Here is a 144179-nt window from a genome sequence, read left to right on the forward strand (position 1 = left end):
GTTTCTTACCGAGCCGCAACAAACTTTCCCAAAGGATGGGAATGTGAATGGGCGGGTGGCTCTGGATAGTGGATTCGAGCTTAAATTTGACACGCAGTTCTTAGAGAATGTGAGAGAGGGGAACGGTTTTCTACGATATGATTCCAACCTCTATCATGATTTCTCTACACGGCAATATATTGATGCCTACTTTGGCTTTTTAGGGGGAATTCTTGGACCTTCCTTCGCGTCCGACTTTGCAGATTCAATGATAAAAATGGGGCAGGTTGGTGTTAAAAGCGGATCAAATGGAAAAATCCGTCGGGTCTTCTTTGTCTTGTAATTGCTAGTGAATTTAGATCACAAGAGTAGAAGCCTACTATAATGTGAGATTGCTTAGAACTGTATGCAATGCTCATTTGAGTTTTGGCCTAGCTTATTCTTGTAAAGGCTTGTTTAACGAATAATATTCATGTTTAATCTTCATGTCTATATATATATATTGACATGTTTTGATGCAGTGTCTGTGATTCGCCTTGCAGAAGATCCTTTATTCTTTGTATCCTGATCTGATACCACTGGCCATACTTTTCATGTCGTATTAGATTTGGAAGAAACAACAACTCCAAAATAAAGATTTATACAACAGTGCATAGAATACACGTTTATTAATATAAAAAGTAAGATGCCTACCTACTCCTTTACAGGTAAAGACGAATCCGTCAAACTCTAAAATCAAGAATAGTACTCTTATTAAATAAAGATTGGCCAGTATTTTATTGATATGAGAGATTAAGGTCATGTCATACGGAATTGAGAATACAAAAATGTTCTTGGGTTGCGTAAGGACATTGCTTCAAGACTTCAAAATATGGTAAGAGGCATCCCTATGCAAATACAATACATGACTCTACTCAAACTCGTATCCAAACGCAACACTAAAGGTATCAATTCAATGTTTTGTAGTAATTATAACCGTCGTCGCACGATTTTTAATGTTAAGAGGTAAATAGGTTCACAAATCGATTTAGAACAGTGTTATCCGAAATGTGTTTCCATTCTGAAGACACTTTTTTTTGGATAAACGTCGTATCTGATTAGGCAAAATTTTGGGAAACCGTTTTGGAAATTTCGAAAGTCAAAGATTTGGTGGGAGACCATTGACTGTCCTCTCGAAGGTTGGGGACGGCCAAGTCCCCTGTCCGAGGGAGGGACGACTGTTTCTGGCGGAGAGGCATTAAAAAAACATTTTTTTTATAAAATCTTTTTTTTTTTTATTGTAGTGATAATCAATTAAATTAATAATTTAATTATTAATTTTTTTATTTTAATCATTTTGTTGAAACTTGTAGCCTTTGTTTATTTAAATATTTTGATATATGATATGATACTTGATAGTGATGCTTTTCATTGTATCAATGAATTATATCTATGAAAGTATGAAATTGAAATTTGAACTCTTATTTGATTCATTTGATCACGATGTTATCTTATGTTCTTATTCTATGATGATTCAATTTGATTCGTTTGATGCTACGTTCTTAGTTCTATGAGGATTTGATGAATGGTCATTGATTCATTGATTCAATGATTTTAGATTTAGAATCTAGATTATGATTTATAAATGTTATTATGTTGCTATGATGAATGTTTACTGTGTTACAATGTTATATAAATATATAATTCATGAATATATTTTAAATTTTAAAATTTCATATATATATATATATATATACCATCTCTTTCTCCAAGAAAAAAAAATGTCCTGGAAACCCATTTCCCCGTCCCCCCATCTCGGAAACTCGAGATAACATAGATTTAGAATGGATGAATGAATGAATGCTTTTAATGATGTCTATGAGGTTGAACAGTTTATAGTAACCAGGGAATCAGATAAGCAAAAAGGGACCATGAAGAAGAGACTAGCAATACTTGTCTACCTAATTTTTTTTCTTTCTATATCTTGGATCTTCTACTATGTATCTTGATCAAGAAATTGACAAATTTTGTTATCCTTTCTTCCTCAAACAGATTAGCCAAGGTGCTCATGTTTAGTCTTAATGTAATTGCTCTGAATATCCTTGTAAGTTGAACACTCCATAATGTAATGCCATTCCATTTCTACGACATCTTGGGTGCAATAACAACATTTTTTATTTGTCTTAGATAGAGGGTATATGTAGAGGGGTAATCTTGTATGCAACACGATCATAAAAAAAATTAATTTGGGGGACCTTAGCTTTTTACAAGTTGTCACTTTAGTGTTAGAACTCTACAGTTGAGACACATTTCTATATGTAGATGATATGTTGTTTATTGAAAATGGTAAAAGAATGATTTCACTTTTGAAGTCTTAGTTAGTAGCAGAGGTTGAAATAAGAGATATAGGTGCAGTAATCTATATATTCTTAGGATTGAGATCATCAAAGATAAATGTCACAAAAAGATTTGGATGAGATAGAGTAAGTACATTAACTCTGTGTTGGAGAGATTCAACATGACAACTTGTAGATAGTTAGTTGTTGAAGTGTTACAAGGGAGGAAGCTTTCTACGGAAGATTGTCCAAAATCTCCTACTGAGATGGAGGACATCTAGAGTACTTTATGTGAGTGTTGTTGGCAACATGATGTATGTTATGGTTTGTACTAAGCCCGACATTTCCCAAACAGTGAGAGCCCTTGAATTATGGAAAATTCTGGTAGGGTGCATTGAGATGTGGTTAAGAGAGCGTTTAAGTATTTGAGGGGTACTTCCAAGTATTCCTTGTGTTTTCATGGTTATCCTATTGGAGCTCAACATTCATTTTACATTCATAGATACGTGGATTTAGATTAGACAAGTAACATTGACAGTAGAAGATCCACTAGTAGATATGTCCTCACAATTTTTGATGGTGCTATCAATTGGTAGAGTAAGCCGCAAACTATAGTTGCTTTGTATACTATAGTTCCAAAGGACATGGTAGCTACTCATGCTTGGAAGGAAGCCATTTGGCTTAAGAGATTGTGTTCTAATATTGATTCTGATGCAGTAAAGATTACTATCTATTGTTATAGCCAGAGTGTTATTTGTTTAGCAAAGAATCCTACTTTCTTTGTGAGAACAAATAATATGATGTATATAGTTTCACTTTGTTCATAATATGGTGAAAGGTGAAAATGGAAAAGGTTGATACTTTGGTGAATGTTTTAGATGCACTGATGAAGCCAGTGAGCGCTAAGAAGTTTAGATGGTGTGCAAGTTATATGAGCCTTGGGGTCTTAAGAAAATGATAAAGTTGACTCTAGATAGGTCTTGATCAACAAGTGGGAGAATGTTGGTATTAAGGTGTCTCATCCTTAGAATCCTAACATGTTTATTTAACTATTTTATTTTGCACCCATTTTGAAAGTCATAAAAATTAGGGGACACTTATTTGGGACTAAGATGGTTTGTTTTATTTACTATGATGATTAGTAGTTCAATGGAAGAGTCATGGAGAGTTATTATTTGGCAGCTAGTATTAATGGTGGAGTTCACTTTTGACAAGTGGTGTGAGGTAGGTGTTGCATATGGTAAGATTATTGTTATGAGTGAGTCATGAGTTAGTGCTTTGGAAAGTTGTTAGTGCAATGTGGCATGGAAATGACAACTTCTTGTTTTAATACCACTTACCTTGTTAGCATATGAGTTGGTTTTGAAAACCATGGGCACTTTCCACTTGTATTGAGCTCTAAAAATGTGTGGCTTCTTAGTGTATTTTGTATGATGAGGGGGTTGAATATTTTCTAAGAAGTTGTTATGTGTCGGGATTTTCTCCAAAATTCTTTTTTGTTGTAATTACTCGTGAAGACCTTTGGCTCTATGCATTGTATTGTAACTCCTATTGTTGATAGTACACTTGAGCTTTGTCTTTTGGAGTGTGATATTTTTCTCGAACGACTTTTCCCACATTAAATCTGGTGTTATTCAAGTTTATTTATTTAAATCTAAATATTGTATGTGTTTATCAAATTTGTAACAATTAAAGGATTTGTAAGAATTTTTTTGCATTATCTCTCTTGTTAGATTTATCATTTGAAATCATTATTTCACACATTGCTTCCTTTCATTTTGTATAGTTTCAAATTTTAAGAACTTTAAGAGTTGCTATAACTATTACAGGAAGAAACAAAAAAGTGAAGGGAATCTTATATGCAGTTTTGACATTGGTGTGAGTTTTTCATTTTCCAACTAGGTTCATAGAACTTGAGAAACCAAAAACTTGGACGCGCCTTCCAATTTTTTGACAAAGCCTTTGATGTGTATTGTATGCAAAATGGTTTTTATACATTTTTCAATATATTTCAGAACTGCGTGTATCATTATTTTTTACTACCTTTTCACGTGCTTATGACATAAGAGAGCATGGAGTTTGTTGTAGCTATGATCTAGTCACTACTATTTTAATAGTGCATGGTTGTCCAAATTAAATTTAATGGTCTGGAAGGTATGTTCCTAGTGCATATATATATATATATATATCGATAGCTCACATGAATTACATACAATCATGGGATGCATTGTACTTTGATATAAGTGAACACAGTGGAGTGCTCTAGCCTAGTGTCTAACCTGGCCATGTCCCCATGCAGCTGCTTAACTCTATTTTATGCTTAAAAATAAGAAGTGAAAGTGTCCCCATGCAATCTTTTAATTATGGGAAAAGTGTTAAGATATAGCTTCATTCGTGTATATATATATATATATATATATATATATATATATATATATATTTTTTGATATATTGATACTTTATTATAATGAAGAAGTTGTAATAAATGTTATTATCATTATTATTAATATAGTAATGATAATATTATAATGCATGATAAATATTACATTATATTATATTATCATTACTATATTAATAATATAGTAATGGTAATATTAATACATTATCGAAATGAATGATGAAATGCATTGCCGACACTGATGTATATATTACCAACTGCCGACACTGCTGTATACATTGCCGACTGCTGTTTGTGTCGGCTTACATTAAACAGTCTCCATGTTAATGTAAGCAACTGTTGTTAATAGTCGCTTACATTAACATAGCGACTATATACTATATACACCGTTTCATTGTTATGTGATGTTTCATTTGAGAGTCACGATCCTTGGGAAGTGACCGATCATAATTATATAATTATTGTGTGCAGTGAGGGTTCGAATACAATCAGTTAAAAAGTTCATTGCTATTCTCCCCTCACTGCATACAATATTATATGCTTCAAATTAAAACAGAGATACACATATATATATCAGCATTAAATAAATAACAGTACTGAATATATTAACAGTGAATATATTCCCAAAGATCTGATTTCTTAACATGGTATCAGAGCAGAGTTAAAGGGAATAAAATTCTGAATTATTATTGAAATACAAAGGAAAGATATCATTTAAAGAAGGAGGATTCAATCACAAATCATCAAAATGACCACCGGAATCAGGATGGAAGATAGATTGGAAGGAGCATCAAATTTTCTATCGTGGAAAATTAGAATCACCACACTATTGCAAGAACTGGAATTAGAATCTTTCATAGAAGAAGAAAAAGAAATGCCTACAGACGAAGCAGAGAAAACAACTTGGAAAAGGAGGAACAATAAAGCCAAGAAATTAATTGTTGATTCATTTAAAGACTCCATTCTCCCAAGTATAGCAAGACTAACAACAGCATATGAGGTTTTCAAGAAAATTCAAGAAACGTATGAGATAAACAATACAAGTCGTATATTAACATTGAAGGAGCAATTATTGACCATAAAAATGAACAAAGGAGAACAGTTACATCTTAATTCTTAAGAATTACTGAAATACGAGATCAACTATTTTCAATTGGTAACACTATAGAAGACATGGAATTATCTCTAATAGCAATAAGGGGATTACCAACATCATGGGAGAATTTTATTCAATGCATAAGCACACGTCCACCTCTACCAAAATTTGATCAACTCAAGAACAACTGTACTCAGGAAGAATCAAGACTTATTACCAGAGGAATAGGTCTAAAGAAAGAGGGAGAAACACAAGCACTCAACACAAAGTCTCACAACAAAAAGAGAAAATCCTTCAAAAGAAAGAGGGGATTCAAAAGAGATTTTTCTAAAATTCAATGTTACAAATGTGATAAATATGGGCACACTCATCGACATTGTCCTGAAAGGCAAAAGACTCAAGCCACCGTAGCTGAAGCAAAAGAAATTTCACTCTTCTTTACAGCTTTTTCAAGTGAACTAAACTCCAATAATAGAACTTGAATAATTGATAGTGGTGCATCAAGACATATAACTGGATTCAAAAATCAGTTTGAGACACTTGAAAATTATTCAACCGAAGAAGTAACTATTGGAGATAACTCCACCTACCCAGTGAAAGGAATAGGGACCTGTACTATCAAGATAAAGAATGGAGTATCTCTACAACTGAAAGATGTTCTATTTGTACCTGGAATCAAAAGAAACTTAGTTTCTATATCAGGACTAGCAGACCAAGCATTTCGTGTCACCTTTAATGAGGACAAGGTTCTATTATGGCCTAAAAACTCAAATATGAAGAATGCTACAATAATAGGGACAAGAGACGGTAGTCTTTATAAAATATGTAATGAACAAAAATCTGCACTAACTCATGAAATCCCAAATCACAATGAATTATGGCATAAAAGGTTAGGACATCTAAGGTATAATGCTCTACCTTTAATAAACAAAATTACTACGGGTCTTCCACACTTTAAAAATAATCATCCTAGCATTTGTAAAGGTTGTGCACTAGGAAAGAATATAAAAGGGTCTTTTCCTACAAGTGAGCACAAATCTAAAGTAATCTTAGAATTAATTCATACTGATTTATGTGGGCCCATGTCAACACCTTCATTAACAGGATCACTATACCATATTATTTTTGTTGATGACTATTCTCAGAAAACTTGGATATACTTTCTTAAGGTTAAAGAATCAAGTGAGGTACTATCTAAATTCAAAGAATTTAAAGCTTTAGTAGAAAATCAAACAAATAAAAGAATAAAAGTATTAAGATCAGATAATGGAGGTGAATACAAATCTGACATATTTATAGAATTTTGTAATTCTGTTGGGATTAAGAGGGAGTATACTGTGCCATATAATCCTCAATAGAAGGGAGTAGCAGAAAGGAAGAATAGATCCATAATCGAAGCAGCAAAAGTCATGATGCTCGATCAAAACCTTCATATTTCTTTTTGGGCGGAAGCTTCAAATACAGCAGTATATATTCAAAACCGGTGCCCACACTCCATATTAGAAAACATAACACCAGAAGAAGCATTCACAGGGATCAAACCAGATCTAAGTCATCTCAGGATATTTGGATGTTCTGTATACATTCATGTACCTAAAGAGAAGAGGAAAAAACTAGAACCATCAGGTAAAGAAGGCATACTTGTTGGTTATAGTGAAAACACAAAAGGGTATCGAATTTACATTCCAGGACAAAAATCTGTTGAGATAAGTAGAGATGTAAAATTTGATGAAAATAACTCATTTAAAAACTTTGAAGAAGATAACATCCCAGAGATAGAAGAAGATCTCACTGGTGAAATTGAGAGGGAGGATATAGAAGAACCTAAATCTCCTATCATTGAAAATGAGAATACTAATATAATCAATAGTAAGAAAAGGCCATTATGGGCAAGGCAAATAATTAAAGAAAATAATGTAGAACCAAATGAAATATCTCATGAGAGTAAAAGGACAAGAACTCAAAAATGTTATGTAGCTCTTATAACAGAAATCAATAACTCAGAACCATCAAATCCTAAGGAGGCATTGTCTAATCAAGCATGGAGAGAGGCAATGATTGAAGAACATCAATCTATAATAAAGAATGATGTCTGGGACATAGTACCTAGACCTAAAAACAAAACCATTGTCTCTTCTAGATGGCTATTCAAAACTAAATATACTCCTGATGGAAGTATTGAGAAACATAAAGCTCAGTTTGTTGCTAGAGGGTTCTCACAAAAAGCAGGTATTGATTATGAAGAAACGTTTGCTCCTGTAGCACGGTATACATCAGTCAGAACCATTATTGCTATAGCAGCCTCTAAAGGATGGAAGATACACCAGATGGATGTGAAAACAACATTCCTTAATGGCACTATTGAAGAAGAAGTATACTTAGAGCAGCCAGAAGGGTTCATTATACATGATGCATCAAAATATGTTTGCAAACTCAAGAAAGCACTATATGGGTTGAAACAAGCTCCTCGAGCTTGGTATGAAAGGATAAACAACTATCTTTCAAAATTAGGATACTCTAAAAATGATGCAGATCCTAACATTTACTTTAAGATAACAGATGGCAACATGGTTATTTTAGTTCTTTATGTAGATGATCTTTTAATAACATGAGAGGATCATCTTATTGCAAAATGTAAGCAAGAACTCACTGCTGAATTTGACATGAAAGATTTAGGACTATTACATTATTTCTTAGGGTTGGAAGTATCTCAAAAGGAAGGCTATATTTTGTTAAATCAACAGAAATATACTATTGATATTCTAACCACATTTGGAATGATGGAGTGTAAGCCTTTATCCACACCTATGGAAACAAATTTGCACAAACTCAAAGTTGAAGCAGAAGAGTCTGAACCTACTGATCCTACATTGTATAGAGAAATTGTTGGTTCTCTTCTGCACTTGGTGAACACTAGACCTGGCATCTGTTATGCAACCAATGTTGTGAGTCACTTTATGTGTGAGCCCAAGAAAATACACTTAATGGCAGCTAAGCATATCTTGAGATATCTATGAGGATCTATTGGATTTGGGCTAAAGTATGAACATGTAGAAATCAATCTTCAAGGATATTCTGATTCTGATTGGGCTGGAAGTACTACGGATCAAAAAAGCACTACAGGGTGTTGCTTCAGTCTTGGTTCAACTATGATTTCCTGGTTCAGTCAAAAATAGTCAGCAGTAGCATTAAGCTCCACCGAAGCTGAATATATGGCAGCATCCATGGGAGCACGTGAAGCTGTATGGTTAAGAAAGCTATTATTTGGATTGTTTGGAAAACCTTTAGATCCAACTGTGATTCACTGTGACAATCAAAGTTGTATCAAGTTATATGTTAATCCAATTTTCCATAACAGATCCAAACACATTGAGATTCCATATCATTACATAAGAGATATGGTAGATAGAAATGTTGTAAGGCTAGAGTACATTAGTACTAAAGAACAGAGTGCTGATATTTTCACTAAGCCACTAGCAAAACTGAAGATAGAATACTTCAGAAACAAACTTGGCATGATCAAGTTGTGAAATATGATTTATATTCCTCTTATTTATAAGTTTTTTATTCATGAATAAATGTAAAAAAAAAATATGTGTATATTGCAATATTGTGTAAAATGATCATTTGTGTGGGTTAACGTTTCAAGGTGACGATCTTGTAAATGGTTAACCAAAGTGTCAAGATAGACTACTTAAATGTGTGTCCTGATTGTGCGGAGATCTTGACTCTTGTTATTACTGGATGTGTAATAACGAAACCATATCATGATAGACTACTTAATTGTGTGTCCCGACTGTGCGGAGATCATGATATTCAAGTCTATACTCATGATGACACTACATTAACTTGTATGTCCCGAAGTGCGGATGTCATGATAGAATTTTTTGATTAATACTCACTCGCTAAGAGGGAGTGTTAAGATATAGCTTCATTCGTATATATATATATATATATATATATATATATTAATATATATATATATATATATATTATATATATATTGATACTTTATTATAATGAAGAAGTTGTAATAAATGTTATTATCATTATTATTAATATAGTAATGATAATATTATAATGCATGATAAATATTACATTATATTATATTATCATTACTATATTAATAATATAGTAATGGTAATATTAATACATTATCAAAATGAATGATGAAATGCATTGCCGACACTGCTGTATATATTACCAACTGCCGACACTACTGTATACATTGCCGACTGCTATTTGTGTCAGCTTACATTAAACAGTCTCCATGTTAATGTAAGCAATTGTTGTTAACAGTCACTTACATTAACATAGCGACTATATACTATATACACTGTTTCATTGTTATGCGATGTTTCATTTGAGAGTCACGATCCTTGGGAAGTGATCGATCATAATTATATATATATATATATTGTGTGCAGTGAGGGTTCGAATACAATCAGTTAAAAAGTTCATTGCTATTCTCCCCTCACTGCATACAATATTATATGCTTCAAATTAAAACAGAGATACACATATATATATCAGCATTAAATAAATAACAGTACTGAATATATTAACGGTGAAAATATTCCCAAAGATCTGATTTCTTAACAAAAAGGAAAATTTGGAATCTTTTCCTACTTTTGTGGAGAAACAGCTGCTTAATAATTGAAAATAGGCTGCAGGAAAAAAGAAGGGGCTTAAAATAAGCAGCCACTTCTTATTAAAAAAAGGGACACATGGCTTCGCCATTTTTTTCTCCTCCTTTTTATTTGCCTTTAATTTTGCCTAAAAAATTTATATTTTTAAAAATTTCATATAGAAATATCATTTAAGAGGACTGCTAAAAAATAAGCAACAAATTGGATTAACCATGGGGCCACTGGCTCCACAAATTGTTGCTAAAAATGTTGAGCAGCAACTGCTAACCAAAATAAGCTAAGCAACTACATTACCCTAAGTGATGAAATTTTAGGTTTGTGAAAGATGGTAGAGTATACTAGAAAACATAAGTTGTGTGAAACAGTGGGAGACCCATTTGTTGCATACAGTGAAACAATGCGACTATGTTAGAGGAAACTAGTGCGTAATAATGTGAATATCAATATATCTCATATTACACTATTTTAGCACAATAACGTCGTTAGCGCAACTTCCAAACTGTCTATCTCTTGTCATGATTTACAATGTGACTGAAGGTGCAACTATAGGTGTATGTTTGTCAGAACAATGAAGCTTTAGATGCATGCTTTGTGTGGTTAAGCTAACGAAGCAGCCTCTTCCATTTCATTCCAATCGAGGAGTTTTCTCTACGTCTCTCTTATTTTTCTCCAGTGATTTCTATATGATTTATGTTCATGTGTTGGTTCATTATTTGTATAAATTTGCATTTTGCAATTATTAATGATAGATGAGATTTAATTTTCATTCATTCGGTTGCTTTGTCTTCCTTGTTTTCAATCTACAAGTTTCTCTTCTTTTTCTAGTTAGTTCATTCAGTTGCTTTGTCTTCCCTATTTTCAATCTGCAAGTTTCTCTTCTTTTTCTAGTTAGTACTTTTTGTTTAGCAAGATCACCAACAAAATTTCACACATGCCTTTTTGTATATAAAGGCATACCCTTATGCATGTTGGGTTGTATTGTTTTATGTCTCCAGTAGGTGCTATCTATATTGTGATCATTCAAAAATTATAGATTGTAGTACTAAAAATATTTTTCATTAAAGATGAAGGAATTTGACATTTTATCTTGTATATAAATGTAAATGTAAGAGATAGATCAAATAAGTCAAATTTTATAGTTAATAAAATAAAAAAAATGAGTAAAATTTTATTTCATTTCTCAAATATTATCAATATTTTCCTCTTGTTTAAAATATGAGTCTTTTGATTTTTTTAAAGGACATTGATCTATTAAAATAAGTATCAAATGTTATTGAATAAACTCTACTTTCAAAAGGCTTTGTGATTTTGACTATACGAGTTTTATAATTCTAAGGATAATAGGATCTAATTTTGAATTAAATGGATTATAAAATTTGATATATATGTTATATATCACCTAATAATAAAATATTTGGCCCTCATAGTCCTATGCTATGCGAATATTTTAAGAAAGAAAAAAATATGAAACATTCTTGAAAACATCACCTATAAAAATGAATGGTTAGAATTCCTTAATTGGCCTTGATGAATTGATTTTAAAATAATAGAGAAGGAACACTAGATACATAGCACAAATGGCCTTTCACATGTGTCGATTCAACATAAATATGTTATTTGTGAAGTTGTATATGTCTTCTAGTATAACCCTTAAAAATGATTAGTATATTCTAACTTGCTTTGAGACCATGTTAGAAATTAGAAAAATATGATACTAATCATTATAAACAAGATATAAAATAAATGCATTAATGATCATACATCATAAATTAACACATTACACAAGATATGCATGGGAAAATCCTTTCAAGTAAAAAACCCCATAAAGCATCATTTTATTAAAACACTTACAAATGTAGTTTAGCATAAAATAGGCTAGAACCTTGGGACACTCCTCCAATACTTCTACATGGCCAATAATATCTCTTGTGCATAGTGATACAACTCACCATAAAGCTCCAAATTCACATTCCTCTCAAATGAGAGAGAACCTCCTTAAATATAGGAGGAAGGGTGACTTCACTAGTCACACCATTTCAATAACTCCCATTCACAAATAATTAATAATCTAATAGTTATTTGATTATAATTATTTCAAATGGGATATTCTTATAAGGCATATAATATATAAGATTTAATAACCTTATATTAAAACATTATTGTAGCATCGTAAATTGTAACTAGTCCAATTTACACCTCATGTTTGTGCTCCTATTTTAGCATATCTTATTTTCATCCCTCCTAGGCCCATTTTAGCCCCATTTTACTCCTACCCTAATGTCACCTATTGACACCACTGGGCGAACCCTGTCTAGAAGGTTGTCACCCCCTATTTCCTTATTGGCTAGTCCTGATTTTGGAGGACCAGGGTGTGGAGCGCATTGGTCCTAGAACAAGGCGCCCCAAAACGCTCTGGTCAGACTCTTAATGCGGACCCAATTTGAAATGAGGTAGACACTCCCCCTCCCAAATAGATTTTGGTCCTCGTGGCTACATTTGACCTTTGGAGGTCGGCCTAATTGGTAAATTACCTAGGGAACCCTATATAAAGAAATCCTATCAATTCATTAGGACAATGAGACGTTTTTAGAGTTTTTGGTTGATTAATATGTTTTTCTCATTTGAATCCTCTAACATAATGTTTCATTGGTGTGTTTAAGTTGTTTGTGTCTTTTTTTGCAGATTCCAGACTTTTGAGCATACATTTTTGGCACCCACCATGGGGCCACCCATAAATTTCTAACAATTCTAGGGCATAAATGCAATAATATGGTTAACATTCTTGCATACCATAAGCATCTTTATCATATCAACTTCATATTAGTATCGGTATTCATATCTGGGGCATCATATCGAAAATTGACAACTTCTGAGCATACACTAACAATGCGAATAAGACCTTATACATATAGGATTTTGTTGATATAAATTGAGCATGTGACTTGGATAGTCAAAGGTCCACTGGTGGTTATGTATTTACTTTGTTTGGCTCTATCATGAGTTGGATGATGAAGAGGTAGCCCACAATTGCTTTATCCACCACCGAAATAAAGTAAATGACAATTACTCACGTCTCGAAGATGACAACATGGTTACAAGCACTGGGTACAAATATTGGTTTTGATTGCAAGACTATTCAAATTGGTTAAGAGCCAAACTGCAATCTATTTAGTAAAGAATCCTAATTCTATGTATCATGCTTTGATTAAGAATGTGAACTTTCTATATCACTTTATTCACAAAAAGATTGCAAATAAACAAATTGAGTTGATGAAGGTTGAGACTTAAGAGAAAGTTGTAGATTATCTTACCAAGCTTGTGAGCATGGAAAAATTTACTTGGTGCAAGGAAGCCACAAGCGTCTTTCTTATACTTCATTGATTATGTTACTCCTATGGGTGTTCTTACAATGTTAAATGTCAAATAATACAATATTATTATTAAGATACCATCTATCTTGTAAATCCTATATATTTAATTATTCCATGTCATCATTTGTTTAATCACTTGTAAGGGATGTGAGGCCCACCAATAATGAAACATTATTTAATTATTATATTTATGAGGTTATAAGATCAAGCACAGTTAGCTGATTTTTGGGGTTACAATGACAAACTAAGAGAATATAGTATTATTAGTCTATGACAACCTGTAAGAATATCCCTGTAATGTCCCCACTTTAGCAGTTGACCAAGTGTATGTGCGTTAGCCTAGCTCTACATGGTCCTGAGGGCTAACGAAGGGTTTAAGGGGATCCTGGAGTGTTTTGGCCTAAACATTTCCAGTTTGGGCCAAAAGGGAGTTGATTTACTTAGTTTCAAGCATACTTACTATTTTTAGTAAGTTAGCAGGACACAACGGATGTGAGTTTTGGTGATTGGATTCGATACTCCTCGGTGAGAGCTTTCCGCCGACCTATCACTCGCGCTATTCGGAGTCCGATTGCTAATATATTTTAATGCCTGAAGTGTTATTAAAGTAACATTTAATTTAATTGTAAAATATTAAAGTGTTACTTTAATATTTATTTTATGGGGATGTGTGCAAATCAAAGGGGCACCCAAGGGAGATATAAGTGAATATTTTAATATGTTTTATATTGCACATCTTTTATCCCGCATTGCTCAAGTGAGTTGGGTCGACCCTTGGAGACAGAATAAAAAGAAGTTTTTGTGGCTTCATTCAACATGTTGAATATGAGAAGAAATTGATGTGTGAGTTGCAGATCCGTTCTTGGCATTAGAGGATGTCTATCCTCTCTTGTGACATTCTAGACATCATTCCCTTGGGGTTTGGCCTTTGGAATCCATTGCTATCAGCTTCATTAACAGGCAGATTGGGTGCATCTTCAGCTATAGGCAGATTTGGTGTTTTGCTCATACCTTCTCCACTTCTTGACCAATGCTTATGCCATTCTGAAGGGATGATTTTATGAAGATATTGGACTGATTGAAGACTAATTAATACTGTAGCAGCACTGTAGTGCAGCAATATTCACGTACTGTAGCACAGCACTATTCACGCTACTGTAGTGCGGCACTATTCACGCTACTGTAGTGCGGCACTATTCACGTTACTGTAGCACAACACTATTCATGTTATTGTAGCAGCAAGATGGGAAGTCATTGCTGGAATATTATGTCAAAAATGCTGGAGTATTTAGTGAGTTGAAAAATCTGCTATGTATTTGATTTTAATAATTCTGGAAATAATATCATATCAGCAGTAGTTCAATCTTCATGTTGCATATTATTGTAATTTCCTTCTAGTTCATGTTATGTGATTTCAAATCTATGCAAAGACTTAAAAACAAACAAACATTTCATTTCCGAAGCTATAAGGGGATTTAAACATTAAACAGAAAAATAAGGAGTTGGATGCAAACTGTTTGACTAAATTCCTATCAGTAGTTGGTTTAGTTTTTGGGCATTCTAGGGTGTCCATTACAGTGGTATCAGAGCTTGTTTTTCCTGCCATCCTATGAGGGTCTCATGCATCCAGCACATTAGTATTACTTGAGGAGAAATAGGTCAAACACAAACCTACAGAATTCACCAGAGATTGAAGAGGAGGGTGACCCTTTTTCAGCACCAGCCATGGGTGACAGAGATGGGGAAAGGGGAGAACCTAGCACTAGGGAGATGCTCAGTGATCTTGCGAGGGGTCAGAGGGAACTCCAGGCTACATTGCAGCAGATGGCTATAGCATTTACACAACATTTGACGAGAGCAGATCAAGGCAATAATGCCAACCAAGGTAATAATGGCAACCAAGGTAATAATACCAATCAAGGTAATAATGCTAATCAGGGAGGTGGACAGGGTAATGGAGGTAATGGAGATGCATCGGTTAACAGGGGAACTAGGACATATGTTAGAGCAGGTTCTTCTACTACGAGACCACTCATGCCACAGTTTCCTCCGAGACAGAATGACCAAAATAATGTTGGTCCTACACAGCAAGAGATTCAAGATATGATTATGGATGATTGGAGGGACTCTAGCCCTGAGTTACAGGCTGAGATGACATTCAGGGAATATATGGATGTTAGACACAAGAATATGCCCATGAGAGGAAACTGACAACAGAATTATGAGATGAGGAAGAAGTTGGGAAAGTTGTCTATTCCATACTATGATGGTACAGGGAAGGCTTTAGCACGGACATGGGTCCAGAAATTAGATACTTATTTCCAGCTTAATCCCATGCTTGAGGAGGATGCGATTAAGTATGTTGCATTGCACTTGGATGGGAGTGCACACGAGTGGTGGCACCATGGTATGGTCACATTGGGCCATAATTAGATAGACACATATGCAGAGTTCACTGAGAGGTTGATTGACAGGTTTGATACGAAGGATCCAGAACTCCATTTCAAGGAGTTAGCTCAGTTGAGACAGTGGGGTCCTATCGACAGAGACATCTCAGATTTCCAGAGACTATCAGTGTTGGTTATAGACATTTCGGAGAGGAGGTTGATTGTACTATTTGTGGATGGATTGTCAGAGCCTCTGCGTGGTTGGGTGAAGGGACATGATCCCCTCACATTGCAGGATGTCATTCGGAAGGCGAGAGATCTTGCACCTTCCGCTTCTAGGAGTAAGTTAACTCCTAAGGATCCACACTTCAAGAAGGATAAGGATAATAAACCTCTACATAGGGATTCTCAGCATCAAAAAAAAGAATCAAAGAGGTTAGACAATGAGACACTGAACGAGTTGAGGCGGAAAACTATGTTTTCAATGTAGGGAACCGTGGGATTTATCTCACAAGTGTCCTCTAAAGGCTAAGGCCAACCAGATGGAGTACTTCTCTCCTGAGGAGTCACAGTCAAAGGGTGAGGAGCAGCAGTCAAAGTCTGATGGTGAGAGCAGTGCCACTGAGGAGGGTTCAGGGAATGAGAAGTCCCTAGCTAGATTGACAGGTGCTCAAAAGGCAATTACTTTTAAGGTGCGTGGCACCATACAGGGACAGAAGGTGGTTGCTTTGCTGGACACTGGGGCCACACATAATTTCATAGATTCACAGTTAGTGGCTAGGAGAGGGTGGAAAACTGAACAACATTCAGGATTTCGAGTCATGGTAGCTAGTGGTCACAAGTTACTATGCACACAAAAGATTACAAATCTTCGCATTAGATTGGGAGATGGTTATGAGCTTCAGAATGAGTTCTATATTGTGGACATGGGTGATTATGATGTTATCTTAGGGATGACTTGGATGGCATCGTTGAGAGAGTTTACTCTCAACATGGAGAGAGTAGAGATGAGGTTCCAGCATGAGGGCAGGACCGTGGTACTCAGAGGATTATCAGATGGCAGTTGTAGGGTAGTTTCTTTGAGGAGGATGGAGAGGTTGTTCAGACATGATGATGTTGAGTGGGCAGCGGAGTGCTTGATTATGCCAGCATCACCAGAGCCACAGGTTAAGAGTCATCCGCCTGATATGCAGGACATCCTTGATAGACATGCCAAGGTATTTGGCAGTATTCCATATGGCGTTCCTCCAGATAGGGGGATAGAGCACATCATTGAGTTAGAAGAGGGGGCTAAGCCCATTATGATCACGCCCTATCATCATCCAAAAAAACACAAGGATGAGATAGAGAAAGCCATCAAGGAGTTGTTGGAGATGGGGCACATTAGGCCAAGCAAAAGCCCTTTTGCTTCAACAATTGTTTTGGTTAAGAAGAAGGATGGAACAATGCGCATGTGCATTGACTACAGGGCCTTGAACAAGAAAACCACTAAGAACAAGTACCCCATTCCGAGGATAGATGAGCCGATAGATGAGCTACATGGGGCATGCTTCTTCACAAAGATAGATTTGAGATCAAGGTATCATTAGATCAGTATGAGGGCAGAGGACATTGAGAAGACAGCTTTTCGGTGTCACTATGGTCATTTTGAGTTTCTGGTTATGCCATTTGGGCTAACCAATGCTCCTGCTACTTTTCAGAGTTGCATGAACTAGGTGTTCAGGCGACATTTGAGGAGATTCGTTTTGATTTTCTTTGACGATATTTTGGTCTTTAGCAAAACATGGGAGGAGCATTTGCAGCATCTTGAGGAGGTGCTATCTATCTTGGAGAGAGAGTCATTGTATGCTAAGGAGTCTAAGTGTGAGTTCGGGATGACAGAGCTTTTGTACCTTGGTCATATTATCAATGCAAAGGGAGTTCGAATGGATCCTGAAAAGATTAGAGCTATTGTTGATTGGCCCACGCCTACGAACCTTACTCAGCTTAAGGGGTTCTTTGGCTTATGTGGTTTTTATAGGAGCTTTGTTAAGGGGTTTTCTCAGACAGCTGCTCCTTTGACATATCTTACTAAGAAGGGGGCCTTCATGTGGACAGGGGCAACACAGAGGTGTTTTGAGCATTTCAAGCAGGTGATGTCTTCATGTCCAGTTCTAGCTCTACCAAACTTCACGAAGCCTTTTGAGCTTCATTGTGATGCATCAGGTGATGGGATTGGAGCAGTATCGATGTAGGAGAAACACCACATCGCTTTTGAGAGTAGGAAGCTCCAAGGTGTGGAGAGGAGCTATTCTATTTATGATCGTGAGATGTTGGCCATCATGCATGCCTTGGCCAAATTCTGATCCTACTTGGTTGGAGGGAAGTTTGTGATCAAGAAGGATCACAACAGCATAAAGTATTTCATGAGCCAGCGAGACTTGAATGACAAGCAGCAGAAGTGGGTCACTAAATTGCAGGCTTATGACTTTGACATTGAGTTTGTCAAAGGGAAGAAGAATGTAGTAGCTGATGCCTTATCCAGAAGACCTCACATTTGTGCTCTTGCAGAGATTACAGGAGATTGGAGGGATAAGATTATGGCAAAGTATGTCGGAGATACTTGGGCTTCTGGTTTGATTTCAAGTACTATACAGGATGATCGCTATGAGGTGATAGATGGATTGATCAAATTTCAGGATAGGGTTTATTTGATTCTGTCATCACAGTTGAGAGAGGCGATATTGAGGGTATTTCATGATGCGCCTATAGCCAGGCATCCAAGGGTCTTCAAGACCTACAGGCAAATCCGAGAGCGGTTTTCATGGAGAGGGCTCAAGGATGATGTTCAGAGGTATGTCAGGAAGTGTGCAGTTTGTCAGCAGAATAAAGGAGAGCACACGTTTCCTGCAGGTTTACTACAGCCCTTGCCCATTCTGGACAGGAAATGGGAAAGCATTTCTATGGACTTCATCACTGGTTTACCATGAGTGCAGGGAAGAGATTGCATTTATGTGGTGGTAGACAGATTGATGAAGTTTGCTCACTTCTTTGCTATTTCTTCTTCTTACACAGCAACTCAGGTGGCAGATTTGTTCTTCAGAGAGATTTTTAGGTTGCATGGGCTACCGAGATTTATTGTTAGTGACAAGGATAGCAAGTTCATGAGTGTCTTTTGGTAGGAGTTGTTCAGGCTGTGCGGTATAGATCTTACACCTAGTACGAGCTACCATCCTCAGACAGATGGGCAGACAGAGATAGTAAATAAATGGGTGGAAGGTTATTTACGAAACTATGTGACTACACAGCAGAGAGTTTGGGTCAAGTGGTTACACATGGGGGAGTATTGTTACAATACCACATATCACATGACCATCAGGATGACTCCATTTATGGCATTGTATGGGTATGAAGCACCAAGCTTCATGGATTTGGCTTTGGGGGACAACAGAGTGCCCAAAGCCAAGGATCTGTTGTAGGATAGTCAGGATATCCTAAGAGCGCTCAAGGAGAATATACAGCAAGCTCAAAATCAGCAAAAGTTGTATACTAACCAACATAGGGTAGAGCGCAGTTTCAAGGTGGGGGACATGGTGTATTTGAGGCTACAGCCATATAGGCAGTCATCCCTCAAGAGGAGCGGAGTAGAGAAGTTGAAGCCTAGATTTTATGGTCCCTATAGGGTGATTCGCAAAGTGGGTGAAGTCGCCTATGAGCTTGAGCTTCCAGAAGGCAGTCAGGTTCACAATGTATTTCATGTGTCTAGGCTTAAGAAAGCCATTGGTCAGAGTGTAGTACCTTCTGCAGATTTACCCCCTTTGGATGAGGAGGGGAAGCTTGTGTTAGTACCTGAGGCTATTCTGGACACCAGAGAGAGGAAACTCAGAAACAGGATAGTGAAGGAGTATTTGTTCAGATGGAGAGACCTGTCGGAGGAAGATGCTACATGGGAGAATGAGCAAGTGATACAGCAGGTTGGACTGAGATTGCTTGAGGACAAGCAATTTCAAGGGGGGCGGACTGTAATGTCCCCACTTTAGCAGTTGACCAAGTGTATGTGCGTTAGCCTAACTCTACATGGTCCCGAGGGCTAACGAAGGGTTTAAGGGGATCCTGGAGTGTTTTGGCCTAGTCATTTCCAGTTTGGGCCAAAACGGAGTTGATTTACTTAGTTTCGGGCGCACTTACTATTTTTAGTAAGTCAGCAGGACACAACGGAGGCGAGTTTTGGTGATTGGATTCAATACTCCTCGGCGAGAGCTTTCCGACGACCTATCACTCACGCTATTCGGAGTCCGACTGCTAATATATTTTAATGCCTGAAGTGTTATTAAAGTAACATTTAATTTAATTGTAAAATATTAAAGTGATACTTTAATATTTATTTTATGGGGATGTGTGCAAATCAAAGGGGCACCCAAGGGAGACATAAGTGAATATTTTAATATGTTTTATATTGCACATCTTTTATCCCACATTGTTCAAGTGAGTTGGGTCGACCTTTGGAGAAAGAATAAAAGGAAGCTTTTGTGGCTTCATTCAACATGTTGAATATGAGAAGAAATTGATGTGTGAGTTGTAGATACGTTTTTGGCATTAGAGGACGTCTATCCTCTCTTGTGACATTCTAGACGTCATTCCCTTGGGGTTTGGCCTTTGAAATCCATTGCTATCAGCTTCATTAACAGGCAGATTGGGTGCATCTCCAACTACAAGCAGATTTGGTGTTTTGCTCATACCTTCTCCACTTCTTGACCAATGCTTATGCCATTCTGAAGGAATGATTTTATGAAGATATTGGACTGATTGAAGACATTAATACTATAGCAGCACTGTAGCGCAGCACTATTCACGCTACTGTAGCGCAGCACTATTCATGTTACTGTAGCAGCAAGATGGGAAGTCATTGCTGAAATATTTTGTCAAAAATGCTGGAGTATTTAGTGAGTTGAAAAATCTGCTATGTATTTGATTTTAATAATTCTAGAAATAATATCATATCAGCAGTAGTTCAATCTTCATGTTGCATATTATTGTAATTTCCTTCTAGTTCATGTTATGTGATTTCAAATCTATGCAAAGACTTAAAAACAAACAAACATTTCATTTCCAAAGCTATAAGGGGATTTAAACATTAAACGGAGAAATAAAGAGTTGGATGCAAATTGTTTGACTAAATTCCTATCAGCAGTTGGTTTAGTTTTTGGGCATTCTAGGGTGTCCATTACAATCCCCCAATTTATAGGGATTGCATGACAAACTAGATGCCTAACTTAAGTGGGATTATTTTTAGTCAGATACAAAAAAAATTGTAAAAGATGTTAAAATAAAGTAAGAGACTATATTTAGCATGCAAGGATTGTATGGATTTTTACCATGGTATTTTGGATCCTTGTGTTGACCCGTAGTAAAACTTTATGGTGGTATTTTGAGCCTCCACGAGTCTATATTGAAGGCTTGAGATGGAGACATAATGAGAAGTTGCACAAACACGATGGAAGGAAGTGAATGTATTGTGATCTTTTATCAAGCTAATACAAATGTGACCTCTTTTCTTGTGGATTTTTTTTACTTGGAAGGGATTTTCTCCACGTAAATATTGTGTTGTTTGAATCTCCTATGTTACTGATTTAAATCTCCATTGGTATCATATAAGTTAAAAATTTCAAATTTGCAAAATATTTTCATATTTCCATATTGTATTAATTTTCCTTCATTTTCTAACAAATCTCATATAGAGACCACTTAAATGTAGGTTGTGTACATTGATTCTGAATCTTAAGGATGCTCTTTTCAAAGCCAAGTTTCTTAATTTTAGGCATTAAAGCTTGTCTCATGCAATTTTATTAAAGAAATTATCCTCGACAAAATCTTAAGATATTCATATTTTTAGAGAAGATTTACATATTTTATCTTAGTCAAGAATGAAATAAAATATGAGACAAAGAATTGGTGCAATGCATGTAAACTATGTTGGGATTAAGGTGTCTCAACCTTTGAGTCCTAGCATTAATTATTTTAGTATTATTTGATTAATATGGTGTATATTTAATAATATCATAAGTGCTAACTTTAATATGAAGCCATATCACTTTGTGGGATCAAAGAAGTTATTCCTACAAGTATAGTGAGGAAAGCACACAAGAGTGCCACTTGTCACCTAGGCGCTTCATGGGAGAATTGTAGCTTGTGCCTACTCCTAGGAAGTGCAACATAGTGCCACTTATCAGTTGGGTGCTCTTTTGGAGAAATAGTTTTGTTAAAACTTCTTTGAGTTGCATAGTGGTGACATGTGTCAAGGGAGTTGCATGGTGGTGACATGTGTCAAGGTGCTTGCAAGAGATCTATGGCTTATTCCCTACTTGGTAGGAAGTTGGCATCCACTTGAAGATTTAAGTTTGAAAAATAATATTTATGCAATAGTTATGCAAAAAGAGTTAACGGCTTGTTCCCTATTTGGTAGGAAGATGGCATCCACTTGGAGATTTAAGTTTGAAAATTAATATTTATGCAAGAGTTATGCAAAAAAGGTTTCTAATTACATGTTGAAGACATTGAATGTGGACACCTTTGAAAAGCTACTACTTTTTGCATTGTAAACTCCATAAATACAAGTGTTGCTAGAGGAGTTGTAAGAGAGAGGAGTTCATTTTCAGAGGAGATTTTCTCTAGGATGGAGCAGGATGTAAATCCCCATGTAAAGGCCTAGAACATGAATATTGTATTGTAGTTGTACTTCTTTGTTACTAAATGATACAATGGCTCTCTAGTTTTTTAGTGTGGGGTTATTTTACTCGAAAGTGCTTTCTCTACATACATTTGTGTGTTCTATCTTCTATCTTATGTCTTTTTGTTTTATAATTATGCAATTGTAAATCTAAACGTATGCATGTTGTTGAAATTGCTTGATTTGGCAAAGATCTAAAATTGAAATCACTCTCCTCTAAAGTTTAATCGTGAGAAATAGATTGTGCCTGATTCCACTTTATGACATAGTAGTCTGTGTTTATACAAGCATATTGTCATTTGTTTGTGAAGAAACAATAGATACTGGATGCGCATACTGATCTCAGATGGTCATTCTGGGATGCCCCATTTCCTTCAAACTACTTAGAAAGATATTGAAACAAAACCTACATATTTGAAAAATAGGCATCAATTTGTCATGAGTACTTGTACACTTCAATGCTACTATCCAATGCACCATTTGAGACGAATAGCTTAACATTTCTGGTTGCATTAATAAGATTCATAAAAAATGTCAAGTGCTTCCGAAGAAATGAAAAACAGGATAATTGCATATTAACAATAAGATTTATTTTATAACTAGTATAAATCTAAGAGCTCCCTTTATTCACAAGTCTAATTACATGTTTATTTCTTTGCTAAACCTGCAGTAATTCTGGAGGAGCAGCATTGCATTGGAGTCAATAAAACCATGCAATGCTTTGAAAACACCTAGCATCTGATAACTTCAGCAATTGCTAGACTATTCACATGTCGTAAGCCTCATTTAGGTTGGCACAAAAGTACTAGTCTTTGGTGTCATTGACTATATTGGACAAGAAAACTTAAGAAAAAAAAGGGAGTTTCTAGCTTATTTTGACTGGCTTGATCTCCCATATATCCTTCGCATATTCATGTATAGTTCTGTCACTGCTGAATTTGTATGAACCAGCTGTATTAAGGATGGACATCTTTGTCCATTTCTGCATGAAATAGGCACATGTCATACAGAGTCAAGCAACACATCTTCACTCAATTCAGGTTCCTCAAATTATCCTATGGAAAGATTATTTAACTGTATAAGTGATGGAAAGAAGTTAGGCACAGAATTTCATTTTACCTCTTGATCCTTGTATGCTTCATCCACTTTTTCTTGACATTCAATATATTCTGGAAAGTCCTTGCCAACAAGAAAATAGTCACCACGGCCATAGCCCTCATTCCCTTCAAGAGAGCCAAGCAAAGACCCGTAGTCATATTTTCCAAACACCCCGCTCCTAATGAAATCTTTGGCCTCTTCAAATCTTGGATCTGGCTTGAACTGCATTAACAGATTCATTAAATATCTAAATTCCAGTCAATTACAGAAGCATATCAACCTTGAGGAACACAAATATCGTACTCACTCAACAGTGTCTTTGGAAAAGAAAAAAAATCACATTTAAGTGCCCAAAAATCCAGCAAAGTTTTCCTTACTTTAGAGTTTAAAACATGAACAAATATTGAAGAAACGTGAATGTGAGTTAGAATCAAAAGTAAAATTTAAATGCATTACATTACTTAGTTGAATAAACTTTGAAGGCTCGAGGAGCTGGAAGAACATATACCTTGTCCTCTGCTCTCTCTTTTCTCAACCCAGCAATTTCATGAGCCTTCGCACCAAACAGAAAGAAGTTTTCTTCTCCAACTTCTTCACGTATTTCAACATTGGCACCATCCAATGTCCCAATTAAGACACATCCATTCATAGAAAATTTCATGTTACTGGTTCCACTGGCTTCCATTCCAGCAGTACTGTAAAATGTTTAAAAAAATAGTCAAGATCTTTATTTGCTGAAAATAAATCATGGGTTATGAGAAGCTTACATGCAGTACAAAAATGGCAGAAAAAATGTATTTAACTCAATATACCTGATGTGTTGGGAGAGTTCACTAGCAGGAATTAGCATTTCTGCAACACTTACATTGTAATCTGGTACAAAAATAACCTGAAATAAGAAATGAAATTTAATTTATGATCTACTTTCCAAATCAGTTAGAAATTGTTGTAGCATGGAGAATGCAGGAAAACCATTTTTAAAAACTACCCCAATCCAACAACATCACAACAAAATGGCAACTTAATGTCAATCATAGATGCAAACATACACCTTTTATTGTTTTAATCTCCAAAAGTACAGACAGCCAGTAGAATCAGACATTTCCATCATGACAGAACCAACCTTTGTTATAGATGGCAAAAAAATGGTGTTAAAATTGTTTTGTAAGCCAAGTAAGCACATTGTCAAGGATGTTTATCTTTAAGACAACAATTCCTTAGAACACTGAGATCCTTTCCATATTAGGGCAATTCCATGACAAGTAGTTTGAGGTGTGTTGACCAAACCACTTTTGGAGTTGGGCCAATAAAGAAACAAAGAGAATATAATTGCAAAGTGGGGTATTATCAACTAAACTTTGTAGCATAACCAGAACGTCAAAGCTTCCAAACCATAGTTACCACTTACCAGGTCCAAAAAAATTGATTTGTTCAAGAGATCAAAACAAGTTGGAAATCCAGAAGTTTCAGAATTAAAATTGCAAAATTTCTATAGGAATTGAAAATTCTGGACTGAATTGGACAAACTTAGCTGGTCCAAAAAATCCAGATCTAGACAGATTTGAAACAAATGTGTTCAATTCAGAAAGCATGATCCAAACATCAAATTATTCCTAGAAATTGGTAAGCATGAACTGTGCAATGGTAAAAGATGCAGGAATCAAGCAGTCTGGATGTAATCCTCCTTATAATTCTTCGGATTTTTAAATATTCAATCAACTATAGACTTGAAAAGAGTCAGACACTGGTAAAGACATTGATAAATGAACCAAACAGGTGGTGCCATAAAGCAGGTGGAATAAAGACTTCAATTATTCTTATAAATGAAATCAAGAAATAAATGATCCAGATACATCAGATAAAGGGGCACAGTTAAAGACCTTCAGCAAATCTCCTATCTCAGAGTCACGATTTATTGTAGCTCCCACATCAGTAATTAGTTTCACTATCCTTTTTGCTTGCACATATGTTGCAAATGCTTTGCCTCCAAATATGCATACACGAGGGACAAATTTTTCTTTCCTATCCTCTGGACTCATTTCCTTCATCTTCTTGTACCGATATACTATTCCCAAAATATTCAATAGCTGCCGCTTGTACTCGTGGATACGTTTAACCTGCAGAGAAAAATTAATTTTCATGCCACAAAATGACTTATAATGTGTTTTGTGACTTCATTATAGGTGATCTAGAGCACTTCGGGGATTTAACTGCGTAAGTGATTTGCATCCCAAAAGCACTCTAAATCATCATTATGGACAGTGGAAAAATTATGTCTACCATTCACTATAGGCTCTTGAACAAGAACACTCCTTGATTTTGAGAATGTACCTGTATATCAAACATAGCATCTGGATTGATTGCATATCCAGTTTTCTCTTTAATGTATGAGACAAGCTTGATTTTGTTGGCTCTTTTTGCAGCCCTCCACTCTTTATGTAAATCTCTGTTGTCAGCAAACTGCAGAAAGAGCCAATAATCAGTGACAAAATCAAGGTAAGGAATTTCTATTCGTATTGAATGCATGCTAATTGATTAGGAAATTTGAAAATACAAAATGCATTTCACCTTACACAGTTCTGCTAATCGTTCAGTTTGAAGAACCCAATCTTCTGTTCCAAGCCACTTAGTGAGAAGTTTACTCAAATCTGGGTTGCAAAATCGAATCCATCTCCTGGGAGTCACCCCATTGGTCTTGTTTTGGAATTTCTCAGGCCACATCTAGCACCAAAACATTTCAAAATGAGCCATATACTATAAATTTTATGTCTATATAACACCAGTACATCTGCTATTGAAACAAGAAAAGAGTAATTAGATCAGAAATAGCATGGAAGAAAAAATGGGGTTATAACCGAATGAATTTTTTGTCCTTTCTAATTCAAAGATTATGGTTCAAAAGAACCTGGATCCTGCCAACAAAATGGCCATGATCTTTTATTTCTTCAAAAATAAAAAAAAATCCATTCACAATTTATTCATTTAGTAGCTATTATTTATCTATACAATTATCATCTCCGTTTACCTACAAGCACCATCTAGTTTTTAGAGTTAAATAAGTTTTTCACTAATGCCCTAAAAAGTATTTGTAGATTTGTTTATTACGGATTTTCAGTGTCATTTTTACTTACATGGCTACCATGATTGAAATTTTTTGAAAAATCATTGCAATATTCTTAGAGGTGCTTGTGTGCTTTGTGTTCCCTTGGTCTTGTGATTATTTTCAATGTAAACGTTGTTCTGTAAAATTACAAGCTTCAATAAAATATAGCTGCATATCTCTTGTCAAGAATTTTGTTCATTATAAATATCTACCTATTAAAGCTGCCTATACAACTTCAAACTTGTGGATACATTCACAATAATATAGAAATAACAATAAAAAATTCAAAAGTGATACGGATATCCTTTCCTGTGGAAATTATGAGATCAGTTGGACCAGATTAGACTAAACTAGCTCTACATGCACCATCTCTAAATTAAGAACATAACAAAAGAAGCAGGGACCAAAAACAAACAGTACCTGGTAAAAGTTATTGAAGACCTCTTCCTTCACAATTTCACTGTGGATTTCAGCAACTCCATTAACAGCATGGCCAGCAATAACACATAAATTAGCCATGCGCACTAATTTAGGTGGTTTGACAACCACATCTTCAAAAGTGTTCTTAGACTCCTTTACTTCATTGTCTATTTTGAGCTTAGCATCTTTAGCAGCTTTTTCCTTGAGAGCAGCTTTTCCCTTGAGCTTAGCTTCTTTAGCAGCTTTTTCCTTGAGAGCAGCTTCTTTAGCAGCTTTTTCCTTGAGCTTAGCTTCTTTAGCAGCTTTTTCCTTGAGAGCAGCTTCTTCCTCTGCTTTCCATAGGTCAGCAAATACTGGCACCACTGATTCTGGAAAGTCTTCGTTTTCAAGGATTCTCATTTCCATGATCTTCTTCTCCAGTTCTTTAAGGTCTGTAGAGCCACTCTTTGCAATGACTTCCTTAATAAACTGCAAAGTCAAACAAAGAGATAATATATTGTAACTTCCAAACATTAATTGATATCTTTAGTACAACAATGACAATTTGAATGGAAAGGATCTGAACAAAAACTATTTATATGCAATCCCCAAGTTCAAAAATATAGCCAAATAACATGTGCCTGGTGGGAATAGCTCTCTTCATTTAGAAAAGCCCAATCCACCCACTGGCAGCATACAGGCAGTTCACAAAAAGAACATATAATGGAATTGGACATTAAAAAGAGAACTTCACATAATGTCTTGTTAAATTCCTTTCATTTACTGTCTTCTCCTAAGCCTTGTAGTATAAGATGTCTTTATTGGATCTAACTTTATTTCTTCAACGAAATCTATTTCATTTCTACACTTGTTAGTCTTCTTTAGATTTCTAATTTCCTTATTTGAAATTAACAATCTTATTTTTTAAACAATTAGGAAATTCCTTATGTATTAATTTCATTAATCTAAACAGGTTAAACTTATTCGCTTTCGTCTTTGCAGTGACAGCTAATGCATTCAACTTCCAAGATAAACTAAGGGATGCTAGTTAATTTATTTTCGGTTGATCAAGCAACACAGAGAAAGCTTTGCAAAGGAAATGGGGAGTGTTGAAAAGCACGGTCCAACAGGGAATCCCATTGACAAAAATCCATTGTTCCACGGCCGTTGGGGACAGGGAGACGGGGGGATGCGGGGACGGGCTTCGAGGAGTGGGGAGGGGGGGACAAAGGGAAAAAAATTTGGGGACAGGTTTCGGGGACGGGGGGACTTGGGCCTGAGGGGGGGGAATGCGTTTCCGTGGAACACTGCAAAAATCACTACACCTGCAACACACGTTATTCACAAAATCTAATATAACAGTCTCTTGTAAAAGTCGTGGCCAGAAGCTCCTCTTCATTAACCTTGTGATTGAATACAGCCTCTTTATGTCTTTGATTTTCAACAAGAGGTGATGGTGTCAATCAGTTTTCAGAAAAATTATATTCCTTGGATAGTCAGCCCAATAAAACTGACACTTATGCTTCAAGTTTCTTGGACAATATCTATAAAGTTTCACAAGTAGTAACTTTATTAATCTTGTTGAACACACCACAAGTCTAAGAGTGGGGAGATGAATCAATTTGGGCCTCAAAATACTTAATCTCTGATCTTTAAGCTTCAAACCATAACCATATAATTACAGCAGTAATAAAACATGAAAGCACAACGCACAACAAACACATGAACACCAAATTTATATGGAAAACCCTAAGCAGGGAAAAACCATGGTGAAAATCACACACGCTATGAATATAACTTATTAGAATGTTGCCTTCAAAACCCACTGCTCCTGAGAGGACTTGCAGAACTAAGGCACACAACTTTAGGGCAAGATACAAATGACTTGTAGGATTGAGACACATTGTCTCAGGGTAAGATATAGAAAGCTACCAAGAGACTCACTGTCTTCTGGCAGGGAAAGGAATAGTTGAATTGAGAATAACAAGATCTCCTGATCATGAAATTGTCATTGAACCACCGTGTCAAGCGACCAAGATCATGGGAAACACATTTGACTTCAAACACTATCACATTGAAGATATCATCATCCACGCTCTTCACAACTGACTTTCACACATCTCCAACATCAAATCTGCTAGCAAATCATTCACGCTCATTACTTGTCAATTCACACACAAGCATACCATCATGCACACATCCATGCTCCTTTATATACAAGATTATTCATTAGAACCCTTGACTAGGTCGGCCACAGACAAAATAAACAATATTACATAAATTTGACCACCGGACCTAAAATATCCATTCCTGTCACGCTAACACATCCTCCAAGGTTGGCATCAAATGAAAGGTGTAGATAAACATTAAAGCACGTTAACCAGTCGATCCAAAACTATCCTCCAATGCAAATTACACAACACAAATCTCCACACACCACGGTGAGACACAAAACACTAACTAAATTCATTCTCCAAAGCAAAACTGGACAAAAATAATATGATCCAAGTAGGATACACCTCCACAGTCAACCGGAAACCAGACTAGCTGACAACACTAACCTCTATACATCATAACTTCACATTCCAATCAAACCATCACTGGAAAACTGAGCTTGAACACTACACAAACCAAAGAAACATGTCCTCCAAATTGCAGCACTTGAATCCACATATCCAAAAGCCACCAAGCATTCTTTGGACTAGTTCTGACAAACACCCTCACTGTCAAACACAATAACAACCAACTCTACCATTTGAGCAACAGAGGACTTGCAAACCTAATAGTACAACATACACAGATCATAAACATTACATCCAAAGCTACAACACATAATCTTCACATTCCATTGAGACGTTAAAAACTCTTTCCTGCATTAATACTGTTTCCTACATATTGAAACTTCCACAACACCAACCTTCCTAAAACACCTCAACATCTTCACCAGACCACACGAATAGAACACTCACTTCTAAACCATCTGCAACACATAGTGACATCAATGACAACACAAGACAGGTTGACATCAATGACAACACAACACAACGACCCAAGTTTCCAACAAATCTACATAGTTTGAAAATTTGAAATATACTGACTTTTCCTCTTTGAATCTGGCATCACTAAAGCTACCAATTACATTGTTTATTTGCAACAAAACAAGCTTTTAAATTAAGAAGAATTTGAACAATCATTTACCAAGTTTAAGTTGGATTGTTCCTGACAATATTTTAATACCACAAATGCATAATTTGAAGTCAATTTTCTAACAGTGATAGGGAACCATGCTTTGAGTTGGACCTATTTAAGCATCAATTCTATATGGTCATCCTTATGGTAAATAAGCACATTACTTGTACAACATAAAGAATATTTAAGAAATGATGGATACCCCCATCTTGGGTTAGAAGTAGCAAAAATGAGACTTATTAAGGCCTCATTCAATCATACGATATATTAACAATTTAGTAATTTCCATTGAGAAAGAAATTAGGAAATGATATCAAATACAAGGCATTTGTTTCAGCACACTGGGACTTGAAGTCCAGTTAGACTTTTTGTTAGATGATCATTTTCCCCAAACAAAGGGATTATATAAATGTGATTAGTTTGAGTCAATTATTGTTTATTACAAAGATAAATGAAAATCTATTATTGAAATTACTCGAGTATTTTTTGTGATTAAAACTCAGTTATTATAAACATTGTAAAGGGTATGACTTTCAAGTAATGATTTTTTAAAACAAGAAATTGGAGTTGTTGCTTCAATGTGAAAACTTAAGGAAGAAACAACAATGCATCAATAGTCCATCAAGAAATAGGTGGAAGAACATTGTGAGTTCAAATGATTTAACGGTGTTAAGAACCACCCTCCTATTATTGCAATGGGTGTTCAAGCCAAATTTGATAAGGTGAAAGCTAAGCTTGCCATGGCACTTAACTTTAGAATATTGACTTCCTAAGCAACCTAAACCCCTAAAAGATGCTCACACCATCCAGTGTTATATTGGTCTGCAAGACATCTCCCTCGACAAATCTTGGTCTACTATAAAATAACATCATTGCAATTAGATTCTAGTTAAAAAAGAGCATTTATGAGTCCTTACAGCTAAAAACATTTCTTTCTCCCCTGATTTCTTCTAGATGAAGATCTCACACAACTTTAGGTGGAGAAGCTTCGTAAGGCTTGTGTACTGGTTGTTGCTACAAATAAAGAGAACAAGTGTGTTGTTATTATAGAGTATAGACTATAAGGCTATTATTCATGTCTCCCTACCTCCAGTATTATATTGGTCTGCAAGACATCTCCCTCGACAAATCTTGGTCTACTCCAAATAACATCATTGCAATTAGATTATGGTTAAAAAAGAGCATTTATGAGTCCTTAGAGCTAAAAACATTTCTTTCTCCCCTGATTTCTTCTAGATGAAGATCTCACACAACTTTAGGTGGAGAAGCTTCGTAAGGCTTGTGTACTGGTTGTTGCTACAAATAAAGAGAACAACTATGTTGTTATTATAGAGTATAGACTACAAGGCTATTATTCATGTCTCCCTACCTCATGAGTGCTAACACATCCTAGACTATCTACTAAGAAATGTTCCTGAGTCTCAGTTGGTCAAGATGATGTCTTGAATGTCCATTTGAATTGTAATGATTCTCTATGGTCTTCTTCACGTGCCTTTCAAGTTGCTATGTCTTCATGAAATATCATCTTCTTACTAAGACTTGTGAGAGACAAGCAAGCTCTTCCTCCCATCATAGGTTACATTTTGACCTCTATCTTTCGAGATGAGCCTCTAGATTGGGGGTGTTTGTAGTTTAGGTGGGGTAGCTTGTTTTTTCTATAACAACTATGTTCTAGTATTTTTGTTGCTCTCTAAATATAATTATAGATATATGTTGTTCCAAGTTCAAAGGGACATGCTCCCACTTTGGGAAATTTTCATCGCTACATGTTAATTCATGCTTTTCTTTTCTAACTATGGTGTTCAAATTGAAGGAGATCCTTCCTTTGATCTTTATTCAAAAATTCATCACTACTCCTTGGGTGTTCAAATTTATAACTATGCATGTACCATGACCCACCAGATGCCCATTCACAATCTAGCCAATGATAAACTTTGTCTTTGGAAGTTAGATGTGGATGAGTTTGGCTTGTTGAGGACTTTGATTTATGGCAATAGTCCTTTCACCACCTATGACTGGGATAATCTCCAAGTCCATATTCTTAATGGGCTCTCTTATTTTCCTCGTTCTCATTGATTTACTTGCTTCCATCATGGAGATGGTGCTAGCATTGTTGATTATGTTCTCACTAGCAGATCTTTCATCTCTCATATTCAATACCTTTGTGCCTCATCTCAACCCCCTCCACTCCTCACCCTTCTTCTACTACCTACCCTCTCCCCTTTGCCCTATTTAAGTCAACAATACTTGTCATACCATGATATGTTTTGATGATAATAACTCCTTTTTTACTTTCCTAGCATATGTCTAGCCTCTACTCCCTTCCACCCCTCCACTATTGTTACCTTTATGAGTTTATCTATAATACTCTTCTAGGAGGCTGCCCTTGACTCTTTCCCACATGGTTTACCATTCTACTCCACCCCACCTACATGATTTTAACTTGATGAACCATTGGTTTGACAATGAATGTAAATCCATGCATCAAACGCTTCAATTTATCATTGTCCACAACCCTCCATTTTTACTACCCATGGAAATGATCATTGTGTCCTTCAGCATAAGACATGTGAGTTTCTTGCATCAAGGAAAAACAAGCTTCTTGCTACCTGTTGTGACGTATTCACACATCGCCCCATTGCAAATGGGGACCCCTACTTTTTTGCTTTTTGGGGTTTGTTTCTAGGTTTTTTAGGGTTTTGTCTATTAGCCTTTGCATTTTGAGTGTCGCTAGGGGGATCACTAGGATGGCAGGCTTTGCTTGAGCCAGGGTGAGTCTACGGGGGCCCAGAATTAGGGTTTCTTTGAGAAGTCTTCCTTAGGGCCTGGTTTTGCTCTTGTTGCTAATTGTGTCTTGCTTGGTGAGTGAGTATCATCCTTGAAGGTCTGAGCTAGGTCAAGTTGGTGAGTGATGAAGTCTGGAATGTCATCCTGATCTTCAAATGCCCTGAAATTTGGCTAAGTCTGGAATGTCTTCCTGATCCTGAAATTTGACCAAGTCAGGAAAATTGACGAATCCTCCAAAAACTAGATTTTGCATTATAACTCCTAGAGGTCCGAAACCACTCTCAAACATCCTGACAGTATATATGGAATATAACTTAAAGATAAGAAGAAGAAAGATATAAGGAAATGTCACTTATACTTAAATGTTATATTCCATACATGAATCCTAACGGAGAGACCAAAACGTCAAATTTTCGCTCCTGACCCTTCCAAAGGGTCCAGAGCGAAATTCTCCATAAGACATTCTACATTGCCCAAAGTCATCAACTAGCTCATTCCTAGGCATTTGTGAAGGCAAAACACTTATTTGGAGTGAAGAAATGTGAAAATGAAGTCAGGATTTGAGCCCAAGGAAGATTTTCGCTCCTGACCCTTCCAAAGGGTCCAAAGCGAAATTCCAAGAAGACACCTATTCTTCACCTTGTTTGCACTAAAAGTCTTGTTCCTTAGACATGTGGTGAAGGTTTTGATATGTTCTTGCCTAAGAAGTGTTTGAAAGATTTAAAGGATGAAGATTATGACCCAAGACATGAATTTCGCTCCTGACCCTTCCAAAGGGTCCAGAGCGAAATCCACTTTTTCTCCACTTTGCTCAAGGATATGACCAAGATTGTTGACTTTTGAGGAATAGTTGATAAGGTTTTGATGCATGTTTTCCTTAGAGAGGAGGTTGAGACCTTGGGATGATGAAAATCAACCTAAAAGGAGAATTTCGCTCCTGACCCTTCCAAAGGGTCCAGAGCGAAATCTTCCATTTTGCCTTCCTTTGGCCTTAAAATCCTAGTTTGACCTTGCCTAGACCCAGTTGGATGATGGATTGTCTGGATTGCGATAGAAGGAAGTTGAATTGATCAAGTTTGGAGGAGAATGAGATGAAAGAAAGTGAGAAACTAGCCAAGAGTGAGGATTTCGCTCCTGACCCTTCCAAAGGGTCCAGATCGAAAATCCTTGAAGACCTCAATTTCTTTTTTGTCCAAACCAATTTCCTAGTTTCTAAGGCATGTTTGGAGGAGAATTGGTATGTTCTAGCCTTAGGGAGTGAGTAAAGGTGGAAAAGATGAAAGATTCTAGCCTAAAAGGTGAATTTCGCTCCTGACCCTTCCAAAGGGTCCAGAGCGAAATTCTTGAAAACACTCATTTTTCCCTCCCAAAGAGGATTGGAGTTGGAAAAATCAAGAATCAAGCTCAAAACATGATTTTCGCTCCTGACCCTTCTAAAGGGTCCAGAGCGAAAATCCTTATAGCTCTTATTTTCTTCCTTGTTTTGGCTAGGCGTTGGCATGTTGGAGGGTGAATTGGTATGTTCTTGCCTTGAGAGGGAGTTGGACGCTTTGAAAGATGAATATTTTGCCCAAAGTATGAATTTCGCTCCTGACCCTTCCAAAGGGTCCAGAGCGAAATTCATTATAAACCTCATTTGCTCCCTTGTTTGGGCTTCAAACCTTGTTCCTTAGGTGAAGAATGATCTATGTTTGCCTCCCAGAGAAGATTGAAGTTTGAAAAATGAAAAATCAAGCCTAGAACATGATTTTCGCTCCTGACCCTTCCAAAGGGTCCAGAGCGAAAATCTACCTAGAACTCATTTCCTTCTTTGTTTGACCAAATTCCTAGTTTCTAAGGCATGTATGGAAGTGTTTGACATGTTTTTGCCTAAGGGAATAACTAGAGGTGGAGGAAATGAAGGATTTTAGCCTAAATGGTGAATTTCGCTCCTGACCCTTCCAAAGGGTCCAAAGCGAAATTCTTGAAAACACTCATTTTTTCCCTTAGACAAGATCAGGACCTTGGTGGAGATGCTAGAAGAATGGTCTATGTTTGCCTCCCAAAGAGGATTGGAGTTGGAAGAATCAAGAATCAAGCTCAAAACATGATTTTCGCTCCTGACCCTTCCAAAGGGTCCAAAGCGAAAATCTACCTAGACCTCATTTCCTTCCTTGTTTGATCAAATTTTAATATCCAAGGCATGTTGAGAGGAAGAATGGACATGTTTTTGCCTTTGGGAATGTTTGAAAGCATTGAAAAGTGAGGATTTTGTCCAAGAATGGAAATTTCGCTCTTGACCCTTCCAAAGGGTCCAGAGCGAAATTTCCCATAAACCTCATTTCCTTCCTTGTTTGGACCTACATTCTAGTTTTGAAGTGATGGGATGTAAGGATGTGAAGTATTTTAGCCTAAGACTTGAATTTCGCTCCTGCCCTTCCAAAGGGTCCAGAACGAAATTCCTTGCAAACCTATTTTTTTAACCTTGCCTAGGCTTAAAACTTTGTTCCTTGGGTGAAAACAATGAAATTTTATCTTGTAATGAAGAATGAGATTGAAAGGATGAAGAATCAAGTCAAGAATGAGAAATTCGCTCCTGACCCTTGCAAAGGGTCCAAAGCGAATTTTCTCAAAACCACTCTTTTCTCTTAACTTTGTGCTAGATCAAATGTGGGCTAAGGTAAATTCAAGAAGGAGATGTCCCTAAGAATGACTTCAAGTTACTAGTGATCCATGAATTTGAAGGAATTGAGCAAGACCAAGATTTTCGCTCCTGACCCTTCCAAAGGGTCCAGAGCGAAAATTCTACAATCACCTACTTTCCTTGCAAGACAAGTCAAACTTTGGGTTTTTATAGCTTGGATGAGTGTGAAGAAGTGTTTTCTTGCCTTTTGGACTTGAGGAATAAGCTCAAAACAAGATTTTCGCTCCTGACCCTTTCAAAGGGTCCAGAGCGAAAAACCCTAAGACCATCTTTTTCTCCAAAATTTGTGTGAAGTCAGGCCTAGGCCTAGGTGAGAAAAGCTCTTTGGATTGCCCTTGAATGATTTTTGATCATCAAAAATGCAAATTTTGAGCTAAAACAAGAATTTCGCTCCCGACCCTTCTAAAGGGTCTAGAGCGAAATTCTTGATAGGTCCTGTCCCTGGCTAGATTTGAGCGAATTTTCCTTTTCAAGGCTTTTGAGGATCAAGCAAATGTTGCCAAGTAGAGAAATGGATTCAAAAGGAGAAGTCTAGAGGAAACAAAGTGAAAAGAATGGAATTGAGTGAGGATAAACAAGCAAAAGGTGAATTTCTAGTGTTCCACAGGGACGCGTCCCCCCCCTTTCTGGGCGCGTCCCCCCGTCAAAAACATCTCGAGGACGGGGGGACGGGGGGACGGGGACGCGACATCCCCCGCCGTCCCGCCACCGCCACCCAAGCGCCGCCAGGACGCGGAGACGTCCCCACGTCTCCCAAGGAGACAGGGAGACGTGGAGATGTCTCCTTGGGAGACGTCTGGGCATCTCCCAGAGAGACATGGAGATGCCTCCACGTCTCCTTGGGAGACGTTTGGGCGTCTCCCTGTCCTTCGAGAGATGTGCAGACGTCTCTCCAAGGACGGGGAGACGCCCAGACGTCTCCTGTCGCCCCCACGTATATGCAATATTTAATATTAAAATTTTTTTTAAAAGTGACTTTTTAAGTTTTTTGAGGGTTAAGGGGTAACTCTAATTGGACGTGGGCCAAAAGAAAAATAACACCCGACGCCTTTAGAAAATAATAAAAGTATTTTTGGCCTCGCGGGGCGCTGCCCCTCGACCCCGCCCTGTATCGCGACAGGGAATGCGCAAGGGGCGCTGCCCCCAAACCCCCGTTGAAAAATATAGGGGGAAACCGCGCCGATAGAAGTAGGGAAAATCTAACCTCTGAGTCTAATAAGGCTCCATATAACAACACAACTTAGAAATCTTGGTATTTAGATTTAGTATTTCAAATTTCCTATAGTCTCATTTGAAATATAATTCTTACACTGTAATACTGTCATACATCTTTTCAAAACTAGTTTTTCAAGTACTATATGTACATGTATAACTATATCAGCACCACCACTCCGCCACCCCCCCCCGCCGCCGTCCCCCCCGCCGTCCCCAAACTTAGGCCCTTGGTCCCCTCGTCCCGGAAACGCGTCCCCCCGTCCCCCCGTCCCCAACGCCCGTGGAACACTGTGAATTTCACTCCTGACCCTTCCAAAGGGTCTAGAGCGAAATTCTTCAAATCCACTATTTCCTCCTTGTGTCAAGTTAGGATTTTGAATCCTAGGGCATGGTTGAGATTGAGTAAGGTTATTTAGCCTTGCAAGATGAGTTGAAGTGAAGAAGATGAAGAATTAAGCCTAAAAGGTGAATTTCGCTCCTGACCCTTCCAAAGGGTCCAGAGCGAAATTCACAAAATGTCATGTTTTCTTCAAGATAGTGTTGAGCCAAGTCAGTGACCAAGGTGAATGGACCTTAGAGATTGCCTTAGAAGAGATTGTCAATGAAACAAGGTGAGTTTTGACCTAAAGAAGGAATTTCGCTCCAGACCCTTCCAAAGGGTCCAGAGCGAAATTCTCATCATCGCCTAATTTGCCCATGTTAGAAGCTAAAGAATTGAATCCCTAGGCTTTGTTGAACTAAAACTCGCATATGCTCACCTTTAAGAGGATTTTGGAGTGAAAAAATGAGGCAATTAAGACAAAATCAAGGAAATCACTCCTGACCCTTCCAAAGGGTCCAGGGCGAAATCCTTGGAAACTCCATTTTTCACCTTGTTTGGGCCATGCGAAGAGCTAGTTGTGAGATAATGTTGAAAAGAGGTCTAAATTGGGCAAAATAGCAAATTTCGCTCCTGACCCTTCCAAAGGGTCCAAGGCGAAATTCTTATAGGGCCTGTCCCTGGGAAGGATTTTGAACGAACTTTATTTTAAAGTCTTCTTGTTGATGATTTAAGGTGAAAATGCTTTGTTGAAATGAACATGTCATATGTACTTAATCACCTTTTGGTTTATTTTGCAGATGGAGAAAACCAGGCCAGGGAGAGGATTTCTTCCAGTCTAGCATCATCAAGGACGACCACTTCCAGTCCATCATCGTCAAGAACGTTCCACAAGCTTTGGAAGACTCAAGGTGTTCAAGGAATTGCCATCTATCTCCAAAGCCCTTCACTTCGCCACACTAAGGAATCAGAAGATGACCAAGAAAGGCTTTGCCAGCACTCCCAGGCGGAGGTGGACTTCCAGAGAAGGATGACTTGACAATCAGGAAACTTCATTAGACACATGGGAGTCAAGGAGAGGTACTCCATTCATCAAACACATCAAAGACAGAGGAGAATCAACCAAGGTCAGTACCAGGGTACATTGAAGAAGCAGATAGTTTCAGAAGAGTTAATTAAAGTTCGCTTCTCAGCCTCATCAAATTGAACATCAACCAAGTTACAAGCATTAGACAAGGTGGCCTCCCAGTCATCATTACTCCGGTTGGATTGGTCCACCTCAGCATGACCAGATTCAATGTACCTAATTTACCCCTAATTTACCAAATTCGAGGCACCTACCCCTGCTCCCTATTGGTCCTCACCCTTGGAGTGTAATTTTCTAATTGGCTAAGGAAGTTTGTTGTAACAAACCCTAATTAGGGTTTCTATCTTGTAATCCTAGCCATTGGTTCTAACTCAATCAAAGTCATATGTTTGTAAAGGGCTCCCTATATAAAGTCTTGGCTAATCATTTGTAGAGAAAAAATAGCGAGTTAATAGTTAATAGTTGGTTAATAGAGAATAGATAGTACTGAATAGTCAGAGAGTAGGAAATAGTTAGAGTAGAATAGAAAGAGAAGGCAAAGATTGTTGCCAAGATGTTGTTGTAAAGGACTTGTAAAGGACTTGTCAACTGGAATCATTCAGCTTAAGCTTAACTTCAATTGTCGCTTCTTCGTTGACATGCATCAGCCTAATGGTGTCCATGCCTATAGCGGTGATCTAAACATCATAAAGCTTTCCTCAGAAGATCGCACTAACCTTGTGGAGATGGTCCTGGGATGTCAAAGCAAGACTTAGTTAGAATTTCGTCAAAGGTCATTCATTGCTCTTACATTCTTAGTATTAGAAATAGATCCCGTTTCAACCCTTCTCCTTTTTCCTTTTTTCAAAATCTAGGACCAGTGAAATTGATGGAAATATTGTCATTGATGTCATTAAAGACTAAAGACTCAGCACATATATACACATCTACACCTACAGCCTACAAGTCGAACCTACAATATACGCTATGTAGAGGAATAGATGCTATGCAAAAAGCCACCGTCTTCATGATTGAGAAAGCACAAAGACATCACTATACCAATCCTATTCTAAAATATATCTTTTGGAGAATATACAGATACAGTATGGCGGAAGTAATATTGAAAATATATGTAGCGGCTCAGATTTATAGAGATATATGATCGGCGGAATTATTAAAAACTTACATAGTTTTATCATCGCACTTTAATATAGCTATTGAAAGTATTAAAAATAATATCAGCAAAAATAATATAGTTTGCAATAAAACTTTAGTGCGTTATCACTATCTCAAGTATAAAGATGTTCCGGTGGCCCACCATATAGCGGAAAGGAAATCAAACATTATAATGCTCGACAATCAAGAACACGTGATTAGAATGCAGCAATTCATACACAAAGTTAAACAAACCAATTTGTTTGTCTGAGAAGAAATTAAGATACTGAAAAAGATTATGGACGACAATTCATAAGCAAACGTGTTGAAAATATATTACAAATGCAGCAGCTTGGTCGACTAAGAGAGAAAGGGCAGCGATATGTTTATCTTCCGAATGGTGGGTTACTAAGCAATGAAATGATGAAAGCTCAATAACATAAGCAGGTTGTTTCAGAATGTGATGGTAAAATTAACGTGACAGCAATGACCATAAAGAAAAAAGACAGAAATGATCACAGCCACAGCTATTGCAGTGTCATGTTTCATTGCAGCTAGGATAAACATACAGCAATCATAAAGGCAGAAAATTCATTTTAAAGAACGGTACTTATTAATAAACCAAGACAATTCAAATTCAAGAGATGATACAGGTCAGCATTACATAGATGGATTGAGAAATAACAAATAATGTGATTAAATTGGAGCAATATATATTATCATTTTGGAGCGATTAAATAAAAGCAATATAGACAACGACTATGTGTCGGACAAAGACTTTGTCATTAAGTGTGATCTGATTACAACATACAGCAACAGATTGTCGACAAAAGAAAAATATGAAAGTCAGCGATTCAAGAAATAGAAGAGTTAATTACAAGAGTAGCGCCTTTGTTTAGAGAAGTAATGACGGCATTAAGAAATGTTTTTAATAAAAGTCTTGAACCGATAATAAACAAATCAGTTTAATGTAATCAGTAATTAAACAATAGAAGTCTTGAACCGATAATAAACAAATCGGTTTGATAAAACAATAAAAGTCTTGAACCAATCGGTTTAGGAATCGATGGAAAAGTCACGACCCTTCTATGAAAGGGTGTGGTGATACATACTTTTTCAGAATATAATATAAAGATATAAAATGGAATGAGAGTAGTGTGCTGTGTGTATGTGTGGTGTGTGAAGAATAAAATAAAAAGAATATATTTTGGATGAGTGCGTAGAAATTTGAAGAGATATACAGCAGAATGAGAAATTAAGATGAAGCAGATTTCTGAGTATATTGCAGCAGATATAGAAGAAGATTATACAGATTTAAACGCATATTTGTAGAGGCTTCTTAATACAAACTATGAAACAAGTTTTGTAAACATTCTTACAGCAGATAGGAACACATTAAGGAGAGAAATAAAATCAGATTTGAGGAAAGAAATAATGTCCATCATCCCTTGAAGAAGCAACATTGTCAAGGTGGAATTTAATATTTAAGTGCAGTGGGTTGGTGCTCACAGAATCAGATTGGGGAGTCGGTGCTTCCGGTGGGTTGGTGCTCACAAAATCAGATTGGGGAGTTGGTTTCCGGTGGGTTGGTGCTCACAAAATCAGATTGGGGAGTTGGTGCTTCCAGTGGGTTGGTGCTCACAAACATTGTAAAAGAAATATATATATAGCAAACATTTTTAGTGGTTTTCTCTCACATTGAGTTTCCACTTAAATCTTGTGTTATTGTGTTCATATGCATGCTTATTTTAATTGATTACAAAGTATTAAATTGAAAAAGGTTGTTATACTGATTCACCCCCCCCCCCCCTCTCAGTATAATCGTGTGCTCTTCAGAAATCTCACGTTCCAGCAATATCCAAAGCAAATCAAACGCTCAGGCAGTCAAATGTAAGTCCCCTTGAGATTCCAGCAAAATCACATCATACCACGAAGAGCTTATCCACACATAGAGAACCTACATACAAGAACCTTGGAGTTGCCTCGATTGATCCTTCGGCGAGATCTTCAGCAGTCATGAACTTTGTTCAAGAGAGGATAAGGTACCTTTAGGTATTTTATTTTGTGTTCACATGTGTACAAAAAACACATCAACACTACCCTCCATCATTCCTCTAAAGTCTTTTGGCATTCCCTCTTCCCAAGGAATTTCTCCATTGTCTATATAGCCTCATCTTCTTGGATCTCCTAAGCTAATTCTCTTAAAGTGCCTCCAATCAACATACCAGTACAATCTTCTCTCTTCTTTCCTATCATTTGTTTTCTTTAGGCCATGTTTGGATAGTTTTCCCAAATCTTTACTCCAGCAAATTGGCTGATTGTGAAGGACTTAAAGTTGAGTTTCTCAAATATGACATGGATTCACCCACTTACCCAATTCCATAATAGTTTGATTAGGTTATCCATTTGAAGTTCCCTTCTACTTGGTCAAAACATATTATCCACCCCATTCACAAATCTAACAATTTCTTGAATCTAAATAATTATAGGACAAATGATTGGACATACTTTAACAATAATCTATGACATAATTTTTGATAGGTTGCTTTCTTAGGTGTAGGAGAGCAAGAATTTGAGGCCCAAGAGCCAAGCTCGTTTCAAAAGAGATTTTCAAACTATTGACCGCATTTTCACACTCCAATAGCATTGAGGAGGCTCATCATTAGTCTTCTGAAATCTTTTGTTGTTTGGTAGACTTTAAGATCTTGGACACCATCTCATGGCATTTGTTTTACAAATTGTGGGATAGTGCTATTTTATACTCTCATCACTACCATCATGTAGCTCTACAAGACAGTTTTGCATTTTCAGACTTCTCATGGGTTCTCTACTTTTCTAGAGTACTACTGGAGTTAAACAAGGTTGTCCTCTCTCACCAGTCGTCTTTACTATCTACTTTAAGGAGCTTTAGTTTTCTTAGTGATTATACCTGTGTAGAGGATGGTTTCTTTCTTCAATGTGTTGTGAGTGTTAATTTATTCTTTGTCGATTATGTGATCCTTATTAGCAAGAAAAGTGGGGGATCACAGAACAGAGTTTTGTGCCCTAGGTATTCTAAATGTGTTGTATTTAAACCCCAGACTTTTCAATAGAAGAGGAATTAGAGGTTAAGTTAGATGTGTAATCAAACAAGATATCAAGATTAGTCAGAACCAAAAATCAATGAACAATCCATAACAAAGCACATAACTATTGATAAATTTCAGTATGTTAATATGCTTTATATTACATTCTCATCATTCCATTACATGTCTTATACATCATATATTCATATATTTGTCCTTTCCTTATCTATTCTTCTATATTCTACTCTATATTCTACAGTGTTCCATGGGCGTTGGGGACGGGGGGACGGGGGGACGAGGGGGACGCGTTTCCAGGACGGGGGGACCAAGGGCCTAAATTTGGGGACGGCGGGGGGACGGCGGGGGGGTGGCGGGGTGGTGGTGCTCATATATATACATATAGTACTTGAAAAACTAGTTTTGAAAAGATGTATAACAGTATAAGAATTAGATTTCAAATGAAACTATAGGAAATACCAAGATTACTTAGATTAGTGATACATAACTAATTGCTAAAAGTAAATAAAATTTGACAAATGAAATTGTCAAATTGGAGATTTCTCATTTCTATCATATGAATATCGAAAAAGGAAAACGAAAAATATGAATATCTGATGCCATTGCAAAGTCTATAATAATAAAGATGATTACATGATTCATCATTACAATGAGTAGCCAAATACAAATACGTGTAGCAATAGCATTACAAAAGAGACGAGTCAAATACGAAATGACAAAACTGAAAAGTGAAAACTCAAACTGTAGCTAATGGAGGCCTCTAATCATCTGCGAACTCCTCCTCACTGGAACTGCTGGACTCCTGAGGATCAAGGTCCCTCAAGCTCACACCAACTAGCCCTGCATCTGAAGTGGTAGGATCATCCTCATCAATCTGTGAAGGCTCCTCTGGCTCTACATCCCATCGTGCCGCTGGACTCTCCTTGTACATAAGTGTCTTGCGGTCAATGAGACGCAAAGCACTGTGTACAGCCACAAGCTTCTCTGCTCTCTTAGAGGTAAGTCTGTTCCTCTTAAGAGAGTGGATGAAGCTATATGTAGACCAGTTCCTCTCAGCAGCTGAAGAACTGGAAACCTGGGATAGCAGACGGATGGCTAGAGTGGTGGTCAAAGATTTCGAGCCATGACAAGTCCACCACAAAAGTGGGTCCTCCTGTGCCATAGTGTCTATATCCATCTTTGCCACATCTGAATAACCTCTAAGAGTGGCAAATCTTCCCCACTCAGTGCGCATTGTGCCGGCATCTCTGGAATCAAACATCTTCTCTATGCACCTAAAGAAACCCGCCTTCACCTCATCATCCTCAATCGGTGTCATTCTACCCGGTCTAGCCTTGTACCACTTAGGATTCAAGGAAAAGGCAGCCATATGCAAAGGAGTGTTCAACTTGTCCCATCTACTCTGAATGATAGGCCGGATTTGCTCATTGTAGAATGCTAGAGAGGGGTTCTTCACTCGCACAGCAGCCCTCATCTGGTCAAGCATAGAGTCAATGCACTCATACACCTCTCCAAGGTTAGGTGCATCCCCATCCCCATATCTGATCACCTGGAATACTGGAGAAATGATGGAGACAATGTATTTCGCATCAGTCCAAAACACATCACTCTTCACTATCTCCTTCACCCTTCTCCCCTGCTCTGTCTTGGCCTCAGCCCACCTATTCCACTCATTAGTCATAACCATGAGTTGCAATGCCTCTTGCAACTCAATCATTCTCTCCAAGAGAATGAAATAGGATGCATATCTAGTCTCAACTGGTTTCAAGAACTCCTTCTTCGCGAAGGTCCTGAAGAGTGCATGTGAAGTGTGGTGGTTGTAGATAAACATCTGCACATCTCTCGCATCGGTGACCACTCCTCTAATCCAGTCAATCTTCCCCATGTCCTTGAGTGCATTGTTCATGGCATGCACACAACATGGGGTCCACCAAATGTGTCTATAGGCTGCCTCAACGAGTCTCCCTGCTGCTCTACACACATAGGCTGCATCTGTCGCTACTTGGACCACATTTTGTGGCCTAACCTCCTCAATAGCCTCCCTGAGGACCTGAAACTGGAAATCAGCATCTTTACAATGCCTTGTACAATCAACTGCTCTAAGGAAGTATGGGCCCTCTACACATGTGACCATGACATTGATGAGTGGACGATGGCTAATGTTCGTCCACCCATCCATAACTATGCTGCACCCCGATGCCGCCCAACATGCCTTCATCTTCTCCATCAAAATATTGATCTTGGAATAGCTTTTATCCAAGATCGAGGTCCTCATTTTCGTCTCCCCTGGTGGCACATAAGATGGTCCTCGCTTGGCCACCATATCCATCATCTTCCTATAATAAGGAGACCGTGTAACATGAAATGGAATGCCATTGGCAAAGAAGAAATTGCTAATGGACATCTATCTCATCTCTCAGCTGCACATTAAACATATCAGCAATGGGGTTGCTTTGTGGTGTATGCAACCTACGTTTCCCAGCCCTGGCAGCAGTAGAAGTGGAAGTAGATGGAGATCCAAACATCATTCCTCCCGCCTGCGAAGCATGAGAAGTATGTGGCACTGGCACATTCTGGCTGTCGTGAAGTGATGCCCTAGCAGACAAAGTAGTAGGCATTGAAATATTTGTGTCATCTGGAACCCCCCAAAGCCTGTTAAACTCAATTTTGTACTGAATATTTTTGGGTTCCTCCAAAAACTTACAATGTTTCACGCCTTTTCCTCTCCAAAACAGAAAGTGTGCCTTCACCCTGCTAATGCTACCGAACCATTCTCTGTCACAAATATTGCACTTCCACTTCCTTGTTCCCCCACTTGAATATGATGCAGTGCCTTGTACTGATATTTGTGAAGCAAACTGTTTTAGAGGAGACTTAGGATCAAAATGACCCCTAGCATATGGTGCCAACAACTCTGAAGGGCAACCTGTACTAGCTGGTGCACTTGCCATAGAACTAGATTGGGCTCCAGGATCAACCCCATGGTCACCCCCCTCATTTTCAGGTTCATATTCTGAATCAGTCTCACTATGAGAATGGATTTCCATGTTATCTTCACTCGTGCCTTGGGAGCTCATTGTGAAATTTTCAAATTGACACTGCATTTCACAAAATAAAAATAAAAATAAAAATAAAATCAGCCTTGTTTAACAATATATTTTTAAATTTTTTTCCTATTCATCTCAAAATATCATTTTGCCCTCAAGATTCAACATCAAATCTCATTTTGAGTCTTGAGATGAATAGGGAAAAAAAAACCAAAAATGACATAGAACAATGAAAATCAGAAACTAAAACAAAAAAAAAACAAGAAGAAGTTGAAAAACCCTACCTTGTGCTTGAAAAATCTCTCCAAAATGTAGAAGAATCTTCTTCTTCCTCTTCTTCTTGCTTCTTCTAGCTCCTATCATGCTTGCAGTCACTTTTCTCACCCCTTAAATCAATCTTCTTCAAGTATTTCCTCCTCTTCAAGTTGCTGGAAAAAAAATCAGTTTTCCAAAATGAGAGTGAAATCCAAAATAAACATGCTTTTGTGTTGTTTTGGGGGGTAGGGTGGGGCCCACGTCCAATTAGGGTTACCCTTTAACCCCCCCAAAAAAGCACATGTTATAAAAAAACTTAAAAAAATAAAAAAATTGTCTTTTTTCGCGGGGGAACGCGAGAGACGCCTGGGCGTCTCCCCGTCCCTAGAGAGACTCCTGGACGTCTCTTGAGGGACGGGGAGACGCCCAGGCGTCTCCACGTCTCCCTGGGAGATGCGGAGACGCGGGGACGTCTCCACGTCCCGGCGGCGTTTGGGTGGCGATGGAGGGACAGCGGGGGACGTCGCGTCCCCATCCCCCCATCCCCGAGACGTCTCTGACGGGGGGACGCGCCCAAAAAGGGGGGGGACGCGTCCCCGTGGTTCACTGATATTCTATCACATATTTCGCTACTATCTTCTACTATGTTACATTCTATTCTATCTTATACATATATTCTCCTTTTGGGACGCATCCCTTAAAGACTATCTCTTCCTTGAGGTGTCCTATCACTCTGGAGCTTTGGAACCCTTATGTGGTGGTTTGTAGTAGGATTTCTTGCATTGTACCTCTACATTGCCGTTTTCATGCCAACATCATCCCCCATTTCAAAACTTTGTCTTGTCCTCAAGACATTGAATGGCTTACTTTAATTTACAAGATGTTGATGGTAATGCTTTAGGCTTGCTCCATTAACATAGCTTTGTAGATCTACTCCATCTAGTGCTCAATGTTTTACTACTCCTGATTGTAGAATACCATCAATATAGTATGGGCCTAGCCATTTTACTTTTAACTTTAACTGCATTTTGAACTTTCTATCATATAGAAGAACCATGTCATTCTTCTTTCTCTGGTATAGATCGTGTTCTTATGAAGATTTTAAAAGCATGCCACAAACGAATGTTGTCCAAATGGGTTTTCCACCAACATGCAACGTTGTAGACTGATGTGTTTTGTAGTGTGGCAATCTAAAAGTCCTCTTTATCAAAAGTTATTTCCATATCTTTCAAGTACCCATACATGTCTCCAAATCTTGAAAAAAAATAGGTAACTTGATATGTGATACAACTCTCTAAATGTGGTTTATCTATCTTGGTCTCTCAGAAACAAGACCAAGACTATCTTTTGTTTCACCTTCTAATCTTTGTCATGGAAATTCTTCATTTGTGGTACCTTGCGGTGGATTTTCTTCATTGCATTACTTTGTGGTATGTTCTTGCAATGCTTGCACACAATAAATACCCTTCTAAAGGGATACACCTTCCAAGATGTCAATTTGGTTCTTCCTACATCCAACCATTCAACACTTCGTCATTACCTATGCTTTCATCTTCACTTTCCAAATCATTTTTTTCTTTAGTATTTGGCTCCTCAAATATGTCAATTGTACTAGCATAGTAATGGAATAGATTAGCCTTGAATTCTCCTCATCATCTTCTTCCGAAGCACTTTCTTCCACATAAGATTTGTTTGTATCAACTCTAAGGGTATATGAACTACTTTATTGTCATTTGCAAAAGATAATTCTTCTTTCCTTGAATCAAATATTCCATTAGCATTAACAAACCATTGCAATCCTAAGAGGGCTCTAAATGTACCAAAGGGTTCCTTCATCCAATTTGATTGCCAATTTGACTCCTAAGACATTTTCTTCCACATCCTTCCAAGTGCCCATGGTTTCCATAGATGAACCATCAGCTACGCTGATGTGATAGGGGGTATTAGTCAATTTAGGCTTCCCTAGTTTTTCCCATGTCCTTTATCATATTAATTGCTCCCAGATATATCATTATTTACTTGACCTTCTAGTGTTTGATATGTGTTGTAATCATCCATGGTTTATTCTTTCAATCCCTTTTTTTGCTGCTCTCCAAACATGTGGCCAGGTATTTGTTTGTTTGTTCCAATATTTGGAAAATTGTTCTGATTTTTCTAAGAGGTTTCTCCATTGTACCAATGTGGTAAATTGCTTTAACGTGATGACTTCTTCCTCTGAGAAATGACTTTTTTCTTTATTTTGTTGTTGATTGATCAATGTTTTTGTATTTCCAATGATCCTATCATGTTGTTGTTTGTTAGGGAAGAAATAGTCTTCCTCTTCATCATCATCATCATCATCATCATCTTTTGTTTCCATGAGTTTCTTATTCTTAGCAATATTAGTTCCTTGGCAATTAATTACCGCAGTGCTATTTTTCTTGTTTTTTGTATTGTTATTTCTGGATTTTAATGTTTTTTGTTCCCCTTGGTAGTCTTCTCTAGAGGTGTCTTCTCCTATAGATGTTTTTGATTGCCAATTTTCTTGTTTTTGGCATCTTCTTACTCCTTGTGTATTCAATGGTTTCTTTCTTATTACCCTAGCTCCTTTGTTTGGTCCTTGTAATTCGTCACTTTTTTACTATGGGGCATTCTGAAAATTGGTTTAGGTTGTTGAAAATGGCACAATTCTTCTTTTTGCCTAACCAACATTCAATAGCATAGTGGCCTGGTTGAGCATCATCTCTCCAAAGGTGTCCTCTTCCTTGTCCCCTTCCTCTTCAATAATTGTTAAGATATGTTATCTTCATAATGCAAAGAACTGTTCTACATTACATTAGAGTTCCTATTATTCCTCCATGGATGTTGTCTGTATCCACATTCTTGTGTATATAGGGGGTGTTCCGCAAGTCCCTTGACATAGGCCATGATCTGGTCTATTTCTTTATCATACCCATGGCATTAAGGACAATTAGGTTCATGGTTAGTTTCTTCATTTTTCATCCAAAGCCACTTTATTCATTTTTTATTTGAAGCCACATTGAGGGGCAATCATCTGTTTCATGATTGTCCCATTCACCGCCCAATCCACAAAATATTGATTGAGTCTTCTGCAATAGTATCTAAAAGTCTACTTCAAACATGGCATTTCTCACTTCAAACCATCAACAAGAAGACAGTAGGATCAATTTCGCTCTGGACCCTTTGGAAGGTACATGAGCAAATTAAGCAATTTCACTTAATTCCCTTATCATAACTCATTCTTCAAGGCATTAGACTTCATAATTGTGTTCCCTCTAGGCATAGACAAGTCATTTGCTCCCAAAAATTGCTTAGGAATGGGGTCGTTCGGGGGCTAAGGCAAGGTTCAAGGTCCATTGAAGTAGTTCAATTTGGACCCTTTGAAAGGACGGGACCTATAATGAAATTTTCGCTCTCGACCCTCTCCAAGGACAGGACCTATAATGAAATTCGCTCTGGACCCTTTGGAAGGTACATGAGTGAATTAAGCAATTTTGCACAAATTCTTCACTTTCTCATCATTTTTCTTTACTTCAATTGTTTCCAAGGCATGATATCTTCCTAGTTAAGGTTCCAAGGCATAAAATTAGTCCAAATTTGAGGCAAAAGGGAGGATCTTAGGAAAATTCGCTCTGGACCCTTTGGAAGGGTCAGGAGCGAATTTTGTCATTTAGTCTCAAATTCATCGTTTCCTTTGCTTCAATTCACTTCTCAAGGCAAATATACATCAATCATCTCTCAACCATACCATAGGAACAAAAAACTTTGAACTAAACAAGGAACAAATACGTTTTTTTGAAGAATTCACTCTGGACCCTTTGGAAGGGTCAAGAGCGAAATTCTTCCTTTGATGCCATTCATCTTCCATTCGTTATTAATTTGCCTTGAACTTAACTTTTTCAAACCTCCTCTTATCATGATTATGCAACTAGCCTCCATCCTAGCTTGAAACAAGGTGAAATAGGGAGTCCTTCTAAGGATTTCGCTTTGGACCCTTTGGAAGGGTCGGGAGCGAATTTTGCATTTTTAGGCTCAATTCACACCCCTTTTCACTTGGCTTTATCTTAGACTTGACTTTTGAATCCTTTTCTTGCCATGCATGACCACCATTCAATGTCTCTAATGAGGAATTAGGTCCTTTGGAGGATTTCGCTCTGGACCCTTTGAAAGGGTCAGGAGCTTAGATGAAATTCGCTCTAGACCCTTTGTAAGGGTCAAGAGCGAATTTCTCAAATTTGCATAAATTCTTTTCCTTTTCAATTTACTTTGAAGGTGTGGATAAATCAACCTTCCCTCAATCACACCATGGGAACATGTTTTATGATGCAAATTAGAAACAAGAAGGGAGATTTAAGGAAATTCGCTCTGGACCCTTTGGAAGGGTCAGGAGCGAATTCGAGGAATTAGTCTTAGATATCATTCAAACATTCAAACTTCACCCTCATTCACATTGTTCTCACCTTAGGACATGCTAACAAATCACCTTAAGGAGGCACCTAGTTCAAAATGTTGGATCAAAAGTACATCTTAACAATTTCGATTAGGTACCTTTGGAAGGTACATGACCTCAAGAGGAATTTCGCTCTGGACCCTTTGGAAGGGTCAGGAGCGAAATTTGCTTCTTAGCTCAAATTCCTTTCATTTTCCTCATCTCACTTGGTTGCAACTCACTTCCAAAGGCATGGATAGATCATTTTTCATTCACTCAAGGCATGGAATGATGGATTTTAACCCATGTTATAAGCAGGAGAGGTTTTTAGAGAAATTTGCTCCTATACCCTTGGAAGGGTCAGGTGCAAATTTAGCTCTTTAGCTCAAATTCTCCAATTTTCCTCAAGTTTTCAAGTTTAAACTTCATGTCCTTGCTCCTTTGAGGGATAGGTAAGTGGATGTTGCATCAATCAAGGCCTTGAATTGGAGGAATCCATGCAAATTGGAGCAAGAATCTCTCACTTAAGGAATTCGCTCCGGTACCTTTGGAAGGGTCAGGAGAGAATTTGGTCTTTGCATCTATATTCTTCCTTGTCCATGACCAAAATTCATTCAAATGTAGTCCCAAAGACTTAGCTCTAGCACCAGTTCTAAACCACTCATTGATTCATCTCAACTCAACGAGAGCATCCTATCCAAATTTGCTTTCTGGCAACTCTTTGATGCAAAGACTAATAGCACAAGCCTAAACAACAAAGCTAAGAGAACTAACCTAAAAAGCAAAAAACAGGGGGCCCCATTTGTAATGGGGCGATGTGTGAATACATCACAACAATACCTTGAGGCAGTCATTTCTTGTGTGGCCTTCTCTAGAGCAATATGAACACCAAATTTCTTCTTTACTAATGCTTGAATTATCTCTTGGCACAATGTTAATTGTTCAATTGCTAGTCTCATCTTTTCTAATGCATCATTTTCTTTTTCTTTATTTGTTCTCCTCCAAGGTTGGGAGCCAATGCAGCAGACCAAAGTTACCGCATCTAAGTATCAAAGATTCATCCATCCAAGGCTGCCTTGATTTCTCTATCCAATCAAGAGATGAACTATTCCCACCATTGTTCACTATCCAACAACCTTTTCATTACTATTGCAGCCTCCTTTTCTGCCCAAACATGGCCACAAAATTAGCCCCTTCAAACCTATTTCATAGCCACTCTTCCTTCACCACCCCTTCTACCACTCAACCACCTTCCTATGGCTTCCCAGGCTCTTCTTCAACTCCATGCACTTTTGTCAACCTACAACCAACTTTGCAACCTTTGTCGCTCATCCATGTAGCCAACCAAAAATTCTTTGCAAAACCCATGGACATCTATAGCTAGATACTCATTCACATCAGCAACAAACACCTTTGTGACCTCCTCCTTACCTTATATGACCTCTCCTATTTGGCCACCACACTTCTACTCTGCCAACAACCATCATAAACTCCACTCATACAATACCAACCTCCATCTTGCAACCTCCCAACTCATCACATGAACACTCCAATGGGGTTCCTTTGCTAGACATACAGTAGCAGCACTATTGCTCCTCTGTCATGACTCCTACTTGTTGTCACAAAAGCTTGCACCCTTGCTGAGCTATCAACTCAATAGCTTCGTGAAACATGGAAACAACCCCGAAGTGTGGGACCTTGCGCAAGGGGGTTGAATCTCCGAAGAAGGCCAGCTTCCTTCTCAATCCAGGTGCAAGTGTTGAACCAATTCAACACTTCAAATCTTACTTCTAAGCCTATCCTAACAGCTTGCAGAGGAAAAGGGAAGAGAGAAATGCTTAAAATAAAAGGAGGTGATGCACCAAGATCAAAGATGTTTCTCTCCCCACCCAAAAAGGTACAAAAAATCAACTGAAATACCCAAGAGGCACAAACTTCAGTTGCATGAATGACCACAATGCGTGTATGGAGGTTAGAACTTGTTGAATGCCAAGAGGGGAGAAGCTTTCCCACAAGTCACACTCAAAAATAAATTAACACAGCATATATGAGAGAAGAGCCACAAAACATACACCTATGATGAAGGTAAGGAAACATACATAGCATGCATAAGTTGAAGGAAGGCAAGAATGATAATTTCAATTCATTCAAAGGCCAGTGGCCAAACTTACAGTTGCAGAAATGCAAAAATATACAAATCTTTAAGAGAAGTGAAAGAGCATAGAATAGCTCAAGCCAGCAGGGAGAGAACCCTTTACAATGAGGCACAACAACCTTATATAGAAAAATTGGTTGCAAGAGTTGTTGGAGCATTAAAAACCTTGAGTGTCGATCACACCATCTAGAAGTGTTGCAAGCCAGAAGGAAGTCAGAAGACTTCGAAAACTCGGGTTCCCGAAGTGGGGAAGACTAAGGAAGGGATCTCGAAACTTCGGGATTTCGGAGTTTCGGGGAGAGGAGAGGAGGCTTAGAAAAGGAACTTTGGAACCTCGGGGTTCCGGAGTTCCGAGGGAACTGAAAAAGGCAAGGAGGGAACTTCGAGGTTCCGAAGTTCCAAGAAAGAGGAAGGAGACCAAGGGGGGTTACGGAGTTCCGGGAAGGAGAAAGGAGAGGCAGCAAGGAACTTCGGAACCTTGGGGTTTCGGAGCTCCGGGAAAAGAAAAGGGCATGGGAAAGGAACTTCGGAACCTCGGGGTTCCAAAGTTCCAGGGAACTGAAAAAAGGGGCTAAGGAAGGAACTTCAGAACCTCAAGATTCCGAAGTTCCGAGGAAGAGGGAAAAGGAAGCAAGGATGGAACTTCGGAACCTCGGGGTTCCAGAGTTCCGAGGAACTAGAGAGGAAAGGAAGCAAAGGAAGGATCTTCGGAACCTCGGGGTTCCAGAGTTCTAGGGAAGAGGGAAAAGGCAGCAAGGATGGAACTTCCTCCAGACAAGACAACACTTCACACTTCATAATTCCACTGCTTTTCTCTATGATCAACTAGGGCAGCGCTAGTCCATGGATCGTATCTCTAATCCGTTCTCACTGATGGACCAAGGGTGTCATAAAATGACAACACTACTCACCTAGAGAATTTCCCTCAATGTTATCCTCAAACCCTAGCATATCCTTCCTTTCGTTGTAAATGCCCAATCACTACATGGGAAAACTACAATTGTTGTGAGACTACAAGTAACTATTAATCGCAAGTCCCTATTGTTGCAAGTGAGTCAACACTTACTCTCACTTTGGGGGAATTCCTTGAACCTATGGTTGCAAGCGGCCAACTCCATTACTACAAATCCATTCTACCCTATGGTGTCAAACCATTTCCCTAATTATGCAACCACAAGCATGGCCTATTAATTGATCCCTTCACTAGTGGCTACAAGAGCATGATCACCTCCAAATGACTAGTTCCACACCCTGAGCCCATGTCAACATGAATGCATATAGAGAACTATTTGATTGTATAAATTATAATCTAACAAAAGTATATTATAGAAAAACAATTTATTTTCTAGTTTGGAATCTATAGGTTCTAATAGTTACTATTGTTCATACTCCAACCTAGCCCCTTAAGCCCTAAAAATTTCCTAAACTAGCATTCTCAGACTCTTTTGTCATAATCCTACAGCAAATAATGATAATATAATTGGCTCCTCCAAAAGATCCTTGAACACTAACAATTAAACATTTTTGTTTGCCACCTAGGTGGTCTTTATTTGTTTTGGTTGCTTTGTGGGGTTTTCCCTCACCCTTATATATTTGTAAGTGTATTAGTTTGGAGGTTTCTCATTTTACGTTAACAATCGTGTGCATATTTTTTCCAGCTTTCTAGTTTTTTTTAATTTTTGCCTGATATCTAGGGCCTCTTGTACCTATTTTATATATCAAACCCTTTTTTCTGGTATTCACAAGAATTAATATAATTTTTCTCTTTCTTTCTATCTTGGGAAGGGGGTAGAGAACTCATAGGGAATTATGGACAAGAAGATCACAAGGCTTTGGGATGTGGCATATCAAGATGTGCCCAATCAAGGGAAAAGGTGCATCTAAAAAGTGCTTAGGCTTGTCACTCAATAGTCATCTTGAAATACTCTATATACACTCTAAATAGGATTTACTAAGGTATTTCATGTCAAGGGGCGTGTTGGTGTGTTGCATCTATCATCATTAATATATCATAGGAATGGGGTGGGCTTAACTAGAACACCCATGTTAGTTTCATGAGTAAGTTTGCTTAGTGTGTAATAGAAATTGTCCATTACTACTTAGTGACTTTCTTATGTTTACTTCTTAGATTCCCTAACCTATCAACCCCTTCCATCTTTTTGTGGCCCTCTTTGGTCCCAATGAAATCTCTTGGATGCCACCAACCATAGATTGTTCCTTTCTAGTTTGTTTCTTCCCCCTTTGTTTTATATAGAATTAACCATCATTTGTAGCATTGGGATGAATAGATATAGATCTTAAATTTGGCATCTATATGAATAAGTAGCCCTAAGCATATTTCCACAATAAGAACAAAAAACATTTTCGCAATCCCCTAGACATTTATAGTAGAATTACAAAGTCTTAACCAAACACTTAAGAGAACAAAGGTACTTCACTGAAGAATCAATTAGGTGTGACATAGCACTTGAAGATTTGGAATAAAGGATTTACTATAGGCCCAAGATCAACAATTAGGCATATGCAACTACTTGACTTGATAGGTTCCCTCAATTACTCTAAACGTCAATCTTAGTTATCAAACCTTACGATGTGGCAGCTCTAGCTAAGGCTAGAGACCTATGTGCCGAAAGATACCCTAAAATAAAGTATTCCTTTAAATAAAGTATTCCTTTGCCCTCTCTAATCTATAACATCAAGTTGTATAGATATAGGTTTTAAAAGTCGCCATTTGTATAAACACCTCACCCCTAAGCCTATTTTTGTAATAATAACAAAAATATCCCTGCATTCCTCCACACATTTATGGCTAACTAAATTGCCAAAGAGGACAAAGGGACTTCACCAAAGAATCAATTAGGGGCAACATTGGATGAAGACTCATAATAGAGGATTTACTACAAACCAAGAACTATTGACTTGGGCATATGTAGGTTTTACATCTCCCACATAGTTTGAAATAATGGTGTCGTTTTCAAATTAAAAATGACATGGAAGATCATGTAAGAAATTCAAATATTACCAAAAATTCTCTACGCCTTATTGTCCACAATGCAATGAACAATACAAATCCACAAATAAAATCCTTGAAAAAAATTATTTGGACATATGAGAATAGCATTATGACCATCATTGAGGCAATTCCCTTTTAATTTACAATTTTCAAACCATCATACCCTTAGAAGTGGAGTTACTTTATTTGCATAATTCCCTGCATGACACTATCCCAATTAAGAACTTTTGTAAGCCAACCTAAACTCAATCAATATGCTAGTTGAGAAAGGAATGACACTACAACTCAAACATTGTTATAGAAAGGGCACTACAAAACAACACAACAAAAAATTCAAGCATGGTTGGTTCAAAGTTGAAAACTTACAACTTAAGCTAGATTATACTCACAACAAGACATGCATGCTCAAAAGAGGTGTGGTCTATACATCATCAAGACATCCTCAAACCAAGCAAATGTTGGCAACAGATGAATGAAGGACTCCATTAATAACAAATGTACACATATAGTTTTGGTTTGGTAGCAAATCATATATCAAAAAAACAAAACAAGCCATGTGGATGAACTTGCACCATGCCAAAACCATACATAAAAGACATACTAGCACACCCAAATAGATCCAAGAAAACACAAATGCTTAGAATTTCGTTCCTTTGAAGGCTAATGTCATTTGGATTCTCATCCCTTTGCTGACATTTTGTATTTTATACCCTTTTAGGGTCATGTAATTCTTCTCGATTAAGTGTTTTAGAATCATAACCTATAAGTACAATATAGAAGAGTATGTATTGAAGCAAACTACAAGGCAAGGCGAGATCGGAGAATACTATTGAAGTGGTGTTGTTCTTGGAGGCCTTACTCATTTAAATTTTTTTCCTACATTGGATTTCACCATGTTAAATCCCCAATGCTTGAGTTTTGTGTTTCCATGTTTCATTTCTTTACCTATCTCTCTTTATCCATGATTATTTGCAACCTTAAGCAACTCAATTATAACACAATTTATTGTTTTTTTAAATGCTAAGGGAACAATACATATAATCACTTAGTTTGTTTTCACATTAGACAAAATATGTTTGTAAATTAGTTTTGAAATATCTCCTAATTATGAATCACTGTAGAGGCCCATTTGTTTCTCTTGTTGGAAATGAGTGAACATATTCTATTTTTACAAACTTTCCATCTTGATGGATTCTAATAAATATAATGCTTTAAAATCAAAAGGCAGCCTTCTTGTTCAAAATGTGTAGCGTGAATAAGTAGAAGCTGAGGAGAAAGTGGCTAGTAGAAGGTGTCTTTCATGGCAAAAAAATATCAATAAACAAAAACAAATTGCCGAAGCCCATATAGGTTAAGCCCAAGAATTCTTAATACTTTAAATTCTTATTCTACGTACATTTTGCTAACGGTACCCTTCAGATGAAAAATAGATTGGTTCTAGAGCACCATTCTTTCAAAAAAACTTCTTTGTGGTGTATTTTTTTGTTTGGTCATACTAATAAGGAGTGGAAATTTATGATATCCTTTTTACATGAGGTTAATCTTACCTTTTTACCAGTTTCACAACTTTAGTACGACTCTCTTCCAATGAAGTAAATGGGCAACAAGTTGAATGATACTTGCTACTACTTAGGGTCTTGGAATGAGCTCCTTGATACAATCCAATTAAGGCTATGGGGCTGGAGATTGAAAAGGCTCAATGTTGCCAAACAAGCAAAATTTATCAAGTCAATTCCTTTTCAGCAATCTTCGGCTCCCAAAGTTAACTTGAATGACATTGTAGATTTTTCAATAAAGTCTTGTGGCAAAGTGCTCAAGATACCTGAAATAGACTTTTGTGAAACAAGAGAAAGTTGTCACTATGAAGAGTTATGAATGCCTAGATGCATATAATTTTGAATTGCTTAGCATTTCCTCAGGGCTCAAAGATATGCTTCTACACTCCTATTACACCATTTTAGAAAAATGAGAGATTATAGTAGCTATAAAATTTTATACACAAAAAACTAAGCTTCTATTCTTCACTTTGTTCAATACAAATTACATATGTATAAGATTTGTATATCCTATATTATAGGAAACCTCATACAACAACTCCCTAATGTACAAGTTTTTTTAACAACTCAAATCCCTACAAACACTTACAACTAAGTATTAGAATATTATATTAACCTATACACATGATATTCAAACCATAATAACAAATCTAAACAACCATGTGAGGACTAATTCCTAACAGCCCCCTTTAGTGCAAACATGGGGGGAAAGTACATCACATGAACTGGAAATGGAATCGTGTGCTTATACATACTTTTAATTCTACATACTACTATCTAAATCTTGTTGCATATGATCACCTACATACGAGAACTTATCTCACTTTCACTTCCAGTGAGCTCATCACCAGCAACCATACTTCCAAGAAGTTAAACAGTAAAAGGATCTTTGTAGCCGACAACTCTCCTATGCAACTATTTACAATATGGATGATGTGTATGTTCTCCTCTTTTCAAACTTTAGCAAGAAAATGTTTTAAAAAGTAGTCATTGTTGACTATTGCCAGTCAATCTCTAACAAGATAGGAAACTACCACTGCCACTAGAAATTTCCCTTGAATTTAGTCAGTTCGGTGCAAGTAATTTTGTCACTAAAACAATTTTGCAACCTCATCACTAGTGATTGACAAGAGGTCACCGAATACCTCCAACCTCGCATGCCTCCGTCCTCTAGTCGGTTTACTACTTAGCAAATTCGGCTTTGAGGCTCAATTTTAGAATGCCCCTCCCTCAAGATGAATGTAGCATACAAGTGATAATAAATCCAGTTATAATTGAGGCACATATAATTTTTTGACACCCTTTTTTAACTAACATACTTTTGATGACACAACAATTAATGACTCGTTAAAAAATAGAACCTATTCTAAAGAAATGATAAATCTTCACTTTGTCAATATTATCATGATCATAACAAAACAATAATACTCAATTATGTAATTTAAACAAAAGAAGACAAATGACTCAAATTTTGACTGACCATAAAAAATTGCAAACTCAAATCAAAAACTTTCGAAGAATTTACTCATGACCTGAGATCCTCTTATTACTCTTCCATATCCTCCCAATTCACCATACATACCAAAACCATGCTCCCTGTTGCAAGTGAATCTAAAGCAGTTTTGACAAATTCCCTTCCAACATGAAGGGACGGGGCCAAAACCCTTGTTTTTGAAGCTTTCAGATTCAGGCCACACACTTGAATCCAAGTTGGCAATAATGACAACTTGTCCAAAATTTGTTTTCTTCCATAGTAATTGCGAATGGATTTGTTGATTGGCATCTTCTTGGCCCAAGACAATCTATGAATAAGTTGTTTGCAAAGTTCACTAACTATTGAGAACTATAGATATTGCTCCAAGGCATTTAGCGAAAAAACCCATTGAGAGTTTTATTGAAGACATTCGTGGTTGGTAAATAATCGAGAAATGCTTTCCTTTTGAAAGATGATCAAGAGTGCAAACCTTGAAATCCTTCATTTGATTACATACAATGAAATATTGGATTGATGAGTTGTCCCAACATCCAAGGTATTGGCTTCACACCAAAAATCAGAGCCCAAAGGCTACAAATATGGGCTAAGAAATGGCAAGCCAAAAGCTTGAGCAAAGAAATCAACTATAAGGAGCCCATCACTTAATCGACCTGCAGGCTTATGAACAAATGTCATTTTGGGAGGGAGCAAGGCAGGGAAAACTGCATAGAAGCTGCCTGTATCTGAGTTAGAATTTCTAAATTGAAAATTAATGAAAAAGCACAATTGCCTTGGTCTCACACAAACAGACCAATATAGACCTGCTTGCCATTAAGAAACATGTCATTCAAATTTTCAATGGTACTTTGAGCTGCCTCTTCTTGGTCATTCTGCATAAAAACCATAACCTTCGGACTGGGCATAAAAACTAATGTAATTTAAAATCTCCAAAGTGGGGCTACCTCTAATACCATATTAGAAAACAAGAGGTTATAGAAGCTATAAAATTTTATAAGATGAGTCACCCAACTCCTAAAACAACTCCATTAACTTCTCACACTAAATCTAGGTGGGTTGTTCAACCACCTTTATTCTCTTCCTCCTATTTTCACTCCTAAATCTAAGTGAGTTGTGTTAACAACTCATACACAATTACACACTCACAATAATATTAAGTTGTTCTCAAAAACTTAATATTTATTACACATACTTCTAATGCTAATTTAAACACCCATGTGAAAACTAATTCCTAACAGTTTCATCTCATGGCAATGCAAACTATGGTCATCTTCTACAATCAAACACCACTAATAATGGCACCGAAATTTAAACATGCATGATTGTTTCTGGCCCAAAACCCAATTGGGATATGGTAGTTTGCACTCACTTGTATAAAGCTTTGTACGCCCATAAACATCATGCAATCAATGGGAAAGTTGAAAAAACTGACATCTGGTCCACAAAGATGAAGATAACTGTGGTCACACTATTGCATAAGCAAAAAAAACCAGTGCCTTTATGATTAACATTACTCTCTATCAGATATGATTGAGCCTAACAAACATGGAGTCCAAACCAACCAAGACAAAGAAAAATCCTTGTACTTTCTGAAACTGGTCACAAGACTTCAAATAACCAAGAGCGATAGGAAACAGTAAAATAATCTTTTACCGCATCATTTAGGCATCAAGGGACTAGCAAATAGTGTGAAATGGAAATAAGGAGGGAACTATTTTCATGAACATAGGATGGGATGAGAAGTTGCAACTTGAAATATCTTGTCATTGAACTTGCACAAAGGTAATCCTGAATTATGTATTAGCAACAAAAATTCAATTTATGTGAGATCAATGACCAGATGAATCAATTCAGATAGATTTTTTTAATAATTATCATACCAATTCATCAATCTTATATGCTAACTCCATGTGTCTTGGAAGAAGTTTTCTCATAATCTCCAAAGGCCACTTCTCCAATGCTTCAGGAAGCACTGTATGATTTGTGTATGCCACTGTTCTGCAATATAAAAATGTACATGCATTAAAGCAGATTTGTCCCAAAACCATTACTTGCAAAATATATAAAAATAGACCTGGTAATCATGCTTGCCATTAGAACAAGACAATTTGGTGAATGTGCAACAGTTTACAAACAAGACCAGGGCATCTCAACCTACCGTTGAGTAATATTCCAGGCTTCCTCCCAAGGCAAACCTTCTACATCAATCAGAATTCGAATCAACTCCAATACAGATAATGTTGGATGTGTATCATTCATCTGAATTGCAACCTTTGCTGGAAACTGTCTCCAGTCCACATTATGTCCAGAACGTCTTTTGAAAGAGGAAATTATGTCTTGAAGAGAAGCTGAGCACAAGGTGTACTGTTGCTTCAAACGAAGAATCTTTCCTTCCGTAGAATCATCTCCCGGATACAAAACATAACAAATCTGTAGCATACAAGCAAATCTCAGTTAAGAAATATCTTATAGAATCTAGAATATGTTTGTATTAAATAGGAATTGCAGCAGTAAGAAGACCATTTTCAATCAGAAAGACTTGATAAAAAAGAAGATTCAACCACAGTTAACTTCTAGATTTACATTGTAACAAATATAAAGATTTCTAGATGAAATTATATCAGAGTTTCCAATTTAACAATTCTGCAAATGAATCTTTAAAATTCATCAATTTTTAATCCCTTTTGGAGAGACATTCCAATCATCTGCAGCAGATGATTTCCCTAAAATAGAATGTGGTTTCCTTAGAAGGTCAGTAATGTGAATCTACTCCATGAAAATTTTCAAATATTGATTGTTCATAAGCATCCTTAGTTCATCAACATCCAACTAAGCCTTCTACATAATTGATGATTTCAAAATACAAGATGAACCAGGTGTAGGTGCCTGAATAATCACACATAAGTTAAATTACATATAACACTAATGTACCACTCAAGGAATTTTGAATTACATACAAGTTCACAACTCCGTATAATTTTATCAAATATGCAGAAGAAACATAAAACAAATCTTGTTTACCCAGTTATTCAAAGTTCAAACCATAGTTGAAAAACTCGGACTCGCCACGGACTCGGCAAACCAAAAATTTGGACTCGGACTCGGACTCGTGAAAGACTCGTGAAAGACTCGGCAAGGACTCGGCAAAAAAAAAAACCGTAGTTTTACAAAAAAACATAAAGAAATTAATGCATTTAGAGAACATAAGAGCCATAATTGAAACATTACACATGTCACATACTCATAGTTTCAAACTTTCAACTCTAAAATGTATAATACCAAGATTTCTTCAATGCTAATTATGCTTTTATATGGAGCCTAATCAGACTCGGAGGTTAAATTTTCCCTACTTCCATCGGCGCAATTTCCCCCCATATTTTTCGACGGGGGTTTCGGGGCAACGCCCCCAAGTTGGGGTCAACGGGCATCGCCGAAAGATCCTAAAATTTGACTAAGTCTGGAAAATTGAAGAATCCTCCAAAAACTAGATTTTGCATTATAACTCCTGGAGGTTCGAAACCACTCTCAAACATCCTGACAGTATATATGGAATATAACTTAAAGTCTGGAATGTCATCTTGATCTTCAAATGCCCTGAAATTTGGCTAAGTCTGGAATGTCTTCCTGATCCTGAAATCTGACTAAGTCTGGAAAATTGAAGAATCCTCCAAAAACTAGATTTTGCATTATAACTCCTGGAGGTCCGAAACCACTCTCAAACATCCTGACAGTATATATGGAATATAACTTAAAGTATAAGAAAGAAGAAAGATAAAAGGAAATGTCCATATATGAATCCTGACGAAGAGACCTAATTTTTTCACATGTTAAACTCAATTTTAAAGCTTGCATGACATTTTCTCTAGGTCGCACGAGTCCATCTGAAAGACTCGCGAGTCCATGCAAAAGACTCGCGCGAGTCCTTGCACAAGACTCGCGAGTCTTTCAGATGGACTCGCCAGGACTCGCCTCGGCGAGTCCTGGCGAGTCGACTCGTGGCTCCCATGGACTCGCGAGTCCGTGGCGAGTCCGTGGCGAGTCCACGAGTTTTAAAACTATGGTTCAAACCATCTAATAGGGAAATCAATAATCCATTTCCATGAAAATGCAATCATACCAGAAGGCTTCAAGCCTCCAAATAAGATCTTATAATTCTGGAATGCTTCCCAGAATCATAATTGTGGTCTTCTTGCTCTCTTACAGCATGCATCCCTTGTAAGTAGCAATTTATAGATTCACATACCATGGAGCATCCTCATTAAACATTCTCCAGTACCAACATCATGCAGCAATGACACAATCTACTGCATATAAAATAATAACACAACTCCAAACAAACATGCAAGGATAAGCAACCAAAGGATTGTAATGGATAGGTAGCATCTTAAATTCTTATAAAAATTGTGGTCAGCACATTCTCACGAGTTAACCATATGCTGACAGAGTCTTTTCAATTCTTATTGCAATAATTGGGGATCAAGTTCCTCAGCAGGCCCAAGTCTTCATCATTGTAAAAATCCCTTTTCGGTGCCACCTCCAGCATCAAATTTCACAAAATCCCAATCCTACTTCCAACACTAAAGTGCCAAATTCATTTTAATACCACCAGCAATGGTGCCAACATCAATCCTACTAGACATCACCAAACACCAATTATCAACCCTTTGATTTTAAACATGTCAAAGCCACAAAGTAGAGGTCCTTGCATAACGGTGTGTGATGGATTTGTATATATATGTGATTTCAATGACTTACAAAGTAGAGGTCCTTGCATATATATACACACACATATACATACATACATATATACATATACATGCACATATATATATATATATATATCTATGTGTGTGTGTGTATATATATATATATATACACACACACACACACACATATATGTATACATATATATATATATGATTTACATGTTTTTGTACTAATGAACCCAAACCCCTTTTCAAAATTTTGCCGTACCAGCATACCGGTTTTTGTACACACACACACACACAGATAGATATATATATATATATATGCAGCCTATAAGCATGAATTAAGATTAGCATGTCACAAAGCATCATATAAACAACAAAACCAACATAAACATGTAATCATAGCATCATGATCAACCATAATAGCATCATATACATCAAGTTTAATATCAAAATGACAAAATATTCAAGTATCATTGTTTCAACTTTCAACAATTTAAAGTTTAATCATCAAATGGATTCTCCAATTAGCCATCCTCATTCTCCTCCTCGTCATTGACATTGACATTAGATGAACCAATGCCAATGCTACTTGCACTTGCACTCACACTAAAAGTTCGCTCGCTATCCAAGTCATCAAATGCAACAAGCTGAGAAGCGGAAGCAAACAAAATCAGCATGCTCTGGCTCTATATCCCACATCTTTGTTTCCCCTTGCTTTTAGTCATGTTGCTTGTGTGAGAGAAGACGTAGGTTGGAATGCACATATACTAAATTCTCCGCTCTTTTTTATAGCAACCTATTGTGCTTTACTGAGTGGATGAAAGAGTATGTGCAATTTCTTTCGGAAGCAGTTGAACTAGCAACCTATGAAGACAAAGTAAACAATTAAAGTTATACATTTATAAAAATTAAAATTAAAATTATTCGCAACATATGAAGACAAAGTAAACTATAAATAAACTTGTGATAAATTTTAATTAATTAAACTTACTTGTGATAAAACTTTGACAGCGAAGGGTTGTAGGTTTTGGAAGCATGTGTCATGGAAGTACCACCAACTATGAGCATCCTTCTTGGATCTATGACGAAGAGCATCAACACTTGAACAATTTCCATTTGCAAATTCTATGAACACATTTGTAAGAATATCTCACAAATCATCATCAGGATAGAGTCTAAGGAATGCTGCTGCCTTGTACCCAACAGATACTCTTCTAGATCTCTCCATGGTGGAATCCTTCCTAGTTTATCAAGAAATTGATTGCTATAGTACTTTGGTGTCAAGGCATAGGCAAGAAGATGCAAAGGAGTGGTCATCTTATTCCACCTTTCTACAACAATTGCTTCCCACTTGTTTGAAGAATTTATCCTTGGGGTCATTCTCTCTTGCATTTATAATGCACTTCATTTTTTCAAGCATTGAGTCAATGCCATCATAAATCTCACCAATGCAAGGCCTATCCATGTCGGTATAGCGAATCATGCTCATAATAGGCTCAGTGAAACTAAGGAGATATGTCACAAGATCCTGTTGTGACCTAATCACACATCACCCCATCCCAGATAGGGACCCCCCCCTTTGCTTTTAGGCCCTTTTGGTCATTTGGCTTTCGTTTTTGTGTGTGTTAGTGGCAATCTCTTCAATCTCTACGCGTTACGGGTGTTTGGGAGTCAGTTGGGGTTAATCTGCTTCTCTGTCAAGCAAATTCTGTGTTGTCTAGGGCATGTTTTGTCCTTTTCTAGGGTTTTGCCTTCTGTCCTAGATTTTAGGGATTCCTGTTAGGGTTTCGGAAAAACTAAGCATACGACTGGAGTCGGGACCCTTCAGGGGACCTCCCAGCAAAATTTGAGCCCAAACAGAGTAACTTTCTATTTTTAGAAAGTCCCTATTTTTTAGGGATTTTTCCGAGTCCCAGAATGTCGCCATTTTGCCAAAAATCAAACTTACTATTTTTAGTAATTTCTATTTTTAGTAAGTCATCCTGCGCCCTGTCTTGGGCTCTAACTCTGACATTTTGGAAAGTTTCTATTTCGAGAAAGTCTATTTGTGGTAGGATCAGGGTAGCAGACAACGGAGAGTCAACATGCACAATCGCTTCTAAATCTGTAAAGTTGAAAGCAGACAGGCAGGGGTCTAAAATGGCTAAATCTGGAGAATCATCCCTGAAGTGGAAGGTCAAAATGTTCCAAGTCTGGAAGACATTCGCAAGCAGGAAATTCCGCCTCTCCATGGACATGGCCAAAATGCGCCCAGGTCAGGTCTGGGGCGCCAAAACCAAGGATGAATTCATAAGTACAATTTTCCGCCTCTCCATGGACATGTGCAAAATGCGCCCAGGTCAGGTCTGGGGCGCTGAAATCAAGAAGACATTCACAAGTGGAATTTGCCACCTCTCCATGGGCATGTGCAAAATGCGCCCAGGTCAGGTCTGGGGCGCTGAAATGAAGAAGACATTCACAAGTGGAATTTTCCACCTCTCCATGGACATATGCAAAATGCGCCCAGGTCAGGACTGGGGCACTAAAATCAAGAAGACATTCACAAGTGGAATTTTCCGCCTCTCCATGGACATGTGCAAAATGCACCCAGGTCAGGTCTGGGGCGCTGAAATGAAGAAGACATTCACAAGTGGAATTTTCCACCTCTCCATAGACATGTGCAAAATGTGCCCAGGTCAGATCTGGGGAGCTGAAACCAAGGATGAATTCACAAGTGCAATATTCCACCTCTCCATGGACAGAGCCAAAATGCGCCCAGGTCTAGTCTGGGGCGCTGAATCCATGAAGGCATTCACAAGTGGAAAATTCATGAATCCTTTGGCATGGCAAAATTTCACCCAAGCAGAAAAATTGAAATTTCGCCTAAGGTACGGAACCCAAGAAGTCAAGGAGGAATAAAAAGCAGAAATTCCCCTCGAGCAAATTTTCAAATATGCTATTTTTAGACATCAGATCCCAACCAAATATAGAAATTTTTATAGATTCCGAATCAGGACGAAATTCCCCATCCAATGAACTTGACTCCTAAAATTTAGGAAGATCCCTAAAAAATAGGGATATGGAGAAAAGCGGGGAAAATTCCTTCGACAGAGTGAGATGACAAGTTGGAGTGGAATTGAGCAAATCCCGAGAAAGATCCTGCAATCTCTCTCCAAAATTGGAAAGTGTGAAATCAACGAGTTGGCAGGAGGAATCTTCCAAGTATGACACATGACTTGGAGCATTTAAGGAAAGTTCTAAATTTGAACTCACACGCATGGGAAATTGCCTTGCATGACATAGTAATTAAGGAAAGTATGACGCGCCATAAATACAATTACTAATTTGATGCCTCTTGGGAATTCTATATAAGTTGGAAAAAACATTTCATTTTTCATGTGCAAGATTCAGGAAAGGAAGAGTAAAGAAGTGAAAAGTTTTTATACTTAGTCTCTATTTTCATCATTTAAAAGTATTCCCAAGATGGCGGAACCTAGCAGGACAGCTACTATCTCCAGGCAGGCAATGATCAAAGCAGAGATGAAGGGTTTCCTTCCCCATTCTCGGTTGAATTCAAGATGGGAAGAGATCAGTGATACCAACTTTGGCACGTTCAACTGGGTTGCATTCAAGATAAGAATGTTCGGAACTGCAGGACACAATCCATCTCTGACAGCTGTCAAAATTGTGAGAAGTGGAATAGTTGCAGCAGTTGGCTTTCCTCCCGCCATTCAATGCCCAGATCTAGTCTTGGAATGTGCAGCACATTACAATCTGGAGCGGAAGACAATCTCAACGCCAGACGGCAAGTTACTGGCAACATTGACTCCAGAAGAAATTGGCGAAGCCTTCGGAATCCCTTCACATTACTCCATGACGTACAGGACCAGCAGCGGAGCTCAAGCAGTCTATGAAGCAGGCCCCGCCAGATGTGCTGATTTGATCAACAAGCAATGGTTGCTGAAGCCTAGAGTGCACGTTTCCAAGATGCCCAAAACTCTCACAATCTTCGAGTTCAAGCAGGAATATGTGGACATGATAAAAATGTTGAGCAGAGTAATGGGATGCTCACACTCGGTGAACTTTGAGCCTTGGATGTTCTTCTACATTGGCGAGATCATGAATTCTAATACACTGATCGACTGGGCTAGATTGATCAGCCACTACTTGCACGAACAATTGAAGAACTTGCAAGAGAAAAGGTCTCAGTCCTTTTTCGTGAGTTCCTACCTATTCTATATGCTGGCACGAAGGGGTGGATTCGATGGGCTGCCAGCAAGAGGAATCATGGGCTGCGGCCAGCTCAGCTAAAGGTGCATGAATGTTATCCTCAGCTACATCTCCACAACGTGAAATCTTACAAATTGGCGAATGACACCTTCACCATGTACCTGACACGACTTATGCAAAATAAATTACACATGAGATTGTCTCCGCAAGCGAGTGCTCTGGTCCAGAAGTACGGTGTCGCGTTCCTACAGTTCCCCAAGTTCACCTACATCAAGACGCAGGGTTTCTCCTTCCAGTCTCACAAATTGCCTAGATATCCGTCAAATAAGCTTATATTGCTTGAGCTCATGAGGCAATTGACTACCTACGATCAGCTGCAGAAGAAGAAGAAGAAGCAATCTATTGAATTTCCAGTTGTCTTGGGGGATTTCATGGAGATATGCCCAGGATTGGAGGCCGCTGAAAGTGCAACAAGCGAGTTGGCCTTCTACCGCCTACCATTTTACACTTCCAAGGCCCAATATGATCCTTACAGCCAGATCAGGAAGGTTGCCGGTGTCAAATTCATACATAGATTTCACTTGGAGGATTACTGGGCCGGTGCTGAGGATGACTTTGAGGTCCGGAGAAGAATGCACTCCAGACTGCCCCTCGACACCATCAGAATAAGTGAGATCCATCAAGTGCCAGACCAGGTGAAGGAAGACTCAGATTTGATGCAACCCGAATTCGAGAGGATAAAGGATCAACCTATCCTGTTGCCAGATTGATCGGAGCCTGAGGTAGATGATTTGAACATTTTGGCTAGGCCAGTGCTAAAATTCACTAAGCACTGGATTGACAGGCAGACAAGAAAGTTGGTTGAAAACCATGTCCCTCTGACATACCAGCTGATGGGAAGTCTGGATTCTCACAGCGAGGCAACTAAAGACTCTTCACAAGGTCAGGCAGGAAGAGAGGCCCGGATAGACAAAGGAAAAAGTGTCCCAAAGAGGCCAAGGGTAACAAAGACAAAAGATACCCAACACGAAGTCCCGCACGAGATTCAACAGGAAGCCCAGCAGGAGGAGCCTCCACAAAAGAGAACGAGGACAGGAAGGGAACATTCACCAGTTAGCTCCGCAAGCATGCAAGAAGTAGAAATGTTCCCACATCCCACACGCCCACTTACAGGGAACATTCCAGCACCTGATATACTTAGCATCAATGCTTCACAGGGCCGTCATCAGCCAAGAAGTCAGAGACAAGGAATTTCCCCGCATCTGGGAGAGGTTCGCTAGGATAATTTCATAGAGACTATCCTTAGCGAAATGGAAGAGGAATCTCAAGAACGAGAGCATGCAGAGGACTGCAGCCATTCCATCCCCGCGCCAGATTGGTTGGTAGGCAGATTGGGAAATGAAGCAGGAGGGGAGCCCAATCCTGCTCAAGAATTAGAGGAATTATTGAAGAGGATGGATCAGCCACCGGAAAGAAAAGCCCCCCGAAAGTTTTCCAAGGTAGTCAGAGAAGAATCCGGAGCCCGGACCTTGCACATTGTTGAACCTGTGGTGGATAAGGATAGGAGTGAGATTAGGCAAGAAGATTACGTCATCAAACAGGTGGATCTTGGCCATGCTTCCACCGGTCAAGTAATGGGAGATTTCGACGATTCTTCCTTTGCCATGAAGGAGAAATTGCTGAAGTCAAAAGCAAAATGTAAGCGGCTAAAGGAGGAAAACAGACTTCTATGCGAGTATGTCAGGAGTTTCAAGCAACCCCTCAAGGAAGCAGGTCCTTCATCTGCTCCCCCTCCCTTCCTTCCCAAGGAAGTAATTGATGATGCAGAACTTACAAAGGCAATGGCACAGAATTCCCGAGAATGGGTAGAAGATGTTTATGCTGAGGTGGGGAAATTTGTAGAAGATCTAGCTCAGCTCCATTCGAGATTCGTGGCCCTCCTGAGTAGGTTGGAAACGGCGGAAGGACTATGGGAAGATGTTGATGTCTACCAAGATTTAACCATTTCCCAACTCAGGGCTCTGATGAGGACCCCAAGGCAAACACTGGTAGGCGGGAAAGTAATCCAGGAGAATGAAGCCTATGACTTTCCTCGATGGTTCTACGCCATTTGTTCAAGGAAGAACACCCTTGATAAATTCAGCATTGATTCCGTCACCTTGAAGGAATCTATCAGAGGGATACAAGAAGAAATCCTTAGTGCCATGGAAGCTTTATTTTCAAGGAAACTCAGCGACGGGGGAATAACAATGATTTCTTTGAAATCCTAGTTGCATGATTTCTTCTTCGTCGGTTCGTTTCCCAAGGAACATTTTGCAAATGTTTCTTCATTCTCCGGTATGATGAAGAAAACACAGGAAGCCATGGCGGATTGGGAAAGTTTCTTTTCCAAAAGTGAAGAGGAGATTGCCTTGATGGAATTCAACATCGAGAATGTGCCAAGTGTCTCCATCGGAGAACTAGAGGCCGTCGTCGGTAGATTCATTGCATACGCCATTAATGAGAGAAATAATGGTCGTCCGTTTTTGGACGAAAGTCTTTTGACTGAACAATAATGGCGTATTTATGGCTGAAGGGAACATTGACTAGGCGCGGGACCGGTCAACGCATGCCACCCCAGGATAAGAGAATCTTCTTGCATGTCGTCCCCTCATAATGGTTTTATGACAGATTCTTTTTGCATGTCGCCATCGCTTGGAGAGTGATGGGTATTTATGACGACGTCAGTTATATTCCAGGCATGATCATCATCATGGGCGCTATTTTAGGCCCTTTTTTTAAATTTATTGTAAGTGGGCATAATGGGTTATTTAATGCAGATTCCCACCTTGTTGCATCCTGAGTGGGGAATCTTTAGGGAAAACCCTAATTAGGGTTTTGCATGTAATTTGGGCTTTGAGGCCTATATAAGGAGGTGACCCCCTCATTTGTAAGGAGGAGAGACTATCGTTAGATATTGTTGCTAGGAGTTTTTGAAGCAAACACTTAATACATTGTTCAATTGTTGGTGTGTTCTTGTGTTGTTTTGGAACTCGCATGGTCTCATTCTCTTCATAGATTACATTTGTTTTCATGCTATTAGATGAACTGGATTTGATAGTATCGCTTGTTGCCAAATTCTTGCTCATACTTTTGGTGTGCAGCTGATTGTTGCATACCGTACAAAGTTAGTCTGAGCCTCGTTATATGCGTATGTTCAACTTCGATTGTTAGAAGAGATTGTTCTATTTGATGGTTTCTTTAGACGATTTGAAAATCTTTAGCACTCCCCTTGAAGATTGCACCGCCTTCGTGTAAGTTGTGCTTTGCTGGCGAAGCGAAGCGCGGTTGGATTTTGCACAAGTTATCCCGTCTCCTTGTTCCTAGGGTTAGATTACCTTTAGTTTAGTTTCCCTCTGCCCTATTCCTATTTACTTTCTGCATATTTTGAAATCTAAAATCTAAAACTTAGAGCTTTATTGCAAATCATACGCGTCAATAAATTCTTGAGCTTGCACAAATTTCTTCGACATACGTAAGGCCCCCTTGGATTACCAGCAATCATATCAGCCAACTGAGTCACATCTATAGCATAAAGGAACCTTGGAGCCGGTTGTCTGATTCTCCAACTATATCAACATGCAATCGTACTTTGATCAAGAGAGAGTGAAGTGACCGTTGGGCAACTTTATTCTATGTTGGATGTCGTCATAAAAAACACGTCAACAGGGCCATTCATTGCAAACATTCTTTTTCAAGCCATTAAGCAAGTTGGCCCTCAAAATGTTGTTCAAGTGATAACAAACAATGCCAAAAATTAGGGCTGCCTAGTTATTGGTTGAGGAGTGCTATAAACACATTTTTAGGACACCTTGTGCTGTCCACTCACTCAACCTAATGCTGCAAAAAATTGGCAATAAAGTTGAGTGGATCAAACAAATATATGGCGATGCCCAGGAGATCCAAATGTTCATCATGAACCACCATATGTTGCAAGCCATTTTTAGACAACTCTTGAGATTGGAGCTCTTAAGGTAAGTTAAATTATTTAAAATTTAAAAATGTTTTAGACTTTAGTTTAGTAAACTTTCAAAGTTTTTAATTTTAATTTTGATTTTAATTTATTATTGTTTTGATTTTGAAATAGGTTGTTGAGACCCATTTTGCCTCCAACACTGTTGTTTTGAGAGATCTTGTGAAGATTAAAGAGGCATTGTCTAGAATGGTAACCAATGCTAATTGGAGCATATAAAGGCAATCCAGTAGTACAAGGGCAGCTGCCATTAAGGCAACGATAATAGATGACTCTTGGTGGGATCATGCTAAGTACCTCCTGAGATTTACTGAGCCTATATTGAGCATGATCTGATACACTGACATGGATAGACCTTGCTTGGGTGAGGTATATGATGGCATTAACTCCATGATTGAGGATATGAAAAAAATCATAAATGAGAAAGAGCAAGATCCTAAAGAAACATTCTTCAAGGAACTATAGAAAATCATGGTGGAGAAGTGGAACAAAATGACTACCCCTTTGCATCTCCTTGTCTTTGCATTGAACCCCAAGTACTATAGTCAAGCGGTGCTTAATAAGAGTAGCACTAGAGTTGCCCCATGTCGAGATCATGAAGTTGCTATTGGGTACAAGGCAGCCCTTCGTAGACTCTTTCCTGATTCCATACGACCTGTGGTGAGGTTTGAATTCATGAGTTTTGCAAGCACCGATGATTGTGGTATTGAGGCTCTTGAAGACAAGGAAAGTGTTGATGCTCATAAATGGTGGTACTTCCATGAAGAAATATACCAGCACCTACAACCCATTTCCATCAAAGTTTTGTCACAAGTAAGTTCTTAATTCTTAAGATTCTAATTTCTAAATTCTTCATTCTTGTTCGTGAACATTGAATTTATATTTAAAATTTGTATTCATAACTCTTAACTCTCTAATTTCAAAACTGAAAATCTTGATAGGTTGCTAGTTCGTCATCATCCCAGAGGAAATGGAGCACATACTCCTTCATCCACTCAATAAAACGCAATAGACTACATTCCAAGAAGGCAAAAGACTTGGTCTAATTGCATTCAAACTTGAGGCTCCTAACACACAAAGACAATACCTACATAAAAGGGGAGGCAAGGGATTGGGATGTTGAACCAGAGCGTGCAGAGTTGGATGATTCAATTGCCTGCCTTGATGCACTTGGAGTTGATGGTGATGATCATGAGCTACTCAGTGATCATGAGGCTGCTCATTAGGCTGAGATTGCTAGTATTGCTGCCAATGGCACTGTTTGTGCTTCTAATTTGCCAGAGGAGGATGATGATATGTTTGATGACTTTTGATGATATTTGATCAATGATGGCTGATTGTTAATATTGAAATTATTATTTTTGAACTGAAACATTGATATGATAGTGTATTTTGGCATTTTTCCATGTTATTTGGACTAAAACATTAATATATATGGTGGTGTATTTTGCTATGTTACTTTACTATTAGCATAGTTGATAGTGGTGTATTATGAACTTATTTGCTACTGCATATATGTATATATATTTTATTTTTATATGTTTTTTTACGGATGAGCCCAAAGCGAACCCAAACCCACCCCAAAAAAAAATTGTATGAACTTGTGAACCCGAATCTCAAACCAAAATCCGAATCCAAATCGAACCTCGCAACTTAGGCAATGAGATTATGTGCCAACAACCTTGGTAGTCTGGAAAGGAGACGATTGACGGCATTGTTCACTACCAGGGCATCCCATACAATGCTCTCGAGGACCTCATTTTCATGAGCCTCCCATCAAATGCACTGGTTGACGGACACCTACCACAAGTACACAAGGTCCTATGTCAACTTGTCCTACCTTGAATCGTCTTCTTCCTCAGATGAATCTAATCGTTCGATTGGTTGGCCTATTACTCTGCCATCCTACCCATCGCCATTCTTGGCCACTCTCAGATCTCTAGGTTCAAATCAGCAACAACACCAAAATGGTTACTCCCAAAGGGAACTTACTTGATTATGCAAAGTAAACAAGATACAAAAACATACATAAAATAATACCAATTAACAGTACTCAACACAACATATGGCAGAAAGATATATTATTTATTACCAAGGTGTAATGTGTACAATCATGAATATTTCCCAATACAACAATCAGATTATATGTAGTGCCTGGCACTTGGTTAAGACTGCCAACCGTTGGTAACTACAAGCAACTTCTTGAGAATAAACCAATTACACTACCAAATTACCAATTATACCAACAAAACATTATTAATTATTAGGCAGTTTTGCCGACTAGACCCTGCTATTTTTTGGTACAGTGGATCCATGGAGCAGATTTACAGAAAATATTTTTTGTAATTTTTTGCTAAAATTGATATAAACTTACACTTAATCAATCAAAAAAAAACAACAACAAACAAGTAAGCAATAAATCAGCACAAATGAAGATTGACAGATTTGAAGAAAAATTATTGAGCATGATAATACTTATTGTGTCACTCCCATAAGTGATGTAAAAACAACCAGTAAAAAGGAAAAAAACAACAACAACAAACAAGCAATAAATCAGCACAAGTGAAGATTTGACAGATTTGAAGAAATATTATTGAACATGCTAATAATTATTGTGTCACTCCCATAAGCGATATAAAAACCATCAGTAAAAAGGATGCTCATGGTGGTCTATCTATTTGGAAGTTAAATAATTCCTACATAATTTTCCAGCCATATTCCAATCACATAGTTAACTGGAGACTCTCTGATCTCTGGTACTTGTATTCCGTATCGGAAATGTGTCCCTGTCTCACAGACATGTGGGTACATCTCCAAATGTGAGGAGACATCCAGTGAAGTTTCTTCACATCTCTACATCCACTAGAAATTCTCCTTAAAATTTGGGAGAAGTTTCTTAGATATATCAGATAAATTACTATGGTTATTTTCCTCAAGCACCGATAACTGGTTGATGAGAGCTTAAAAAATAGAAGTGCAACAGGACTTGTAATTTTCCATTTTTTTCCAGGAAGCTACAGGAATTTATTTTCTATCAAAAAAAAATTATATCAAATCCCAAAGAAGTACTAGTAAGAAGGGAAACAATAAAATGAGTAAGATGTCAATGCATACTGAATTAGAATTTCTATCAATTGAGACAATAAAAATGATTTAGATATCTACATAAACTGATTTTTTATCAATTGATTAAAAATGTAGCCATCTCCAAGTACGGGCCCTTACCATGCTTTTAAATAATAGCTTTCCCAGCCCAGTTCCCATCCGTTGCCACTAGGTAATTATGGATTAAACATAGCTGTTTATGTCATGATGATGATTATCAAATATCAATAGAATTAATCTTTGCTTATGTTGCCATTTATTTCTGCTACTTTCAAATAGTTTTTTATATTTTTAAAAAAGCATTTTACATTTATTGAAATTGTATAAGCCATTTTGTATTTTTTTTTAAGAAAAATATTTAAATAGCTTTCTATATTTCATGTCTCCAAGTACCATCTCCTGTACCTGTACCAGTACCAGTACCAGTTCCTGTTCCTATCTCTTGGTAACTATGGTTGATTATGACGAACTTTGAGAACCAGCATTTCAGAAAATTCTTCCTATCTCTATCAATATTAATAGACTTGTGCTGTACTCAAAATACACCTATCTACTGTCAAATAGGGTGTAGAATAAGAAATTAAAATGTTTTTATCTTTAAAATGAAGTTAATCATCAGAAACAGTGGAAAAAATCATATTAGAAAACTTGCACTATCCTCAAAATAGACTGATCTACTGGATTTGATTATTACTATAAACCTACCTTTGCTGCATTGACCTGGGCCTGTGTTGCGTTGATGTGTTCACCTGCATTAAAAGCTTGTAGATCAAAATCTTTTGCTTGAACTTGAGTTGACCATAGGCGCAGACTGAGTGTTGTTTTAGTCTTATATCCTGGGATTGGGACATCATATGCAACAGCCTTAACATCCTCACCACCAACCCAACGCCTAGTTCCATTACTGCCATCCTCCACTTTGCCATAAAATTTAATAGGGTATGAGACGTCATGCCTAGCGATTTCCCAAGGATTTCCCATCTGCAAACCAATCACCAAAAAAAGCACTTAAAAATTTTCATATTTGAACGTTATTTCCAACCATTGAGGAAAAAAATCTACCAATCTTTCTATTGAAAGAACAATGCATGCTAGCGTATGCATCTGGAATTTCTCACAGCATCCACCACCATGTAATATTAGACTGCTAAGATGGAAATGTAATGTTTGATGGAAACCCATCAACTTGAATAGTGTGAATGTGAATGATTAAACTACCATGACCATTGCACATAAATTACCTCCAACCAGCTTTCAGCTGCTTCCTCCTGACCATCTTTTGTTATATTCTGATGGAATAGTCCATAGTGGTAACGAAGTCCATAACCCCATGCAGGATAATCAAGGGTGGCCAAAGAATCTAGAAAGCATGAAGCCAATCTCCCCAACCCTCCATTTCCAAGAGCTGCATCTGGCTCCTAAATAAAGAAAAATACAGGAAGAAAAGATTAAACAACTTATGAAACATAAATAATAGAGTAATGGAAATACACATAAAAACTTCCAAAAACAAGAATAATGATTGGAACTTTTGTCCATTATCATGTCCCATAAGAACAAATGCTATCAAATGAATGTAAACACAAGTTATTATTGTCTAGATAGTTTGAAAATCCAGGCCAACAAATGAGACAGCTAGAGAGGACATAGCGAGAGAAACTACGGAGGGGGAAAATGTAACCATGTAATATGAGTTCACTTTGAATTTTACATGGTACTAGAAAATGTGTTGCTTATAGGATATGTTAAAGAAGTTTCAATAAGGCACAAAAGATTAAACAGGGGAAAAATGTCATCAGTAATTTGCACTAGCATTAATCAGCATACAACAAGACAGTTGTAAACAAAATCATAAAGTTAAACGCACGTATGACTTAGGCAGTGATAAAGAAATGTCCATATGAGATCAAAAAAATGGACCACCACGATGGGTTTTTAATTCTTTTTATTTTTGTGTACATAACATTGATTAGTATCGTGCAATTAGTCAACTTTCTTTGACTTGCTACAACACAATAATGTAATCAAGTTGCAGAAATATCAGCACAAAAGAAAATCTACCTCCATGACAAACAAGTCACTAGACAAACACAAAAAAAATTAGTTAAGGGCAGGACCCTTGGTTGAACCTCTGATACATATTCATTGTCCTTGCAAAATCAGTTTACTTTTCAGAAGCGCTCCTATTGCAGTTGATTGGTTCCCAATAACTGCTACAATAGTTTGCAGTTTTTGCACTCTTAGGTTGTCGTGGGTTATCTCTAATAATTTTCCTAATCTAGAAATCAAATGGGTTAGTTTCATTTCTGGTAAATCAAGTATTATGCAAAACACAGGCATTTTTATGCCTAAAACCCTTGCAATCATGTATACATGAGCAACTAATGCTTTGTGTAGCATTGTCAAAAACAAGCCAGGCGTCTCCTTATGTAAAAGCAATAAGCTATGCTACCAGTTCAGCCCCGTGGACCTGCTGGTTCAAGTCCAATCCAAGCCATATGCAGTTCCGAATTCAGTATGCAGGGGGTCATCCAGGGATTTGCTCCTATACTATGGATCTGTCTAGGATGAACCTGAGCAAACCCAGGCTGAATTTCATGCCCAGCCAGCAAACTCATCAAGTTTTTTCATTTTTGAGTTTTTTTTGTTTGTTTAAATTTGGCATACTTTGACCACATGCCTAAAAACTCCCCCCTGACCCTAAATCATGGATTCCAAGACATTTTTAAGACAAAATCAAAGTGATTCCCCTTATTATAAATGCAAAACAAAAATATGATTCATTCTTGCCGAACTTTCATTTTTGCTTCCCATTGCACAAATAGAATTGAAGACTGATCAGTGAAGGTTCCAAAGTGGTTGGTTTGCTATTCCTATGCATTTGCAAGAACCCATTTATTGCCAAGAAGATTGTAGAGGACAGTTTTTGCAAAAGCCGTAGTTTATTTCAAGTTTTTTGTTTTGAAATTCTTATTTTATTTTCTAATATATATATATATATATATTAGAGTAGCTAGAAACTCCTATGTCCCTCCCTGGGTGCGTGTTTCCCCATATACGAAACAGATACGTATCCGATACAGTGTGGATACACGTTGGATACTGTACCACGCATGCCCGAAAAAACTTGATTTCCAACCGTAAATTTGATGAAAATCTTCTTAAAATTAATTTAGAAAAACTTCATTCATGCAATTTTAAAACAAAAAGGGTATAGACAAAACCTACACCAGATGAGAAAGACAAATGTAATGTTTTTCTATTTCAGTAACTCGTTTTTTTGGGTTAACTTCCAATACAACTCTACTATTTTTCCATATTGTAAATTATTAAATCAACTTATAATTGTTTATGTAGCAATTATGTGGCTATGTTGTAAATTATTATTTCAACTTATAATTGTTTATGTAGCAATTTCACTAAGCCCATATTTAGTATGATCTATATTACCAACATGGATAGGCCTTGTTTGGGAGAGAGATATGATAGAATTGACTCAATGATTGAGAAGATAAAGACCATCATACACAAGAAACAAGAAAATCCTGAAGAAACTTTCTTTTAAACAGATACACAAAATTATTGAAGAGAGATGGAACAAAATGACAACCCTGCTACATCTTCTTGCATTTGTGTTTTATCACAAATATTGTAATGTTAAGATCATTTCTACGTTGATAACAATTGTCCCATATAAAGATGTTGAAATCAACCAAGGCTACAAGGCAACACTTCATAGACTCTTCATTGGTCCTCAGATGCAGGCTATAATTAAGATTGAATTCATGGATTTGTATGCTCCAATGACTCTTGTATTGATGCTGTTCATGACATTTAAGGTTGATGCTCACAATTGGTGTTACTTTCATGGACAATCATTTACATACCTACAACCTCTTGTGATCAAAATTATATGGCAAGTTTTATATCATTTTTTTATTTTATCTTAACTCTCTAATTTTGTCTTAATAGATTACTAGTTCATTTGCATCTAAGAGGAATTGGAGCAAATACTCCTTCTGTCCCTCAGTAATTGCAATCGATTGCACTTTAAAAAGCAAAGGACTTAGTCCATGTGCATTCCAACTTGTGTCTCCTTTCACACAAACAAAGTAGCTACAAGGAAGGGTGCACAAGAAAGTGGGTTATTAAGCCAGCACACACTAACTTCGATGCTTCCACTTCCCACCTTGCTGCACTTGTTCTTGAAGATGGGCTAGTTAGTGAGCATGAGATGTCACTGCTAGTGCCAATGCCAATTTCAATGCACCATCGTGATTCTTCTAATATACCAGTACCTACTCTAATATGGATGGTGATGATGATATTTTTGAAGACCCATCTAACATTGATGCTTGATTAGTGATGGCTGATGGTTGACGCTTTTGACAATAATATTTTTTGATTTTAATATGTACCGCGACATTTGAGTTTGACTAATTGACATTGTAATATTTTTAATTTAATGGTGCTTTTGTTTATGATATAAAAAATGATGCTATGTGATATTTTGAACTTAATTACGACTGAAATATATATATATATATAGAGAGAGAGAGAGAGAGAGAGAGAGAGATTGTATGGACAAACCCAAAATGAGCCCAACCCAAAAAAAAAACTGACCAAATCCACAAACCAGACCCCCAAACCCAAACCAATACTAGGACTAATAACATAACCCAAGACAAATGAGCAAATAAGAGATTAGGGAAAATGATGCCAATAGATTCCTCAATAAGCTTCCTAGTTCTCAAGAAATTAAGTGCAGCATAGACTGTTATTATTAATTCATTAATGGCAATGCCTATAGATCTACCACCTTTTGTCGATATCATCAAACCAAAATCCAAGTACTTCAAATTGTATTCTGTGTCACCGAAAGCTGCCAATTGAATACTATGCCACCATGGAGTGTTTTCAAATATATTCCATGCCATCAACAAAGCTACCAAGTTGAATCTACATTAGTATAGACTTTGAACAATCTACATATTGTCCATGTGGATAAACGTAGGGCTAGATTTTGACAGTAAGCAGGCAGGGCTCAGGCAGTTATACAAATTAAAGGCATATTCAATGAACTATAAGGAAAATGAAAACCAGATAAATCATAGTATGATTTGTTAATCAAACTGCCATTAAAAAAAACATCTTTCCTACACTAAATCTTCAAGGTCTAAACACCGAACTCATCACCATTCAAGAAATTTCTGAAATGTCATAGATGATAGAAAAGGACCTATATGTCCTAAGAAAATATGTTTCGAAGATTGATAAAGTTTGCACTAAAGTCAGCTTTACAAGATTACGGAACATTGAGGGCATTTAATTTCTCAGAGTGAATTTGATGCCCTAGGCCCTGTTTTGAAAACAATTACAAGATGCTCAGAATGAGGCATATAGTACAATGCAAAGCCTCATTTCGCTACTTTGCAAAAAATAGAAAGGATTCAGGCATACAAGAAGTTGCTCGCTAAGGAATTGTAAATGGTAGCAAAAGATCTTGTGAGTGTGGAGATGAAGCTCAAGAGGTGTTTACTGATCAATCCCACATAGCTTGACCTTTAGCTTGATCTTGCTTGGAAATTGATTGTTGTTGAGAGATTTATTTCAATACATTTTATTTCAGCAGCCTTCAAACTAGATTGTCTCTTGAAGTATCATTTTTTTAAAATGAAACTTGTGCTTTCAATGGGATGAGTTACAAACATATATTAATCTGGGCCAAAGCTAATTTAGTTTATATTTTCATGATTCCTAAAAATATCATAAGTTTAAAGGTCTTAGATGTTAAATTTGAGTAAGACTAAAGGAAATATTTAGTTTATTAGCACCATCTTAAATATATTTGAGCACAGTTATTGCCATGTAGATATGGTTTTGATTTTCTAGGAAGTATTGTGGATTTCCAAAGCTCATTTAGTATGTATTTTCATGATTCCTAAAAATGTCATAAGTTTAATGGTCTTGAATGTTAAACTTGAGTAAGATTAAAAAAAACATTTAGTTTATTAGCACCATCATAAATATATTTGAGCACAGCTATTGCCATGTAAAAATGGATTTGATTTTGTGAGAAGTATTGAGGATTTCCAAAGCTAAATTAGTTTATATTTTCATATTCCTAAAAATACCATAATTTAATGGTCTCCAATGTAAAATTCGAGTAAGATTAAAGAAAGTATTTAGTTTATTAGCACCATCATAAATATATTTAAGAACAGCTATTGCTATGTAAATATGGTTTTGATTTTGTGGCAAGTATTGTGGATTTCCTTTCTTTCGTATCTTTAATTGCAAACAAATTTGGAAGGTTCTTCTTCTCCTTTTATCCATTCCCTTTTTGGGGTTTTTATATATGGAACGCCCTAAAAAATTGTTAAGTGCATATTACAGTTGCCTTTTGGTTTTCTTAATATTTTTCCTAGTAATTTTGTGTTTATTGTATGTGTGTTGTGTAAGCCTTAGATTGATTTTATGAGCCCTACATGGATGGTGCACAACTCGCGCATTGATATCTTGTAGAAAGCCTAAAACGAGAGGAATTTCAGTCTATTTATTGGGGTTAATACTCTCTTACCTGTTCTGGGTAAGAAATACCCAACAAGAAATTCTAACCAGTACGTCCTTGTTGAATAGACAGTTTAAACATTGTGCATCAATTCCAAAATTGCAAGATAATAATTTTGCTAGTTTCAGTACATCTTGCCTTTCTATGCTGACTATTCATTCTTGAATGGTGAACCAATATGTTCCTTTTTAGCAAAATAATCACATACGAGTGGAATGAAGCATGGGTAATTTGTTGCAGATCACATCTTCAAAAACATCAATACAGAGGCTGCATCCAAGATCTTTTGTCTTTTGCTACATCTTCCTGCACTTAAGGAACCCCAGACCCACAATTAATGGAAAACCAAATGGCTCACCAGAAAAAAAAAAGAGCATCCTTATTCATTCAAGCCTTACTTTAGCCAAGAGGGAAAAAATTGAACCAAGCTCCAAATAATAGAAAATTACTATTGGTAAACTTCTTGTTTACCAATTACGTCCATACTTCCTTTGCTCAAACACACTTTAAACCCAAAATCTGTCACTTTACTAAGAGCAAATACTCTTGAAAAATGAGGAGAATATTACTCAGAACCACTAGATAACCCACTTTAATCATGAATTCAAAAGATAAGTATAGGAAAAACACATTTTCCCATGCATAGTCTCTTGTACCAGAAGTTGGCAAACTGAACCAATGTTTACTACCATATCTAATAAATTAAATATAGGAGATAATAATACAAATGACAATGCATACCAGACACAGCAGTAAAATATATCTTTATTCACACATGAAATTATTACAAAGAGGTAGACCAAAGATGGTCGAGCAAGGATTACAACTGATCTGACTATACCATCCTCCCTTCCTTGGCAGTACAAAACATATTTAAAGGACACGACGATTGCCAAGAGGAACACAACTGTCAACCAACTGACACATAATTGTCCGAGAGTGACAACCCACTTAATACAAATAATACTTACATTGCCAGATATCAAACATAACAATAAGCATTTTATGCCAACTACATCATCCCCAAAAAAGAAAAAGTTGTCTTCTAAACGATCAAGTAACATTCACAAAGACTAATGACAAGAGTGTAGACAATGACTTGGACTGGACAACCCCAACTTCTCATGTACTTGCCAAATAAAATGGGCGTTTGGGGGCAACGTCTCCAACGAGTTCAAGGGGTAGTACCCCTTGCAGGGGTCTAGGAGCAGCGGCCCCAACGGGGTCAAGGGGCAACGCCCCTCGTAGGGCCCTAGGGAATTGAAACTTCAGCACATAGAACTCCATGACGCACATCAATTTTCTAATTTTTTGAGACGCCAAAAACATTGTTGATGAAGATCTTTTTTCCCTTCATGTACAGCATGACCACGTACGGCTCCCCTCACTTCACGTACGGCCTAATACACATCATGTACAATCTGATATAAATAGTGTATTGTCTAAAACCTTATGTATGGGCTTGACTACCTTGATTGATTTTCCAAGTATGATTTAGTGTTTCCATATGGTGTCTATCAATTCGAGTACAACTCCACACCGTTCGGCTTGTACTCTACTCCATATGGGTGTAACTTCTCCACTGTAAACTCGTGTACGACATCAACTTATGCATCCTCCTCTTTTGTCTGTATGATGTGTGTATGATGTTTATGTACGGTCTTTCGTGTTCGTACTACGTGTAAGTTGGTTCCATGTACGACCTTCATAGTGTCATGTACGACATGTGTACTCTTCTGTACTACTTAGTCTCTCCCCCTCCATACAACATGCTCCTTTCTTGTTCGTACGACATCCTCTTCACATACGGTTTTCTTCTATTCTTGTCGCACGGCCTTCCAATTTGCTCCTCGTATGGTTTAATGTTCCCATACGGTCATGACACTTCTTCCCTATATGGTCTTGACAATTTCTCACCCATCTCGTATGGCCATTCTCTATACAGCCACTTTCTTTCTCTAGACAACTTGTCACGTGCATACGAACTGCAAGTTACCCTACGGACGTATGTGGCATACAATTTCAACTCATACAGTTTCCCCTCGTACAGCATTCAGATGTTGCTCACGTACGGTCTTCCCTTCCCTCATCCATACAACTCACCTCCACTCCAATACAACTTCCTCCAACTTTTCTTCACCTTCTCATATGGCCTAACCCCATATAGTTCCCTTGAGCTTGTCCCCATACATAATGTTCGAACTTGGCCTATGTATAGACTTTGAACTTCCTCAATTTCATCGATCTGTAGCATCTTGCAATCAAGGTTGAAGACTTCATAGTCTTCCATCTGCCAGTGAAACAATCCACTCAGAGAACTTGTTTCATCTTCAGAACAGTCCTCCAACTTGAGCACCCCTTCATCGTTTGGTTCCATGCCTTTCCTTCCTCCCTCCGTCCCAAATCTCCACTCATTGCATGGTTCCTCAGGTCAGTGACATACTTCCTCCCATCACTCTCGATAAAGAGTGTTCCGCTTCCAATTATGATTCGCCTTGGCCATAATCGACCATCACCTCCCGACGAGTGTGTGATACACCTTCTACATCATGATGACTACGAGGTCCAATAAAAATTGTTGTGTCCAAATCATTACTTTTTGTGCCATCAATGTTCCCAACAGCTTGATGTTGTGCTAGTTGGCACCTACCAAGTGGAAGGTCAGCAGCCAGAGCATTAGTCTTCAAAGGCATTTCCAAGTATCTTTTGGTAGTACATTTACTTCCGAGCCTCCATCGATGATGATGTTTGTCAACCTCTTCCCAGTATTTCCATCTTGACGACCGCCGACTTCCTCTCGATGCTCATTGTCAACAAACATTGGATCACTGGCCTCATTCCCTTCCCATGGTAGTTTCCCTGTCAATTCCTCTTGTGGTTTACATTGTCTTTGGCTAACTGTGTCATCACTGATCATGTTGGTAATTGCCACTCTTAGTTGCAGCATAGTTTGAATAAGGTATGTCACCTTGATGGGTATGGTTGTTTGTAGCACCTGACTAACTATCTTCTTCTTTGACTCTTGCAATGAGGTTCTTGTAGTTCCATTGGAAGAAATCCGTTCCTTTGCCAACACTTGTTCAACTTCTACTTTGGTTTCTCAGAGTTGTTCCTTCTCCATACATGGGTCCAAGTACACCACCTTCTTCATTTGTGCTCTTGTGATTGCCAGAACTACCTCATCTTGTTCTGCCACATCTAGCATATTAATACCCTTTTGCATCAGGCAGTCGATGTCTTCATGACTCCTCAATCCACACCATTTGCACAATAATTGTATGTTGTCTTTCTTATTTTGGCAGTCTCTAGCAAAGTGTCCCCATTCAGTACATTGTTGGCATTGTCTGATAGGATGTCTCGTTGATTTCCATAACCGCCAAGCGATACATTTTGTGGTTTCAATGGGCTAGACTCTCCCTATGTGAAGAGTACTTGCATACTTCTAATCTTCAAATTACATGGACACTCCTTTATTGAATGACCTATCACCTAGAAAATCTCACAAAACATCATTTTAGGACAATTACCTTTCATGTGCCCCTCAATTTTGCACTCAGTACACCATAGTTCATTACTTTCTTTATTGGTTCCTTTCTCAGCCTTCAATTTTTTCATCATTCTCAACATATCCCGTCGAAGGGCCCGAACAGTTTTGGATTCTTCATCATTATTGTCGCCGGTGCTCTCGTCATCGTCAATCTTCCTCTTCGCTTAGGAGGATGTTTTGTTTTCGCTCTCATTGTCCATCCCCCGATTGTAAGCATCGGCATACGAGAATGAAAGCACTACTTTCATCTTCTTGCGTAGTGAGGGGATCAATCCCTCGATGAACCACCTCTTCTTCAACTCATCGGCTGGTTGGTTCTCCATTTTGTTCAGTAGTTCCTTGAGCCTACAATTGTATTCTTGTACATTCTCGTTTTTCCCATGCCTAGTGTTGTAAATTTCTACAACAATTTCATTGTCATCTCTCAACAATTTAAACTCTTCCTCAAATGCCTTCTTCAGTTCATTCCATGACATCATGTGTTGATTTGTCAGTTTTGTATACCAGTCGATGGCAATTCCCTGTAGCATGGCAAGAAATGCCTTCAACCAATAATCATGATCGTCTTGACCATTCGTCTCCCAGATTGTTATGCAAGTCTTACAATGGCGTACAGGATCTTCCAATCCGTCAACTATGAATTTAGGGAGCTTTTGCTTCTCCTAGGTGTTCATCATTATTTCACTCGGAAGGTACCGTGTGTATTCAACCAGATTGGACCATCTCGCCCTCATCTATGTTCCTATGCCTCTCTTGCACTCTCGGCCATGCGCAAGCTCTCTACACGTCCACCTTTTGCATCTTCTACACCTTGGCCACCTTCTTCGTTTCTATACTCTCTCCTCCACAAAGTCTTTGGCTCAAGCCCCCTATTCTCGATTCCTCGGCAAGGAACAAGTTCCCGATACAGTGCAAATTGGTTTCAAAAATTTTGGCGGCTTCATTCTAGAGGTTCCTTTCTTCCCCTTCATCGTGTGCCAATTGTACGAACGAGCTGATGGAGCTGTCTTTAACTCGAAGTCTTTACTTGAAGCAGAGTGTACGGTTTGGTTACTTGACTGTTCAACAAGATCTTCGCTTACTTCATCATTCGAGTGGCAGGTTTTTGTCAACCTCTTACAGCTCACTCCACGTACATAGTATTTCTCTCTCCTGACTACAGCTTCGGCTAACACCCCGATCCTTGCTAGACTCTCCAAACCTTCAACAATTCCCTCTTCTCACTTTGCTCTCTCAAGCGGAGAGATCTCCTTACTAATCCCTCCCCCTCCTCTTTTGAGTGTCTCTGGTACGTCGGTCTTTATTTGGTTGTAGGGGCATGAATTGTTGAGGGTACAACGTCTGCAAGTATCTCATTCTTCTTCCTCCCTACGGGTCCTTTCTTCGTATCGATGTAGTATTTTCTACCAACACTGCTCTTTGTTGTTTACCACTATGTTGTCCTCATTTTTGAATTTTCAAAAATGTGACAACCACTACAATTTTTTGCTGCAAATGCATCAGTTTTGTCTCCAAGGCACGTTTTACGAGGTGCAAAACTCACATTTGTTAGTGTCAAATAATTGGGGGGTGTCTTTTCCATCATTGTCCAAATTTTGGTAAGTTTTGACCTTCATTTTCCTAGCTTTTTGTGCAATTTCGGGTTTCAGAGTGTCACTGCAAGTTGAAGATTTTAATCTTAAGGCACATTTCCCAAGGCAAAAAATTGCTTCTTGTTGAACTGGACTGTTCTTTGGTTCATCCTCGATCCGAGTTTCGAATTTCATCGCGTTTCGAGTTCATTTGCTATGTTTTTCCTTCAAATTCGGGTTTTTTCCTCGACTGCGAGTGGGAAATTTTTCTTCTTTTGCAGGTTAAGAGTTTTCTTTTGTTTTAGTGTTGTAAGGGTTTTTTCTAGCAATTACAAGTGAACTTTTTAAAAAACTTGTAACTTGTAACTTGCTTTTTATTTTCCCTTTTCTCTTTTTGTCTTTTAAGTTGTTGTAGGAACTTTTTAGACAAATTGCAAGTGAATTTAAAATTACAAGTTTAATGAGAACTTGTAACTTCTCATAAAAGTTCCTACTTTGTGCTTTTAAGTTGTAATAGGGATTTTATTTCCCTATTACGAGTCTTTTTAAGTTTTTAAGTCTTTTATGTCTTGTGTCTAACTTGTAATGGGATTTTTATTTCCCTATTACAAGTTTTTATGTTTTTATTTCTTTTAAGTTGTAATAGGGATTTTATTTCCCTATTACAAGTCTTTTGCTCTCTTTTTTTTGTCATTTCTTCCCTAAAACCCGAATTTGCTTTAGAAGTGAAAAAAGTGAAGTTATTAAAACTTGTAAAGGGGTTTCTAAAACCCGATTACATCTTTTTGAAGGCATTATTCACTTGCATTTGCAAATGAAGAACTCGACTTGCATTCTTCATTCCAAGGGCACGATTTTTGTGGATTTCTTCCTTTGAATCCGTTTTTGTGGGAGTCTTGCGTTGAGGAAAGGAAGAGTGGGGCGTTTTTGTTCCACTTTTGTTGGTTGTCGGGCCACGTATTTGCCCTTTTCTTCTGCATTTTTGCAGCACGTGGTGGTTCTCTTTGCCACATTTTTAACCTCCATTGTTGGGCGTGTCTCTTACTCTCTCTTGCGTAGAGTTTGAACGCCTTTTTATCCTCCTTTTGCATGTCATTTTTGGTGCAAGAAGTTTGAATCCGAGTTTGTTTTGGATGTAAGAAGGGTTTCGACGTTTTTCTTTCATCTTCTATTTATGGACCATTTCGGTTCTTCCCAAGCTCATTTGTTTTGGTCTAGGGCATTTGACCAAGCAAGAATTCGAGTTTCTAAGTGATCTTCCCAAATGGATAAGTTCTTTGAATGCAAGTTGTAAATGGGCAATATTTTCCCCTCTTTCATTTTTCCTATTTACTTGTATTCGGATTTTTAAAACCCGATTACAAGTAACTGTGGTAATGTTGACCTTCCCCCTTAGGTAAAAAGAGTTAATCTTCTTTTTACAAAATTTACAAATGTTGAAGAATTGCAATGAGACTCGTTCATTTGATTTCGGGATTTACAAATCTGATTACAAATTGAAGTTTTTTCCCTCTTCCAAAGTGGTCAAGCTGAAAATGTGTCTTTCCTTGTCACATAAAGTTTTCCATTACCAGTCAAAATCATTCTTTCCATTTTCCCCTCATGTCAAATCCCTTTCCCACCATTTCATCCATTCATTTCACACCTTCATCCATTTTTCCCATTTAAAGTCTTCATGCAGTCGGAATTTTAAAACCCAATTGCAGTTGTGTCTTCACTTGCAGTCAGCCTTCCAAAGCCCGAAATTGGTCCAAAATGCACACAAAAACACTTGAAAATGAGTCTCTAGCATGCAATTACAAGTGCAAACTTGTGTTTTCCCATTTCACATATGAAGTTGCATGTTCGTCCTCCACAATTGCAAGTCAATGCTCTTGTTTTTCCACACATGTAATGCAGTCTTCAAAACCCGAAATTGAGTTTTGACCCCACTTTTGCAGTCCCTTGTTTCACCCATGTCAGTCTTGTTTGCACACACGGCCTACCAAATCAATAAATTAAGGCATGGGCCTTATTTTGCAAGCAGATTCTAAGATTGGAGAAAGAACAACAACATGATGGAGCCACGCAAGGAGATGGATAAATAATGTGAATGATTGAGATCATAGAATGCTTTCAAGACAGAGATAGGCTTCTTACTTCAGCCTTGCAAAGAACTTCCCTCCTGAAAAGCCGGTACTACCCCAAGCAAGAAGATAAGATTGAAGTTCGTTGGCCAAAGACACAAAGATCATTAAGGATGCAAGTTCTTGTTCCGGTTCGAGATGTCTTCACCAATCCTGAATATCACAAAGTGTCAAACATCTTGTAGCAACATGAAGATTTTCAAAACAAAGAATGATGTAGTTAGAGTTGTGTCTTCGGACATAGAATAATTTCAATTATGCATTTGTAATTTTGTTTTAACAAGTTACATGTAAAAAAAAAAACTTTGTAATTGCAAGTTAACTCATCACTTGCACTTTTGTAATTACATGTAAAGCAACTACAAATTGAGTTCAATTAGGACTGTAGTTGAAAAAGTCATGGTGGTTGAGAGAATTTCTCAAGTTAGTTAGGATCCTCCCACCTTTTTCTCAAGGTTCCTCTCCTATAAATACTTGAAAGGGTCTATTGTGATTTTTATCTTTTGGCAATGCAACAAAATTCTACCAATTTGTATGTGCACTCTAAGACTTTGAGCTTGGATGTAAATCAAACAATAGTGTCCAGTGAGAGTATCATGCACGGCCTAGGTGGCACCTCCATGTACGACTCCCAACTTCCTCTTCGGTGATTATTTTTCTACAATTTCTGCCTCAAAGCCATACGGTGTATGGTATGGACTATGTACGGACCGCCTCTACTCTTCGTACAGTATTGCCTCCTCTCTACCTTCCATCCAATCCTTCCAGCCGTACGGAATCACCTCGGCTTCAAATTTTTGCACGATGGGTTGACCAAACTAGCCATACGAATCTTCCATGTGCCTTTTCTGGTGTGATTCCTCCTTCGTACGAATTCCATCCAATTTCTTGTACGGATTTTCGGATTTCTCTAAATTTGTCTGGCAATTCCGTATGGACTTCGCCAAAATTGTTTCTTAGCTCCATACAGACTCCTTCGAACTTCGTACGAACTCCTCTTCTTGCCTTTGTATGGTTTGTTTCACCCACCATATGGATTTCTCGTGTACGGATGTCTTCCGTACTGACTTTTAATCTCCTCCTTGCATCGACATGTACGGTTTCGTACAATTGTCCTCCCCCTTTGCTCAGTTTTGCCTCCGTCAAAATGTTATCTTCCTTACGTACAGGTTTGTACGAGTCACTTTCCCCTTGTCGTATGGGTGTGTATGGATCACTTTCCTCTTGTACGAATGTGTACGGACTTTCGCTACGTTTTGCTGCTCGTATGGACTGGGGAGATGTGTATGGTGCTCCTTTTCTGGACCAACTTTGATTTTTCCCTGCTACTTGGCTGTGTACTTGGCTTTGAATGGCCTTTGATGTGCTCTGGTACTTGACAACTTGTAATTCCTTCTGAGTGCCTTGTTCGTATTGCCTTTGTTCTTCCTTCGTGGGCTTTTCCTTTCCACTTTCCATCTCTGTACTACCGGATGTATCATCCATAACTTTAAATACTTTCATCGGTTGCTCTTTACCAAGGGTTGTAGCTTCCAAAAAATTACATGCCGGTGAAAATACCTAATAGTCCTCCATTTGCCCAAGGAATAGTCCATTCAGGGAACTCGTCTCGTCTTCAGAGAAATCCTCTAGTTCGAGCACCCCTTCATAGTTGGGTTCCAAGCCTTTCCTCCTTTCCTCCGTACCAAACTCGCCACCCTCAGACTTTGAGTCGAAGGATGCCAGTTCTTCACTCACCGCATGCTTCCTTAAGTCAATCACATATTTATGCCCTTCACTCTCGATGGAGAGTGTGTTCTTCTTCCAGTTATGATTTGCCTTCGCCATGCTTAGCCAACCTCTTCCGAGGAGGGCATCATAGGCCTTTTTCTCCAATGGAATGACGATGAAGTCGAGAAAGAAATGTTGGGTGCCGATAACAACTTTTTGTGCCATAAGTGTTCCCAAGGATTTGATACCATGTTGGTCGGCACCTACAAGTTGGAATGTTGGTGGCCAGAGAGTTGGTTTGCCCAGACCCCTCCATGTTTCTTCTGGCAATACATTTACTCCAGAGTTGTTGTCCACGATGGTATTGGTCAACTTCTGTCCCATGATCTCCATTTCTACTACAGCTGGCTTCCAGCCAATACTAACACTGAGCAGCATGGGGTCCGCAGCCAATGTGCCAGATGGTTTTACTTTTGCCGTTGGCTAGTCCATGACAGATGTGCCAGGTGATTTTGCCGCCAGCTCAAGGCATTCCTGGCCGATGATATTGTCGCCAACTACATTTGTGAGGGCCATTTTCAATTGTGGCATAGTCTACAGAAGGTCTGATACTTGTACTGGTACGGTAGCTTGCAAAATTTATTTTATGATAGTTTTTTCGAACTTCGATCGTGGTGTAGTACTGGTGGCATCATGTGAGGCCCTTCGCTCCTCCGCCATCGCCCATTCAACATCCGCCTTTGCCTCTCGGAGTCTTTCCTTCTCTGTATGGGGATCAGGGTACACTATTTTTTTGCTTTGTAACCTCATGATTGTGAGTACCTCCTCATCTGGCTCTTTGACGTCCAACATATTTACCCCTTTCTGCTTTGGACAGTTGGTGTCTTCATGGTCACCTTGTCCACACCATTTGCACAATAATTGTATGTTGTCTTTCTTGTTCTGGCAATCTCTCGCAATGTGTACCCATTCACTACATTGTCGGCACTGTATGATAGGACATCCTTTGGAGTCATATTGTATTTGGTTTCGCCCTCGTTGATTTCCATAACCGCTTGGCGATACATTTTGTGATCTTGATGGGCTGGACTCTCCTTGTGTGAAGAGAACTTGTGTACTTCTCATCTTCAAATTATACAGGCACTCCTTGATTGAATGCCCCAGCACTTGGCAATGATCAGCCTTCAGTCGAAGGGCTCCTACGGTTTTGTGATCTCGATGGGCTGGACTCTCCTTGTGTGAAGAGAACTTGTGTACTTCTCATCTTCAAATTGTACAGGCACTCCTTGATTGAATGCCCCAGCACTTGGCAAATCTCACAAAACATATTTCCAGGACAATTACCTTTCATGTACCCCTCACCTTTGCACTCAATACACCATAGTTCATTACCTTCTTTGTTGGTTCCTTTCTCAGCCTTCAGTCGAAGGGCTCCTACGGTTTTGGATTCTTCATCGTTGCTACCTTCGGTGCTCTCATCATCTTCGGTCTTCCTCTTCTCTCCAGAGAAGGTTTTGTTTTCACTCTCGATGTCCATCGTCCAATTGTAAGCATCAACGTACAAGGACAGAGGCACTAATTTCATCTTCTTACGCAGCGAGGGTATCAATCCCTCGGTGAACCATCTCTTCTTCAACCTGTTAGCTAGCTGGTTCTCCATCTTGTTCAGCAGCTCCTTGAGCCTACGGTTGTAAGCGTATACATTCTCATTTTTCCCTTGCTTGGTATTATAGATTTCAGCCACAATCTCGTTGTCATCCCTCAAGAGTTTGAATTCCTCCTGGAACGCCTTCTTCAAATCACTCCATCTCGTCTTGTACTGGGAGTCGAGGTTCGTGTACCAGTCAATGGCGATCTCCCGAAGGGAGGCAGGAAATGCCTTCAGCCAATAGTCCTTGTCATCTTGGCCACTCACCTCCCATATTGTTATGCAGGTCTTACAATGTCGTACGAGGTCCTTTGATCCATCCCTCGTGAACTTCAGTAGTTTCTGCTTCTCCTGGGTGTTCACCATTGTTTTCAGTTGGAAGGTACTATGTGTATTCGCCTTGTGTGTCAGACCTGGGTAGACTGTTTCGACCGCTACGTTCTGGTGTTTTCCCTGCACTCTCGGCCACGCAGGCGTCTTCTACACGTCCACCTTCAGTGTCCCCAACACTCCGGTGAATTGTTCTGACCGCTACATTCCAGTGCTTTCTTTGCACTCTTAGACATAAGCGCATCCTCTACACGTCCACCTCCAGCGTCCCAACACTCTGAGTCCTTCCAAGCTCCGACTCGTCTCTGTGCTCCCTCCGACCAAGGGTCAGTGGATCACCTAATCGCTTGGTCTTGACCACCCTATGGCCTCTTCTCACTTTTAATGGGGTCTATGGGCATGAATCACTCAAGGCTGACTCGATTTCTTTTAAGTCAATAGCGCCAAAATGTTTACTGCTACAACTGGTAAATTAAATACAAAAAATAATAATGTACATGACAAGGCATACCAAACACGACAATAAAATATATATTTATTCGCACATGCAATTATTACAGAGAAGAAGACCAAAGATGGTTGGCCAAGGATTACAATAGATCCGACTATACCGTACTACTTCCTTGGCAGTACACGACATGTTTAAAGAACTCGACAGTTGCCGAGAGGTACACAACCGTCAACCAGCTGACACATAACTACCCGAGAGTGACAACCCACTTAATACAATTAATTAATACACTGTCAAGTAAACAAAATTATCAAGCATAACAATATGTGTTTTATGCCAACTACATTTGTTCCTTTCCTCCCACTAGTCTTGCAATTCAATCAAATTTTGTGCCAACGGCCTTGGAATTCTCCCAAGAAGATCAAAGATTGCATGGTTTACTGAGTGTTTGTCGCATACTATGCTCTCAAGGACTGCTCTCTCCCGAGCTTCCCTCTACACATATTGATCGACCGAAACTTCCCACAAGTTTACCAAGTCTTGCGTCAACGGATATTCCAACATTTCTTCCTCATTGTCACTTTTCGTTACTAGTACCTGCTACTCAAATGATCAGCCTGTTACTCCACCATGTATATTGCCATTCTCAGGTACTTTGAGATCTTCAAGTTCAAATCGGCAAAAACGCCAAAATGTTTACTGCTATATTTGATAAATTAAATACCGGAAATAATAATACAAACAACAATGCATACCAAACAGTGGTAAAATGACAATGCATAATAGACAGCGGTAAAATATATCTTTATTCGCACATGAAATTATTACAAAGAGGAAGACCAAAGATGGTCGGGAAAGGATTACAATTTATCTAACTATACCAATCTCCCTTCCTTGGCGATACACAACATATTTAAAGGACCCGACAGTTGCCGAGAGGAACAAAACCGTCAACCAACAGACACATAACTACCCGAGAGTGACAACCCACTTAATACAAATAATTATTACGTTGCCAGATATCAAACATAACAATATGCATTTTATGCCAACTACAACCAACTATATGGTGAAAATGAAAAGAATTAGCATATACACATTGTCATAATGCCTTGATACTTTAATCCTCAAATGCATGACCTAAAGGATAGACAAAAGCTGATCCCATATTATAGCCATTTACGTTTTTTTAACTTTTCTCTGATCACGGAACTCAGTAACTCTTGATAGCATGGATAATTATCAAATGCATCTACCCCATGCGGAGCCTCTTGGGCTTAATTATCCACCCAGGTTTAAGAATAACAGTCTGTAAAGAAGAGAAGTAAAAACCATAATAGATAACTGTCCTTTCTGCATATTATGAAATCAATCATACAAAACTTCAAATCTAAATCTGCTACTCTCCTTTTCTCCTCTTCAGGAAATGCACTTAGCTGTAAAAAACTTGGATGGTAGACACATGGCCTCTAGAGCCTCATCACACCATGCATCATGAAAATTAAGTGGAAAAACAAACTTAAATACACTATTCCAGCAAAATTTAGGTACCAATCAATATCTTCCTACTGCTCAAACTTCCTCTTTACTATTTTATTTTTCCAAGAATTCAAGATGAAAAGCACAAGAATATCATTTTGTAATCAATACTGTCTATTGACAGAAACATAAAGAAAGGCCCAGACAAAAAACTTTTAGGAAAGAAATACTCTCAAAATCCCTTCCTCTTCCTAGCCTGGCTCTCACTCATTGTGGCCGCAAAACACAAATTCTCAATTCAAATTATAGGAGGAGATTTCAATTCTCAGTCCTTCACTTAAGGGCAGAGTTGGCAAACTTTGGCCAAGCAGCATCACTATTTCAACAGGAGTGCATGTGAAATTTTCTCATAGTTTCAAATTTCCTCATTATTCAACTAGAAAAACTCACAGCTATCACACATCATTTTATGGAAAAACTAAGTTCTCAAGCCAACAAAATTCAGACTGCAACTGAGGAATCTTCTCAGTTGAAGGTTATTAAGTCACTTAACACTTTCTTGCTGAAACTGACATCGGAGCCTAATATGTCCATTAAAAGTTTAAAGAGCATGCAACTCCAACCACCTGACAGACTGTCATCAAAGCAGAGTAAACAGGAGCAGAGAGCAAAGTTCCATTTACCAGTTATGTACTCAAAGTCTTAAATACTAATCAATTTAGGATGTAAGTCCTCACTTTGGCACTAAACTTACACTTAAAACACAGTACTAATTTCCTTTCTAAACCATCCAAAAAACAAGCCTTACCTTTTTGGGCTCAAAGTAGCTGAAAGTATGGGACACCAAACCCAAAAAGTAGTTCATGAGATGCCAAAATCCCAGGTGATATTTACTGATCACGGTGGGAAATCAAGAATCAAAAATGACATGTCACAACAAATTTCTTGTGGATTATGAACTTACAGATTAAATAATCACAAGAAAAATACTGCCAACTAAAAGTCCAACCTTATTTGTTAATCAACTCCTCACATAATCGCATTGCTGCTATATATAAGAGTTCAGATTTTCTAATAATCAGAGTTGTGCCACACTTATCAACCACTGTGACATGAAAATCTTGTGTGCAGCCCCTCCTTTGGCAAAACTTATCTTGTACACCCAAGGCTTCTAGGCTTCAGAGATATATACCACATGCACGTATGCATAGCCAAAGGGAACAAGACCCTTGGGCATACAACTGAATTCACAGATATTTGAATTCCTTTCACCAAAGCAGAAAGACTTACTCCAACAGCTGAAAAGCTAATTTGTCATATGATGCCTCTTGCAAGTGCCCACTTAGAGAAACCAGCAAGCAGCCTTACATTGTCAGCTCACACAACCTAACAGCATACTACAGAACCTCCTTATAACACTCATCCAACTTCCCTTCCTTGACTGTTATCTCTTGAAAGCAGGGCAAACCAATGAGATGACTTCATCACAAGTTAAACTTGTCTACATCTAAGAACTTGACACCAAAAACAAATGTATAAGAAGTACAGTGGTTCACGCACATTTTTGGGCAGATATCTTTCAAATTCCAAAAACGAATTCTCAAGCAGTGAAATGACAAATACCTGCTCAGCTATAGCTTCCAAGTCAGATCCCAGCTTGCTTAAAGCCTCTGCATAGGCATCAGTCAGCTCTAAATTACCAATGGCATTCAACAATGCCCTGCCCTGATCAAAGACAAATAATAGTGATTTAGAGATACAAGTCCCAAACTTACCATAAAGCATAAAATGCACACTGTATACTTGCAAATACTAATCTGCACTCTTCTATAACGCAATGACTATTGCCAACATTATTGTGGCAGGAAATTTAATCACAATTACCACTCATAATGTCATGGGCAATACATTAAACCTACAGCCTCCTCACGAAAATGCAAATAAAATTTCAGTAATATCATTAAATATACATAAGAAAATTTGAAGCAAAGGCAGGAATAAGAGGCAACAGCTGTACCTGTAAAAACTCCATTGATAAATAATAAGTCTGCTTAGGATTACACCCCTCATAGTGTTTCTGTGTCTCATTCCACCCTTGAATAAGACTGTCTCGTACACTTTCCGCAGTTGCGACATAAGCTTGCGGTAACTCAAATTTAAAAGGGGAGAAATGTGGTGTAAACTCTGCATGGTATTTGATGTTTGATGCAATAGATGAAGAGTCAACTGCCGTAAGGGTAGGAATAGGAGGAATTTCTGTGGATACACCGTGTCATATTTCAATTCAAATGATAATTGCAAGAAGATCAACAAAAGAGTCTCAAAATCTGTAAATCTGTAAGCTATTACAGATTTATGTGCACATATTCCAAATTTCAGATGAAATAGGATTACCCTGCATGTATTCCAAATTCCAGAGGAAACATATATATTCAAGCAATTTGCTTTTTCCAGGAACATGACACTATGATTTGCACTTTCTATATGGAGTTTACATTCATATTTATCCAAACATTATATTTTCATGCTATTTAATAAAGCATATTTTAAATGACAATCAGTTTCAATACATGAAGCTTATAAATTTTCAGTTTAAATTGTTTGTTTCATACAGAATAGCTCTTAATTGTAGTCTCTCGTGTTCCAGGCACTAAAATGTAAACAAAATTTCACAAGTCACTAAATCACACTCATCCTATGTAATGAAACATTTTTCTCAATGAATTTTTTTAAATGAAATTTATAATTTTTGTTTTCAATTTTGTGAAAGAAAGCATTCCGTCTTAGTGTCTCTAGTCTATGAACTGAAATGAAGAGTTTTGTAGGAGTTGCACCAAATCACACTAAGATTTGAGATTTGCATATGTATTATATTATCAAGCTGAACACTACACTGTCATGTTATTTAATGAAAAAATTTCAAACAAATTAATATACATGAACGTATCATTTTCAGTTTAAATGCTGGTAAGAGAGCACTCAAATACTAGCCTTTCAGGTTCCAAGGACAAAAATACATGCAAAATTTGCATTAAAAACAATACTAAGACACTCAATTTTGAAATTTGCACATGCTGATACCAAAATTTCATGCTATTTAATGAAAATTATGAAACAGATTTTAGACAACATTTCAATTTTGAAGTGAAATGTTGGTATCTTGCAAGAAAGCACTTAACTTTGCCCTTTAAGTGCATTTTAAATTTTCTACAAATCACTCACTCACTGTCAGCCTTGATATTTTTTAGCTTCCAAAGAACATGGATTATTCTCTGGTCTGTTTATGCAAACTTAATTGCACAAATTTGAAACAAATTCAATGCCACATTTTATAACCAGAAAATGGAAAACTAAATTGCCAAAAATATTTAAACAAATTTATGTGCATGAAAAAAGCAATCAATCTTAAGTTTTAACATCTTAAACCACAACTACTATATTAGATAAATTATTTTGCACGAATTGCATTAAATCACACTTGATTTGAGACTTTTAGCCTGAAACCCACAAGGCTCCTTCCTTCCTATGCATTTCAAAGATAAATTATGCAGATTCTATTGATTTTATCATTATGGCTCTTCTATCAAAAACAAATGTTCACAAATTTCAATACATGATGTTTTCAGTTTTGCATACCGATTGTTATATTATCAGGCACTTATTCTTAGCCTACAAAGTCAAAGCATTGGAATGTATTAAAAATTTTGCTCGTATGACATTAAGTCACATTTGGATTTGAGACTTATGCCTTCTTCTTTTCCTTCAAAGCTAAATGGTACAAAAATTAGACTGATTTGGTGGCTCATTTTCAAATAAGAAATTCAAAATTCAATTCTAAATTTAATGTTAGACTATCATGCTGGTTAATTAAACATTTTGAAATGAAATTTTAAACATGAAGTTTACAAGTTTTGGTGTATTGCTGGTATCCAACAATAGCACGTTTTACCTCATGACTATTGAACATTAGAGACTAAAATGCGTATAAATTTTGCATTAAGCACACTAAATAGCACTCAGACTTTAGAATTCACCATGTCCCCAATGCACTTTATCGTGAAGATATTTGTTTTAATTATAAACGTGTTTCTCAACACTAATATAATAATAATATTATTAACATTTTAATAATAATGCTATTAAATATTTTAATAATAATATTATTGAATATTTTTAATAAATAATAATATGTTTTCCTTCTGGGCCAACCTGTTTGCCAAAGTTTTGTTTTTGGTGCCACCTAATAGGTATAAAGGTGAGTGCAATCACACTCTTTTGAGGATGACATGCTTTCGACTCCAAATTTGCAGAAGTGCAGATTACACTCACAACTGGGAGAAAAACCTCAGTTTGGAACAGATAGGTAGGAGCCACCCTTGCCTGAGCATAGCTAATTCGATTGTAAGCTGATGCGACTCTGGAAAACTACTGCCCATCATTCTATAGTATAGTTGTTCCAGTCCAAAACCCTGTGCCTAAAGATCCATCAAAGGCAGCTCATGGACTTACATGGGGAGATTGTTGTTTGCACACATTATCTACTGTACTGGGATGAAATCCCCAGGACTGCAACTTCATGTCTTAGACAAACCTTCCTCCAATCATCATTTTTCTCAGGCACTATATCCTAAGAGATGCAGTTTGATCATAACATACAGGAATCATCATAGATAGAGCAGGAGGACTGATGCGGAGCATCTTCCATTACTTTCCTTATCCATGTTCTGAGGTGGAGTTAAGGAATGTGCTATTTTTGGGCTTCTATATTTTGTATTGTTGTTTCAGTTTTCTCTGCTGCATGATGATTTTGTAACCGCTGTTTTAGTGTATGGCCAGGTTGGCAAGGCCTCGCTGGCTGGGTGCTTTATTTGGTAGGACAGTAGGAAATCTTTTTATTTAAGTTGGAGTCTGGGTTTAAAGGAGGTCAAGGTTGAGAGTAGAGTGGAAGAAATAAAATAACAGAGGTCCACACCCTGGAGTGTGACCTATTGGTTGCTGAGTTGTATTTTCTGTTCATGACTGAGGAAATAAAATGACAGGTCTATTTTTAATTCGTGAAAAGCTGCAGCTGAGTTTTCTCTTGTTCCTGATTATTGTTTTTATTTTCTGCAGATCAATACACAGCTTCTGATTCTGCGCTGCATCAAGGACAGTCCATGGATTAAGGCCTATCACATCCTCACACCAATTTGGGTGTCTCTTGACAGTATCGTATAACCAGCGTGACTAGCAGATCTGATTGGACGAACTTATTTGCATAGAGATTCCAGCACTGACAACTGGAAAGGAGCCTTAGCAGTAGTAACTCTAGATCACTACTGTCCTATAGTGAGTAGATTGTTTTTGACACTTAGATCTGCACATTAGGAAACTCAGTTTACTCTAAATCTGTGTATGCCCACATCAATTTAAATTGTTCTTTTCATGTATTAGGCTGAAATCAAGGATCCCTGAAAGAAGATCTAGTATCTACACAGTGATCCGTTGGATCTCTAAATTGACTGAGAATAGTTATAAATTTCCTTTATTGCTGAAATGGTGATGTGATGAATCAGTTTGATTGTTATGTAAGCATTGTATGAAAAAAAATTTATCAATTAATAACCACAGTTAATAAGTCACTTTAGTTTCTGCTCTAGATCTTGCACACGAAACTATTTTAAATTGTGCCCTAGGGATATAAAATTGGTATCAGATCTTGGCATCCTGCCAGTCTGTGTGTGTATGCAGATTCATGAGCTTGAGTGAGAAGTGGTTGAGGTATCAGCAAAGAGACAAGAAGAAAGAGGCAACCATGGGTGACAGAGATGAAAACAACTCTTGAGAATTCATCAGGAAGAGCAAAGAGTTTCAGGCTAATATGAGGGACACCATGGTTGAGATGGTTCAGCTCATAAAAGAGCCGAATCAGCTGCTCACTGTTGATAGGCTTATTCAAAATGGTAAGGGAGCAACACTGATGGTGATAGGGTCTCAGCTAACCCAAATCCAAGAACCTTTAGAGCCAAATTTCTGGAAAGGGAAGGGGCATCACCCATAGAAAAAGAGCAACCTACTCAAGGAGATGAAATAAAAAGACTACGTGATGAGTACAATGCCCTAAGTGCTGCCATACAAAGAGACATGTCTTTTACAGAATAGTATGAGATGAAGACGAGAAATGGGCATAGGAGGAGAAGGTATGATGAGCAGCACACCGCTTGGGAAAGATTACCAATTCCACTTTTGATGTATTGGTAAGTTGTTCAGCAAGAGCTTGGTTACAGAAATTGGACACTTCTCCTTGAATCCAATGTTTGAAGAAGCGGCCATCATATTTGCCACTGTAATGTCCCTGCTAAATTCTGACATAAAGTCCTAACACCTTTCACTTAGACATTTCATCAAACACTTGGCTGTCATAGTTTAATATTGCTGATCTTAGTTTCAGTTTGACTTCAAGGACATTCTAAGGCAAATTATTCATGTAAGATGAGTCATAACAAAGTACAATATCATAGGAATGATTTGGAACAACCACAATGTATTAGAGGCAAATAGGATTTATTATCAGACACATCTACTTGCTGTCATTTTATAAAATAATTGGCATACAACCTCAGAATACTATCCAAAATAAGATGCAGTCCAAACTAATTCAATCCTTATTAAGAACCATTACAATATGCTGTCGAAAGAGCAATGTATGGACTGATTTTTACAAAGGACTAAGTCTCAGATTTTCTGAGAACTAAGGACTGATATAGACTCACACTTTTACAACTGAAACAATGAAATGAGATGCTAGGAACCTGATTTGTTGTCGCCCAATTGTAGTGATGAAGATGCAAGCAATATCCACCAAGATAGTGGCTCTAATGTGCAAGGTCGAACCCAAACATGTGCCATCCCTGCTGCTGTTAATGGAAGGTCTGAGGACCAAGTGAAATCTGCAAACAAGAGTCTCAATTGCTACTCCAAGCTGATCGAACTCTCTTCCAAATGAAAGCGCCTTACTCAACAAGGGGGCCGCCAAGCTAACACATGCACTAATAACCCAAATCAAGGGTCTAAAGCCCACGAACCTGCCTCAGATCAGACTCAGAATATAATCCAAATAGACACCAAAATGCCTTGCAAATTGTCCAAATGATATCACCTTCTCCTCCTATTAATTTTCCAATCATCACATGTCAAAATCGATGCACATAGGAGATGGTATGAACAAAATCATGGGAATAAAGTTCTGCAACTGATATAATGACAGAGCACTATATACTTCGATTTGCCTCCACAGATAATTATGGAAATCGCCTATTGGCCTCAAGAGAAATGGCTGTCCATTGACATTCAAGGAATGCATTCACCAACATACAAGCAAACTCACAAATCTGAAAGTCTGAAGCAACTACCATGAACTGATATGAAAAGTCTCCTTAAGCTCAATGTGAAAAGCTGAATGCTCTCCACTCTCTTCGCAACCCTTCAGAGGGTCTTCCACCTCCTCAGTTATGCTGATCAAAGGGAGGTATCGTTCCCTAGGATCTTTCTGCGGACAACCTGTGGCTCCACAACTCCAACAAGAGATAACATGACCAACTAATGCCCAACATGTGTTTCCCCTCTTCTATTTATTCATTACATAACACGTCACAATCACCTTCTAGAAGACAAGGGTAGGTACACTTTATATTATTTAATTAAACATGTTATTTTAATGTACCTTTAATTTATTAATTAAATAAAATTCACACGTCTCCCGATACGTGTTATCTCCATATAACATCAAAATATCAAATAATAAAGAGATGTGAAGTCACCAATCACCGCCATGTCGACCCCCTAAACAACTTCTTGGCCTACGAGGGTCAAATATAGGCCAACCTCGACACAAGTGCACGTGCTAAGGAGAAGGGAACATTACAGCCACCTTGCATCTATGAGTGGCTCATGATGGTGGTATCATGGCATGATTCAATTACTACCTTAGACGAATTCAAACAAAGATTGACAGAAATGTTCACTAGGAAGGATCAAAAGATTCATTTCAGAGAACTAGCACACCTGAAGCAAGAAGACACAATGGAACACTATGTAGTGGAATTTTAGGGGCTTTTGGTAATGGTCTCAGACATGACAGAAAGGAAACTCACAGTCCTTTTTGCAGAGAGCCTATCTGAACCCCTCAAAGGGTTGGTAAGAGCATTTGATCTGAGTTCTTTGCAAGAAGCTATCCGGAGAGATCTAAATTTGGAAGATCAATTGCTAAGGACAAATTCTATGCCAAGAAGGCACCTCCTATTTTGCCAAAGAGGCCTCCTCAGAAGACCCACCTCCTCCTAAGGCATTACCCCCCAAGCCAAACCAAAGTGAGGTATCCAAGAATGAATTCTAAAGGAAAAAGCTAGCCACAAATGCTTGTGAAAGGGGCAAATACACTATATAGACGTGGTCTCCGATGAGGTTACAGAGGATGATGAGCCTAAACTTGAGGAAGCTATGGATGAGCTTGAGCATGAGAACCAAGGAGGAGAGCATCCAAGAGGTACACTTGCAGCACTATCAAGGGCACCTAGATATCATTCCTTCCATGTTAGAGGAGTCTTGTGAGGACAAAGGGTGACAGTTCTAATTGATAATGGAGCAACCCACAATTTCAATGAAAAAGGACTAGTAACTAGGATGCGATTGAAGGCAAAAAACTTCAAAGGGTTTAATGTTGCAGTGGCAAATGGGTGTACCCCTTCCCTGCAGAAGGATTCAGCAATTGGAGTTGATTTTAGGGGATACAAGATGCAAAATGATTTCTACGTGATTGGCATCGATGATACAAAGTTGGTTTTGGGTGTAAAATGGTACACTCACTTGGCATATATACACAGTTATCAAACTAAGGAGTTGAAGTTCAAGTCTAATGGGAAGGAGATAGTTCTTTGTGGCCTTTCCAATGGGGACCCCATGATGGTTTCAACCAAGAGGATAGAGAGAGCTTTTCGTAGAGACCAAGTGGCGTGGGTAGCTGAGTGTTTGGTTATAGATACAAGTCCCTCCAAGGATGGGGGATCCTATCATGTTGATATTCAGTCCATCTTCGAAAAACATAGTAAGGTTTTTGGTGACATTCCTCTTGGTCTACTACCACATAGAGGTTTTCAGCATGTGATTGAGCTTGAGGAGGGAGCAAAATCAATCATCACTACACCATATTGTCACCCTAGGAGATACAAGGAAGAGATTGAAAATGTGATTAAAGAGTTATTGTTTATGGGACACATACGACCTAGTTCCAACCCTTTTGCTTCACTTGTGGTATTGGTTAAGAAAAACGACGGGACTATGAGGATGTGCATTGATTATAGAGCCCTCAACAAAAGCACAATGAAAAACCGCTATGCCATATCCGAGATCAATGGGTTGATTGATGAGATTCATGGGGCAATGTACTTCTCCAAGACTGACCTATGATGAAGGCACAATCAGATAAGGGGTAGAGATGAGGATGTGCACAAAACAACTTTCAAATGTCATTGTGGGCATTATGAGTTCTTGGTCATTCCCTTGAATTGACAAATGCACCCACCACTTTCCAATCATGCATGAATCGGGTATTCATTCAACAATTGAGGAATTTTTATTTGCTTTCTTTGATGACATTTTGATTTATAGTGAGCCATGAAAGGACCTTCTAAAGAATATAGATGAGGTGCTTGGCATACTTGAGCAGCATTCATTTTATGCCAAGGTATCCAAATGTGAGTTTGGGATGATTGAAATTTTATATTTGTTATTCAAGATTAGTGCCCAAGGGATTAGTATGGATGAGGAAAAGATTAAGGCCACACAAAATTGACCTAGACCAAGGAATTTGACACATTTGAGAGGATTTGTGGGACTTTGCAACTACTATAGGAGGTTTGTGAAAGGGTTCTCACAACTTGCAGCGTCATTGACTAGTTTTGAGGAAGAAGGGGGCATTCTCCTAGAGTCCAAAGTGCAACAAGTTTTAAAAAACTTGAGGTAATGAGTTCATGCTTTGTTTACAATAAGACATGGGAGGACCATCTAAAGCATATAGACGAGGTACATGGCACACTTGAGCAACATTCATTCTATGCCAGGGTATCCAAATGTGAGTTTGGGTTGACTGAAATTTTATAATTGTGATTCAAAATTAGTGCCCAAGGGGTTAGTGTGGATGAGGAAAAGATCAAGGCCACATAAGATTGGCCTAGACCAAGGTATTTGACACATTTGAGAGGATTTGCGGGATTTTGTAGCTACAATAGGAGATTTGTGAAAGGGTTCTCACTACTTGCAGCTCCGTTGACTAATTTGAGGAAGAAGGGAGCATTCTCTTGGAGCAGCAATGCAGCAAGCTTTTGATAAACTTAAGGAGGTAATGAGTTCATACTCTATTTTGGCTATTCCAAATTTCTCACTTCCTTTTGTTTTAGAATGTGATGCTTCAGGAGAGGGCATTGAAGCAGTCTTGATGCAAAATCGACACCCCATTGCATTTGAGAATAGGAAGCTCAAGAAGACAGAGAGGAGCTTCTCTATTTATGACAAGAAGATGTTGGCAAACATGCATGCACTAGCCAAATTCCAATGATACTTGGTTTGTGGGAAGTTAAATAGATCATAACAACTTGAAGTTCTTCCTCACTCGAAGGATTTGAATGATAGACAATAGAAATGGGTAAGTAAACTTCAAGCCCTAGATTTTGACATTTAGTATGTGGAGGGAAAGAACAATGCAATGGCTGATGCACTCTCTAGGAAGCCCTATTTTTAATCTATAATTGGTATATCTACTGATTGGAAGGCTGCCATAATGGCTGAATATGCTAAGAATACAATTGCTACTGACATTTTGGATGGAAAGTGATGCAAGGACTCCACGGGGTCATAACTTTTGACTCAGTTGTCTGATTGGGCTAAAATTTTATGAGGTGTATCGTGAGTTGTTGTTTGGATTGCCGACCGAACCTAGTTCAGTTGGACCTTGACTCAATCAAATTTTCAAGGCCAAATTCCTTCATCTAGGGCTTCAAAAAAAGCATTTTCTGATTTTTCCTAGATTTTAGGTAGTTGATTTTTCAGTTATTTTCGAACTCGTGGTTTTTATTAGTTTAGAAAGTTGGCCATTTGTGTTGAGATTATATTTTTTAGATATTTAGAAGTTTTTCATGATTTTCTGGATAGATTTGAAAATTACCAAAAATAGCAAATTTCAGATTTTGTAAAAATCCGCCAAAAACGAAAATTTTTGGATTGTTGTTAAAATAGGCTTATTTTTCATTGTAACGGCAGAATGGTTGGGGGAATGATGAAGAAGAATTAATGTGATTTTTGAAGTTTCTTTTGTGTCTCTTTTACTTTTGTTTAATGGTGAATGCTTAGTAGAAAGTTGGTTACATCAGAAAGTTGTAGGATGATAGGTTCAAGGTGATTGATGAGTTCATCCTCTACAAACATTGGGTGTACCTTATAACGGAATCCAGGATGAAGGAAAGAACTTTGAGGGCATGTCATGGCACCCCACTTAATAGCCATTCAGGCTTCTACAAGACATACAAGCAAGAGAACATATTTCATGGAAAGAGCTCAAAATTGATGTGTTGCAGCATGTTAGAGATTGTTCAGTATGCCAACAAAACAAAACAAAGCATGTATTCCCAACTTGCTTGTTCTAGCCCTTGCCCATTCCAAATCAAAAATAGGAGAGCATCTCCATGGATTTCATTACAGGGTTGTCAAAGGTGTGAGGTAAGGATTGTATCTATGTGGTTGCTTGATACAAAGAAGCATAAATCGGGAAAAAATCGGAAAAATCGCGAAAAATCGTGAATTGACCAAATTTCCGATTTTTTCCCTATAATGTTGTTGACTATCGATTTTACCTGTTTCCTCTTATTTTCGTCAACATTTTAAAGTTTAATCGGCATTTCCAAGTGTTTGCCCCCGCATTTTCCTACAAACAAAATTGCCTGATTTTTAGCAAGGGTTTCCAACCATATTCATTAGGAATTCATTTTTTTCGGCGACGGTTTCCGGCGATGTTCATTAGGTTTCATTTTATTTTCAACGAGGGCTTCTGGCCATATTCATCAAGGTTTCATATCCGTTTGTTGCCCTGTCGATTTAGCGTCCAATAAGTGTTTTGCCAAAGTCGCACGAGCCTTCGAGTCGCATCCCCGTGTTTTTCTATCAAAAAAAATTTTAATAAAGTTGAACAGATATGATTAACAGAAATTAATATTTTATAAATTTTTATTAAATCAGATCTATTATATATATTAATATATTATTATTATATTCTAATATAATAATGATATATTTATTAATATATTATTATTATATGACCCGTTCATGGGTTCCCCAGGGTTAATCCTGCTAACGACCGTCTAGATAGAGAGAAGGGGTGGGTGAAAATAAATTTTGATGGAGCATCAAAAGGCAATCCAGGGATCTCAAGAGCGAGATGTGTGGCTTGTGATGATGAAGGAAAGGTCATGTGTAAAGGGGCTAGAAGACTTCAAGACGGCAGTAATAATGAGGCGAAAGTCTAGGCGGCTCTACTTGCAGTTGATTTAGCAGCTAATTTGAAGGTGTCGAAATTAGATTTAGAGAGTGATTCCCAAATTGTTGTCCACGCTCTAGTTAAAGGACATACTCCGTGTTGGAAATTAGATAAATATATAAATATAATAAGTGAAAAACTTTAAAAAATCAATAATTATTGCATCTCACACGTGAAAAGAGAGGGAAACACTCTGGCAAATGAGTTGTCAAATGAAGCATGTGGCCTCGAGCCAGGGGAGGTGAGGTGGCGGAATGACAAAAATGAAACTGTTGAATGGAGTTAAGACGCACTGCCAAGTTGGTACGACATTAAATTCAAATCCCCTGTCAGAAGTTGGTTTTTTCCTGCGCAAGTGAGTTAATGAGCAGTTATTGCGACATGCTCTGAATTGGCGGCGATGGTGGAGATCCATGCATTAAATGCCAATTTCGTAAAGCCCGCACAGATTATGAATAGACCTAGCGAGTTAGTGAAACTAGCTTTAAAACTGGTTTTATCAGAAATCTTTGTATTTTCTCAGAAAACTCAAAAATGGAAGCTAATTTCACCTTGGAATCTTCCAAATTGATGTCGGCATTTCGTGGTCCTGTTCCATCAAAGAAACTCGAGAGAATGTTTCTCGCTGAAGACCCGCTGCTTCTAAAAGCGGTTCAGTTGGTTTTAGGAGAAGAGGTGGCTGTCATTGGTCACCGTTACAGGTGCAAAGCAAACATCTACTCGTTGCTCATGGCTTGGGGTCTAGAGCTAGGACACACGGTTGAAGAGGTGCAAAGGGTGATGCAAAGACTAATCCCTGGCGAATATCTGTTAAACCTGGAGTCCTTGTCGGAGTGGGCGGTGCCAGGATGGGGATTTAATCTTGCAAAAGGTATCCCAGAGGCAAATGAGGAGATGAAGGCGCGTCACTCGCGCATTCAGTTTCTTCGACGGCGTGAGGAAGTTAAATTGCGGTTCAAGGATGACGCACAGAGAGGCTAGGAAGGGCTTTTAATCTTCGTCCAAATTATGGACATAGAAGATGTGATCAAGAAGGAGGGTGGTGGGAGAGCGGTGGAGAATGTGAGCCCTAGGAGGCGGATAACAAGGAGACTATCCGCAGAACTAGCTAAACAGGCGGGAGATGATGCAGCAGGTGGATGGGATGGTGGGGTGGTTTCTCCAAGCCGACGAGGTGCAGCGAGCAAGAAGGCAGAAGGCAAAAGGAGGCGACAACATGCCGAAAGTGGAGACTCTCACCGTAATTGGGTGACTGGTGAATCAAGTGCCTCAGCTACAAGAGGTGTAAAGGAGGAATCATGAATAGGTTATTACAGGCACGGTACCCATAGATACCAATTTTCTTTGCTCCTTTTTCTCAGTTAATTTCACAGTTGAACTTTAAACTTCAATTTGAAACGCCTAATTTTTGACAGGCAAGATGTAATAAGTTTTTTCATACTCTTAAGTTTGCGAGGGGGGGTGTGGTGTGTGTGGGTGCTGGTTATAGGTTTCGAATTCCGGCTTTTGGGAGGGTGGTGATGGCAGTGTCATGGATGTCTTGTTTTGGGAGCTTTTTGATAGTTCATTATCTTCAAAGTTGTAATGCTTAAATTTTAATTAAATAAAAATATATATTTTACCGATCAAAAAATATATATATTATTATTATATTATAATATAATAATAATATATTTATATTAATACCGAGCAAAAATATAATATATTTATATTAATATACTATTTTAATATAATAATATACAATATATTAATATTTTAATATATAATATTAATATATTGTATATTATAATATTACTATATAATAGTATATTAATATATTATAATATATTATTATTATTATATTATAATAATAATATATTAATATTAATATAGTATTATAATATTATAATATACAATATATTATAATATTAATATATTATTATATAGTAATATTATAATATTACTATATAATAGTATATTAATCTTAATATATTATTATATATTATATAATAATATACATTTTTTTAAATTCGATTTTTTATCGATATTATAATATTACAATAGTATATTGATTTTAATATATTATATTATAATATAGTAATAATAATATATTAATATTAATATAGCATTGTAATATTATAATATAATAATAATAATATAATATTAATATACTATTATATAGTAATATTATAAAATAATTGTATATTATAATATTATTATATAATAGTATATTAATATTAATATATTATTATATATTATATAATAATATACATGTTTTTTTATCCGATTTTTTCCCCTTTTTTAAAAAAAATCTTATACTTTTGATTTGCCAATTTTTTCCCCAAACGATTTTTGCTGCCATAAATTTTAATAACAATTAATAGTTAAGAATATATATTAAATATAATTAAAAAATAACAATAAATAATAGTTAAATATTCCAATATCTAAATCTAAATACACAATTAAAATAAAAATATCAAATATAATTAAATATAACTATATATATATATATATATATATATATATATATATAACTCTTAACTATTAATCATTGTGAGTGTGTGTGTATACCAGCTGTATCCAACTTAGAGAGTCTTGAAAAGTAACCATATCGTATCGGCCCATATCCTTCTCCATGCAACTTTGTAATTCATGTGTTGAAGTCTATTTTTTGTTTGCTTGCAATATCTCTATGCTATGGAAATCTCTGAAAATATTAGAAAAAAGTAGTTTTTGATTGTTTTTCTTTAATTTTTAACAGCTTTTGTAAATCCGATTTTTTCCCAATTTTTTCCCGATTTTTTCAAAAAATCTTATATTTTTTATTTGCCGATTAATTCCGCAAACGATTAATGCTTCATTTGATAGGCTCAAAAAATATACTCATTTTCAAGCAATTTCTTCAGAGTACAAGGCTCAACAAGTAGCTGATCTATAGGATAGGTTTATCAGTTTCTTTTGGCAAGGGCTCTTTTGATTGACAGGCACAAAATTAACCCCTAGCACTAGCTATCATCCGCAAACCGATGGGCGGACTACAATTGTGAACAAATGGGTTGAAGGCTACTTGAGGAATTATGTTACAAGGCAGCAAACAGTTTAAATTAAGTGGTTGCACCTAGTAGAGTATTGCTACAATACCACACATCACATGTCAATAAGTATAACCCCTATCAAAGCATTTTATGGTTATAATGCTACCTCTTTCATGGATTTGATTCTTTCAAATAGTAGAGTACCGAGAGCTACGGATTTGATTCAGCAAAGTTTAAATATTGTGAAAGCCCTCAAAGAAAACCTACAGCAGTCCCAAAACTAGCAAAAGTTGTATGTTGATCGCCATAGAACTGAGAGAGTATTTGAAGTGGGAGACATGGTATTTTGGGGGTTGTAGCCCTAAAAACAGTCTTCACTCGAAGGAAATAGTGCTGCCACAATTTTATGGACCGTACAAGATCGTAAGGAAGATTGGGAATGTTACATATGAGTTGAAACTTGGAACTCCCTGAGAACAACAGAATTAACAACATTTTCCATGTTTCATGCTTCTTGAAGGCTCTTGGATAGAAGGTCAACACTTCATTAGAACTGCCACCAGTTGACGATGAGAAGAAATTGATTCCATAACCTGAAGCAATCTTGGATATGAGGGAGAAAAGGCTAAGAAACAAGGTTATTCTGGAATATTTGATGAAGTGGAAGAATCTACCCCTTGAGGATGCAACTTGGTAAGGTATTGAGATTTTTGAGCACCCAAAGCTGAAGTTGCTCGAGGACAAGCAACGATTTGAGGGGGTGGATTGTCATGTCCTCAGTGCACCTGCATCGTGAGGATATTTGTTTTAATTATAAGTGTTTTTCAACACACGGATAATAATAATAATAATATCAAATGTTTTTAATAAATAATAATATGTTTTCCTTCTTGGCCAACCTGCTTGCAAGAGTTTTCTGGGTTGACCTGTTGCAAAAGTGTTGTTTTTGACACCACCTACCAGGTATGCAGGTGAGTGCAATCGCACTCTTTTGAGGGTCACAAGTTTTAGACTCCAAATTTGTAGAAGTACAGATTACACTCACAACTGGGACCAAAACCTCAATTCGGGACAGCCAGGTAGGATGCCACCCCTGCCTGAGCATAGCTAGTTGGATTGTTAGCTGAAGCAAATCTATGGAAAACTAACACCTATCATTCTAAAGGAGAGTTGTTCCAGTCCAGCCCTGCTCCTAAAGATCCATCAGAGGCAACACGTGGACTTACACAACGAGATTGCTATTTGTGCACATTTTCTGCTGTTCTAGGACAAAATCCCCAGGACTGCAACTTCAGATCTCATACAAACCTTCCTCCAGTTGTCGTTTTTCTCAGGCACTATATCCTAAGAGAGGCAGTTTGATCATAACATACAGGAACCATCATAGCTAGAGCAGGACAGTTCATGGATTAAGGCCTATCACATCCTCACACCAATTTGGGTGTCTCTTGAGTCCTGACAGTACTGTATAACCAGCATGACTAGCAGATCTAATTGGGTGAACTTATTTGCGCAAAGATTCCAGCACTGACAGCCTGGAAAGGAGCCTTAGCAGTGGCAATTCCATATCACTACTGTCCTACAGTGAGTAGACTGTTTTCAGCACTCAGATCTGCACATTAGGAAACTCAGTTTACTCTAAATCTGTGTATGCCCACATCAATTCGAATTGTTCTTTTCATGTATTAGACTGAAATCAGAGGATCCTTGAAAGCAGATCTACACAGTGATCCGTTGGATCTCTAAATTGACTGAGAATAATTATAAATTTCCTTAATTGCTGGAAATAATGATGTGATGAATCGGTTTGATTGTTATATGTAGGCACTGTATGAACAGAAATTTATCAATCAATAACAGCAGCTAAGAAATCACTTTAATTTCTGCCATAGATCTTGTACAGGAAACTATTTTGAATTCTACCCTAGGGATATAACAGAATTTTAGCATGGAAATCAAATGTCTGCTTCCCTGCTCTGAATTCAAAGCCAAGTAGAAATTTAAAAGATTTGAAGGTCAATTCTTTAACCAGAAATTCTTTTGGTAAATTGCTGAAATCTTGTAAGAAACCATTTAACCTTATACCACTGGGGTGTAATGACTAAAATGCGTAAAAAATTCTGGATTAATCTAACTAAAAAGCACTCAGATATGAAAATTTCAGCATGGAAGCCACATGTCTGCTCCCCTGTTTTGTATTTCAAAGCCAAATAATGGAAATTCAACATGTTTAATGGCTGATTTTTTAATCAGATAAAGAAATGAAATTGCACATTCGATGTGTTTTATTAAGTACTACACTTCTACAATTTGATGAAACATTTATTAACAAATATCTTTAAATGAAGTTTACAGGTATAAATTGCCAGTTTCCTGCAAGAAAGTACTCAAGCTTTAGCCTCTCGAGTCCTCCCAAGGACTAAAGTGTGTGCAATCACACTTGGATTTGAGATTTTTATCCTGACAATACTTGCCTTATTCTGTGATAATGAGACTTTTTGCCTGACACTTCTCACCTTTCTAATTAAATAAACAGCTAAGGCTCAAACCTAGAACCTTCCATTTACATGCTTGGGTGTTCTACCACTGAACTACCTGCCCTTCATGAGTTCCAGTTTGCTTGGACAATGGACTGACATTCCAATACCAACCCTCAAGGCACATACTAGTTTGAGAATGCCTGGCCTGGCTCTGATAACAAATTGACAAACATTGACCAGCTAGGACTCAGACCTAGCACCCCTCTTCTGGGATGCTCTACCACAGAGCTACCGTCCCCTCATATAGTTTTCTTGGAGTCTGAATGACCTTCTTGCCCTTAATTAGTAAATAGTGTAACTGTAAACATGACATATTTAAGGCCCACTCTCAAACACATTTTTCAACGAATTTCAATACTAGAAGTTTACTATTCTAATGGCTCATTTTCAAACCACTTGAAGGCAACACTTATGTGTTATTTTATGAAACATTTGTTTGACAAAAATTTGTGTATAAATTATCAATGTAAATTTGTGAATAAATTATCAATGTAAATTTGTGAATAAATTATCAATGATAATTGTTTGTGATTGCATGTGACACATGGGTGTTTGGTATTATTTTGTGTTCGAATATGTTAATTTTTTTATTTTTCTTGTATTATTAAAAAATATTAATACTATATTAATAGACATTTGCCCACCTCCCCTACAACCAGAGAATTTTTGCCAACCCCTAAACTGCATCCCCCCATCCCAGAGACTCAGAGAAACATTGGAAATTATATAATTGCTGGTATCCTGCAAAAAAACACTTAATCTTAGACTCTCAATGCATGCAAAATTCAGCAAAAATTACACCTAATCACAAACAGATTTAACAGTAATAACATGTAAATACATTGCTTCTTCTCTACTTTACATTTCAAAGATAAATAATATAGTATTTGACAAATTTAATGATTCATTTTCAAACCAGAGATAGAAAACTAAATTGCAATTTGAAGTAAGTTGAACTCTACACTTTTGTGCTATGTAGTGGAGCACATTTAAAAGAATTATAGATGATTTATCTTTGAGATATTTTAAAATTTTAGTTTGAAAATCACAATCCTGTTTCTCTGCCCTAGATTTGAAAGTTAATCCGTGCCAATTTGACTCTTTTAAAGGCTCATTTTCAAACCATGTGAAGGTTTTACAGTTTTATGTTGTTTTATAGCATTTTCTTAACAAAATTTGTACAAGAATTATACAATTGCTGGTATCCTGCAAGTGAAAACTTATTCTTAGCCTTTAGAACCAAAATGCATCCAAACTTAGCATTAAACACACAAATCACACACAGATTTAACAGTACTATCATACAATTCACACATCTCTTCACTATTCTGCATTTAAAAGCATGATAACATTTGACCAACTTAATGACTCATTTCCAAACCAGAAATAAAAAACTAAATAGTAAATTGAAATGTTTAGTTAAACACTACATTTGTGTGCTATAGAATGGAGCGGTTTTGTAAGAACTTATATATACACGTTATTTTTTTGAGCATAAATTTATGCTATCCTTTACTGCAGCATCTAAACTGAAATTCTGGATTCTTGAAGACTAAAATGCACACAAAATTTTGTATTGACCGCATCAAATCACACTTGATTTAAGATTTTTAGCATGAAAAGCATATATCTGCTTCTTAGCTTTGCATTTGAAACCTGAATAGTGCAGATATGACCTCATTTTGAAACCATAAAAAAGAAATAAATTACTTCTTATTTTTTGCAATAGAATATGCTTAGTTTTTAATTTTCCAGAATAAGAAATAGTTTGCACTTTCACGCTTGAAACACTTATTAATGAAATAAGAAATGTGAAGTTCACAAGTTTTTGCCATTGATTGTTGCTATCCTGCAAGAGAATACTTAAAATCTTATTTTCTTGAATCCTAATGTCTATAATCCAAGCAAATTTTCATATCAAACACAGCAAATCACACTTGGATTTGAGTGTTTTAGCCTGTCAACCATACAATTCTCCACCCTCATTTCAAAATTGCAAATTTGGCTGATTTCAAAGACATATTTGTTTAACTAATTTTCCACATATATTGCTAATCTCCTGCGCATAAAAATTAATCTTGGACTCTGGATCCCAAATGTATAAAATGCATGCAAAATATTGTATTAATTGCATAAAATTACAAATAAATTTCAGATTTTTTGACTGAAAACCACAAGGTTTCTTTGCTGCTCTGCATGTTAAATCTAAATACTACCAAGTATCAAATCCAACTAATTTAACAAATCACTTTCAAACAAGAAATAGAAAATTGATTTCCAAATTTAACGTTATGATGAAATATTTTTAAACCACATTTTATACATAGCTTTTCAATTTTCATTATAAATTGCTCTATCTAGCAAAAGAAGGCTTAAACTCAGCCTCTTAAATACCAATGTCAAAAATACATGCAAAATTTTGCATTTATGCATTCATAGTAGTATTTCAATTGCATAGCAAAGGATGGGCATGGTAAAAGTGCAAGCATTTTTTGATTACACGGATTTTAAAATGGAGAAACATGGGCAAACCAAACAATTAAAAACAATATAATATTATGAAAACAGTATAAGATATTTATTTTGATGTTATATGGTTTGTGGATATCAAAATAAACATAAAACATGTATTAAATGTGAAAAATATAACAATTATGATAATAATGTCACTAAACTGGTCCAAAAACATTTCAATTTTCACTATCATCAATATCCAGATGCCAAACCCAAAAAAAGCTATTTGCAGCCCTGTTGAGTTGAACAAACCCACTACATTGATTTGAATAAATCATAATTGTTGTTCGAACACATTTAAAATGTGTTTTTTTAATTAGATGCCAGTATTTTCAAAAAACTTGGTTTTGAATGAACAAAGAAATCCCACATTTTACCACTGAATTTATGAAACAACGGAAGAGCATGGGAAAACATCAAATTCATGAACACTCATGTTCTTTTGAACAGTAACTGTAAGCATACTAAATCACACTCAGATTTAAGAATTTTAAACTGGTAATCATTGTTATAAGTTCAAAAAGTTCAATTCCGTCAGGAGGTCAAAAAAATTGAAAATTTGGAATCTTACGAAAGCTTCAGTACAATTTCTAAAGGAATTGAGAAGTCCAGACTGGACTTGATAAATCCAGCCAGTTGAAAAATCCAGATCCAGACAGACTTAAACCAAATCAATCTGGATTTGGTAACTATACTGGGTACTATCTGCCTGGTTCCCTGCTGTCCATTTCAAAGCTACCCAGTGGAATTGACTGATTTAACGGCTAGTTTTCAAACCAGAAATATTAAAAATCAATTTAAAATTTAAAATATTCCGTTGGCTACAAGAGTTTTCTGTAATTTAATGAAAAAATTTAAAATGAATTCCTATACATGAAGTTTACAGGTATAAATTGTTGGTTTCCTGCAACAGAAAACTTATCCTTAACCTCAAATCCCAAGGACTAAAATGCAAGCAAAAGTTTGCATGAATTTCTCTAACAGACACTCAGATTTGAGAAATTTAGTCCAAAATCCTCTTTCTTTTGAATTTGAAAGATAGATAGTGCAACTACGACAAATCTAATGGCTTCTTTTAAGAAACATTTATTAACAAATTTTGAAACGTACATTTTTTGTATAAATTGTCAGTTTCCTGCAGCAAAATGCTTAGTCTTAGCCTCTCAAGTCCCAGAAACCAAACCACATCAAAGATTTTGCATTAATTTCACTGAATCGTGCTTTGATTTAAAATTTCGTATCTGTAAATTGCAATAATTTTACTGTAATGTGGGTTTGAAAGAGAAATAGTAAAAATTGTACCAATTCAATGGATCAATTTCAGCCACAAATACATTACACTTCCCTGTTATTAATACAAAAAAAAAAACTAAATTTTATGCATGAATTTACAATTTTGTTATAAATTGCTGTATCCTACCAGAGAACACCTAATATTAGCCTCTTAAATCCTAATGTTTAAAATTCACTCAAATTTCTCAATTAATTGCACTAACGGATGCTCAGCTTTGAAGTTATAGTTTGATAATCACAAGGCATCCTCTTTGCTCTGGATTTGAAAGTTGAATAGTGCGCTTTTGACTAATTTGATGGATACTCTGCATTGCAAACCTAAACACAGCAGATTTGACCAATCTAATGGTTAAACAATGGAGAGCACTTAATTTTAGCCTCTTGAGCTTTAAAAGTTACGATGTAAATGCATGCAAAAAAAGGCATTATGCACTCTAAGACACGCACAGATTTGAGACTATTCCTTTTCCTGACAACCTTTTTTCTTACATTTACTTATTTTTCTGTATAAATTGCTGTCAACAAAGGATCTAAAATTAACCTCTGGAATCCTAAGAACTAAAGTGCATGTAAATCTTGCATTTAGCGCCCTTACTTGTTATGATTTATCTATTCCTTTTCCTAACAACCATTTTTCTTATATTTACTTATTTTTCTGTATAAATTGCTGTCAACAAAGGACCTAAAATTAACCTCTGGAATCCTAAGAACTAAAGTGCATGTAAATCTTGCATTTAGAGCCCTAAGTGACGCTCAGATTTCAAGCCTAGTCGAGCATTTTTGTCTACTCTGGATATAAAAGTTAAATAGTTTATTTTAATGACGTCCACGAGATTTAAAATAGATATATAACATTAGAATTGGTACCCTTTGTATAGTAACTCATTTCAAAACAAAAAAGCAAAAAAAGAGAAATAACTAGATTGGATACTAGATTGAGCAATCTTTTACCGATTTCACTGACTACTCTTTACTAAAAATAACCAAATCTAATGGCCATGGAAACTCTAATCGGTTATCAAAACAAGAAACACAAATAACTAGATTTGCTTGGATTTTCCTTATTAAATGCGATCGAAGTACTGCACCTTGTTCATTGGAAGATTGCTTTGACTTCTGATCGCTCGCGACGCAACGAATGGAGAGAGACGAAGAAGAGAAGGGTAATTGAGCGGACCTGAATCTTATACCGGCAAAGGCATCCCGCTGGTGGAGGAGTCCTCTGTTAATGCGGCCCCCGTGAATGACTAGAACATGCGACTGCTTGCATAAAGACATTTTTTTCCTTTCTGATGTCCTTTGCTTTGCGAGATTCGATTCCGCAACCCAGAAAACTCTAATTTATAGTGTTGAGATGCATGGCATACAGACGAGGCTGACTGGCTCGGAGATGCGCTGTATCACACCGTTACAGAAGATCTCACCCAAATTAAAAAAGAATTTCATGTAGAATAAATTTAACCGCTGGTGCGACGTGGATGAATGAGACAAAGCACGGAGTTGCATTATCGGATGAGATTTCACAATGATTGTTGACGATTGTTTTGAACCCTGAATCTTATTTTCCTCTCCTCTTCAATCCTTTCAAGGTGGGGTCTCCTTGAAGGACTAATTTATTCTTTCTTTTAATTTTTTTCTGGATGGATGGAATGGCATCTTTTAAATATACTTTTTTTCTTTTCAATGGATGTTCACGGTAACGAGTCGAGCATATTGTGTGCTCTACATAAAAATAAAGATATAACTAGTATTTTATTTATAGAAGGTTTAAGAGATATGAAGAAGAAGAAATTATTTTAACTTCATGAGGTTAAATATAGTCTATGGGACACACCTTCACAAACTAACTTCTACATTTCAACTTTTTTCTTGTGTAGTGTGATGATGAGTGTCCCTAACTTCTCCACAAACCTCTTCCTAGTTGGCCTTGAAGTTGAAGGCATCACATTCAAGAATGAAGTGTTTTTCAGTTTCAACTTTACCTGAAATGCAAAAAATGCACACTCTTGTGTTGGTCTTTTCCAACATCTGGTTTCGCACTAGCCCTTATGTATGCTTTTTGATGATGGTTGCAAGAGGGGTTAAACTCTTTAATATGTGAATGTGAATTTAAATAAGTTTTAATATTATAAATATAAGAATAATATATTTGTAAATGAAATTAAGTATTACTTTACAGTTTCAATTTATGTAAATGAAATGAAGTACTACTTTACAATTTCAATTGTACAAGTCGAGTGGTAATTCTAAGGTTCACATTGAATATAATGATGGATTACCATGATACTTGTTGGTTGAAAATTTTGTACACCTGGGAAGGCATGCAAAATTATGGTTTCAGCCATAGTGTGTGAGATATACTTTCCTAATTTCAAAAGGAAGGGTCCCCCAAGTTTGCTTTCTACTTCAACAATTCAAAAATAAACTCTAACTCTAAATCTATTCTAAATCTAGGTGAAACTCTGTCTTGTTCTTTTTTTAATAAAAAGACACTTATTCTTTTCTCTTCTTTCATAAAAGAATCTCAGTTGAAAGCACAAATGATTAATGAAGTAAACTAAATAAAGAAGCAAAGTTTCCATAAAGGCACAACCTCTGTTGCTTCTCCAGAACAAGAAAACATAAAGAAAGTTCAAAGTCTTCAACTATCTACTCTCCTATCAACCTTTTTAGATGATTTTCAGGTAACCAAGCACAGTATGTAGCAGCTCGAAGTCTAACTACATGATGCACCTCTTATGCACAAACATAGAAAATAAAAGCAGCACAAAGTCTACAAGTTACCCCCTTTGCTTGAGCATCCTACAATAGTTTCAAACGTAACAAGCAGCTCAAATTCTACAGTATCAAATCTGAAAAACCAATCTAAAACTCCAAACACAATAAACAACTCAAAGTCTGCAAGATTGAGCTTGAATCCCTCTTATATAACACCTCAAAACTCACAATCAATCTTCAAAAAATGTCATTACATAACGCCTTGAATCAACACAAAGTTTGAAAGCAATTTGCCTCTTTTAATTGATTGCAATTTGATTTACAACTAAGCTCAAAGTCTTAGAGTGTACATACAAACTAGCAGAGTCTTGTTGCATTGCCAAAAGATATAGATTACAATTGACCCCCTCAAGTATTTATAGGAGAGGAGCCTTGAGAAAAAGGTGGGAGGATCCCAACTAACTTGAAAAATTCTCTCAACCACCATGAATTATTCCAACTACAGTCCTAATTTAACTCAACTTGTAGTTGCTTTACATGTAATTACATTTTACAAAAATGCAAGTAAAACTGACACTTGCAATTACAAAACTTGTTTTTACATGTAACTTGTCAAAACAAAATTACAAATGCATAATTGAAACTATTCTATGTGTTCAAAGACACGAGTCTAACTACATCATCCTTTGTCTGTGATAATCTTCATGCTGCTTCAGAATTTTAGAACTTGAAGTATTCAAGATTAGTGAAGACATCTCAAGCCGGAACGGGAATTTGCATCCTTAATGATCTTTGTGTCCTTAGCCAATGAACTTCAACCTTATCACAAGCTTGGGGTAGTACCATTTCTTCGAGAAGGAAATTCTTCTCTCCGTTGTGTCCTTTTACCACGCTCAATTCACTTTGTCACTAGATGACTTCATGAGGATTATTCACCCTTGAGTTGCCCCATGAATTACTGTTGTATCTCTTCTTCTTTTGTTCACTAATGAATAACCCATAACACCTTATTCAAGATGAAATTGTTATAAAATAATGCCCATGCCTTGATTTGTTGGTTTGATGGATCGTGTGTGCAAACAAGATTGGCAAGGGAAAGGATAAATTGATGCAAAAATGGGCTCACAAGTGAATTTTGAGTTTTGAGGACTGCATTACATGTGTAGAAAAACAAGAGCATTGACTTGCAATTGTGGAGAATGGACATGCTATTTCAAATGTGTAATGGGAAAATACAAGTTTGCACTTGTAATTGGCTCCTAGAGACTCATTTTCAAGTGTTTTTTAGTGCATTTTGGACCAGTTTTGGGTTTTGGAAGGTTCGCTACAAGTGCAAGTATAGGGGAAAAAATTTACACAACCACTTGTAATCCAGTCTTAAAGATTCGACTACAAGTGTTCTTTATTTGCAAAGAGGGAACATTTAAAACTTGCTTATGAATGAAAGAAACTTGCAACCGCCTTATGGAGATTCGACCATAGAGAGAAGGGCGTTAAAATCAAAATCAAATCTACAAAAACGTGGCAATGGTAGAGAAAAAATGGGGGATTCAATAAAGTTGCAGACCTTGCCAAGTGTTCTTCATGCCAAAAATCTCTCCAATCGGGGTACATATGAGCAAGAGCAAGTTAAAAATCCAGAAAAACACTTGAAAAATAAATTTCGAGTTTGGTGAGACTCATTACAAGTTTAAAATAACTTGTAATTCCTCATTGCAAGCATTTTGGGTTTTTCATGACCCATTACAAGTTGAAAATGTCATGTAATGCTTTACTTGAAATAAATCAGGTTATGTTTTGTTGATTACAAGTTGCTTTTTGAAAATAACTTGTAATGGAAGCTTTTAAAACCACTTTACAAGTTTTTAAAAATGACTTAAAGGCCAATTTTGGGTTTTGAAGGACACTTTACAAGTTGAAAAGACTTGTAATTTCAAACATTTGCATTCACCTCAAAAAGTTCCTACAAACACTTAAAGTGGAAAAAGAAACATAAAGTAAAATTTAAAATTTGTAATTTCATCAAAAAGTTCCTACCTGTAGTGACTTTACTTGCAATGACAACTAAAAGTTCCCCAACTTGCAATGACTGCTCTGAAACACGAAATTGCACAAAAAATGGCCAAAATGAAGGCCAAAAGTAACGAAAATTTTCGCAAAGATGGAAGATAAGCTCGTGATTGATTTACCATAAATAAATGTAGAATTTCCACCTTGAAATGCATGCCTTAGAGCCTTAAAATCTTATAATTTTGTATTAAAATCTCCTACTTGCAGTGACTGCTCTGAAACTCAAAATTGAAGAAAAGCCCAACTCTAAGACAATGAAAATTGACAAAAATAGAGGCGAACGACTTGGATTCATCAATGGGTTCCTAGGTGATGGAAAAATGCCTTGGAAAACATGTCTAGAGCCTTAAAATCTCAAATTTCAAGCAAAATTATGTGGGGTCGTCCCAATTTGTGCAAGTTCAAAAATTAGGATAACAATACTTTAAACTATTGCAAGATTTAAAATACTATTGTGGTTCTTCTTTAGTTGGTAAAATGATGTGTGAGAATTGGCCAGGTAGACTAGGCAAACAAAAACAACAATGAGAGAAAATTACAGACAAATGAAGATGAATGCATAGAATGAGTGAATGAGTACAAAGAAGAAGTGTGGAAGTGTACAAAATAACACTATGCAAATAGAAACAACAATGGGAGGGAATTGTAAACAAATGAAGATGAATGCATACAATGAGTGAATGATTACATAAGAGAGGAGTGGAGGTATATAAAGGAAAATATCTTGCCTACCACCCTACCTAACTTGTCACATGGACAAGATGTATCATAGACAAGCAACCTAAGCACCTAAGCGTGATTATACACTAGCACCCCACCTCAAGCTAGATTAGGTGAGGCAAGAAGAGTGGTCCAAGCATCAGAGCTTAATAAGGTACAATCCAAGAACTATTGAACATGCCACAAGACTGAAAGGGGGGGTAAATCAGTCTTTGATCAAATCCTTAAACTTCTTTAATCACAAGTACTTATCAATTATCATTAACTAACTAAACTTTGATGCAAGATGAAACAACAAACACCGAACACATGAACACCATAATTTTTACTTGGAAAACCCAATGTGGAAAAAACCATGGTGAGAATCACACTCACAATATAAATAATTGAATACAAAGTTTTAGGCTCAAGGCCAAGGAAGCTCACTGCTCCTGGTTTGAAATTGTAGGCTAATGTGCACAATCTTAGGGCAAGATACAAAGGACTTGCAAGTTGAAGCTCACTACTTAAGGGCAAGATACAAAGGACATGCAATATTGAGATGCACAACCCTAGGCAATATACAGATCTACACAAACTGCCAAAAGGACTCACTATATTCTAGCAAGTATAGAGAAAAGATGAATTGAACTTAGTAGAATCTCCCCATCATAAACACATTGACAAACTAATATTCACACCTCCACTTCCACATATATACTTCTACATCATCCTCAATTAGTCTACACCACAATTCACATATTTGCACATCAATGTATATCAACTTGTTCACCAAAACACTCAATTAGGTCAACCAAAAACAAAATAAGCATAAATTACATAAAGTCTACAACCATGATCAATTGTGCCAAATGCAGTCCACTCTAGGAGATAAAAAGGACCCAAATACATCACAACAAGTCTATCTAAATCAATTCCAATGAACCGCACACACCAAAACACCCTCCAAAGTCAACATCAAATGTAACGTATAGATAAACAATAGAGCATGTTAACCAATCGAACCAAAAATATTTTTTAATGAAAATAACTCAATGTGGATCTTCACACACCACAATAAGACTCATAACAATACTTTAACTCAACCTCCAATGCATATATGGGCCAAAAGAGTATGATCCAAATAAGATAAACCAGTTGATTCAGCCAGAGACCAACACAACAAATAACACTGAAAAACAAATCAACATCTTCACTTGTGATGCAAACCAACACATGAATTCTAAATTGGAACACTACAGAACATGTTCTCCAAGCCATAACAATTGAACCAACACTGCAAAGCAATACGAAGCATTCTCTAGACCAGTCTTGATAGACAACCTCATTGTCAGCAAACTACAACAACCAACTTCAACACTAGAACAATAAAGGACCTAAAAACATAATAGTGCAACATCCATAGAGCATAGACATTAAATCTAGAAATTTAAGCCATCATCTTTAGAAACCAGAGGAATGCAGAGCATTCTCCCATAATGACTTTAAATACTCTTTCCTACACATTGTAACTTCCAATGTCGTCACCCTCTGAAAACACCACATACTCACTCAACATCACCACCAAACATCAGAACAACATCTAAACACTCATTTTCAGACCATACATACCAAGCCCTAATCAAACTAACAACAACAACAACCACACCTACAGCGAAACCACAACTAAACAATTGTAACTTCCTCTTCACCTTTATCATCAATACACACAAGTGTGACATTAATGACAACACTATGTAGACTACCAACACTCTCCCATGACAATGAATTTAACACCAATGACAACACAAACTCCTGTTTCCAACAAGTACAATGCACCTCATAAAGAAGAAGAGAGCCCCTGTAAGAAAAAACTGCCCCCTAAACAAGGGAAAATAAGATCTCTAATGTATGAGAAGTCCAATATGACAACAATACTCTACTAAACTTAAGAAAGTAACTGGATTTACTAGAATGTAAAGTAAAAACATGAGATAAAAAATTACAGGAAAAATTTTCAACTTTTAATCTACATTTTCAAAACATGTCAATATAATAAACTTTGCATTGCATTTGAAATCTTGAAACAACTTACAATTTTTCGTTAAGGAAATAAACATTATTCTTTTTCCTTTCAACTACTTACATACTTTCATTAAACAATTGAGTTTACAAATACTTAAAATAGAGTTAAACTAAACTATTGTGTCTAGAAATTTTGTTCTAACTCACAAACCTCATTGATTCATTTGTAGCAGGGAGAGCATGACTCAAGTGATTTTCTTGCAACCACAAATTGGAGGTCCCTCATACACCTTCCAACTAGAAGTGGCCATACCCTTCATGAGGTTATAGACAAAGGAACCATCAATGAATACCATCTGAGTTCTAGTGGCGTCTTACATAACCTAATCGACCATACAAGTATAGATATATCTCAAACTATATATAACCATCCTGACTAGACTATGCATACCAGAACACTGTGAACCAACCGAATGCAAGTAGAGACTATTGCATCACTTTGGCCAAAGTTTCATATTAATGGCACTTATAAAGAAGTGTGGTTAAATGTTCACACACCTCTACTTGACTTGGATTACTACAAACATCCTAAAACTACAATTTGGTTAACTCAAAGATTATTCATAGTATTATTATGGAACTTCTCATATTGTGTTCTCGCATTATATGGATTTTGGGCTACTTCCACATGTTCACGTGTCTTTATGGTAGTAAAAGATTGTTAGCTAATTCTTACAAGATAGTGTGACTCTTAATTGGATATAGTACATGGAAATGATATCATCCCTCATGTACTCATGACTTGGTGTATGTCATTGCAACTTGTAAAGGTAGAAGAATTATTATTTTAACAAAGTGTCTTCATTGTTGACTCTGGTTTGACCATGTTCTCAAATTGATTTGAGTACAGGATTTTAGTTTACAAAGTCAATATAGACTCTCAAACAAAAGAAAGATTATAAATATGGTTTCAATGTCATGATTGCATCTCTAGTTTTGAACAACTACTTGTTGTCTTAAATAACTAGTCTTAACACTTGATTTCACATGCATCTCATTTCATAATAAACTCAATAGTAATCCTTGTATGGTATTTAAATATGTTTAAATAAATAAAGGTACACAACTATGTGATATATATTCATATAAACATATAAACAATATTAAGATTTCATACACATATTAAAGTCAAGATTCACAATGAATTAGTCTATTCTAAGAGGAATCCATATACTTAAGTATGTATTTACATATATTTGTAAGTAAATACATAATCATATATATAATTATAACTTCCGAGTATTTCTAATATTGCAATCTCATTTCCATTAATAGAAAATGAAAGAAAAGTCGAATAATTTACTTGTAGATGTTATCAAAATATCAAGGTTTCATGTATAGAAGAGAGAAACTTGCATACAACATAAAGACAATGTATAGAATAGATAAAAATCATATAAAACTTATCTCTTCTCAGATTTTCTTACTTTCACGGTATCACTAAGCCTCCAAAATCAAGTAAATAAAACTATAACAACAAGAGAAATATAATTGAATTTATATATATCTACATATACTTCAGTGGAATATACATACATACATACATACATAAACGAATGTAAAGATAAATACTTTATATATAAAAAATTGCTAACACAAAGACAATATCAAAAAAGAATAATGAAAGAAAGAATAGATAGTTTTCATGTCTGGAAGTCAAGGACAAGCTACTTGTATATGCACTACTAGACTAAAATTTTCTCACACAACAAATTATCATGAATTTCCAAAAGACTTTCTCTCCTTTCCTCGTGTACTCTCATTATTTTTCTTTTAAGAACAAAAACAATTCATTATCGAGTTCATTAATTTGGTTCTTCACTACACAATCACTTCTCTCAAATCAAGAAACGGTTCAGTGTATCCTATTTCACACATATAATAGAATGTTCCCCCTCTCACGTACTCTCTGAATTAGTTTTTCCCAAACTCCTCGTGGTAAAAATATTGCCCCCAAAAGAATTTAGAAATGGTTTACTCCTTACTCAACTTGAGAAAATAAAAAAGATAAGCTTTATATATCGTATGCCCAAAACCAAAAATGACTTCTAAGATAATGAAACTACCTTCTTCTACACAGACCAAAGGAAACTCTTTACTCAACAAAAAATACAGAGACAAAGCACTCTCAATAATGAAAAAAGACACTCATATCGTATGCAACATGAAACAATTTTAGATAAATGAAGACAACACACTCTCCAAAAGCCTCCACATGCTCAAAAATTTAAAAATAATACTAAACATAATGATCTCCTCATCATACTATTCAACAAGTGTCACGTAGTGGCTAGTACTGTCGTTTAAATTTGTAATAGTAATTGAGTATACTTTTTTACAAACAATTTGCAAATAGAAGAGATTAAAAATTTTGTAACCCTAACTTTAATTAAACCCCAACCTTAATTAAGTTGTAATCTTATTTGAACCCTAACTATAATACTAATTGAATGTTAATTATAAATTTAATTCAATCCTAAATTTAACGCATAATAATCCCTAACCTAAATTGAACACTAATCTTAATCCTTACCCTAACCCTATTTTAACTCTAATAAAAGTCTTGTGGCTAATTTCAATTATAACTTTAATCTTAATTGAATTGTATTCCTAACCTCTTTGAATCCTAACCATAAATTAACCCTAACCCTAAATCCAATTTAACAAGTTATGACCCTAATCATGTTTGAACTATAACCATAATTTAATCCAAACTCAAAAATTTATTTTATAACTTTAATTAAATGCTAATTGAACCATAGTCCTAACCCTAATTGAACCCTACTCCCAATTAAACTCTAACACTAAGCTATAATCTAATCCTAATTGAACTATAATCCTAACCCTATTTGTAATAGCAATTGAATATGTTTTTCTTGCAAACAATATTTATTTATGGTCGAAGCCAATAAGGTGTATATACCCTACCCCCTTGTAATAATTTTTTATTTTTTTATTTTTTTGATTGGTAATGGGCCTAAGTCGATAAGGTGTACATACCCTACCCCCTTGTGGGATTTGAACTTGTGACCTCTCTTTCAAGAGCACAAGTTCTCCACCACTAGGCCAACTTAGGTTGTACTTTAATTAAGAATACTATAACTCTTCTAAAATTTAATATTTATTTGAGAATGTGATTAGTAGATAAATTATAAATTATACTTAAATAGTAGTAAAGAAAATTTAAATATTTATTGTAGCAAAAGAGACGAAAGTGAGAACAATTTTTATTTATATTACATTGTATTAATATTCATTATATTATTTTTTCACTATATTCATTGAATTATTTTTGTAAACATTATTTTTTTAATGATCTTACATTAATATTTATTCAATCTTAAGCATAATCTAATCTTATATTTTATTTGTATTATAAAAATGTTAATTTTATATTATTAATGTTAAAATTAGTGTATTATTATTTTTTATTATTCTAATTACTAATATATTATATTGTTGACTTGTTATATTATTATCAATATTGATACTTTAATTATTAGATTATTTTTATTTTAAACATTACATTACTATTTTATATTTTTTAGGACTATATTGATAATGTTTTATATTATAATATGTTATTATTCTATTATTGTTTTAATCTTGTTATGTTATCAAAATTTAATAGTATTAAATTAGGTGAGCATAATGCTAACCTAACCAACCAAGAGTTATTTATAAATTACTTAAACAGTAAAAAATTTGTTACCTTGTAATGGTAACTACCAAGATTTTCACAATTAATTAATAATCAATTAATTGGCATCAAAATATTTTCACCTAATTTCAATAATAAAGGCAAAATTTATTTGTCATGATAGTTACATTGTAACATATATCAAATAAAAAAAAGTTTAGATCTATTATCAAATTGCATGAGGATAACTAAAATAAAGCTTGTTTTAAAGATTTTGATAGATTCTAAATAATTTGAAAAGAAAATTAAAACATGCTAAATATTATTTTAATGCACCTAAAAATTTACCTAAAAAAATTCATGTAGAAAGTGGATCTGGTAAATCCGGTAATAAGATGCAAATTATTTGAGCTAGTTAGATTGAAGAAAAATAATTTATGTAATTTAAAAACTTAAAAATCATGCATCTTGACTATTTAAATATTGAAAAAAAAAAAACATCGAAAGAAAATTTCATAGATATAATTGGTGGAAAAGCAATTGAATAATAATGAGTTAATGAAAATTGGGTGCAACAAATTGCAATAGTATTAGCCTAACGACAAGTACTAATAAGATATCAATGGATTTTCAATTGGTTAAGCCAAAGGAAAGCAGATCCAAGAATGAGTCCCCACACAAATCAACTACTCCACCATAATACTCAACCCATTAAAAAGTTATTTCCCCCTTCGATGCCTTAATTAGAAAAACAAATAGTTAATATATGTCAACGTGATGGCTTATTCACAATAGATTAGTTCACTTCTTTCCACACAACAAAACCTCTGGAAGCTTAAGAATTTTGCTATTAAAAAGGTGGCTTTTAATTTTTATGGTGGATACTTATCCAAAGCTCATTTCAAACTGTTGGAAGTATGGTCCACTTAGACCAAGAATATGGCAATTGAAAAGCATACAATGACAATACAATGGTATTCTAAAAACATCTATATTTAAATATTTGTTCCATAATATACGCTCAATAGACTCGGTGAATTCAAAATTTAAATTGTTTTAAAACAATAAGTTTGGCATTAATGCCATGATAAAATATCATGATTTCGTGTATATACACATACACATACAACATCATTATAGATAAATGAAAACATTACAAAAGCCAACCTAAACACAGGTGATCCAAGAGTAGCACTAGACCAAGGACAAACTTATATTGATGTACGTCATGATGACACTACACTCAAGGAGATACAAGGTACTTTAAAAAGATAGACTCGACCACATACTAGTTGCGACATGAAACCCTCATAATGGTGTGTGATGGAACTCAGATGGCATTACTTGTCCATCCACAAAGTCTATAATCTTCTCTCTAGTGATACTCTCCCTCTCCATACTAGAGGACAAGGTAGATCCTACATCCATCTTAGTGATCATGTCAGTAATTAGCCCATTACATAGACGATATTATAAACATTTAAACAAATTTCTTAGGGTCATATTTCTCAAATCATAAAAGAGAACATTCAAGTCATGTTATATTTATATCAAAACATCGATCACTTACAAAATCATTCTAACAAACATAATTGCACACACATTAACAGAAAAGTTAAAAGTATCTAAAAGTCATAAAATGGGTTGTAACATATCTTCCCCCTTAAGAACAATTGTCCTCGATGATCTAATGTATCAAAACAAGATAATAAACAACTTTATTCTTAACTATAAAAAACAAAAAATAGATGAGGAATTTTTTTATGGAATTCATTATATATTTCCCTAGTGGCAATATCCTCTACATACTGGCCCCACAGGACCTTGCATTGGGTAATCTCTCTATTACACAAGTAGAGTTTGCACCTCGAGCACTTTGAAAGGCTTGATCATTACCACTATTGGATCTTGTACCAGTAGTGCATTCTAGTCAAGTATGCGGTTAAATCCAATTATGTATTTCTTACATGAAAGAAATTATGCATCCTAGTAAGAGTTGAAGGTAGAGTGATTATGTAGCTGATTGGGTTAATCACTTCAAGTACTCCAAAGGGTCCCACATATCTAGGAGCTAGCTTGGATGACTTTCCAAACTTTATGGAATTCTTTTGAGGTTTAACACTCAAAAGAACCTTTTCCCCAACTAAGAACTATCTCGGTGTACTATTGTAAATTGTATACTCATATAATTTCATACACACTTGGGGCTCACTTTAATGTTTATACCTCCTATGCCCTAATTATGCATGGTTCTACTCAAACTAGTGCCAGATCTATGATCTCTACTCTATGTTTTGGCTTCTAAACCTTGTCCTGGCCTAGATGGACTACACTAGGGTGCTTAGCACCCTAGTTTTCCTAGACTAGGGCACTAGGTGTCATAGTCCAGGCCAAAAGCTTGGCCTAGTTTTGAATCCTCTAATGGTTAGAACAAGTTGAGCAGGAAATGATTTTTGAACCTTATTTATAATTTTCAACACATTTTCTGAGGTTAGGTATAAAAAATCATGTCTTATCCCCTCATTTGGAACATCTCCCAATTACAATTCCTCAAGAGAAATTCAATTCTAATTGAGCAAGCAATCAAGAATCACTAGAGTAGTGAAGGAGAGGTTAAGTATTCAAATTTTCAAGCATTCAAGATGGCATCAATGATCAAATTTATACGAAGACATGCATGAGTTCTACATGACAACATCAACCTTTTCATGAGAACTCCAAGGCAAAGGAGATTCATTAAGGAAGGCATAACATTTTAATTCAACATTTATTTCTAGATCTAGCCTTTGCCCTGCAAGAGTAAGGCCTCTTCTCTATTTCATTCATCGTTAAAGGGTTAATTCCAAACCTAGGGTTGGGTTTGACGTAGGAAAACCCTTATCAACCCAACACCATTTTTTCTCTCTTTTGTGTGTAGGTTATAGGTTCAAAAGAGAAGAAATACAGATCTAAAAAAGTGTAGAATGAGACAAAGAGAACCAAATTTGGAAAAGCTGAAAACCCTAGACAATGGCAATCACTAAACAATGTCTGACACTTTTATAATGAAACTTCTAGATGATATTATGAGTGCATCTTTATTTCAAATATGTTTCCAATATCTGCATCTCACACCCTTAGGACTAGGTCGCCTAGCCCCATAGTCAAACACTTTCAAGATTAAATTGTAGACACATGTTCCTCTCTGACTCTCATTTCCATATTTGTACTCAGACTTTGCATATTTGTTAAAAAAAAAAATTGTTTATGTTGATTATTCTCAATATTGGATCATTAGACCTAGATATTTCATTTAACCATTCTATCTTATCCAATTGCAATAATTTAACAAAAATAGAAGTGATCAATCATTGTACCCAACTCTTTCTAATAGGTATGAAGTTGTTCCTATTGACTATTTCCTCCATGTGATGTTATTGTGAATGAGTTTAATTCCTAGTTTGCATGTTTAGACTAGTGAACCCCATTCCCTCATCATTACACTCGATGTACAAATTGCATCAACGTAGCTTTTATGCGTATCATTTGCTTTTTCCAATCTCTATTTAATTAGTTTAGTTTATTATTCCAATTTTTATAGCATTTATGGAGCAAGGCCAATCCTATTTTCTAGCTTATCCCAACTTATAAGAGTTTGACACTTTCTTTCATGCAATGCTTCAAATGGAGCCATCTTGATCATAGAATGAAAGGAGTTATTAAATGCAAATTTCACAAGTGAAAGATAGTCCTCCCACTTGTATTGTTGAACCATACAATACATCTATAATAGATCTTTTGGGATTTAATTTGCCCTTTCAGTTTGACCATTTGTCTTAGGGTGATAAGCTACGCTAATGTTAAGTTGAGATCCAAGCCCTGCAAACTCACAAAAACCTTGATTTCATAAATGCATCTCTATCAAAGATAATCTTCTTAAGAATTTCATTTAATCTAAATACTTTTGCAAAAACTTGTTGGCTATAATAGGTACTCCATCTAGATTAGGTTTTTTGGTATAAAATGTGTTTCCTTGGTGAGGTTGTCCACCAATACTAGCATAAAAATATGTGTGTTTTGAGACATAGGGAGGCCTTTAACAAATTCCATACTAATGAATTTCTATTTCCAATCTAGAATGTCATAAGGATACATAAGTCCTGCAAGGTGATGATGTTCAACCTTAACCCTTTGACATTCAAAACAACTTGCTACAAAATCTGTAGCATCCATATTCATTCCTTTCCAAACGTATAAGGGTTTCACATCTGCTAGGATTTTTGTCACTCCTAGATGTCCTAAGTATGGTCAGGAATGAACTTTCTTCTATGTTGGTTTTCTTAACTTCGTAGATTCTAGAACATACATATGAGCTTTATACCTTAAAAGTCTATCTAGTTCAAAATAGAACCCATCATATCTTTGATCTTGTGGGTTAACCAAGAGAGATTGTTTAACTTGCTCATAATATTCATCTCCCTAAATAACTATTGTAGAAATTGATTCTTGAAATTATAATGAATGGAGACTATTGATGAAATATGTCTCCTTCTACTCAAAGCGTCAACCACTTGGTTTTCTTCACCCTTGATGTCTTATAATATCAAAATCATAGTCGGATATCAATTCCAACCACCTTCTTTGTCAAGCATTGAGATTTTGTTGGAAGAAAATATATTTAAGACCTTGATGGTTTGACTTTAGCTCAAAAGGTTTTCCCAACAAATAACATTGTCAGCACATTTGGAGAGCATGCACTATCGTTGCTAACTCAAGGTCATGAAAAGCATAATTATACTCATGTGACTTAAGTTTTCTTGACTCATAGTCTATATCTCATGCCCTTTCTACAAGATCACACCTCCTAAGCCTTCTCTTGAAGCATCAATGACTACCAAAGTTTTAAAATTAGAGCCATTGTCAACCCATCTTTAAGTTGATTGAATGCCTGTTGGCATTTCTATATCCATATCACTTTCCTTTCCCTTGAAGAGAATTAGTAAGGTCGGCTACCTTTAAGAAGTTCAACACAAAACTTCTATAATAGCATGCTAACCCCACAAAACTACATACTTCATGTGCATTTCTCAATGTTGGCTATTCTAGAATAGATTTAATCGTAGCGAGATCCATTGCAATTCCTTTGACAACGATTATATGTCCAAAATATTGGACTTCCTTTTGAAAGAATTTTCATTTGGAAATATTTTCATAAAGTTTATGTTCCCTCAAGCGTTCAAGAACAAGATAAAGGTGTTGATAATTATTTTCTTCATTCTTGTAATAAATAAGAATGCCATCTAGAAACACTAGAATAAACTTATCTAGGAAATCATGAAAGACACTATTCATTAGGTTCATAAATCTTGTTGGGGAATTCATAAGTCCGAAAGGGAAGACTATGAAAGCATAATGCCCATACCTTTTTCAAAAGGTTATTTAATGGATGTCCTCATCTTTTAGCCTTAATTGATGGTATCATGATCATAAATCAATCTTTGAGAACACTACAACACCATACGTTTGATTAAAAATATCGTATATACGTGGTAAGGGATAGTTTTTCTTTATCATTGTTATCAAGCATATGATAGTCTACACATAGACGCAAGGTACCATCTTTCTTTTTAACAAAAAATATGAGTGCTCTCCAAGGTGAAACATTGGGTCTGATCAATCCCTTCACTAGAAGTTCTTGTAATCGAGCTTTCAACTCCGTCAATTGTGTAGTGTTCATATGGTAAAGTTCCTTTTATATTAGTTTAGAACATGGAATTAGGTCGATGAAGAAATTGAAACCTCTCTTCAAAGGTAACTTAGGAAGCTCTTCACAAAAGACATCCTAAAAATCTTATAGACAAGGATATTTCTCTTCAAAGGATTCACTTTGCTCACAAGGATCCTCTTCTCTAAGTCTATAGAGTTTTGGAGATTCACAAACCATTGGGTCGGAACAACAAGCTCTTTGAATTATTCAAGTTCCTCCATCTTCACTGCAAAAAGCTAACACCCTTTTCACTTAGCCCTCTTTAATTGCATGGTAGAAACTTGTTTGACCTTAACTTCTCATTAAGTCCCTCGAAGGAAAACTTTTTTTCCTATATCATCTAGACACTCTACTCTTTTTAAAAAACAATCTACCTTAGCTCTATGCTTCCACATCTAGTTTACCTTAGCCCTATGCTTCCACAACTAGTTTACCTAGATCCATGCTTCCACAACCAATTTATCCCTAAGACGACATCATACAAACCTAAAAAAGCTAAATACAAGTTCACCTCAATTGAAAAGCTTGAAAGATCAACCTTGTCCTCAAACATGCATTGCTCTACTCGAGTTTTAGTCTAGTTAGCATATTCTAATGACCAAGTTTTAGCCATATATATAGCTCTTCTAGGAAACTTCCTTAGAGATTTTGGTGTGATGAAAATTTTTGTCACACCTGTGTCTATTAAAATTGAAATTGGAACTCCAAATAAAATAACTACATCTGAGTATGAGTAATTTGATACTTTGCCTGATGGTTATCCATGGCTATATGAAATATTTGTTGGAATGTTGTCACTTGAGATAGTAAAGGATTTCCTCACAATTGAACCCCTTGGTTCTTATTCAGTCACTCATTGACATAATGATTACCTACACATATGAAACATCCATCGGGAGATCATCGTTTTTATGTAGGCTTACCTAAATTGTTACCATTTCTCTTGAAATTGTTGTTTTTCTTATCATTTCAGGGATCATTTCTATTATGCTTGAATCCTTTATAATTTATCTTCCTTTCTTCTTGTTTATCCTTCATCTTCTCTATAGGTTGGCATTATCAAGGATTATACTTTTTATGAATCTTCCCACAACAAATAGAGATCAATTTCAATCTATGGTCCTATTTAATTGCATTCTCAAATACTTGGTCCATAATAGTGAGAGATCCAAATATTTAGCTTGTAGAATTCTAACCCATCTCTGCTCCGGTTTACTATACATTTGCCATACCAACTTAGCCCCCATGGGCTCATTAATAAGCCTCCAATCACAGAGTCCCGCCCCTCCCCCACCTTTGGGTTTACAAACTCTGTCCCATGCCATGAGCCGAACTTTATCTTGTTCCTAATTTCCATTCCACAAAAACTTTCTCATCTTTTGTTGCATACTCTTGATGATCGAGCCTGGGAGTTTGAAACAAGCCATTGGGAAAATTGGCATAGCCGATACAACTAACTTTAGCATTAGAATGCGACCAGCCAAAGAAAGCCACTTACTCTTCCAGCCCTCCATCTTAGCTTTACAACCATCTAGCAACCCTTTCCAAATGTCTATCTTACCTGCTCCAACAAAGAGCGGCATACCAAGGAACTTACCAGGCAGTTATCCAATCTTAATCCCAAGCAATCTGGCAATAGCTCTCTGAGACCAACATTCTGTATGGAAGAAAAAGATCTCCGATTTGAACCAATTTATTTCCTGACCAGTGGCCCAAGTAAACCTATCCAAAACTTTCTTCATAACCAAAGCCTCATGCATAGAAGCAACACCGAAAAGACAGGTGTCATCAACAAACTAAGAATGAGTTGTGGAGTCCACCCCTTGGGCAATCTCAATACCCTTCCACAACCCTTGAGCTCTCTTGTGAGCAATCGATCGTCCAAGAACTTCAACCATCAAGATAAAGAGAAAGGGGGATATTGGATCCCCTTGCCGAATACCCCTAGACGTCGAAAAGAAGCCTCGAGGGCTGCCATTGACTAAAACCGAGGCTGAGAACTACATAATCATACTAGAAATCCACTTAATCCAAGACTTACCAAAACCAAATCTTTCCAGCACAGCCACAAGGAAAGACCTGTCCACCCTCTCATAGGCTTTTTGAATGTCAAGCTTTAGGATCATTCTCCTCTATCTACCCTTCATTTCCATGTGAATAGCTTCATGGGCCACAATCACCCCATCCATAATATTCCTTCCAAGAGTAAAACCACTCTGTTCGCAAGAGATCAGCTTATCAAGAATTAACTTGAGCCTATTAGCAGCAACTTTTGTGATGATTTTGTAAATGGTGTTGCACAATGAAATAGGATGAAACTCCTCCATCCCATCCAGCTTGGCCTTCTTAGGAATAAGCGCCACTAAAGTGCAATTGAATTCCTTCAAAACAAAGCCTCTGGACCTAGACTCTTCAACCACAACTAGCAAATCCTCACCAAGCTCATCCCAAAACAACTGAAAAAAGAAAGCCTGAAACCCATCTGGTCCTGGTGCTTTCTCCCCACCTAACCCCAAAACAGCAGATTTGACTTCCTTCAGTGAAACGGGCTCCTCAAGCATGATGTTGTCCTCCCTCGAAACTAGGGGAGGGATTAACTCCAGAAGCTCAGTCTGCAAGCCCGACTAAGCAATCCCACTTCTCCTCCACAAATTTTCGAAGAAGTCAACAACCTCTTTACCTATGCGGCCCGGGTCTTCAGTGATCGTTCCATCCGCAAGCCACAAGGAAAGAATTATGTTAAGACTTCGCCTTGCTTTCATCGAACTATGGAAGAATTTTGTGTTTCTATCACCCGCTTTCAGCCAATTTTCACGCGACTTCTGTTTCCAATAAATCTCCTCCCTCTGCAAAAATTCTCCATATTTACTAAGAAGATATTTCTCCGTGAGGAAGTCCACTTCATCCATTCCTTCTGCCATGACTTTCGCGTTCAAAGCCCCCAAATCTTCTTCAAGCCTTCTCTTTTCATCAAAGATATTACCAAACACCTCCCTATTCCAAGATTTTAATTTTTGTTTCACAAAACTAAGCTTTTTGAATAACTGATAGGCAAGGAACCCTTCCACCGCTGGGGCCTCCTTCCACCACCCAACTACACGCTCTTTAAAACTCAGTTCCCTAATCCACATCTTTTCCACCTTGAAGGGACATCGAATTGGAACTTCATCTTTCTGCACAACCAAGGAGACCGAAAAATGATCCGATCCTGAAATGACTAAAACCTCTGCCTCAAAAACCAAAGGGGCTAAATTCCAATCCCTTGCAAGGAAGAATCTATCAAGTTTCTCAGCAATATTGGAAAAGCCTCTACATCCATTAGTCCATGTATAATTCCTACCTTTAGCTGCCACTTCAAACAGAGCATTCCCATTAACAAAAGATTGGAAGTTTAATTGCGACCGACTCAACCTCCTCACCCCTCCACGCTTCTCAGAGGAAGAAAGGGTGGCATTGAAATCTCCAGCAACAATTGCTAAAGACGGCCTCACTTCCTCTAGACGCTTAGAAATATCCTCCCATAATCTGCACTTGTCTACAGCCAAAGTCGGCCCATAGACATTAAAAAGAAAACAAGAGAAATTCATAGTCTTCGAAATCACCTTAACCACCTGCCAATGCTTAGAACTTGAGACAACATCTACTTGAACAGCCAATGGATTCCACAGAATGCCCAACCCACCTAACACCCCATCTGAATCCATAAAGTGTCCAGACCATCTCTGCCTTAGAAAATACAAGCAACTGCTTCACGACCCAACTTAGTCTCCTGAATACAAATAACTTCCAGCTTGGCCTGATCAAAACCTCTTTTGATCAGACGTCGCTTGTCAGGGGCATTGCAACCCTTGACATTCCAGGTTAGGAACTTCATTGCTGCCCAGGAGAGAATAAGTCTCTCCCGGATCTTAGAAGTCTTGTCTGTCCCTTCATGTTGCCTGCTTCCTCGAGCAACTTCTGCCTATTCTTCCTTCCTCTCAAGTTCCCTTTAGACTTAGATGGGTTTATTTTAGTCTGTTTGATAGTCCTAACCTCTGTCTCCCCAATTTCTACCAACAGCCCCAGAGAATCATCACTAAATCCTTCCTCCTCCTCAGACTCCAGCTTTGCTGATAATCCGTTCACCTTGCTTGGGGACATGTGGATGTCCTTAAAACTGATTGCTTTACCATCCACACTCTCAGTCAAATCCTTTGAAACTACCAGGGAGTTTGCATTTAAACCCATCCCTTGTCCCTTCAGCCCATCCGTCGAGGTGTTGTAGAACCTATGCTAGGTTGGATAACCCCCACCGACTGCACAATCCTTTAAAATGGGCCCAAACGCAACCTCCATTAGCTTCCCTTCTACATGAGAACCAACTCTCCCACCATTTCCCATACAAACTTGACCCTCTTTCTCCTCACCCAGACAATCTCCTTGAACCTGAAGAAGCTTAACAGTTGGCTCACCCACTCAACCCGACATCATCTCAACAGACTTTACTCCATCCAAGCCAATGGCCTTCTGCAGCATAACCTGACCAGGGCAAGAGTCTAGCGGTGCTTCCATCCCTTCTTGCATGTCTGGGTTGCGGCACTGAACCTCATCCCTTGCGACCTCCAGAACAAAACTCAGATTGGTCTTCTGAGTGCCCAAGCTCTGGTCTGCTTTCGAACCTGCTAAAAGCTGCTCCTCCAGAGCATGATCTGCCCTTCCTTTCCCCTTTTGCCCAGTCAAACAATCTCGGTCCTCATGAACCCATTCTTTATAGGACTTACATTTGACCATGATTTCTTCTATTTCTATATCTTGTTTCCATACACCCTCTAGAGACCTAATCTCAACAACCTTCGGGAGCCCTGGATGAGGCTTCCACGTAACACAGATTTGGGCATACATGCATGAACTAAGTTTATCAACCGCTTCATCCGACTTGATGAATCTCCCTATTTTCTCACCTATACTCTTGAAAACTTCCTCCTTCCAGTATTCATGCGGGAGATTGTACAATCTTATCCAAACAGGAATTTCCTCAATGGTGGCTTGTCTTGGGTCAAAATTAGGGGTCCAATACTTGATAAAAAAACCAACTCCCGACATAAAAAATGGCCCCGAGTCCATCAGTGCAATCTTCTCCTCAGCCGACCCAACAATGATAAGAAAAAACCCATTAGTTAGAGTTTTTATCTCGAAGTGGTTCCCCCATTCTTCATTGACCCAGTTTCTCACTTTGGGGAAAGCTGGCCAATCACCTCCCCATTTCATGAAGAAAGCCATGTCCCGCAAGATTTGTATTGATTCCTTCCAAGCCTCCGAATCAATGCAAATAATGACCGTCCGCTTCTTAGACGTTGTCGGTATCCTACCCAAGGAAAGGTCTTTCGGGGGTACCTGGAATTTCTTCCTCAGCCTTTCCTCTGATTGCTGCTTGCTCCATTTCAGAAAGTTCAGATACCTTGAATGGCCCCATTTGGATTTATCTTGCTCAAAAGGAAACCGGTTATTCCCCCAACTAAAAACCTCCCTTCATCTCCTTCCCATCTCCTACCGATGCCACTGATTTGAACGCAGTGGATACCATGGCCGTTGGTTCACCCTCTGTCCATGATCGTGTTCCCATCCTCGCGATCGAGCAACACCTCCGCCTGAAAACCCCTTTGTCATAGATTCTAGAGTTATATTAATTTATGATCAAAATAAAGTTATGGAAACCACCTCTACCTATTTAGATGACCACAAATTTGTCCCATGTTAGACTCAAGGAACTTATTCCTAGTTCCATCTTTTTGTTCATCCACCAAGTGGATGTTTCACTTGCCAATTGGTATGCTCCCCATACTACCTCGTGGTCACCTTTTAATAGTTCCTAGTCTTAAAATATTTTTCCATTTTGGTTAACTAGGCCTTGACAACATCTCCTAACATTGTACCATCAAATTTGGGAGGCATCACTTTATTCATATCCCTACAAAGATCTAGATCAAGTCAAATTTTCATTTGTCACAAGCTCTAGCCTCATATTGGTCTTCCCTATGTTCACTATATGTGTTATGTCCATGTTTACTTTCATCTCCTCTCTCTTGAGTTTCTTCATCATTATCCATAGGTCTAATTTTACCTCTAACTTCTTGCTCTAAAGGTCCCAGTCTATCCTTGGTTTCATTAAGCGTGGTCAAAACCTGATCCAACCTAGCCACTTGATTCGAAGGATTGGGTTCCTCCTTGCTTCCCCAACATTGATTCTAGAGAGCAAACCATCATGGTTACTTTTAGTACCTAGATTGTAATTAAGCATTCATAAAACATTGAGTTTAACTTGCACCTTAACTGAAGCATTATTCATAACATAAACAAGATAATACACATGTTTTTGCAAAAAAGGGACATTCTTACTATAGTTTATTCAATAACATTTACATCACCACTTTGTACATCATTACTCCATAGTTCATTATTTTGTATGTAGTTTTCATTATTACAAAAGTTTACAGATCACTATCACTAGTATGAGAGGCCTCCTCAAGTTCTTCTTGCCAGTCAAAGTGTAGTAATACAAACTTGGAGGGTGGATGTATTGATAAGTAGTCCTCTTTGATGAGTTCCTTCCCTTTATAAGGGGTATAACGAACACACTCCACTTGTATGTCGTACTGAGTAGATGGTTCGGTCGAGAGGGTAGGGGCTTAAGTTTTGTTTGTTTCCATAGGTCATTTCCTCCCTTCCCTTTGTATATGCTCTATAACATTAGCAAAGGTTTTAGTATAAAAAATGAGTGAACATTACGAATAGTCAAATTTAGAAGTGGGTTTCTTTTTCACTCCTATGTTAGGTAAGTTTTTGTGAACTATTTTTAGTGTAGTTGTCCTTATTCTCGCCCCTATCATATTGGTGAAAGCACATTTACTAATGCTAGCTACTTGCTAGGTTTGAGAAAAAAATTTGATGGTGAGCTCCTAGATCCAAGTATTAAACCTAGTAGCTTTGATACCATATATAACAACAATACTTTACTGAACTTAAGCAAGTAACTAAATTTACCAGAATATAAAGTAAAAACATGAGATAAAAATTCACTGAAAAAATTTCAACATTTAATCTACATTTTCATCACATGTCAATATAAAATTTGCATTACATATCAAACATTAAAACAACTTACAATTTTTCATGAAGGAAATACACATTATTCTTTTTTCTTTCAATTCCTTACATGCTTTCATTAAATAATTGAATTTGCATATACTTAAGATGCAGTTAAATTGAACTACCATGTCTAGATATTTTATTATAAATCACAAGCCTTTACAAGCAATTTGTAGGAGGGATAACATCACACAAGTTCTTTTCCCCCAACCACATATCAGTGGTCCTCTACATATCTTCCAATTGGAAGTGGCGCTACCCTTCATGAGGGTATTAATAAAGGAACCATCGAGGAATTCCATTAGAAAATTGATGTGGTGTCCTACATAACCCAATTGATCATACAACTATAGATATACCTCTAACTATGTATGACCATCCTAATTGGACTATTCATATTGGAACAATGTGAACCGACTAGATGCAAGAAGAGATTATTTCATCACTTTGGCCAAAGTTTCATATTATGACACTTATAAAAAGTGTAGTCGAATTTTTACACACCTCTACTCGACTTGGATTACTACAATCATCCTATAGTTACAACTCAATTAACTCAAAGGCTATTCATAATATTGGCATGGAAATTCTTGTCATGCATTCTTGCATTGTGCGAATTTTGGGCTACTACCAAATGTCTTTATGGTAATACAAGAGTGTTAGGTAAGTCTTATAAGATAGCTGGCTCTTAATTGGATATAGTACATGCAAATGATATCATCCCTCATGTACTTGTGACTTGGTGTATATAATTGCAACTTGGAAAGGTAGAAGACTTATAGTTTTAACAAAACATCTTCACCTTTGAATCTAGTTTGACCATGTTTTCAGATTAATTTTGAATACAAGATTTCAATTTATAAAGTCAATATAGACTCTAAAACAAAAGAAGGTTTGTAAATATAGTTTCAATGTCATGATTGAATCTCAAGTTATGAATGGCTACTTGTTGTATTTAACCAGTCTTAACACCTGATTTCACATGCATCTTATTTCATAATAAACCCAGTAGTAATCCTTGTGTGGTATTTATATATACTTATAAATAAAGACACATAACTATGTGACATATAATCGTATGAATATATAAACAATATTTAGATTTCATACATATATTAATGTCAAGACTATCACTATAAATGAGCCTACTTTAAGAGGAATCCATATACTCATGTAGATATTTGCATATATCTATAAGTAAATACATAATCATATACATAATTATAGAATCTAAGTATGTTTAATATTGCAGTCTCATTTCTAGTAATAGAAAATGAAGGAAAAGTCAAATAATTTAAATGTAGACGCTATCAAAATATCAAGGCTTTGTGTATAGAAGAGAGAAGCTTGCATGCAACTTAGAGATGATTTACATAAAAGATAAAAATCAAATACAACTTGTCTCTTCTCAATTTTATTTAATTTCATTGTATCACTAAGCCTCCAAAATCAAGTAAATATAAATGTAATAGCAAGAGCATTATAACTGAATACTTAAACATATGTAAAGATAAATCCTTCATATAAAGGTTTTGATAACACAAAGACACTTTCAAAATAATGACAGAAGAATAGATAGTTTTCATGCCTAGAAGTCAATGACAAGATACATGTATATGTAATAGTGGGTTGCAAATTCCTCACACAACAAAATTATCAAAGACCTCCAAAAGTCTTTCTCTCTTTTCCTCATGTACTCTCACTATTATTCTTTTAAGAACAGAAAAAAAAAAATCACTGCTAGACATTAATCTGATTCTTCACTGCATAAGCACTTCTCTCAAACCAAGAAACGGTCCAAAAGAACCTAAGTATCTCCCACTTCACATGTATAGCCAAATGCTCTCCCTCTCTCACATTATCTAAATTAGTTTTTCCCAAACTACTCATCATAAAAATAATATTTTCTCCAAAAGAATTTAGAAATGCTTGGCAAAAAGATTCACTCCTTACTCTCTACTCAGCTCGAGAAAACAAAAAAGATAAGCATTTTCTATCGTATGCCCAAAACCAGAAATGACTTCAAAGATAATGAAACTCCCTTATCTCACACAAACCAAATGAGAATTTTTACAGAACTCAAAGTACAAAGACAAAGCACTTTGGATGATGATAAAAGACACTCCTATTGTATGCAACATGAAATGGTTTTAGATAAATGAAGACAATACCCTTTCCAAAAACTTTCGTATACAACCAAAAACTAGAAAATAATACTAAATATAATGATCTCCTTATCGTACTATTGAAGAAGATATCAATGGTTTTTCAATTAGTCAAGTCAAAGGAAATCAGTTCCAAGAATGGGCCCCACACAAATTGGCTACTCCACCACAGTACTCAGCCCACTAAGAAGATATTTCGCCCTTCAATGCCTTAACAAAACAAAATAGTTAATTTATGCCAACAACATAACATAACTACAAAGTAGATATCTCTTTTAGACCTTTAACTACATGTAACTCCTTATAAAGACATCTCAATTGATCCTCAAAGAGCTCCATATCTAAAGATCAACCACTACATTGTCTTTTAGCATATGTTGAGACATTGTCCTCTTACTAGGACCCTCAACTTCAATTGACTTCCTTCTCTTTAGTAGGTTTCCGTGCAACATAGAGATACTAGTAGCTAAGTTCTAGACGATCAATCTCCTTAGCTGGATCGCCTTGTCTAGGGAAGTCACAAGAGAATCTTGCTTTTTGTTTGAACACAACATCCTCATCTTAAGTTCACCCATTTCAGCAAACAATACATTATAGTTTTATATTTTGTCTCAATCATTCTCCACAATTCATTAATGCTTAGTTAAAAATATGGATATTTATATAATGCACAACAATTAGAGTAAAAAATCTATTATTTTATTTTATTAAGACTTAATTTTATAATTTTTGAATCAAATATTTCATATATATTTGATGAAAATTGATTGGAAATACTTGACAAACAAACTTATCTATAAAATTTATCTACTCAATCTCAAACACAATTAACTATAAGTTTTTTTAATATCATATAGGCTTAGTACCCAACTGATCCGATGGATAAGTTTTCCACCAAAACTGGTTAATGTTTCAGCTGTTTCAGACAAACTTATCTATAAAATTTATCTACTCAATCTCAAACACAATTAACTATAAGTTTTTTTAATATCATATAGGCTTAGTACCCAACTGATCCGGTGGATAAGTTTTCCACCAAAACTGGTTAATGTTTCAGCAGTTTCAGAAGTAATTATTTAGTTCAATTAAACCCAGAAGTAATTATTTAGTTCAATTACCAAAATTGGGTTTAAGAGATTCGACCTCCCAACCTCTCGCCTCCGACTTTTCCTCTCAGCCACTACACCATGTGATTCGCTTTATTCTAAATGTAACGTGTATGTTATTAAAAGAAGTTCAACCCGCGGAATAAGGGGTCGATGGTTTGAACCATTGATCCCTAATTTTAGGCAACCACTCATTTACCATCACGTCACGTGGAGACTACGAGTTGGGAAATGGTGGTTATGATTTTTGCTATCATAATCACGGTAAACCATGAAAAGAGGGGTTGAAGCCCTCCATATATTATATTGGAATTTTAAACTTTTAAAGGCCTACATAAAATCAAATCCGAAAATGAGGTTAGGTGATTTTGAAGGATTTAAAAGTTATTTTAAGGAGATTTATTGTTGTAAATGGGAGATATGGGAAATATGTTAGTTAATCCCATTTTAGCATGTAAAATTGTATAAAAGGGGGGTAAATTG

General features: G+C 36.9%; 2 protein-coding genes across 2 annotated transcripts; both read right to left on the minus strand.

Annotated features, from left to right (window-relative positions):
* Window positions 1-23454: 23454 nt before the first annotated feature.
* LOC131067995 (alpha-1,4 glucan phosphorylase L isozyme, chloroplastic/amyloplastic) lies at window positions 23455-117912 on the minus strand. The gene is made up of 15 exons (XM_058003178.2): window positions 117431-117912; window positions 96434-96672; window positions 96040-96141; window positions 76225-76401; window positions 75689-75964; window positions 61104-61375; window positions 60826-60943; window positions 27523-27990; window positions 26568-26720; window positions 26331-26459; window positions 25880-26116; window positions 24812-24888; window positions 24508-24694; window positions 24021-24221; window positions 23455-23883 (listed from the first exon to the last, which is right to left on the minus strand). Exons 1-15 carry the CDS (start codon window positions 117618-117620, stop codon window positions 23767-23769), a joined length of 2943 nt encoding a protein of 980 aa, XP_057859161.2. The 5' UTR covers window positions 117621-117912; the 3' UTR covers window positions 23455-23766.
* Window positions 117913-135924: 18012 nt separating this feature from the next.
* LOC131067935 (uncharacterized) lies at window positions 135925-137174 on the minus strand. The gene is made up of 3 exons (XM_059222134.1): window positions 137039-137174; window positions 136369-136994; window positions 135925-136263 (listed from the first exon to the last, which is right to left on the minus strand). Exons 1-3 carry the CDS (start codon window positions 137172-137174, stop codon window positions 135925-135927), a joined length of 1101 nt encoding a protein of 366 aa, XP_059078117.1.
* Window positions 137175-144179: the final 7005 nt, after the last annotated feature.

The sequence above is a fragment of the Cryptomeria japonica genome, chromosome 6 (genome assembly GCF_030272615.1).
Source record: "Cryptomeria japonica chromosome 6, Sugi_1.0, whole genome shotgun sequence".
Lineage (NCBI taxonomy): Eukaryota > Viridiplantae > Streptophyta > Pinopsida > Cupressales > Cupressaceae > Cryptomeria > Cryptomeria japonica.

Bases quoted from the DNA above. Each gene is read 5' to 3' on its own strand.
- LOC131067995 (XM_058003178.2), bottom strand. From the start codon at position 117,620: ATGTCTTTATGCAAGCAGTCGCATGTTCTAGTCATTCACGGGGGCCGC. The intron at 26,721-27,522 runs GTACTGTTTGTT...TTTTGGTGCTAG, and splicing joins TCTTCAATAACTTTTACCAG to ATGTGGCCTGAGAAATTCCA. The intron at 26,117-26,330 runs GTACATTCTCAA...TTTTCTCTGCAG, and splicing joins ATGCTATGTTTGATATACAG to GTTAAACGTATCCACGAGTA.
- LOC131067935 (XM_059222134.1), bottom strand. From the start codon at position 137,174: ATGAAGTTCCTAACCTGGAATGTCAAGGGTTGCAATGCCCCTGACAAG. The intron at 136,995-137,038 runs GTATTTTCTAAG...TTATGGATTCAG, and splicing joins GGGTCGTGAAGCAGTTGCTT to ATGGGGTGTTAGGTGGGTTG. The intron at 136,264-136,368 runs GTGGAAGGGTTC...TTTGATGAAAAG, and splicing joins GGTGGAAGGAGGCCCCAGCG to AGAAGGCTTGAAGAAGATTT.